The sequence below is a fragment of the Sorex araneus genome, chromosome 4 (assembly GCF_027595985.1).
Source record: "Sorex araneus isolate mSorAra2 chromosome 4, mSorAra2.pri, whole genome shotgun sequence".
NCBI classification, from domain to species: Eukaryota; Metazoa; Chordata; class Mammalia; order Eulipotyphla; family Soricidae; genus Sorex; species Sorex araneus.
In genome coordinates this window covers 92,692,251-92,836,429 of record NC_073305.1, presented here as the reverse complement: position 1 = coordinate 92,836,429, position 144,179 = coordinate 92,692,251, and the positions used below count along the sequence as shown (strand labels likewise).

Sequence of the window (144,179 nt, the reverse complement as noted above, 5' to 3'; positions counted from 1 at the left end):
GCCTTGCACACGGACAACCCAGAATCAATTTCTGGCATCCCATTTGGTCCCCTCAGTACTCCCAGGAGTAATTCCTGAATCTAGAGCCAGGAGTAACCCCTAAGCATCACCAGGTGTGACCTAAAAAGCAAAAAAAAAACATTATTTTGATTATGTAGACATCCTGGGCTGGAGCAATAGCACAGCGGTTGGGCTTGCCCCTTTCACGCGGCAGACCCGAGTTCGATTTCTCCATCCCTCTCGGAGAGCCCGGCAAGCTACCGAGAGTATGGAGCCCACGAGGCAGAGCCTGGCAAGCTACCTGTGCGTATTGGATATGCCAAATACAGTAACAATAAGTCTCTCAACGAAAGACGTTACTGGTGCCCACTCGAACAAATCACTGAGCAACGGGATGACAGTGATGTAGACATCCTAAATTACATTCCACGGTACCCTATGGTCTTGATGTTAGTGTTAGCATAGATGTTATTATTTTGAGCCTATAGATAACAAATAGCTAGATTGTAAAGCAGATGAATGAATTAATAAATAAATGACTATAAATAACATGAACAAGTATGTTAATATTTCTAATGCTAGAGAAACTAAAATTTTCATTATAGAAAAGAAAGATAAAATCAAAAAGGTAAAAAGTTTATCATCTTTAATTTGAACTGGAAATAATGTGCAAGTTTATGACCTGATTTTCTCTTTCTAGAAAACTGAGTTGCTAGCTGTGTCCATTAAAGAGATATAGTAAAAAAAAAAGTATGACCCAGTAGTAATGAATAGCTGTACTGCTAAATTTCTCATCTTCAAATACCATTTTCTACTAAAAATGAATCAGAGCTTTTCAAAGAATTGAACATTCAGTTCTGGGGTAGAAAATGTATGGCATGAGCCTGAATGTCTTTCTATGATGAATTAAGTTATCAAAGACAACTGGGGTCATCTGAAGAAAACTGGGGACAGCTTAAAGAGATTCTCACCAGCCAAAAATGGGACAATGAATCACGACAAACAGTATCTGTAATGAATTCAAATATGCGAAAATAGAAATTACTCAGAGCTTTGATGATATTCCCTCATCCTCACGGGAAAATTATTTGCCAATCTATGTAGGTCGTCCATGCGTCGTCATTCCTTATTAAGAAATCTGATAAATGGAAAGATAGATGTGTTTAACCTCAATGAAATGTTGCTGAATAAAACATTTATCTGATGGTTGAAGCAAGGTAAGATACTTGAGCCAACTAATTACTCACTGTATAATGAAATGTTGAACAAACATGTATGCCTTCTAATTTGGTCTAGTGAGAACTATGTAGCATCACCTATAGATCTCTAAAAACTCCAATCAAAGCTCTGTGGACAGGAAGTAACCTGTGGACAGTGGAGGAGAATATTAGGCACTTGGATGATGGTGAGGTGCAGTAACTCTACATTTAAACTGTAAATATTAACACTATTGTAAACATGTAACCTAAAATATAAAAATTTAAGAAAACAATAATAAAATAAAATCTTAAGCCAAAACATGACGTTTAAATACATGTATGTGAGGACTGAGGCTGTGGGTCAGTAGTGTATCTCTAACTTGCCTTTTGTGTATGATGCCATGGGTTCAATCCCCAGCACCACAAAAATAGATACACCTCTAGAGACATACATAAATAAGTTTTTAATAGTAAAAAAACTATATCTACAAGTTTTATGAGAAGTATTGGCAATCAGGGACACAACAATATGACAATTGAAGTGTATAAATAGCCAGATACAACATGTGGAAAATTCTATTTTATATACATATATTTATATATATATATAAAATGTTGGAAAGAAATACTGGAAGGAATCATTTTTAACTAGATCATAATCCTTAAGTCAGATACTATGCATAAGGATTCCAATGATTATCAAAAACAAAACAGAACAAAACTTGGTTTTGAAACAGCTTAATTAACTAAACACACAAAGTAGGTGAATATAAAATGTGTCTAGTTTTATAACGTTATTTTGATTATTTCTTAAAGTGTCTGCCCTGTTATTGATATGTACTATTGTTATAGAGATACATAGAACTTGCTTCAAAACACTGGAGGTGAAGATAAATAAAACTTGCTTCAAATAATGGAGAAAGAAACAAACGTAACTTAAACACAGACATGCAGAAGGCAATTTTATAATCCAAACCTCTAAAGCTTGGTATGGATGTGGGAGAGGTGTCCCAAAGCTGTGATTTTTTGGTTTCACTTTGTTGTTTATTTCTTTTTGGGCCACACCCATATGTGTTCAGGGACAGACTCTTCACTCAGGAATCACTCCTGTTGGTGATTGGGGGACCACAGGAAGTGGCCAGGATGGAACCCAGGTCAAATGTCAGCAACTCAAGTGCCTACTCACTAGACTTTCTTTGCCACCCTATATAAGCATTGTTACAAATAATTTGTAATAATAGCAAATCAAACTAAAATGTATTTTTTAAACATTTTTTAAAAAATTTTAATTATCATAAGTTCACAGCATGATTGATGAAAGATATCTCCAATTTTCTCTCATGGCGCTTAGACTATTGTTCAGTCATAGTGAATAGTTTCATGTGTACATGCATAAATATGTGCACATATACTTTTAAAGTTTTATTTTTGTAAAGTCATGGAGCAATAGCACAGTGGGTAGCGAGTTTTCTTGCACGTCACTGACTGGGTTTGATTCCTCTGTCCCTCTCGGAGAGCCCAGCAAGCTACTGAGAATATCCTGCCCGCACAGCAGAGCCTGGCAAGCTACCCGTGACGTATTCAATATGCCAAGAACGGTAACAACAAGTCTCACAATGGAGACATTACTGGTGCCCGCTGGAGCAAATCGATGAAAAACGGGATGACAGTGACAAATGATTTACATTCACTTCTTTAGGGGAGGTTTTCTGTTTTGTATTCATCCTGATAATAAAGTAGAGTGGTTGGTGAAGGGAAGGGGGTTGGAACAATGTGTGACTAAAACCCAATCATAAACAACTTTGTAACTGTGTGTGTCAAGGTGAATTCAATAAAAAGAAAAATTAAATTAAAAAAGTAGAGTGGTGCACACTACTGCTTCCTTGATGAATAGTCCCAAACAAGTGAATAATGCATAAGTGATATTCAAACCAATAATATTAAAACTTACTTGATCTCACTTTCAGTTAATTTTTACATATTAATGTTCATTCTAAACTCTAAAAGTTATTAATTACCTAATTACAAGAAAATTTAATTCTTCACGTTGAATATCTACTGAATCAAGAAAAATAAATCTATAGAACGTTTCAGGGTCTACAATAAATAGCTCGACAATAAAAGCCAAGCTATTTATCTCCAGTTTAGGAATTTAAATAAGTTTTATTTTAAGTACACAGATGTAAAATAACTTGCTAAATTAGTAAAGAGAAAGAAAACATATTCCAATACTCAACTCACAATTGCCAGTGTGACCAGCTGGAACTCATATTTCTAGTGTCTAACATTTTCTTAGTGTCATTTTCTATGTCAAGAAGCAGAAGAACAGATAAATTTTACTTTCTGTTTTCACAACTGGAGACAGCTAATACTTTTTTCTTTTTTTGGTTTTTTTTTTTTTTTTTGCTTTGCTTTTTGGGTCACACCCGGCGATGCGCAGGGGTTACTCCTGCCTCATGCACTCAGGAATTACTCCTGGCGGTGCACAGGGGACCATATGGGATGCTGGGAATTTAACCTGGGTCGGCCTCGTGTAAGGCAAACACCCTACCCGCTGTGCTATTGCTCCAGCCCTGAGACAGCTAATATTTTGAGAATAGACTTCAAATAAGGAAACAGTTATGTGTATAATGTCAGTGTAACTTTTGACTGTTCTTAGCCACTAAGCAGTAAATGCTTCAGTCCTCTGCTCTTCTTCTACATAATTCACAAATCTGAATCCTCAACTCTCATCAAGTAACTATCTCATTAGATTCTATGAAAATAAAAACTCTGTGCTGGGGAGATAATCAAACAGCTGGAACATGTGCTTTTCATGCTATAGGCTTCAGGTTTGATCCCAAGCACTGCATTGAGATGAGTGGCCCCTGAACATTAATTAATGAGCGTTAATCATTAATTAATGAGCATTAATTCAGGAGTAGCCCCAAATTACTGCCAATTGTGCCCCCAAATGAAAGAAAATAAAAATACCTTTATCACCTGCACTCAGTGTAGAAAAAAAAAATTTTTTTAATCCTCCTTTTAATCCCTATTCCTCGCCCCCCTACCATGTTCCTAGTTTACGAGGTGGCCTTATGTTTCTTTCTCACTGAAGCCTGATATATCAAGATTCCCATGAAACTGAGAGACAGAGAAGAGTTCAACTAGATGGACTCACGTCTCTATGACGAGCTATTATAATTTGTTAAATTTCTCTTTCCCTCAAATTCCTGTTCTGGAAAGCTAAAATTATAATAGTACAATTCTGGGAGGGTTGTAGGGAGGCCTTCATAAATTAATTTATTTAATTTTAGTAGCAGACTCAATGAGCATCACCGGGTGTGGCACAAAACCTCAAAAATAAAATAATAATGTTATTAGCAGTCTTTGGTGCATGGTAAGCCTTAGTGAATGTTTGCCATTGCTATCGTCTTTCCACTTCCATGTCAGCACACATGCCAGATGCCTTTCATCAGTTTCCATCTTTCTACCTTAAAAGTAATTTCTCTGTTCAGCTCTCATCACATCCATTCGCTTTCTCATTTACTCACTAATTTATTCACAGACCCCAGCTGTGCAATAAAAATCTCTAATATTCCAGAAGCGGTTTGAGGCCCTGGGAGTACAACAGAGAGCAAAACAGACCTTCTCTCTGTTCCTGTGGAATTAGTGATGTGATACGCAGATCTGCACAAGATGGTTTGTGCGTCAGACTTGCCCCACCAATGCTTCCTCACCGCTTTACTGGAAGATAGCCATGCCTGTCTGAACATCTATTGTCTGTAGTGGCTGCCTTCAACCATTAGCAGAACTAAATTATTTCATCAATTTGTATAAGTTAGCCATAAACCAATTGTGTGCTGCCAAAACTTGCAAAAGCTATTTAGTGGCAAAAAACAGTTCTCACTGAGGCAGAGTCCCATGACCAGAGAGTTGTGGTTACACTCCAGGAGCATTCTATTCATACAAGACTAATATTCTTAAACTCTGTCTCACTATTCATGCCACTCCCTATGTATCCATCATTTCAAAACTAAACTATTTCAATTTGTCATTCAAAACTCCTGAGAACCACTCTATTTTTTCAGAATAAAATCTTCTGCAGACTATCACTGTAAAAATCCAAGTAGACAAAACCCTTCCCTGAAAACACTATAGCAGTTTAGGTTCCAATTTTATGGACTACCATAAGATTCATTTTAACACCTCTTATATTTTATCTGTATACAGATTATTATTTTGCTCCCCAAAACAGCAAGTTCATGATGCCAGGACTAGGATCTTATGTATTCTTAAATGCTTAAAGCTAAACACCTATCACGTAGATAATTATAAATATTCTCATGCATGAACTTCTACCCGTGTTCATTGTTTTCTTCTTTCTTCTATATGAAGACTTTACCTCAAAAACATAACTATACAAATATCTACTCTTCCTCAGAAAAGAGTAGTATATATGGCATTAAAAGAAAAAGTGTTAATGAATTAATTTCAGAGGTTATAAAAATATCACCTTAAGTGGAGAGTAGCAAAGGTTTGAGACCTTAATGGCCACATTTCACAGGATGCTAAAGAATAAAACAAAAAGAACAATCTAAATTTGCAAAAATTATTTTAATAAAAAATTATTTAAGGGGCCGGAGCGATAGCACAGCGGGTAGGGTGTTTGCCTTGCACGCGGCCGACCCAGGTTCGATCCCCAGCATCCCATATGGTCCCCCAAGCACTGCCGGGAGTAATTCCTGAGTGCAAAGCCGGGAGTAACCCCTGAGCATCGCTGGGTGTGACCCAAAAAGCAAAAAAACAAAAATTATTTAAATATAAGAAAGCAGTATGTATCAAATTCTTTCATCTGTGCACATATATAGCTACATCAGCCCTAAAATTTTTGAGAGAAAACATGTAAAAATTAATTTTTTAATGTTATATTTTGACTAACATCCAAGGACAGTAGAACCAGGACCAGGAAGACTTCTGCATATTTGGAAGCCTGCCTAATGAGCTGGTGGGGAGAAGGCAGCTGGATGGAGAAGGGATCACTAAGTCAGTGATGGCTGAGGTAATACTCGGGATGGGAGATGTGTGCTGAAAGGGCCAAACATGGTGGCCTCTCACTATCTGTATTGCAAACCATAAGGGCCCAAAGTAGAGAATAAGAAAGAAATTATCTGCCATAGAGGCAAGGAGTGGGGTGAGGTGAAGATGGTGAGAGGGATACTGGGGACATTGGGGTGGAAAATGTACACTGGTGGGAGGATGGGTGTTCAATCATTTTATGACTGAAACTCAGTTATGGAAGCGTTGTAACTGTATATCATGGTGATTTAATCAATCAATCAATAAATAAAATGTTATATTTCAAATAAATGTATAGCATCTATTTATATTGTGTCTAATGTGATTTAAGGTAAATGAATATTTTACTGTTTCTTTCTCTGCAATATGGCAATGAAACCAATTCTGTTCTTAGTATAACTTGGTTTTGGTTTTTTTCCTAAACTTTATGTAAATAAACCACTAGATGGCACAATCATCATTTTTAAAATACAATGATATCGATTGCTTTTTATATATTATAAACTTTGATAAGAAGTTTCAGCATAGTTTTATTTCTTTTATGAAATTGGTTAAAAATTACATTTTTAATAAATGTCTTTCCCTTTATTTTTCACAGTGGTAGGGCACAGAACTCTGAACTTTTAGTCTTTAAATATTTTTTCTGGGGACCAGATTAATAGGACAGCAGGTAGAGCACTGCCTTGCATGCAGTTGACCTGAGTTTGAGCCCTGGCACTGCATATGGTTCTCTGAGCATTATCAGGAGTGATCCCTGAGCACAAATTCAGGAGTAAGCTCTGAGCACTTCCAGGTGTGGACCCTAAATCGATAAATAATAATAAATAACATTTTCTCCTTTTTCTAATATTCAAATAATTGGCAAAATAATTGTGAAATTGTGTTGCACTTCTGTATTTTGTGTTTCTCTCTTTTCTAGAATCTTATACAACTTCCCTGTCCTTTTTTGAAGCAACTATTAATTCATTCCCTTTATCATGATTTATCAAAATCCTTTATTTAATAAAATAGCAATATCCTCATTATTTTTACTTGTCACCTTGTATGTATACATCTTATGTCTTTTATAAAAATAAAACTCCAAATAAATTTTTCTTTATACCCCTCCTGGAACCCACCCAACAATATATTAAACATGTGTTGGTGATGTTAATAACAAGTTCTTCTCCAGGCTGGTGCCAGGATGTTGTAGCCCGTGGTCTTTGCCACTGTGTTCTGCCTCTCACACCAAAAAACCCAGTGACACTTTATCCAACTCAGCGGGAAGGAGACTCACTCATTATGCACACTGACCAATCCTTATGACCATAGTAGACACCAAAATTAATTAGATGCTAAAAAAAATTAATTTTTGTGAAGCATAAATTAATTTTATTAGCCTTCCAAATAAGAATTTAATAATTAAATTAATAAGTATATTCTTCATAAAAGTGTTTAGGCAGACACTAAATTTCTTTTAATTTAATAATAATTATTAGACACCACATATGTTCTCCTGAGAACCACCAGGACTTATCCAGAACACAGAGCCAGTAGTAAGACCTAAGCACTGCCAGGTGTGGCCCAAAATCAAGCAAAATCAAATAAAAAATTAAGAGAGGAGAAATAAACCTCATACAGAATACAAAAAAAGATCTGTGCACACCAATTTTTATTAAAGAACTATTTATAATAAGATCTGGAATAACATTTTAGTGCCTGGTAACAGTTTTGAGTATGCGGGTACACAAATAAAAACTATCAGCTGTAAGAAAAGATAAAATCGTGCCTTTTTTTGCTACAAAATGTATGGAGCTACAAAAGGTCATGCTAAGTAAAGCCAAAAGGATAGATGATAGATAAATCACACTCATATATGGCATGAAAAGAAACAAAGCCCAAGAGGAAGAAAAACCTGACTCAATTCTAAGTCTCTGATCACAGAATTGAGGTTATACAAGATGGAAAGAAGGGGCTGGAATGGCCCTACGGCAGTAAGGGGTGGGGATACTGACATTTTGTTTCTGGGTATGGTATGGTAACTTGGTACCCATAAAATGTAAACATTTACAGTCTTGTAAATCAAAGCTAACTCACTTCTAAAAAATTATTTAACAAAAAAGAAGGCAAAGAAAGTTGGCTGTCTTGAAACTGAAACTTGTTAAAGAGGAAAAAATATATATATGTGTATATATATATTTAGTTATGTATATTATTTATAGTTATTTATATATAACATTATATATGCATATATAAGTATATGTATATATTACACATATATATTCAGTTTCAGTGTCTTAAAACGGAAACTCGTTAAAGAGGAAAATATATATATGTCTATATATATATTTAGTTATATATATTATTTATATTTATTTATATATAACATTATATATGCATATATAAGTATATGTATATATTACACATATATATATTCAGTTTCAGTGTCTTAAAACTGAAACTCGTTAAAGAGGAAAATATATATATACATATATATATATCCATAACATATATACGTAGGAGCGGATGTTGGCATGTGGACAGGAGAGACCATTCCAGTTCGAAGGTGCTTTGGGCCTCATCGGCCAGCAGAGTCACTTCATGGAAGTAGCCGAGTGGACAGATAAGGCAGTCAATCATTTCTGGAAAGTCAGTGTAAAGGAAACTTCTCTGTGATTTTGGAATAGGATTTTTTTTTGGGGGGTGGGGCTCGGGGTTGTTTCGGGGTCATACCTGGTGGTGCTCAGGGCTTACTCCTGGCTGTGTGCTTAGGGATCACTCATCTTGGTGGGCTCAAGGGACCACATGGGATGCCAAGGATCCAATTTGGGTTAGCCGCATACAAGGCAAGCACCCTACCGTCCATACTGTCTTTCTGATTTCTTTTCTGTGCCCACACGGGAGAGCCTGGCAAGCTCCCTCTGGTGTATTCATATGCCAAATACAGTAACAATGATGGGTCTCATTCCCCTGACCCTGAAGAGCTTCTAATGTGGCACCGTTGGGAAGGACAAGTAAAAATAGGCTGCTAAAATCTCAGGGCTAGGATGAATGGAGACATTACTGGGCCCGCTTAAGCAAATCGTTGATCAATGGGATGACAGTGACAGTGACAGTGATATATATAAATACATATGTATATAAATAGAAAGGACTAAGACTAATCAAGATACCCCTGGGTAGAAAAAAAAGAGGCAACAGAATTTGCCATTGTATATAGTTATCTAGACCTATTATAAAGCTGATGAAATTAAGATAATGATATTGGCACAAGCTGAGGCCCCAGAGACTAACAGAACAGAGAATAGGCATGTAAGACAATGCCTAAGTGGACATGGCTCTTCAATAGTAAATAAAATAAATATTTTATAGTAATAAAATAGTATAGTAATAAAATAAATATTTTATTTAAAAAATAAAGATGGGGGACCAGAAAGTTAATACATGAGGCAAGATACTTAATGCCTTACTAAGCTTGGTAGCCACAAGCTTGATTCTAATCGAGGCATCACTTATGATCCCCAGAGCATCACCAGGAGTCAGACCTGAGCAGAATCTGAAACAGGCCAAGTACCATACTCCCACCCACCAAAACAAACAAGAAAACAACATAAATAAATAGTGCTAAGACTACTGGCTACCCATGTGAAAAACTGTAACTAGATCTCTAGCATGTATCAGACATAAACAATAATTTTAGAGTATTAATACTTAAATGTATATAAAAAAAGACAATGGCTTTGGAAGACAATAAAAGGTAACATTTTTTACCACAGGGTAGAGAAATCTTTCTTAAGCAGAGATATTTCTTAAGTAAAAAAATAAGTTATAAATTATTGAAATTTGAATCACCTAAAAATATGAACATTTATTAACCAAGTTCTACAAAGCAAAGAAAATTAATGCAACAGTTGCATACATTAACATCCTAAAAACATGATCCAGAGTGAAAGGCAGCTATTAAAGAATAAGACTGGTATTATTGCACATATGGAGTTTAAAAATTGGCAAGACCAAACCTATAAGGAAAACCTAGGAATGATAGCATCAAATTTATGGATGGGATGGTGACCAGCTTTCTAGAAAAATCCTAAGAGTTTATCAGGATGGACTCACACGTGACTTTCAGGTCCTGGTAATTCTATATTTTTCAGGTGTTCAGTTCAAAGGTAATCTCTTTATCATTGATTTTAAACTATATATGCATAGATATAAGCATATTCATATAAAATGTATATAACAACAATCCATAAGAGAATGTATGTAATGCTTATTATATGTGTATAGCAGATTTCACAATAAAATGCCTTTAAACAAAGGGGTATAAAACACCCTAAGAGAATTTTAATTCTAAAATTTGCTAAGGGGAAGTAATAAGAAGGTAGATACTAGTGATAGCCTCTTCGTGGTCAGAGCTTTAAAAATGCTTCGATTTTCGTCTTTTGGTTTAAGTTTCATCTCCCAAAGTCCTTTCCTGTTGTTTCCTTAAAATGATGGAGGTTTTTCCATGTTGGCAGAAAGTATTCCCTGTTCTTCTCTCCTCCACAAAGTGATAATGCAACGTGTCCTTGAGATCAATATGCCTCAAGGAGACAGTATGAACTATCTTGACTCCTGGAAATATGTGAGGATTCTTCCAGCTTCAAAAAAAATACAGAATTTTTTTCCCTCTTTTTCTTTTTCCTTCCTGCCTCTTCTTGCTTTGCGCACAGAGCAACGCTTTCCACCTGCTGCCGTGCAGTTACTAGCTTGGTGCAAAGTCAGTTGTAAAGAACTGAGAAAAGCTCTGGGTGAGCAGGGACTCAAGGACCTTTTCCTAATGCCATCTACTTTCATTTCTCACTAGCTCTTTGTAAATCTACCCAGGAAGAGTCATCCTTTTCCTACTTGTGGGTGAAAACAGGAGGAGGTATGTGTGACAGTTGCATCCTTTAATTCACCAGAACACTCTCAGTTCACTAATTCACGGGGTCCTCTTCAAAGCATACTGAACTTTTCCAAGCTGGCTGGGATGCAGCTCACCAGTCTCTGGAGTGGAAGGTCTGAGGAAAAGCCACTCTTCCTGCTGCAGTGGTTTCTGACCTTGGCCCTAATCACATTCTGGAATAATCTCTGTGATCCTTGTTGGCTGATCAGTGAGTGTTCTCTAGGCCTGACTGTATTTATTTATATTTTTCTTTTTTTTGGGGGGGGTCACACCTGGCGATGCACAGAGGTTACTCCTGGCTCTGCACTCAGGAATTAATCCTGGTGGTGCTTAGGGGACCATATGGGATGCTGGGGATTAAACCCAGGTTGGCCGCCTGCAAGGCAAATGCCCTACCAGCTGTGCTATGGCTCCAGCCCCATAGGGCTGGCTGTATTTAAAGTGAACTTGTTTTCTGTTAACCCCTGCAGTTGCCAAATTTAAGGGGAAAAACATGGGCCTCACAGAATTGCTGGCAAAAATAGCAATAATTTTTTAATAGATTTCAAACAACATCACATTCAAAAATCATGCTAGAACAATAATTTAGTGTTTATGTCCTATTTAACAAAGTGTGCTGATTTTCCTGACAAGAAAACATTTTAGGGGACAGAGTGATAGTACCGGGGGTTTAGGCACTGACCTTGCATGAGGCTGACGGGGATTCAAATCCCTGGCACCACACATGGTCCCCTGAGAACCATAAGGAGTGATCCCTGAGCACAGAGCCAGGAGTAAGTCCTGAGAACTGCACAGTGTGACCTGAAACCCACCAGTCACCATCCCCCAGTCTCCCACCCCACCCCCCGACACACACACAAAAGGGAGGATTATGAAGAAAATTAGGAAATTACATGCTGTTTATTGTCAGGCATCGTCCCCAAATCAGTACTTTGTATTTGAATTGGTCATATTTGGTCTCATCCTAAATATCACAAATATCTGGTTAGGGAATCTGGAGAGATTGAACCAAAAGAAAGCAACAGAGGGATAGGAAAGCCCCCTATTATCTAGTGGCTTCCTAAAGCTGAATAATTATTTCTCTATCCTGTCTTACCCTCCACTCTGAAGATAAGGGGTTAGATTTTATTTGCACTGTTTATGGAACTAAAGCTGCATAGAAATAGTATGAGAGCTTATTGCCAGTTGCATAATTAGGAAATTTTATTGCAATGCCTCAGGCATATGCATTGCAAGAACAAATTGAAGCTCTCTCATATTACTTTGTCAATTTTATAAGTGTAAACAACTTTTGTTTGATTGGGGAGGATACTCAGCACTGCTTGGGTGCTACTCCTAGCTCAGATGCTCTGGGCATCTCTCTTGGTTCAGGGGGATCTCTTTGTTCTAGAGATCAGATCCAAGCACGCAAGCAAGCCCATTGAGCTATTGCTCCAGCTCAGAAACACACATATTTTTAATTCTAAATATCTTTGAGATTTTGTGGGAGTCTAACTCTTCCCAAACTCAAATTTTTGGTAAACAGGAGATATTTGACAACTAGAATATTAGTGATGTGATTTAACAGTTTTTAATTATGTCATAAAAATGTGACTGAAAAAAATAGAGTGAAATTTTGTCACTGACTGATGAAAATCCCCATAAGAAATTCCATACTGACAGTAAAATTCCATAATGACATTACAGAAAGATCTTGATTATTAAGAAATGGTGGTTCTTAGTTCCTGGAAGATGCCACAATTTTTCCCCAGTAAGAGTTTGACACAGACTACTTCGTCTATCTAAAATGATCTCATCTTCCGGGCCACACCCAGCTAACAATTCATAGTCCTTCAGTCTTAACTCAGACATTACTTCCTGAAAGATGCTTGCTTCTGATTCTTTCTCATGGTAGTGTTTTTGGCTCTGTGTGTGTGCGTGCATGTGTGTGTGTGTGTGTGTGTGTGTGTGTGTGTGTGTGTGTGTGTGTGTGTAGAGAGAGGAGACAGAGACAGAGACAGAGAGACAGACAGTGACAGAGACAGAGAGAGACAGAGAGATTGAAGCTCTAGAAATCATCATTAGTTGCAGTTTAAGATAAATGAATATATCGGGGGTCAGAGCAATAGCACAGGGAGTTTGCCTTGCACGTGATGGACCCAAGTTTGATCCCCAGCACCCCGTATAGCCCCCAGGCACCGCCAGGAGTAATTCCCGAGTGCAAAGCCAGGAGTAACCCCTGAGTATTGCTGGGTGTGACCCAAAAAAGCAATAATAATAATAATAATAAAATAAATAAATAAATATAGAGGGCAAAGAGATAGTACAAAACTTCAGGCACTCATCTTGCACAAGATCAATGCCAGTTTGATCTCTAGCACTGTATATGGTCCACAAGCACTACCAGGGGTGACCCCTGAACACAGAGCTGGGAGTAAGACCTGAGCACTGCCAGGTGATCCAACCTCTCCTCAAATAATTTTTTAAAAATTAATAAATGCAATCTGTTATGATTTCTGGGGCCAGAGAAATAGTACAGTGTTTAGGGCACTTGCTTTTCACGTAGCTGATTCAGTCTTAAGCTCAGGCACCACATTTAGTTCCCTGAGCACCACCTGAGCACAGAGCCAGGAATAAAACCTCAGCACCATTGAGTGTGGTTCAAAACTGATTAAAAAAAAACCCAAAGTTATATTTTAACCAACTACATCTATAATAACAAAAAGTAGTTTAGAAATATTTCAAGAAATATTAATTGGCTTTAGTGAATAACAAAATAACAAAGAACTGTGCATTTCTATTAATCCCAAAGAAAGAAATTTTACAAATGCAAAGAAATAATTGGATAAGTAACATAAAGGATTTTGGATGCAATGTTAAGGCAAATTAGATTTTTGACATTTACAAGCTCAAAAGATGAAAATTGGGAAAATTAATCCAAAGTCTGTGTGTATTTATGCAAATATATATTTATATACTAACACATATGTATGCTTTAGTATATAAAGTTTATGCACAAAGATGATCAATGGATATGAGACCGTAATAAAATTATTTTTGAAACCATAATGAGGACCATAATAAAGTTATTCTTGAAACTTAAATAAAAGGTGCCTCCCAAAAGTTTTCACCCTGATGAAATTCTGAATGCAAAACAGTTCTATTGTACTATTATATAAAAACAAATTTGTTTCCTTTTAAAATATTATAGAAAATTATATCATAAATGCAGTTGTTTTCCATGGAGAAAAGCTTTGTTTGGGGCTGGAATTATAGCTTTATATCCCTAATAGAAAATTACTTTTCTATAGTATTTTTTAATCAAGTTCCCCTCTAAAACTATACACTATATTTGCAGTGAATATTTATAATGAAGTTTTGGTCAAAAGTGACCAAAAAGCCTTAAAGTCAACTAAAATGCATCATTATCGTCAATGACCTTGCAATTTGGCAACAAAGAAGCCCAATTTCATTTAAAACACAAAAACAGAACTGAGAGCAACCAGGCCACAGATGAGTGAGCATTGTGCCCCTGGGTCTTGTCAATGGCTGTGTTTTTCTTATTTCCAGAGATTTTGCTCCCAATTGAGTTATAACCAGTAGGCATCTATGAACACACAGTCATAATTTCTACTGGACAGATCAAGTTGTGAACACCTAGAATGTAGAAGAAATGCCTCAGGTCCAATTCCCTTTTATTAGAGTTATAAACTGGTCTATAAACTACCAAGAAATCCAATAGTAGCATCCTTAAACTTATAGATCCCTAATATGTCTGCTTTTCCCCTTCAGCTTCTTCTATTTCCCCAGTTGAAGAAATCTGAGCTCTTGAAAGGAAGTGATTGACTCTACTGAAGCCTCCCACTTCACTTATTACTTTCGAAGCTACCAAGTTTAATGAACATTTTTATATGAACAAGTCCCACATACGATGTGACTCTAAACTCAGAGACATGGAGGTAACTCTGTGGTCAGGAGCAAATGCTTTGCATACACAGGAACCTAAATTTGATCCCTGGCACCATATGGGCTCCCCTAACACCAGTACAGCCCTGACGGACCCTCTACCCAAAAGAACCTCCCAGTACCAGTGGGTGGGAAACTCGGGACAATGGTGGCAGGAAAGTTGAAGACACTGGTGGAAGAACTGGAGTTGGACCGCTGAATGCCCAAAACAACTGTATTAAGAAACAACTTTGTAAATCGTGGTGTTTAAATAAAGCTAGAGAAAAAACAAGGAAAAATAATGTGCCGGTATGGCCCTAGTGATCCCTGAGTACCTCAGAGGTTGCCCTGCACTACCTTGAGCCAATCTGCATCACTGGACCCAAGCATGGAACCACCAGGCCCAGGGGGCCTTGGACCCCTTTGAGAGTGGCTTAGGAGCCACCTTTCCCTAAAATAAATCAAAACTCATATTTGTAATCTCTAAGCGACAAGAAGCCAATACATCTGATGGACAAACTTAATGAAGTTGCAGTGAGTAAATGAACCCATGGTTCAAGGGAGTCATTTGCCTCGAATTTCAGTCTGGCTTTAATTTTCTTTGTTTTTTTCTCTTCCCCTTGGAGCAATGTGCAACAATATGAATTATTCAGAAATTCATTAAGTTCTTTACGAGGTCCAGACCAAGAGTTAGGAATATAGCATTAATAAGACACATCAATGACCTTCCTCCACGAAAGTTATTTGTGGTGGAGGGAGAGCTCCCCCAAGCAGTGCTTAGGAACCTCCTTGGTCCCCTCCCAAGGATTCTCAGCCAACCTGGCCACTGATTCAATGTGAAGGTTGAAGGCTGCTCAGTCCTTCAGTAACTGTAATAGGGCCCAATAATACCTCCAGGTCTGGGGGACCAGGAATTGAACCAGAGTTAGGTGTATGCAAGGCAAGCGCTTTAGCCCCTGTACTTGTCTCTTAAGACTTTCGAAGATATTTTCTAACAGATGGAGGCAGAGAAATTAACACATACAGACACACACAGACACAGACACACACACACACAGACACGCACACACACACACACACACACTCACACACACACCAATCAATGTGGAAACATATAGGTTGAGTGATAACAATGATGTAGCGCTTCGGGGTTGGAGGACTCTGCCCTTTGGGGGATTCGGGAGTGATGGGGGAGGGGCATGAGTCAGCATAAAGAAAGAAGAAAATTTTGAAAATCTGCGCATTTTTTCTGTGTTCACATAAAGTCAGTGATTAGATTCTTTTTCAAATAAATAACAAAGTGCAAAGTATCGCCTATCCGCGTTCAAGTGCACCGACAGGACTTAAGGACTGAAGGACTTTTAAGCAAGTGCTGGCAGGCAGCGTTGTTGCAACTGCAGCGAAGTTCGGCACACGGGGGCAGGATTACAGGAGTGTGTGCTGACTTGTTTGCAGCGTGCTGTTGGAAATAAGAGACACGCATGGACTCTAATTTTCGTTCTGAAAAGTATAACAAGCAGATAACAATGGTAATAAATACTTAAATTTTTCATTCATATTTGAAACTCTTTATCTTTACCAGTTGTGGATCCCATACAAAGCAAATTATATTATTGTTATTTCAATAAAACTACAGGTTATAAAGTATTTTTATACATTTTATTACATATCTGCCATATGTTTCTGTGTTTTCTAGTGCTTACTACTAATAAATTTGTAACAGGCTTGTGTTTGGTACAACACCATTAGTAGCATACAGTCAATATATTCGTCTTTTATTACGATACCAACAAAAAGAGGAGAATCATAAAATCTGCTAACCATTAACTTTATTTATATCTATTGAATCACCTATATTAATTGGTAAATGCAGAAAAAGTATTTAAAGAAGGAAAAACTAAATTAAAACTATTAGCTGATTTTAATCACATATTGAGATATTTTAAACTTATTTCCTGAAAAATTTTCTTTATAGCTGATAATTAATATCAAATAGACACATCAAATGTTGAGAAAAGTAAAGCCCAGTTTATCAATTTTGAGAAGACTTTATATTTCCTTTTGCCACCTTACTCAAAACTACTGTGTATCTGATGCCATGACTGCTAGTCTAATAACATAATTAGTGCCAAAAAATTTGGTTCTGGCAATGGAAATTGTGCTTCTCCAATGATAAATTATGAATCATTATCCCATATAAATCACTATGCCCCCGGGGGCCAGAGCAGGTGTGACCCCCCACGCCCAAATCTTTTTCCACTTATAATTGATATACAATTTTGTAGAATTTCAGGAGTTTAGCATCACCACCTCCACACTTTAAAAAAAAATCTGTCTCATAAAGGAGCATAATAAGGGAACAACAAATGGCCACTGTCATTAGAACTAGAAATTTTTGTCTATAGAACTGAGCTCACATGGGAGGAGCTATAGCTGGAAGGGCCCCGGGGACACTGGTGGAGAGAAGTAGACACTTCAGGGATGGGTGTGGCGTTGGAATAATGTATGCATGAACAGTATAATCAACAATATCATGAATCCCAGTACTCCGATTAAAATGGTAAATAAATAAATAAATAAAAATAAAAGTGTAGTCTGAGATTGAAAATTTTTTTTAATAAACAGAGCTGACCAGGGTCTGGAGCAATCATAGAGCGGGTAGGGCATTTGCCTTGCACACAGCTGACCCGGGTTTGATTCCCAGCATCCCATATGGTCCCCCAAGCATTGCCAGTAGTAAGTGCAAAGCCAGGAGTAAGCCCTGTGCATCACCAGGGGTAACCCAAAAAGCAAAAAATAAAAAAAAAAAAAGAGCTTAACATTAGTCAGTTGATAAAGGTGTGAACCACCCATGGCTCACACATAAATGTGGCTTAATTAGCACATGTTGCAGTACTAGTCCCAACATGTCAACAAATTGGTAGCACACCAGGTTCATCCTTCTCAGAAGGATTCTTTCCAATACCGCTCATAATTTTTAATATTAATTATCCTTCATTATCCTAATGTACCATGTGTAATGTGAATGTTACCATGACTGGTGTTTATAACCTTTTCTAATTTCAAGTTTTGACATCATCTTTCTTTATGATATTATAGGATTTAGATAGAAATATAGGTATCAAAGAGGAACAGGGGGTAATTTTTTTTTTCTGAAAAGGAAACATAGATCAAATTAGTTGGGGAACATCTACCATAAAGAAGTAACAAGAAGAGGAGCTGAAAAGTTACTGGGAGAGAAAACTCTGTGCAGAGGCCAAACTTAGAGATGGAAATATAATGCTACATATTTCAAGGAGAGAAAAGCAGCCAGAATGCCTCGAATGGGAGATGGTATTGAAAGAGAAGGCCTCAGTATTCTCTTGCCAGCTGCCCAAGCTTGATCCATTTTAGTAGTCACCATCTTCTATGCTAAACTTTCCTGCCAGTTCCCAGGGCTCTTCTTAAAACTCTGGGAACACAGTTTCTTAGGGCTATAAATTATGTTCTAAGCCTTAACCAGGCTCACAGGAAATTGAAAGAAAATGGATCATGCCTAGGTAAACAGTCAAATAACGCAAAAGGTCAATTAGAGCAGAGGACACTAGCAGCCTAGATGGGACTAGAAATTGTTAATCTTGTTTTAGCATCACGAAAGGGCCCCAAATGAACCAAACATCTCTGGGGGGCTGGGGGAGGTTGGGATAACTTCTCTGATATTTCTTAAGAACCCTGTCACTTGATAAGAAACACAAAGACCCAATTTCCCTTTTAAAAAGGATAGGAGGACCCTGTACTCTTAATTTAGCTCTCTAAATTCCTTCTGGGAGGGAGTTTCTTTCTCTTCTGCTTTTCTTAAACTTTCCTATTAATTTCAAACTCTAAATCTGGAACCATTATTTCCTCAGTGTTTGCATCCCTGAAACTCGCTGAAGAACCAACTGAAAACCAACTGAAGAACCTGGGACACATCAGCCTGCCCAGACCTGCCCCGCCTCCTGCACTGTCAGTGTTATAGAATGAACTTGTAAAGGTAAGCAAAAGCCAGATCAGATAAGCCTTGGGAAAATGCGAAGTAATTAAGGCTTCATTCTAAGACAGTAGAAAGTCTCTGCAGATTGCAAGTTTGTGTCTAAGAAGCAGAAATGTGAGCTCAAAAAGGATTGCTCCACAGCCTGGAAGCCGGCCTCACGTGCTGGGGGGAAAGGCAGCTCAGATAGAGAAGAGACCACCAAGTAAAGGATGCTTGGAGGGCCCACTTGGGATGGGAGATGTGTGCAGAAGATAGACTACAGACAGCACGATGGCCACTTAATACCTGTGTTACAAATCACAACACCCAAAGGGAGAGAGAGAGTAAAAGGGAATGCACCTGCCACCGAGGTGTGTGTGGGGGGAGGGCGGGGGGGTGGGGAAGGACGGATACTAGGAATATTGGTGGTGGAGAATGGGCAGTGGTGGAGGAATAGGTACTCGATCATTGTATAACTGAAATTAAGCACGAAAGTTTGTAAGTCTGTAACTGTACCTCATGGTAATTGATTATAAATAAATAAATAAATAAATAAATAAATAATTTTTAAGTGGTAAAATGGGAAAAAAAGAAAGAAACATAAGTTTAAGCCCCCAGGACCTGGAAAGCTTCTTATAACTAGCAAATCAGTTTCTGCTGTGTCATTTAATTTTCGAAGCATCAATTTCATTATACGTAAAATGGCAATATGAGGTGTTGGCAGTATTAAGTCCATTAACCCACCTTTCCTATCTACCGTTGCTCCCCCTCACACCCCACACACTGACAACAGCCCCTGTCCTCTGCAGCCTTCTCAAAATGCATCAGTGCTGTAACATATATTATTTTGTAAACTTGTTCTCAAGGTCCAGTACTCAGACCAATAGCAATAGTCTTTTCTTTTGTTTGTTTGTTCTGGGTCCACATGCCAACCAGTGCAGTGCTTGGCAGCTACTCCTGGCTTAGAGAAAGCTCTTAGAAGCACTTAGGGGACCAAATTTTGGCCTCCCAGATGCAAAGCCTGCAATCTGACTCTTGGAGCCATCTCCTTGGCTCCAGACCAGGTCTTAGTAAAATAATTAAATGAGATTATGAATTAAATGTAAATTTTGTATAGGGAGTTTTGAGGGTCTGGGGTTAACATCACTGTATCACTGTCATCCCATTGTTCATCGATTTACTCGAGCAGGCACCAGTAACGTCTCCATTTGTCCCTGTTGTGTGCTAGTGTAGCCCAATGGCAGATTGGGGGCACTTTCAGAATCAGGGGAATGAGAACCGTTGTTGTTACTGCTTTTGGCATATCGAGTATGCCATGGGTAGCTTGCCAGGCTCTGCCATGTGGGTGGGATACTCTCAGTAGCTTGCCAGGCTCTCCGAGAGGGACAAAAGCTTTTAGGGCGGCTTCTAATTGCCTTTACAGGTGTTCCCAGTCTACCAAATGTAAGCTTTTGGTCGACTGGCATGTTGTAACGATCTACACACTGACAAACACACAGCTGCCTGCGTCTCTGGGCAGCACCTGGGATATCTATGGCCTCAGGTTGATCTCCTTGAGGTTGATGGAGTGTCCCCAAAGGTTGTTGAGCAGCTGGCAGAGCAGGACCCTATCCCAGAGGGCCTGTGCCAGGTCAAACACCTGTGCCGAGTCCCAGGTCACCCAGTGGTTGGTTGACAGCACCCCACAGTGGATGAGCCACTGCACGCACTGCCACCTCGGCTCTTTGTCTGATGGCGCAGCGACTTGGCCCTGCTGGGGCAGGCAGTGACTCTGAGGCTACTGCCATGGTTTCTCCATGCTTTGCCAACGCCTTTCTGTCCAAATCTTGCAAAACAGGTGTGGCGATGTCCATCAGGAATCACACGTAGAGTTCCAGCAGGGATCACGTGTAGAGTTCCATGCCTGGCATGCTAAGCCGAGTGTTGTCTAAGGCGAGATGGTGAGCCGGGTTTGAGAAAGCGCAAGGTGTTTGGGTGGCATTGGTGCCATCTTACCCCCTATTAAATATGGTGTGGTAATTATGAAAAAATGAGCAGGGAGTGTCTTACGACGTATTTAGGAATATGTTCGCTCATATGTGAAGCTCAGCCCAAGCATGTGGAAAGCGGCCTGGAACGTGGTGACAGTTGGGTTGTGGAGGTCAGCTGCCAGGGCTGAGTCCCTATATATGGGGAGTTAACATAGCCACCAATAAATATTATGTTCAATTATCTGAAGGGAGTCTACCTGGGTGTGGTGCCACCAACAGGTCAACCTGTACCTGAGGGGCGAGTGCATCAGCAGCCTGATGGTGCCTTCAGGCTTCCTGACACTCCAAAATTGCCTCTGTGTCTTTGGCTGGACTCCAACAACTTGGAACCCAGTTTACCAAGAAATTAAATGGCCAAAAAGTTAGGTATGTGAAAGCCACGCCCACAATCCACTTCTGGCTTAGGGATACATGCTCGTTTATTGGCTTTATTTCAGAGACCCATAGATAAATCTCAAAAGAGATTAAAAGCCACATTAATTTCAGACCCACGCATGGCTGAACAGACTGGGGTAAATCGGAGGGGGGGAGGTTGGCTTGTGCCTGCTCAGGCAGAGCGCCCAGAAGCCACTTGCTTCCACAATCCAAAATCACGCCATAGCCCTGGCCTGACTCCACCATCTCAGGACGGACCTCACCAAGATATAATCTGTTGAAAGTTTGGGTATGTGGGTTTCTTGACTGAAATCTCCAGGCTTTCTCAGAGTTGGAGTGGGCTACCTCCTCTCATTTCCCCAATACACTGGTAGTCACCCCCACGAACCAACTCCAGCGCCACTCTCTAAACTCTATTACTTCAGAGACCCATAAATAAATCTCAAAAGAGATCAAAAGCCAAAGACACAGCAGCAAGTCCCGGAAGGCACCACAGAGCCAGAGATCTCTCTGGGCCCCATACCGAGCCAATTTTACCTGGGAACCCCAGATGGAGCAGGCGCAGTCTCCCCGTCTACCCCAGATGGAATCCTGGTGACCAAGTGCTTCCAAAAGTAAGAGCCAGGTATGCGGGTACCAGGACTAAATCTCCATGCTGCATGGTGGCAGAGGTATCAGGATGTCCCTCCTTGGCTCCTGGCCCACTTTTTGGCCTGATTGTCATGCCCACAATGTGCCTCTGGGCGCCATCTTAGCGCACTAATAGTCCTGGTCCAGAGATACCCAATTGAATCCCAAAATGGGTTAGTGCCCTACAGAAATGTCTCTGGAACCCAACCATTTACAATCTAGGATTCCAGAAGCGCATGGCCGTGGCACCCATGATATACAAAATGAGCAATGGACAATATATAATGTAGCATCTGCCCCTGGCAGGCAGGTTTGAATGGTGGTGGGGAAATTCTAGCAAAACATAATGCCCCAAAGTAAAGAGAGAGTACAGGGGCAATTGCCTACCATAGAGTCAGGGCGAGGACTGGGGTGGGCAGGAGGTGAGGCAAGGATATATATGGGGGCACTGGTGGTAGAAAGTGTGCACTGGTGGAGGGATGGGTGTTCAATCATTATACCATTATACGGCTGAACTCGAACATCAAAGCTTTGTAACTGTGTCTCATGGTGATTCAATAAAAAAAAAGAAAGAAAGAAAGAAAGAAAGAAAGCAATGTGGAGTTCACGCCCAATTCAATCAGCTTAGTCAATGGCTGAATAAATAGCAGTACTCCTACATTAAAAAAGAGAGAGAGTCTACCAATGAGACTATATAATCATTCTAAATTAAATAGACTCAAACAAAACGTTAATACAAAATTTAAAACAAAACTCTGTATTAAATAATTAAAGGCTGGGATCAAAAATGTATTTATGTAACTTACTAAAAATTTTTGCCTTGAAAAGTCATATCAACACACAAAATCATAAGAGCAGGGTTGAGAATGTGTCTTCATATTGTCACTCCAGTGAATGTACCATTATTCTGTTGCTTAAATTTCATATTCAAGGTATCCAGATAAGCACTCATTTGACATAAGTGTAAACTTTTTTCTTTCTACTGGTTTCCAAAATTGGTTAGTGAAATGTCCTTGTCCTTAGTATTTTTTAAATAGTCTTAAATATTTTAAAGGGTAAATATGTTTCTGAGAAAAGGGGTGACTAGGGAAAATTTTCTATACCAGGATTATAATTTAAGTAGTGAAATTTTATTTCATTTCTTCTTCCCTCTGAAGACACTACAAATGCAAAAGGGCTATTTTTCAAGACACCTAAAGCATTCTCTATTGCTGACAGACTACAAATAAATTTAAAGGCAAGAATAGGAAAATTCCTGATTAGAGTATTTTCTTTCCTCTCTGGTTACACCCAAAATTCCTTAGAAATTCCACTGAGATGTGTTGTTCTAAGTAAAATAGCAACAGAGCACTGACTTTTCAGGGTCATGGCCACCAAAATGATTCAAAATATCTGAGTTCAACTCCAGAAGTTCAGGAATCCATAAGGTTCATGTTGTCTGGATCAGGAACTAACAAGAATGTGTGTTTTTAAATCTTTAAGGGAATTAAACCAGCTTTAAAAATTATGCTGAAGATGAAGAAGGGTTGTCAGCAAGCAATAGCAACTGGGTTAAAAATTTCACAATACTAGTTTAAAAATAAATAGCAACAGGCCAGATGAGAGTAGACTATTCTGCAATCCAGACTACTTATTCAAATATTCTAGCAAAATTGTGGGTTTTAAATATTTTTTAAGATAGTACTCCAGATTCTCTCTCATGCACTCAAATCTTGTTCATTTGCTTTTCTATAATGTCTTCAGAGTTTATGGTTTACAACTATACTATATATAATTGAATCTGAGTCATGAATCACTGAATCACTGAATCATGAAACTTCGTCTCCCAGTGTATTTTCCTCACATTATTAGCAATTTTCTTTTTTCTTGGATTAGTATTACTTCTACTAAATCTTATCAATTGTATGTCACTGACATAACCAAATGGAATTCCAAAAATGTGTATTTCCAACTTTCAGTCTAACAAGTGTTAGAAAATATTTGACTTTTGTTACCTTTTTTCCATTTATATTATAATTTCCCTCCCACATACTTCTCATTGCCTCAGATTAATAAACACACACACACACACATACACACACACACACACACACAACATATGCACAAGCTGGCGTTTTGAACAGAATGGAATACTCAGTGTCTTGATGCTAAGGGTACTCCTGGTCTAGAGTACCAATTATTAATATCTAAAGCATATATTACAGTTAAGTTTTATTATAAAGAGAGTCACAACTACTGTATTTTTTTTAATGGAGTAGAAATTTAGGTCACATTCAGCGGTGCTCAGGGACTACTCTGTACTAAGGGGTGCATCCCGGTGTTATTCAAGGGACTGGGATCAGTGTGTGTCAGTTGTATGCACGGCAGGCAAGTGTCTTCACCCCTGAGCTCTCTCTCCACCCTCACAGCTACGATTTCTTCACATTGGACTTTTGGGTAAGTCCAACTTTCCTGAACATCAAGTTTCTAATGTTCAAAAACTTCAATTTTTTTTTTCCTAGAGGGAGTTTTAGCCAGGTAAAGGCTCCATTCTGAACTAAATTAATGACTGCTTTATTTAATAAAGTGAATGAGTGGTAGGTTAAATATGCTAAAAGAGGGGTCAAAGAGATAGCTCAAAAGTATGCATATACCTTGTATGCCTGAAGCCCTGAATTAGCTCCCAACACTGGGCCTAAATACTGACCCACCAGGCCTGCACTGTCAGGCTGAGTATATCTGAGAGTGGCCTCCAGACCCCAGGTCACCACTGGAAAGCCCTTTCTCCCCAAGTTAAATCACTGTAGAATTTCAGATAAGCTGGTTATTGATTGTGCTTTCCCCCCAGATATGATGCTTGATTATATAACTTTGAATTTTTTCTTGATATTTTTTCAAGTTCCCAAATTCTGTTGTATGCACACAACATGCCGGGGGTAGCGGGTGGGGGTGTTGAAGTTAAATGCCTCATCCTAAAAGATTTTGATGACAGTAATCACCAGATGTCTCAAACTATCAAAAAAAAAAAAGGATCATGTAATTTTATAGAATACTTCATTTTTAAACAACACTCTATCTTTATGGTCTCCAAAGATCATTTGAAACAAAATAGCCACCCAAATAATTAAATGAGTTTAATAATTAGAGTTGTTCTGCATTATCCATCTGGGTGCTAAAGAAAGATGCCTAAAGGGGTGATTTTATTTTTTCAATAACTGGTACTTAAAACTTTCCTTCTGTTAGCAATTAACCAGCTCGTTTGATTGCTTATTCACACCATTGCCAGTAGACTCTGATAATAATCCAGCAAAGCAAAATAAGTTTAATTTCATTTTCACTACAAATAAAATAAAAAGGTGTTCACTTATTTTAAAGGTTTTTAAATTTGCTTCCAAGGAGAAAAAGAGACAAACTGATCCTTTTTTTTTTTCCCCAGGGTAACATCAGTGGTGCTCAGGGACTACAACTGGTTCTGCACCTGTGAGTCTCCTCCAACAGTGCTCAGGGGACCCTATGGCACCAGGGATCAAGCTGGGGTTCCAGCGTGCAAGGTAAGTTGTTCATCCTGTTGAGCAATGTCCTTTGCCCAAAGAGTAAAGTAAGTTCTTTTCTTTTTTCATTCTTATTTTTATTGTAGTTTAAGCCAGCACTTCTCAATCAGGGGCCATCTGGCTGCATGCAAGCAAGCCCCTTATCCACTGTACTATCCCTCCAAACTCTGGACCTAGTTCTATAAACAGATCAAGAACAAATCATGAGAAAGTAGAAATTCTAAACAAATTAACAAGAGACTGAATAATTAGCTTTTGTGACAGAGGATATGATGACTTGTCTGGAGCAGTCTACCAAAATGATTAAAATGAATTATGCCAATCTTCCTGAAACGTTAAAAAAAAAAGTAGAAAAAGAACATTCCCTAACTTACTCTATGGAGCAAGCATTACTGTGATTACTGCCAAAATCAGAGACCCCAAATCAAATCAAATCAATAAAATAATCCAAATTCAAGCACATTAGATGTTCAGCTGTGTAACAATTCCATCAAAGAGAATTATGCAAAAAAAAAAAGCATACAAAAGATAAGGTATGCTAAACTTAGTCCTATACTAAGCTCCTCCCTAACCGGGAAGTTTTGTGTAGCTTTTTTATTTAAAAAGTTTTATCTTTTAATAATTTTAAAAATTTTATTTTATTGTTATACCGTAGTTCACAATATTTGATTACATTTAATATTTGAACACCAATCCCACCACCATTACACCTTCCCACCACTTTTCGGATATTTACATCCCGAACTCCAACCCCTGCCCAAAGCAAACCGAATAATTTATTTTGTATTGTTTGTTATAAATAAACCACTGAAAATGCTCCAAAAAATTTTTCTTGGAGGAAAGTGTATGAGGATTGTTGTATTTTACTCAGGGGCCATTAAGCCCTTCTATAAGCAATTACTAATATGTTGTTAAGAATTGAGCCTCGTGTGCTTATAGGTATATATATATGTATATGCATACATATATATATATGCATATACATATATATATATATATAGAGAGAGAGAGAGAGAGAGAGCACTGTCATCCCATTGTCCATCGATTTGCTCAAGCAGTCACCAGTAATGTCTCCATTGTGAGACTTGTTACTGTTTTTGGCATACCGAATATGCCAGGGGTAGTTTTCTCTTCTACTCTCCAATAAATGTTTTTATTTTCTAGAAAAAAAGATTAAGTATGCTGTTGATATATTTTAGTAAGTCTATACATTTTGATAGTTCAAAAATTGTTGTTCTGCTATCTAAACAGTAAGCATAGTATTAAAATAAATACACATTAAGAAAAATTTATTAAAAATTTAACCATAAATGTTACATAATTATCATGAAATAATACAAGATAAAGATATGCAGATGGCATGCTTGTTTTAAAATTTTACTTTTGGCTTCAATTTTTTTTTCACTAAAATTTCACTTTTCACTAAAATATACAATTAGATTTCAGCCCCCAAATAATTTAGTTATTTTGTTTGTTGGTTTGTTTTGCAATGTGTGGAGACCATACCTGACAGTATTTGGGGTATCAAGGAGGGTAGAATCATAAAATGAATGTTTAAACTCAGGGCCTCACACTTGCAGGACATGTGTGTACTCTGGACTGGAGTGATAGCACAGCAGGCAGGGCGTTTGCCTTGCATGAGGTCCACCCGGGTTTGATTCCTTCGTCCCTCTCGGAGAGCCCGGCAAGCTACACAGAGTCTCCCGCCTGCACGGCAGAGCCTGGCAAGCTCCCCATGGCATATTCGATATGCCAAAAACAGTAACAACATGGGGCTGGAGCGATAGCGCGGCCGACCAGGGTTTGATTCCCAGCATCCCATATGGTCCCCTGAGCACCGCCAGAGGTAATTCCTGAATGCAGAGCCAGGAGTGACCTCTGTGCACCGCTGGGTGTGACCCAGAAAGCAAAAAAAAAAAAAAAAGTAAAACCAAATCTCAGAATTGGAGACATTTCTGGTGCCTGCTCGAGTAAGTCGATGAACAACAGGATGACAGTGCAGTGCAGTTTGTGCTCTAATGTTTTAAGCCATAACCTGAACTAATTACCTTTCCTTTTTTTTTTTCCTTTTTGGGTGACACCCAGGAATGCCCAGGGGCTATTCCTGGCTCTGCACTCAGAAATCACTCCTGGTGGTTCTTGAGAGACTATGTGGGATACTGGGAATCGAACTCAGGTTGGCCTCATGCAAGGTAAACGCCCAACCCACTGTGCTATGGCTCCAGCCCCTCGACCTAATTACCTTTGACTTTTTTTCTTTTTCATCTAGCTTCTGAGGAAATGAAACTCTGTGCTTGAAAAAAAAATCATTTAAGTGTTCTTGTCAGAGTATTTAAAAAAAAAATACAAAAATCTGTGCCCTAGGGTGTAGCACAATGAATCGCATGCTTTAGATACACCCTGGGATTGAATTCCAGTGTTCCAAACACAAAACTGTTGGCTCGTTTTCTATCATAAAATCTTTGTATTTTAACTATGTTAATATGTTACTAATATATGAAGCTGCAAGACAAATTAGATAAATTAGTTTCTGTCTCAATGCATTATTGAAATAGCTTCAAAATAATTTCAAGGAAGTAAAAATGATAGCTTCAAGAAAAAAAGTAAAACACAATTGAGCTACAATAGAGAACTTAGGAGAGACTGAAATTTGATACTTGGTTTTTAATTCATGATTAAATCTCCCTTTGAAAATTCTGAATTGAAATAAAATATTAACATAGAATTCCTTGTAATGACTTTATTGTAATAAGGGTTTTCTTTTTAATTTGTATGGAGCGGGTAGGGCATTTGCCTTGCATGCGGCTGACCCAGGTTCGATTCCTTCATCCCTCTCGGAGAGCCCAGCAAGCTTCCGAGAGTATATTGCCCACACGGCAGAGCCTGGCAAGCTACCCGTGGTGTATTCCATATGCCAAAAAGAGTAACAAGTTTCACAATGGAGATATTACTGCTGCCCACTTGAGCAAATAGATGAACAAGGGGACAACAGTCAGTGCTACAGTGTTTGGGGCCACATCCTACGGTGCTCAGAGCTTACTCTTAAGTTCAGGGATCACTCATGGTGGACTGTGGGGATATATGTAGTGGAGAGATCAAGTTTGGATGGATCAAAAGCAAGGCAAGTGCCTTACGCACTGCACTATTTCTCCAGTCCAGAGCACACTTTCTTATATCTGCTATTGACTTAATTTGTGACAGTCAAGATTTTTTTTTAGGTAGTATTCACAGAAATGAAAAAGAAATAGATTCAGTTTCATTTCATGATCAGTGTTATGTTTGATCCCAGGATCTATCTAAAGCATCAGGATTCATGCTTCACTGAACCACATCCTGGGTTTGATTTCTCCGCCCCTCTCAGAGAGCCCTGCAAGCTACCAAGAGTATCCCGCCTGCATGGCAGAGCCTGGCAAGCTACCCGTGGTGTATTCTATATGCCAAAAACAGTAACAAAAAGAATTAAAAAAAAAAAAAACCAAAAACAGTAACAAGTCTCACAATAGAGATGTTACTAGTGCCTGCTGGAGCAAATCAATAAGCAAAGGGATGACAGTGATACAGTGATACAGTGAACTACATCCTAGAGCATAGTTTCTTTGTAATTTTATTTTATTGAATCACCGTGTGGAAAGTTACAAAGTTCTCGGGCTTATGTCTCAGTTATAGAATACTCAAACACCCATCCCTTCACCCGTGCCCATATTCCACCACCAAAGACCCCAGTATACCTCCCAACCCCCATCCCCTACCCCCCATCCCTGCCTGCTTAGTTGATAAATTTCACTTCATTTTCACTTTACCTTGATTACATTCCATATTTCAACACAAAATTCACTATTGTTGGAGTTTTCCCCCAAGAAAGACAGCTCTACTGCCAATGAAGCATTTGATAATTAGTTTTCCATTGCTGAGACTGGAAAGACATGAAGTCCCGCTGTTTCAAGTACATAGAATTTTCTTTGTATTTTTTAAAAAAATATTCCTTGACAAGAACACTTAAATGATCACATAGTAATGTTACCTGAAAATTTATGTGAGGAAATCACAAAAAGCATCAAAAATCAAAAATCTAAGCTTTACTTTCTGACTTATGTTCTGAGACTAAAGGTAATTAATTATAAGACAAAAAAAATGGGAGCCAGAGTGATAGTACAGTGGGTAGACCATTTGCCTTGCATGCAGCCAACCCAGGCATTTCCTGGGCCAAAGAAGTAGGAGTATTTTAAGCATTCCTGGATTAAGGACATCCCTCAATACCTGCACAAGAAACTTCTTCCATAATACTACAATTTTTTTTTCTTTTTGGGTCACACCTGGCAATGCACAGGGGTTACTCCTGGCTCTGCACTCAGGAATCACCCTGGTGATGCTCGGGGGACCATATGGGATGCTGGGAATCTAACCCAGGTCAGCTGCATGCAAGGCAAATGCTCTACCCGCTGTGCTATTGCTCCAGCCCCATACTATAAATTTTATTTGCATCAATTGTATACCACAGTTTATAAATTAGAGTACTATGGCTAAACTACTGTTAAAAGTAGTTGTCCTAGTTTCTGTAGTATGAAAATTGTAAATGACTTTTATATAAAACTTGTGCAGCGTTAAATCTTTTCTTTTTGACTCAAAATGCAGTTTAAGTGAGAACAATATAGTTGAAGTTTCTTCCTTTTAACTGAGATTATTTTTAATAATTTACAAATCACAGAAACAGATGTTTTCTTTCTTTTTTATTTTTGCTTTGCCTAAAACAAAATATTTGGAAAACTATTGCATCATTTAACCCCATAGTCAAAGTTATTTCTTAATTCAATAATTATTGGTTGAGCGTCTACTTACATGCCAGGCCCCATGGTATATGCTAGAAATAAATGATGAGCCAAATAAGACACAGATCCTATTCCCATGAAGCTAACAAATTTGTTAAGTTTTTATTAACCAAATAATCATAGATGTGAAGATATTGCAATTCAACGAATTGCTATATGATATAGAATCCACTAAAATTCTCTATTGAAGAAATGATTAAAACAAAAGAACCAAACCTTACATGAGGTTGTATTCTTGTCTCGGGTAGAAATAATAGGTGTAGTGGTTGGGTGTAGCTCAATGTAGAAGTTGCCTTGTGCGTGTGAGGAACTTAAATTTCATCCCCTAACCCCATTCCTCACCCCGTCTCCTCACACACACACACACACACACACACACACACACACACACACACACACATTCAAATAGACTTAAGCTAAGTTTCCAAACAATCTTAAAAGGGTCTGTTGTGGACACAAATGAACACTAGTTACAGGAGGGAGGTGAGGCAAAAGGGGAAAAAAATGAATAGTACATGCTCAGAAATTTCCTTAGGGCAGGGACAGCTGTGAACAGTCCTGGGCACTTTCCTTGTGATTGTGGTGTGTAGTGACCTTGTACATTAATACCATAGACAGTAATACTATTGTAACCATGTTACCTAAAGTTAAAAAATTAACAATAAAAACACTCCCTTGGATAAGAAAAAGAAAGATAGTTTGTGAGATGTTAGTGGGAAGGGAAAATGCAATTTTAAGAAATATTTCTGCAGTTTGTATGTTAACCACTTTGTTACACTCTTATCTTATGTTGAAGGGCATATAGTCATTTTCTCAGGCATGAAGTTGCATTTGCTTTTTCTCTGAATCTCTCATCAAACATCACTAACACAGACTGACTTTAGTGAGATTTGTTCACCCGTGGCTATGTAATTCTAAAAAGACACCAATATTATGAAAGAAAGAAGCCTGGTCTCTTATAGCAATAATAGAAAAATAAGATCAGATACACTCAAAAAGATCTGAGGGGGGCTGGAGCAAGAGCACAGTGGGTAGGGCATTTGCCTTGCACGTGGCTGACCTGGGTTCAATTCTCAGCATCCCCATGGTCCCTTGAGCACCACCAGGACTAATTCCTGAGTGCATGATCCAGGAGTAACCCCTGTGTATCGCTGGGTGTGACCCCCCCAAAAAAAAAACAGAAAAAAAAAGATCTGAGGAAGTGTTTAATATGAGGCTAGAGAGACAGGTCATGAGGTAGAATGGAATGAAAAGGTTTCCAACAAGGTTAAAGGAAGGAACATAGAAAAGTGTTCTGAAACAAGATGATGAAACTCTAACTAAAGATCAGCATTGCTGGACTCATGTACAGAGCATAACACTTCAGGTAAGCTGGAGAGATGAGCCAGAAGCATGCAAAGATGTTTTAGAAGTGTTATTATCCTTAGATGTGCTATTAAGAGGGCAGCATAATGATCATACATTTACTTGAAAAGATCCATTTAGAGTGTGTAGATTAGAAAATGAATTTGAAAAAGATTGGGCAGGTGCTAGCAATCCATCAAACTACATTTATATAAGGTGACAGGAGAGAAATAAACAGAACTGAGATGGTTACAATGAACCAAAATACTAGTATGTTTGATTCGAGACCTATATTATGATAGATTTATGTAGGATGAAGAAAGGACAAAATCAATGATCACATCTAAGTTTTTGTTTTCAATTATTGATAAATAAGGAGAGACATATGGAATTTGGGTAGACTCAAATAGACTGGATTTATGGGACAAAGCCCACAAGCTGAGATTTGAACTTTGGGATCTGAGACTTCATTAATAGGCAAAGCCAACCTCTCAAGTTGGAATATGCTATTAGACATAGAACTTGATGCTAAAGGCTTGACTGTAATTTTAGAGAATATACAATATGAGGTTTTTATAGCAATGCTATTGGTGGAAAACATCCATGTCACTTTCCTACACATTTACCCTTGAGAGAAAGAATGTTTTCATTAGTACAATGCTGCATTCACTCAGTGAAAAGTATTAACAATTAGAGAAAACTTTTTTTTGTTTTATTTTGTTTTTTTTTTGCTTTTTTTGGTCACACCCAGCGATGTTCAGGGGTCACTCCTGGCTCTGTACTCAGGAATTACCCCTGGCCATGCTCAGGGGACCATATGAGGTGCTGGGAATTGAACCCAGGTCGGCCACATGCAAGGCAAACGCCCTGCCCGCTGTGCTATCACTCCAGCCCTGACAATAAGAGAAAACTTAAATTTTTGAGAACAGAATAAGTGTGAATGAATGTATACACATATATTTTGACTGTTGATAGGAACAAAATTCAGCATAATTGTTATCAAGATTTACTACCACTTTCTTTTACAAAACCAAAGCTTGTTCAGAGGTTCAGAAGGGAAAGAGGTTTTAATGCACTAAATAATATTTTAGGGGCCAGAGAGTCTAGGAGGTAAGGCTGCCTAGCATGCAGCTGGTTCAAATCCCCATCACCACATATGGGCCCCTGAACACTGCCATGGGTTCCTCCTGAGAAGAACCAGAAATAGCCTGAGCACTGCCAGGTGTGGCCCCCACATCCCTCACAAATAAATTACATAATATCCTAAAGTTACTAATCATGCTTGTTTTCTTCCTCAACTGGTAACTTTTTTGTGTATTATTCTAGTAAAATGGTTTTCTTCGACTTTACTACAACCTTGGAGACAGAACTGTACTTCTAGAAACTCTCCAAAACGTACCATTAATATAAGTATTGGCCAGATCATTAGACTAGCAAAATGCAGGTGCAGTAGCTACTTGCATTTGATGGAATAAGTGTATCAGAAAACACTGCTGCTAAATGAACTCCTGGGATACAAGTACTGACTTCTATATCAGAGGAATGCCATCCTTAAATCTTGTAAATCCCACAGCATTAGCATACAAACCTGTGGGGCTTCAAGGTTGAGTTCAAGTTATATAAACAACCAAGAACAATGAACTGAATTAGAAGCAAAAGGCAACTCAAATATTGGTGACTGTGATGGGATGATATATGGGTAGAGTGTGTGGAAATGGGGGTGGAGTACAGTGAATGGAGCAACCTTTGGGGGGAGGTTGGAGGCACAGCTGGCGATGCTCAGGGATCACTCCTGGTGCTCAGGGGTGCCAGCGATTCAACCTGATTGGGTTGCATGAAAGCCAAGTGCCTGCTGCTTAGGCAAATGTTTTCTTGCAGATTCTTTCCACCATGAATTGGAGCGATAGCACAGCGGGTAGGGAGTTTGCCTTGCCCGCCACTGACCCAGGTTCGATTCCTCCATCCCTTTTGGAGAGCCCAGCAAGCTACCGAGAGTATCCCGCCCGCATGGCAGAGCCTGGCAAGCTACCTGTGGCGTATTCGATATGCCAAAAACAGTAACAAGAAGTCTCATAATGGAGATGTTACTGGTGCCCGCTTGAGCAAATTGATGAACAACAGGAAGACAGTGCTACAGTGCTTTCCACCTTGGGTTGGAAATAAATCATCATTCTCTACATTACCTATTGTTTGAATAGCCTTCGCCTACACCATTCTTTATGTATAAATGATCATCATTTTAACTTGTTTGTGCCCCGTGGATCAGGAGAGAAGATACTGTGAAAATAAAATGTCATTTTCAGTGGCAAAATCCATGGATAATTCTTACACTAAATACACTGCCCCATATTACAGAATAAAAAAACTTTAGTTCACTGCTGGATCCTTATATTTCAGTACTGCTAAAACAGATGCCATAATTGTACAGGCAGAAGCAGCTTAAAAAGAAGGGGCTGTGTGATAACATAGCGGATAGGGTGTTTGCCTTGCACATGGCTGACCCGGGTTCGATTCCCAGCATCCCATATGGTCCCCTGAGCACTGCGAAGGGTAATTCCTGAGTGCAGAGCCAGGAATAACCCCTGTGCATCGCCAGGTGTGACCCAAAAAGCAAAAAAAAAAAAATAAAAGAAGAAGAAGAAGCTTAAAAAGAAACAATTTTCTAGCAATCGGTCTCCATTATCAGCCCTTAAAAATAGTAGTTATGTCCCCATTAGTGGGGAAAATGGGCACACTGATAAAGGGAAGTAGATGCTGGTTGTGGGATTGCTGTTGAAACCGTATGTCTGAAATTCAACTATATGTAACTACAAATCATGGTTCCTTATTTAAAAAATTTAAACATAAGAAAGCAGAAAGTGTCACTGTACCTATCATTTCTAGCAATGGTACACTGTTGCAATAGACAGCAACATGTAATTATAATTCAAAGTCAGATTATTAAGGCCCATCTGCATAATAATCTAATTATCTCTAAAGATATTGATCTCTGCAAAACATTTTCTCTAAATGACGGTATTAGTTATCTAGGAGGCTTTGGATATGGTAAAAAGGTTTATATTGTTATGGAAGAGATTTTTAAAAGATGTTTTGTTGGAAAAATATCAAAGACAGGGTCAGAGAGATTATACAAAGATTTAAAGGCTTGCCTTGCACATGGCCAACTCTATTTCAATCCCCGAATGATCCCCAAACACTGCCAGGAGTGATCCTGAGCATAGAGCCACGAGGCAGCCCTAGCACCACAGGATGTGGTCCAAAAAATAAACAAAAAAAAGTGGGGGGGGCATGTTTTCAGATTTTGACTAAGAATAAGTAATTCAGAGGATAAATTTATAACAGAAATGAACAAATTAACAAACACTAATAAGGTAATTTTAATGCACAAAACATTTGAAAATAGTTTAATATTAATTTCTTTAGCACAATACTTGCTAGAAGTTAGCGTTTTAATACCTACTTGTCAAAATGCTTACAACTTTTGAATAAGGTCAAATAAAAGATTTTGTTTTACCCACAACCAACTAAACTATAAACATTGATTCTCAAGTTTTTACTCCATTTTTAAATATTTTTTCACCTGAGTTGTTTTTTGGTTTGGGGCCACCCCTTGTGGTGCTCAGGCTTCATTCCCGACTCTGTGCTTAGGGATCACTTCTTGCAGGGTTTGGGGGACCATACAGTGTGGCGGGAAACAAACCCAGATTGTCCATGAGCACGGCAAGTGACATGCCTGCTGTAATATCTCTCCAGCCTCTGCATAGTTTTTTTTTAAGTAAATAGATTTTATTTGGAGGGATTTTTTTGAGGGAGGTAGGGAGAGAGAGAGAGAGAGGAGAGAGAGAGAGAGAGAGAGAGAGAGAGAGAGAGAGAGAGAGAGAGTAACGCGCTCAAGAGAGAACACAGGCTTCTCCAAGGGCAGAGAGCCCTATACACATCCCAGCATTAGATAGGAAAGCATGAAAGTACACATCTCAAGAGGGTAGATGAGGGCGCCACATGTGCTCAGCCATGTGGGCTCGGTCAACATACACACCTTCTGCGTAATTTTTAAATAAAATAAAGGTAGCAATAAACTAGAAATGAAAAGAAAATTAAAAATGAGAACCAAAATTGTTGCCTAAAGTGGGGAAGAAATTGTTGATAAAGGCTAAATTTTATCTTCCAGAGTCATCAATTGTTGTAACATTTGAAAAATTAACATAATGCACATCACAGTTATGAAGGCAGTATCCTAAGAAGTGTGTATATATAGTGGAAAGTGGTAGTCTCTGGAGAGTAGTGTAGATACAATTTATAAACTTGTAGAACTGATGTTATATATTTAGGTAACTGCACAGCACTGTAGCACTATTGTCCCATTATTCATTGAAGTGCTCAAGCAGGCACCAGTAACATCTCCATTGTGAGACTTGTTGTTACTGTTTTTGGCATATCAAATATACCACGGGTAGCTTGCCAGGCTCTGCCATGCAAGCAGGATACTCAGTAGCTTGCCAGGCTCTCTGAGAGGAATGGAGGAATCGAACCCAGGTCAGCTGCATGCAAGGCAAACACCCTACCCACTGTGCTATTGCTCCAGTCCATTTAGGTAACAATCATAAAAAATTTTAAAAACACCATTTACATTTAACTTTACATAAGACTATGTATTTCAAAGCTGGGCATAAAGCAAATTTTGAATAATGACATTGAACATTATTATTTTAATAATATCTTTAGTGTTAAGGAGGAATGATATCTAATGACTCAGTTCTACTAAGCAAAGTCAATGGCCAAAAGGTACATGAAAAATTGCTCTACATCACTACATCGGGAAGATGCAAATCAAAACAAGAAGATATCATCTCACACCATAGAGACTGGAACACATCCAAAAGAACCAGAACAACCAGTGCTGGGGCTGTATCGATAACACAGCAGGTAGCAGGTAGGGCGTTTGCCTTGCATACAGCCCACCCGGGTTCAATTCCCAGCATTCCATATGGTTCCCCCGAGCACCGCCAGGAGTAATTCCTGAGCGTATGAGCCAGGAGTAAACCCTGTGCATCACCAGGTGTGACCCAAAAAGAAAAAAAAGAAAAAAAGAACAACCAGACAGAGCTGGCTTAGATGGGGGAGAAAAGAACTCATTCATTGTTGGTGGGAATGCCGACTGGTCCAGCCTTTTTGGGAAACAATATGGATATTCCTCAGAAAACTAGAAAATTGAGCTTCCATCGAGCAATAGCATTTCTGGGAATGTACTCTGGGGGACCAAAAACACACAGCTAGAACCACCAACTGCACTTCTATGTTCATTGCAGCACTATTCATGATAGCCAGAATCTGGAAACAAACCAAGTGCCCTGAGAACAGAAGACTAGATAAAGAAACTATGGTACATTTACACAATTCAATATTATGCAGCTGATGGTGGTGAAAGGTGTAGTGGTGGTGGGACTAGTGTTTGAATGTTAAATGTAATCAAGTATTGTGAACTACTTTATAAAAATAAAATAAAAAATATTATGCAGCTGTTAGGAAAACTGGTGATGAAATTTGCTTACAAATACATTTCAAACAAGCAAAATATATATTGCAAAACAATTGCACAAGCAGGTAAGAAAATCCATATTTCAGATAGACATTGAGATTTGCAACCAAAAATAAACCCTTTAAGGACACTCTATTAAAATGATCTAATTGGGAAGTTATTAACCAAGGGATAGCAGTAATATTTACCTTTTCAAGGATCTATTTAAAAGAATAAATTCTTGCAAAACATATGGAAATTTTTCCGAGAAATAAAATTTTTCTCCTGAGAAATATTTTTTAAAGCAGTTTAGGTAGTTATATAATCATATACACCAGAGGGTCCCAAATTTATTAATCTACCATCTTTTTCAGACTGGAGCGATAGCACAGCATGTAGGGCATCTGCCTTGCATGCAGCTGACTCAGGTCCGATTCCTCCGTCTCTCTCGGAGAGCCCGGCAAGTTACTGAGAGTATCCCACCCGCATGGCAGAGCCTGGCAAGCTACCTGTGGCTCATTTGATATGCCAAAAACAGTAACAACAGGTCTCACAATGGAGACATTACTGGTGCCCGCTACCATCTTTTTCAGAAAAAACAAAGAAACAAAAAAAACCAGCAACAATCCTTTGGAAATCTACCCCTGCTGCACTGAAGCTGCTGCAGGGCAGTACTACTTCGGGAAACATAGATCTTAACAAAATTATTTTACAAAATAATTAAAATTACTTTGTAAAAACAGGTCTTAGTTTTTTGTTGTTTTGTTTTGAGCCACACCTGGCTTGCACTTAGGAGTCAATACTCCTAGCAGTGCTCAGGGGACTAAATGGAATATCAGGAATGGAACCTGGGTTGGCACGTGCAAGGCAAACACCCTATCTGTTGTACTCAGTCGGGCCCCAGAAACTGGTATTTATAGGCATTGTTATAAGACTCGCTACCTAACCACTGTTTACTCTGTGACAGTTCTGCAGAAAATTAAACAAATAACTTGATTCTTCCGTTATTGATATTTTTGTTTTGAACTCACCTACTTGTGCATGCTTGTTTTATAAATTACTGAAATTTTTATGAAACAGGATCCCCCCCAAAATGGGGTGCCTGGCACCTTATAAAAGCATTATCAATTTTACTCATGATTTATGAAATGGAAGCATTGATTATGCAAACTGTCCTTTGTAGTCAATTATAAGCAATAAGTATTCTAACCATTGTTAGAGGGATCCAAAATTGCTTTTTTTCCCTATTGTTGTTCTCTCACCTCCCCTGCCTTTACTCTTAAACATACTTAGATGCTTTTTTTGGGGGGGGGGAGAGGGGGTCAAATCTTAGAAGCTGTACTCCCAAACTTTGAGATTAATTCACCCACCACTAAGCCAGAACTAGTAAGAACTGTAATAAGTAGAATAATGGTCCCCAAAACTGTTCATTGGATGCGCTTAGGTTACATGACAAAACAAAGAGTTGAGGTTACAGATGGAGTTTAGATTGCTAAGCAGCACATCTTAAAATAGGAAGATTATCCTGGCTTATCTGGGTTTCTGGTCAGATATACTCTGGTGCAGTGTAATCACAAGGATCCTTCAAAATAGGTAAAGAAATAAGGTTAGGGTCAAAAATACCTTGAGGACTTGAGCCCACATTTTTGGCTTTGAAAACAAAGGAACCAGGAAGCAAAAGCAAAAAGAGTCTCTACAGTAGTTTTTCTCAAATGATACCAACCCCACTCGATTCCTCTGGGGAAGGGGTTGGTATAATACACAAAAGGGGTAGGGTAACACAGGCTGGTGTTAAGTTGGGGGTACAATAAGGAGGCAATTTGTTCACTGAAAGATGGGGCAAGGTGTAGGGACTGCTGAACTGTGTGTGCTTTTGTTTGGAGGCAACACCTGACTGAGAGGTTACTCGTGGCTCTGCATTCAGGGATCATTCCTGGCAGAGCTCGGGAAACCAAATACAGTGGCAGAGATTGAACTCAAGTTGGCCAGGAACAAGGCAGACGCCCTACCCACTGTTCTATCACTCCAGCCCTACACATAGATTTCCGATTGAGTCTTTTTATTACTTTGAGGAACCAGGTTGCTCCGCAGAGGGTCTAAAATGCAACAGGTACATAGTAATAACTCTAGTATGTGTCCCTCTTGCTGCTTCTAATTTCTCAGACAGGTGGCACATGTGAACTTGGAGAAAAGTAGAACCAAGGTAGAACTCCATCACCAACAAACAGCAGTCTAATGTGACTCTTTGTTTCGTAGGATGACCAAGACTTATATGACGTGTTACACATCAGGTTTTACATTGTGGAATCATCTTACTGCCCCAACAGGTGGGCTTAATTGATAGTTAAGACATCTGAGTACAAACAGTATAGCTTGCATGTATGAATTCTCTTAAAATTCTTCTAAGTTTCAAAAAACATTAAAGTAGGGTTTTTTATCCCAACTGGAGTGATAGCACAGCAGTAGGGCATTTGCCTTGCATGTACCCAACCCGGTTTGATTCCTCAGCCCCTCTTGGAGAGCCCGGCAAGCTACCGAGAGTATCTCGCCCGCACGGCAGAACCTGGCAAGCTACCTGTGGCATATTCGATATGCCAGAAACAGTAACAAGTCTCACAATAGAGACGTTACCGGTGCCTGCTCGAGCAAATCAAGGAACAATGGGATGACAGTGAGTTTTTATCCCAAATCCCAGACTCTGGTTTTTCATAAGATTCTAAGAATTTAATTACAGAACTTACTTACAAAGTTATTGATATTTGAGTCTTAGGCATACAATATTCAACACCAATCCCTCCATTAGTGCCAGCCTCCCCCCATCAGTTTTTCCATGCTCCCTTCACCCCACTCAGCACCACCATCCTCTCCCTCCCTGCCACCGTGATGGGCATTTTAAAGTGAAAACTATTGCCTGACTTTCAGAAGTTTCATATGCTTCTCTTGTTTTCAGATTTAATAAAGTAATTCAACATTAGCATCTCAAATACAATTACATGCTAACATGTCTGGTACAGATGAGTGTTCTGGGTCATCAAGGAAGATGTCAACGTGGATTCATCATCTAGGAAGTGGGAATTGAAATTCAATTCAAAAGATGCATAGCAATAAGACAGAGAAGCAGACAGGGGAGAAGATCTAGGCAAGAAAATGGAAATGAGTTGTATATTTTTGGTGCTTCATGGAGCAGTAGCTTCTTTCTCTTTTTTTATTTGGAATGTGATTTTCAAGCAGCAGAAAATCCAGTGTAAATACAGAGACAACTGTATTGGCAAGGCAAAGGTTATAGGAACAGTTGGTCACATCAAATTAGTTTTAAAGAACACAATATCCTTGTAACAGGAAAAACTGAAAGATGAACTTCTAATTAACTCATTAGTTTGCATAAGGCTAGTTGTAGAAACTAGAAGATTGAATACTAAAATAAATTTGGATCAGTACTGACTGAAAACTTTTCTCACTTCCCCTTTATTTCCTCAGAAGCTAAAATCTCAAAACACCGATATGTTCCTACTCTTCATATTCCACATAACAGTTCATACAGGGATGAACATTCTAGCACTTAGTAGCCCTAATCTCAGGAAATGGTTATCACAAATATAGGCCTGCCTGGGATGACGAATGAGCCATCAAGAAAATAATTTTACTGCCTATTCCAGATGGAACCCTGGCATCCAAGAACTCCCATAAGCAAGGCCCAGGAATGTGGGTACCAGAACCAAACTTCCAGGCTGCATGATGGCAGAGGCACCGGACAGTCCCACCCTGGCTCTCCGCCTGCTGTGGCCTGGATGTTACACCCACAAGCTTCCACCGGGTGCCATCTTGGTGCACCAACAGTCCTGGTCCAGAGATGCCAGTTGAATCCCAAAACAGATTAGTCCCCCACAGAGAAGTCTTTGGAACCCAACCATCTACAACATATGATCCGAGAAGCGCCTCGCCACAGCACCCATGCTACTCAAAATGAGCAATGGACAATAAATGATCTAGCATCTGCCCCTGGCCGTCAGGCTTGAATGGTGGTGGGAAAATTTGGGAAAAACATAATTCCCAGAAGTAGAGAGTATTGGGGAAATTGTTTGCCATAGAGACAGGGTGAGGACTGAGATGGGCGAGAGTGGATGGGTAGGGAATACTGGGGACATTGGTGGTGGAAAATGTGCACTGGTGGAGGATGGGTGTTCGATCATAGTATGGCTGAATCTCAAACATGAAAGCTTTGTAACTGTATCTCAGTAATTCAATAAAATAATAAAAATATTTTTAAAAAATTTTTAAGTAAGCATGAAGACACTATGTGGAAGAAATCACTGGTTATGAGGTAATCAATAACTGACTTCAGGATTTATTTCCCACTGGTTAATCATTCCTTCTTGAATTTTGCAAAAAAAAAAATCTGGGGCTGGAAAGATAGCATAGTGGGTAGGGCGTTTGCCTTGCACGCGGCCAACCCGGGTTGGATTCCCAGCATCTCATATGGTCCCCTGAGCACTGCCGGGAGTAACTCCTGAGTGCATGAGCCAGGAGAAACCTCTGTGCATCGCCGGGTGTGACCCAAAACACAAAATAATAAAACAAGAATCTGGTGTCTAATCATCCTTTAACCAGAAGAACCAATAAAAGGAGACAACATACAAATCTGCAATAAAACACAATTTTCCATTTAGTTTTAACCTTTCTGGCGGGATAAAACCTTGACATCCATTTCCTCATATAGATGAAAAGGACCAAAGATGAAGCGTATGTTTTGTTCACAGACTAACTTGTTTTCTAATCATTTCAGAAAGATGATCAAAATCAAGCATTATCCAAAGGACCTGTTTCCAAACTTTTGGTAATCCTAGAGGCTTGGAATGCTAGGTAACAAAGTGGGGATACCTAGATTATAAAATGAAGACAAGGAAGGAAAGATACTGGGGAGAGAGGGAGGAGTAAACAGAGGCGGAGGTCTCGGCCCTCCTGCATGTTGGTGATGTAAGAGGTTCAGTAAATGTGTCTGACCCACAAAGCCAACAATACTGGAAGGATGAGATGCAAACTACAATCACCAAACTGAAAAAATGTGCCTGATAAGGAGGTGGGCTGGGGATGGAGGGAACCTGAGGACACTGGTAGTTGGGTTAGTGTTGGAATATTGTAAGCCTGAAACTCAACTATGAATAACATAAGTTATGGCTCCTTTAAAAACTAGCTAAAACGTACTATAATTCTTAAGAGGCTAAGACAAAGGCTAAGAGGCAAAAGGAGGGGTTAGAATTTGCTGCAAATTTGATCAAATGTTTGGTTTAGATTTTCCATTCTTTTTCTGTCCAGAGTGAAAAGCAAGCCAGGCTCAAGTTTGAAATCTATTTTCTTAACAGCTCAATCTCGAAATCTTTTTTCTTTAATGCTAATTTTAAACCTTGGAAAAGTGAATGTTAATTTTAATTTTTTTCCAACTTACAATATTTTCCTTGAAACTAGCACAAATAGTACTTTCCCTCTCAATTGCATTATTTAGTAGCTTCTATAATACAACAATCAATATGTATGTAGTTTACGATTAAACTCAGATTTGGATTGACAATAAGTTCCATGAAATTTCCATTTCAAGAAAAACTTGTCTAAGAAAATACAGTTGCACCCAAACAGGAGTTAACACATTTAACAGAGAGATCATAACACACTTTTCTTAAATAAAAGTTCTGTGTTAAGTGTACCAAGTTATAATGGTATACAACTATTAGAAATATCTATGAAGTGAATTATAGCTGCATGTTTGTTCAATTTCTAGTTCTAAATCTTAGTCTTCTTTAAAATCTGAATTATCCTAATAGTGTATAATCTAATAAAGCCAATCCCTCCCAACAGCTTTATCTGTATGTGCTTGGTTAAGAGAAAAAAAATGTCTTGAAGGAAGTTAAAGCTTTCAAAGAAATTCTTTTACTACTCAGTTTCAAATCACACACACAAAATAGGTGAGAAATTCTTTTATCATATTTAGAATCAAAATATCCCTTAAAATATTTACATTTTACAGTAAAAAGGATAGCAAAACACAAGATCATGTACAAGCTTAAGTATTCAAGTCTCTGAATAGCCAAATGAGAAGGAAGTAATGGCCTGCCACAGAGTTGTAACATGGTAATGAATGCCTTCAATGAGTGTAGATTATAAACAATATATATGTACTCCTTGGACTTCTGATTCTTGGTCAAAAAACGCTCAACTAAATGATTAATATAATCCGATTATGAAATTGGTTTGGCTTTTTGTTGCTCCTCTACAATCTCTTTAGAAACAGTGCAATTTGAAACAGACATACAGAGCACACATTACTCTCAAATTAATCATTATATAAAGGACATTCACTAAAGGCAGTAAATATATTCCATAGTTAACCATATTTACCAATTAAAGAATAAAACTAAATTTTCTAAGCCTTTATTGCATATTAATAAAACAAATCTTTGAATATACAGCAATGTAAAACTTTTCAAAATATTAAATTCCTATTAACTAGAGACAGTTGGTATGAAGAAGGGATGACGAGCACTGGTACAGAACACTCTGCCCAACACACAAATTTATTGTTCTGCAAATCACCAATATTAAAAATTTTTAAAGATGGCACAATCCTAGCAGGCAATCATAAAGTTTTAAAGATACAACATTTAACTGTTACTTAAATGGAATCTTTGATGCAGCCTGCCAATTTTACCTTTTGCTTTTAGCTCTGTCAGTGTGGTCCCTATCTTTGTGGTACCTATCTCTGTCCTTTTCTCCTTCTCTATGTTTACTTTTCTCTCGTTCTTTGTCCTTTTCGTGGTCTTCACTTTTAGGTTTATCTACTTTCTTGTCTACATTTCTACCATCTCGACTTGCTTTTCCGTCTGCTCCTCGATCACTGTGTGACAGCCGTGCCCTCTCCTTATCTTTGTGCCCTTCCTCTCTTTTTCTGTCTCTGTCCTTGTCTTGGGTTCTGTCTCTGCGTCTGTGCCTTTCGGATTCTTGTTCCCACTCTTTATCATGCCGTTCTCGCTTCAGGTGATGGGAATCACTGTAAAACCTCTGGCGATCCCCTTTCCCCCTATTAAAGGGCCTATCCAGTTGCTGTTGGTCTTGCCTACCCCAAGGATCACTGTGACGCCTTTCTGGTCTCCGAATGTCTTTAACCTGATAAAAATTTTGGGGCCCTATATACCTTGATGCTTGTGAAAGAGGACCTATCATACGCTGTGGCTGGCCTGGCAGATGAACGACGGGTGGCCAAGGAACCATGGAATTTTGAGCAAAGCCAAAGCCCGGCGGGGGGAGCAGAGGGGGGGGCAAATGCGGCGGGAATCCAAACATGCCCTGAGGGGGGAAGTTAGGAGGACCCGGAAATGGAAACCCGGGAGGGCTGGACTTGAGTTGTGGAAGGTTGGGCTGCTGCGGTCTCATGGGTGCAAAGTTTGTACTTGCTCTGGGGCTGGTGCTTCTAGAAGTAAAGTTGGTGCTTTTAGAAGGAAATTCTGACTGACATGTGCCTCCACCTTCAAAATGAGATGCTGTTGCTGATGCTCCTCTTTGAAATGGGTGCAGAGTCTCGATATTCTGCATCACAATATCCTCCTGCAGAGGTTTGGCTTGGTCTGTTGGAGACGTGTGTACGTTTTCTGTTGATGGAGAGTTCGGCGCAGCCACTGAATTTTCACTCTGCTGGACACCTGAGCTTTTCTCCGTAGAGGCCAAATTCTCCTCTACTGGGATTTGTTCTGTGACGCTCTCTGTGTGTAACAGGGACGGTGCTGTGTTCTTCTCTTCATTCCGGCAGTTCTCTGCATCTTTGCTCTCTGAGGCGGCTGCCTGCTGACTCCGGCCTGCTGCTGCTGCTTGCCTGGGATCCCTTTTCAGGTTGATAAACTGTGGGGACCTTGTGGTCGCAACAAGGCTTTCACTACCACTCACACTACCGTCTGCATTTGCTTTGCCTACATTAGACCTGCATGGAGAACTAGTACCTGAAGTCTGATTATCCTGCACGTTATTCTCTTGATCTTGCAGCAGTGGTCTTTTTAATGGCCTCTCTTTACTCTCCACAGTGTCCTCCTGCTTTGACTGAATTGTTAAATTAGTCAAGAACGCTTCTGTAGAAACATCAGGTGGTTTACCTCTGAGACTAAGACTTGTCAGAGGCCCAGGAGGAATGGAAGAGGAACCTGTGACAGATGTCTCTTCTGATACTACTGCATTACCTGTAGTTTCTGAAAGATTATCTACTTGAACATCTCCCTCCTTGGTTTCACCATCCGTCACTTCTGCTTTATCCATTTTCTCAGCTTTGGGGTTGGCCTGCTCATTTAGAAATGGAATTTCTTTAAGAGTGTTCTGTTCTGGCACTGATTGAGCCTGTTCATATTCCTGACCAGTAGTGCCCAAAAGGCTCTGAAGAATATCATCCACAGGAAGAGGTTTATTTGCTAACTCCAAAGTCGAAGGTTGATTTTCCCAGCCAATTAATACACCTGGAAGGAATCGTAAAGGTTTTGGTGGCTCCTGCTTCGCGACTTCCACCAAGGGTTCAATGACTGCCGGAAGGTCTTCCTGGAGAGTTTGCTGAGGCTTATTTCTCTGCTTGTGCAACACGGTTGTGAAAGAATTGAAAAAGTCATTTTCTTCCTCTGGTGCTTCCTCGATGGAAACATCCATCTTACTTTTTTTATCAGGCGGCAAAGCCACTGGCACACTGTCTGCAGCCTCAGCTGTATGGCTGGTACTAGCACTAGCACTGTGTTGTCGCTTCAGCTTTTGTCGAATAATTAAGCCCAACAACAGATTAGGTCTATGGAGTTCAAGTCCTGCAGTGAGAAAAAAGAAATTTAAAAAATTTAAAAAATAGATACATCCAACCACAACAATAAAGGGTATGTTTTGCATCTCGCATTTTTTTACCACCCTTTAAATGGGTGCTTTTCCCTTCCAAGCCAGCTCTTGAGGGTTTCAAAAAAAATAAATAAATAAAATAAAATAAATAAAAATATAAATTAAGCAAGCAATCAGATATTTTGATTCTGGAATGATCTCCCACTTAACTTCAACATGCTCTGTTATTAAAATCTATACCTACCAGGTCCATCAAAAGGCACAAGAGGGTGTGGAATTTTATCTGTGGCACCCAGTGGAATAAGGTACATATCTTTAACTTGCTTCATATTATTAGCAGCTACTCCATAGCGCTTTCTGCTGCTAAAGTAGGCAAACAGCAAAGTGTAAGAAATTTGATCTTCTTCAGTTACGGGTGTGAAGCGAACCACACAGATTTCCTATTCAAAACAAAACGAAACAGAAGTTTAAAATAATAACCTACAGTCTAACTATGCTTTCTAAATTAGAAGTAATTTGCTGTATTTTATAATGATGGTTACAAATAAGATGGTTTACTAACTTAGATGCAGAATACTAGAAGGAATACTAAAGAATACTGAAAGAAAGCCTAACTGGACCTCAGAAAAAATGGACTCCAGAAACCACAGAAAAAGATCTTTGCTAATCCAGTAATAGGCGTTTGTTACAGCTGAGGGATTCCTGTTAGAAATACAGCCCAAGGTAATTATTTTGTTACAGTGACACACTCATGGCAAACATGCTATATACACCCAAATCTTTAAAAATCTATATTATATCCTTATTTTCAATGTGACAACTTTCACAGAGAGATGCCTGTATCTTTGGTATGATTCAAATTAATAGCATCTGTCACAATTACTACTAGACACTAATTACAAACACTTAAATGCATGATAATACACAGGAACTGAATTTAGATATCAAGTGCTGTGAGGAAAGACCTCAAAAATACACAGGCCATAAAGCTTATAAAATCATTTTACTTATTCAGGAAATGATTTGCTTGCCCCTGGGTTTTGGCTATGTTTTATGACAGACAGCTCTAAAATGCTATTAATTTGATAGTGTGAAACAATCTGTTGCAAGTCTAAATTGATACAAAAACCTAAAGAAAGCATATAAATGAGTTAAACCATGGTTCTACTTTACATAAAAGATGGCATATAAACTGTCCTCCTTAAAGGTAACCCCTTTAAGATTTATAATTATAAAAGTTTATGATACAATCAAATCTTGAAGAGAAAAAAACATTCTTCTAGTTATTATATTTTCTTGTTTAGTTTTTTTTTTAACTCAGGTAAGAAGAGACAGAAAAATGAAAATGATTGTGGTAAAGGCTACTAATTATCTCCCATTATCTAGCTTCCTCTATTCCTCCTAATGCCAAGAGAAGCCCTAATTTTTCACTGAATGCAAAGCCAGCCAATAAAGATGATTTGCCCAGCTCTTTTGGAAAATATGTATAAGGCTAAATGACTATATTGTTGCCCATAAAAATAGGAAACTGATAGGCACACTTTTGGACTTACTCATAAAACAACTAAACAGGGATTCTTTATTTCTGTGTTCCCACTGTGTGCTGATTAAATCAGATTTGACTAAGTTTGGCTGATTAAAAAAAACAAACAAACCAATATTTGGAAACAACAAAACAGAAGTCAGAAGGACCCTGGATGACTGAATAGATTTGTAGAACCAAATCTACCGAACCATCCTAAATTGCAAACTACCTAAGATAGGAGAAAAACATCCATACTGAGTGTATTTCCGAGTTTCTTTGTGGTATCAGACTAGCCACACTAACAAAATGTTTATAATCAACGCAAGACAAAAATTCCATGATGAAACTTGATACTTCTGGTATAATTTTTTTTCTCCAAAGCATCAAAGATACTAACAACAAAGCATAAGAAAAGAGTGGGGGGAATTTTACTGAAGAATATTGCAGCGTTTTGAATCTTAGCAAATGGCTTCAGTTTTGCCTTATGATAATGTTACAGTTTTATTTTGTTCTATTCTATTAGTTCTATTTTGTTCTATTCTATTATACAGAACAGAATTTGTACTGGCCCTTCCCCAGGGAACCTTGCAGAATAATTTTTTAAAGGTTTACTTTTCAAGTATTTTGTCATACTGATTGGTATGGAAAGAAAAACCTTTCATTACCTTGGTACCTGATGCTTTAATCTTTTCCACATAATCCCAAACTGTCTGAGGTGATATCCTGCCACCTACTTGAATACTGTCCGGTAGATCCTGTGGTTAAAAAGACAAACACTGATCAATGTAAAGAGAAAAATTTTACTATAACATTTATAATTCATAGAAAATATATGTTCAAAGACATATGTGAAATGAGAATAACAACCAGGAGGTGGGGGAGATAGATAAGTAGGCTAGAGAGCTTGCTTTGCATGACAGAGGTGGTCTCTACACCAAAACTCCCAAACAACGCAGGTGGTTATAGGAGTAAAGAGCAGGGAGTAGCCACTGAGCATTACTGGGCATGGCCCAAACTCCGACCCAAAAAAAGTAAATAGGTAATGAAAGGCAACAGAGAACCGAAAGTTCTCAAGGGCTTCCTTATCCATTCATTCCATTGCTGCAAATTCACGCACCCACAAAATAAAAATTCTTATTAATTGAGGGATTAAATAACTAAGAAGGAAAAAAGCCCCACCAAACAAAACTCTAGACTAGAATCCCTGAGGACCACATCTACATACAAACTATCGATCCCTCCTAGGTTACTGTAGACCAGGAGCATACCAAACGCGGACCTAGCATATTTTTTAGCAATTTGATTTTTTTGATAAAAATATACTTATTCCAAATGATTTGTGCAATGCTACTTGCAATAGCAAAAGTCTGGAAATAACCCAAGTAACCGGAGTCAGATGAGTGAATGAAGAGTGTGACAGCCCTGGAACCTTCTAGGGAACAGATTCCCTTCCCTTCCTTTCCTTCAGAATTCCAAGCAGCCTCCACACCCATCCTCTGCCAGCTCTCCTGGCCCACACTCACACCTTAGACCCTCTGCTTGCTCCATTCTCCAAGGCCTACATCTACACCCCACACCTGCAACTCTGCTTTCTGCTGCTTGTCTCCTGACCTAAGAGTTCTCATCAAACCTCACAGTGCACATACTTACATTTCCTGCAATGAACAGAGATGTGAGAGCAGCTCTAGTTACTACCAAGAATTTCATGATGGAAATACCTATCCCGGGCCCTGTCTACCTACCCCACAGAAAAGCCGCCCCTAGGGCAGTGGTGGTAATAAATGACAGAGCCTTAGATCATATTCAGAGGTGAAAGGGTCACAGTGGCCTTGAAAGTAGCCCCATAACCCTCATCAGGCTCAAAAATCACAAACCAGAAACAGCAAAAAGGCACTAGGAGGGGCTGGAGAGATAGCACAGCGGGTAGGGCGTTTGTCTTGCACACGGCTAACCTGAGTTCGATTCCCAGCATCCCATATGGTCACCCAAGCACCGCCAGGAGTATCCTGAGTGCATGAGCCAGGAGTAACCCCTGTGCATTGCTGGGTGTGACCCAAAAAAGAAAAAAAACAAAAAACAACAACAACAAAAAGGCACTAGGAGAGAACGTTCAGGGAAGGAAAAGGGTTAAGGGTCAGCCTAATCCCCAAGGCTGCTGGAACACTGTATGGCTGAATCCAATCATGGACAGGTATTGGAACACTGTATGACTGAAACCCAATCATAAACTGAAGCACTGTAGTACTGTTGTCCCGTTGTTCATCGATTTGCTCGAGCGGGCACCAGTAACGTCTCCACTGGGAGACTTGTCACTGTTTTTGGCAAATCAAATACACCACAAATAGCTTGCCAAGCTCTGCCATGTGGGTGGGATTCAATAAAAATAAAAAAATATACAATTAAAGCATAAAAATAAAGTCAGCCGAATTCCTCAGATACTCCCACATGAACTATAAAGATATATGCTCAAGAGCACAACAGATAACAGTGGGTAAGTTTGAAAATGGAAATTAGTCACAAACAGAAAAAAGAGAAAAACTCCAGTACTTTGGCAATTAAACATAAATAAAGATTCTTAGTTTAAAAAAAGGGGGGGGGGCTGGAGCAATAGCACAGCGGGTAGGGCATTTGCCTTGCACGTGGCCTACCCGGGTTCGATTCCCAGAATCCCATATGGTCCTCTGAGCACCGCCAGGGGTGATTCCTGAGTGCAGAGCCAGGAGTAACCCCTGTGTATTGCCAGGTGTGACCCATAAAGAAAAAAAAATTTTTTTTAAAAAGAATTATAGTAAGGGGATAATGGCCAAAGGTAACAGAACTATAGAGCTGGTCTACAAAACTAAGTTTACCTGGTTAGGGGAAGGGGGATAAATGGGAGGGGTCCTTAGGACACTGGTAGAAGAAAACAAGTACACTTTCATGATGTATGCATGAAAGTATCATTAATAATATTGCAAATCATGGTGCCTTGATTAGAACAGAAGAAAAAGAAGGAAAAAAAAATGTGGTGCACAGACACAATGGAATATACCCCATCATACGGAAAGATGGAATTGTGCCCTTTGCAAGACGTGAATGGAACGGGAAGGGGCCATGCTAAGCACAAGAACCGAGAAGACAAACATTTCATAGTCTACTGTGGTTGCATAAAAGGAAACAAACCAAGAAAACAATGTCCAATTAAAACAAAGCCACAGAACTGAGATCAGTTAGGGGCGGGGGTGGGCCAGTGCAGGCATGTTAGGGGAAGGCAGTGGAAGGGAAGGTTCCTACAAAGGGGGGGACAAGTTGGCATCTCTGCACCTCCAAAGCATAAGCAGTGAAGCTCCTGTTAACCACTATTACCTCAATTTAAAACATTAAGCCAGTTGGCAGCATCTATTGTAAACATACATACTTTTACTTGTCATGGGCCTGAGCAGGTAGGGCATTTGCCTTCCCCGTGGCCAACTCATATTTGATCCCTGGCACCCCATACTGTCCCACAGCACTAAGCCCTGAGCACCACGGAGTGTGGTTCAAAATACAAAACTTTTTTTGTTGTTGTTAATCATTTGTTCCTGAATAACTATTTACAAAGTAATTGTATTACACAAAATAATTGTATTAGCTAGCATACACAATCCTGAGATGATAAAGCATACGGGAGATGAATTTGCACAGTTAAATGAAATTATATACCATTTAATATAAGCGACTTGAGCACCTGCAGGTTTGTGTACTGGGGATAAAGGTAGGAGAGTTCTGAATGTTCTGTGCATACTGAGGGATGGCTATATTGGGATAGCAATTAGATTCCATCTCGAATGTCCACTCCAAGTGATTTGACATGGATGCCAAAAAATACAGTTAAGAAAGTATCTGAGGAGCTGGACTGACAGTATAGTGGGTAAGGCTCTTGCCTTGCATGTGGCCAACCTGGGTTTAATCCCTGCTACCCCAGATGGTCCTCTGAGTATCACCAGAAATGATCCCTGTGCAAAGAGTTAGGAGTAAGCCCTATGCATAGCTAGGTAGAACCCCAAAACACACAAAGTAAATTAAAGTCATTACCTTCAGCTTGCACTGATCAGAGACTAAATCTTTACACAGATTTGCTCAAAAAGAAGAAGCACAGATACACTTAATTTTGTTACAAAAAATAATCCTTTAAAAAATATTACCTGCTATGGGATGAAGGGGGTGAGATATACTGTGATTCTTGGTGGTGGAATATGTGCAATGGTGAAGGGATGCGTGTCTGAGCATTGTATAACTGAGATATGCCTGAAAGCTTTGTAACTTTCCACATGGTGATTCAATTAAAAAAAAATTTAAAAAACAGAACAAAACAAAAAACAACAAAAAAATATTACCTGCTAAGCAAAAAAAGATGCAAAAGTAATAATTACACTGTTCTGAGAACTGGTTTACAGAACTAAGCTTACCAAGTTCAGGCCAGGGTGTATTGAGAGGGAAGCTGAAAAAATGGTGGAGGGTATGGTGTTGGAACTTGGTATGCATGAAACCTTATCATTAACATCACTGTAAATCAGTGTTTCAAAGAAATATATTTTTACAAAGCAAAATTCAAATTAAGGGGAAAAACTAGGCTATTTCTTAATAAAAACACAAGGTCTAAATAAACTAGAAAAAAAAGCAATAATACACTAAGTTAATAATTATAGCCAAATCCAAAGAAAACCCTAACATTCATACCATCAGTACATGAGATTTGGGGGTGTGGTTAGGATACACCTGGCAGAGCTCAGGGTCTACTCCTGGTCTACCCAGGGGACACACTCAGCGGTACTTGGGAGACTGAACTCCTTAGATCCTATATCAGTCATTAAAAAAATAGGCTAATTTATAATTTAGGCTTTTTGAGATACTTAGAAGGGTTTTTAATTTTTTTTTTTAACTTTTGCTTTTATACTCAGCAAACTGAGAATGAATAAAGATTTGGTAATGTTCAATATCTATATGAGAGCCAGATATAATCTCAAGAAAAATAAATACATGTGTACTGATTTATCTTTATTCTGCATAAAAATAAAAAAAAATTTTCAATAGTTTTTAAAATGTCATATTTCTCTCATTTTTCTCATAAAGTTATAGCACAAGTGATTATTTTCTATGAATGTTGCTTAAAAGTTTCCTTTTATTCACTCCATTAAAAAATTAGTCAAGGGTAACACTACAGAAACCAGTCATTGCTGCACTCATTTGTGAAATATAAAATAACATAATATGAGACATGAGACACCCAAGGACAGTAGACACAGGGGTCAGGAATATTGCTCCATAGTTGGAAGCCTGTCTCATGAGCTGGGGGAGAAGGCAGCTGGAATAGAGAAGGGATCACTAAGTCAATGATGGGTCGGGATAGGAAACGTTTGCTGTAAATAGATAAAGACCCAAACGTGATAGCCTCTCAGTATCTATACTGCAAACCATAATGCCCCAAAGTAGAGACAGTATGGAGGAAATTGTCTGCCATAGAGGCAGGGGAAGGGTTGGAGTGGGGGAGAGGGAGTAATACTGGGGACATCAGTGGTAGAGAATGTGCAATGGTGGAGGGACGGGTGTTCGATTATTTATGACCGAAACTCAAATATGAAAGTTTTATAATTTTATCTCATGGTAATTCAACTAAAAAAAATTACAATAAAAATTGCAAACTAGTCATTGCTGTCATGAGACTATAAAGCCATAGTTTCAATTATAATCTACGTTTTGTTCACAGAAACAGGCAGGTTAGAATTGGAGCCATGAAGCTAGAGAAATGAAAGCAAAACATGAAATTCTCCACTGGTTGGGTTATATTGTTGTACTCGCTCTCTCTCGCTCGCTCTCTCTCTCCTCTCTCTCTCCCTCTCTCCCTCTTTTTCTCTCCTCTTTCTCCCTCCTTCACTCCCTTTCACTCTCTCTTTTTCTCTCCTCTCTCTCTCTCTCTCTCTCTTCCCTCTGAGCTTATTCCTAGATCTGTGCTCAGGGATCACTCCCAGCAGGTCTTGGGGGGACTATCTGCAGTGTCATGAATTAAATCCAGTTTGGCTGTATACAAAGCAGGCACCCTACCATCTGTACTCTCTCTAGCCCTTGAAACATTTTTGTTTAATTCTGTATCTTGTTTGTTTGGCAGTGCTCAAGGAGTACTCCTAGTGATGCTCGGAGAGTCATATGGCTCTGGGGCTCAAGCCTGGGTTAGCTATGTGCAAGGCAAGCAATCTACCCCTTGAACTATGGATCTACCATATATCTTGTATTTGAAAAACGTACATGTCCATAGAGATCCATTAACTTTTAATTCTCTGACACAGTGAGGTACACTTTCAACAGTATGGCACTTATTGGCATGGAAATTTCAAGTACAGTTTCCTCAGTTCTAAAATTCAGTTCTAAAATTATTCTAATTCTTTATGATGTTGCTTCCCTGCCTAGTGCTTTCAGGAACACAAATGCCAACCCAGGAACAGAAGGGCAAAGAAGTTCACAGTACCTCTGTCAAGTACTCAGGGGAACCAGACACTGGGTAGGCTTTGGTAACAAATTTTGCCACAGAAGGCATGTTGATAAAACCTTTCCAGATGAAGTTCAATCGAGCCAGGAAGGTAGACTCAACTTCAACAGTTCCCGGCATCTCTGGACTAAAGACAATGACATCAAAAAGTTTTTAGCCTAAAGATATACTCATGAATAAATCCATTTTCCACTTAGTCATCAATTGTTCCCATTTCAGCATGTCAAGAAAGCAAAAAAAACATATAAAGGCTATTGATATAAGATTTTGAAATTATTCCTCTATTAAAGTATGCTCATTAATTACACAGTTGGATTTTACAAACTCCTTTCTTCTTGATTATACCTTTGTTGGATTAAGATCCAGAGAAGTAAAAGTAATTTTTAATTACCTGCTTCTTGGGACCAACATAAGTAAAGGGAGTTTTAAAATCTAGTCCGCACTCACAAACATATTACTTATTTACCTTAACTGATTTGGAATATAGTACAGTTTATTTCTCAAAAGAAAGGTTCCTAATAAATGTGTCACTTTCTGTTTTTAAAGACCTCTCTGCATAACGTGGCAAACAGTAATGCTTATTAATAGAAGCTATAACTAACAGAAAAATTACCGCGGAGCAGGAGAGAATGTTGATTTTGGAGAGTCTTGTTTCTCCTCTTCAAATAATTCAGAAGTCAAAATATTTGATGTTGAAGATAATGCATCTGCTATACTATCTGCTTCATTGTCCGAATGTTTCCGAGACACTCCAACAACAACTTTCACCTTTTTTGGAGAAAGATCATCCGCAGGTGGTGCCATTCGACCTAAAGTCAGAAGAAACCAAAATAAACCATTCTTGCAAAGTGACATTTCTGTACTTCAGAAATAATGAAGTTACTCTGTTTCACTGACTGCCAACTGCTGTGCTGCCAGGTGTTTCGTTTCCTGAGTTAATGTTTTGCTTGTTTTGTTTTGGGGGCCACACCCCGCAATGCTCAGGGTTTACTCCTGGCTCTGCTCTCAGGAGTCACTCCTGGCAGTGCTCCGGTGACCATATGGAATGCCAGGGATTGAACTCAGGTCAGCTGTATGCAAGCAAGTGCATTACAGGCTGTACTACTGCTCAGAACCCCTTCTGGGTCAATTTTAACTAATCATCATTTCTCATAGTTAGAATGCATCTATCATATTGATGTGGGGGAAAAAAATTTTTTTTGTGGGTTTTGGATACCAGTGGGGCTCAGGACTTACTCCTGGCTCTGTGCGCAGGGACAACTTTTGGTGGGGCTCAGAAGACCATATGGGATGTCAGTGATCAAGCATGCAAGGCAAGTGCCCTATCCACAGTACTAACCAGCCCCTGATGTGAAAATTTTTTATTTAAAAGAATGTTTGGCAATTTAGGCAAAAGTGGAAATATTATAACTAGAGCCTATAACTGGTTTCTTTACTCCCTCACAATTTTTTAAATAAGTCAAATTTCAATAGTCTCAATAATCTCATGAACTAGGGTGAACATATATCCTATTGTGTGTGTTATGAACAGCAGTTCATGACCATATATCCAGAGTACAGTTCTACTTAGACATACGGAACTCTGAGTGCAGTCTTAGAAAATGGCACTGGTTTGGGGCTCAAGGACCAAAGAAAAGTCATGACATAATTTCACAGGTTTTTTTATTATAGAAAAATTACTTAAATCTCTACTATATCAATAAACAGAACGTAAACTCAAACTTCTTAACATATCCCCATTGCCTGTGCCATAAATCCAAATCTCTAGCATTTATCAACACTGCTTAACTTTAGTATATCCAAGTTCCTACTTCTTTCCAGCGCCAATGCTATACTGTAATTAAAGTTACATATTCATTTCCCAGCTGGGTTCCTCATGACTTCTTCCACTATAATCTGTACACAAAGTCACTGATATTTTCAAATACTCCCAATGTTCTCTCATTCCCTGCTTTAAAATCCTTTAATCACTATTCACCACTACTGAGATAAACGATCGAAATAATTAATGGAGTTTACAATAAAGTACATTCAGCATTTTGGGGTGTCAAGGGGAGGGGAAGGGATATTGGGTCATACCCTGCAGTGCTGAGAGCTTACTCCTGTCTCTCTACTCAGGAACACTCATGGCAGTTCCCAGGGGACAAAATGGGATGCTTGGGATGGAACCTGGGTTGGCTGCTTGTGCCTTACCTGCTGTACTACCTTTTCTGGCCCTCTCTTTGTGTACTTGAAATGGTGGTCATAACTCACTAAATTTATTTTCACTGCTATTAAGTTTGAAATCAATGGTAATTATTGATCTCTAAAAACTGTGTCAAATAATCATTTATCTTTATCCTCTTCATGAACTTAAGAGAAATTTCTACCACTCCCAGTATCTAGAATGTTCTTCCCATACCTCTTTACAGGCACAATTTTCAACCCCTGAATGTTTCTGCTTAAAGTCCAATTCTTATCCAAGCCTCCCATAGTTCCCCAAATCTAGCCAAGGTCTTCCTGCTTTAAATTATGTATATAACAACTAACTTCTATAGCATAAATCACCATCTGTGGACTGGAAAGATAGCTTGATGCTCTAAGCACATGTAAGGAGCTCAGGTTCAATACCAGGTCCTATGAGAATTGCTAGAAAGCAGCCCTGGAACACAGAGTCTGGAATAACTTTCCCCCCCACAACCTCTCATCACTGTGGTAGGGCACCAAAATTGGGGGGAAGGGGTAGAGGGAAGAAAAGGTTATTAGAGTTACTAGAAGGAAATCACCATCTATTTTTTCCTACTGTAGGAAGGATATCATCTTAATTTTTTCACCACTTCATTAGCAGTACCAGCAAAATGCCTGACAAAGAGTAAGAACTTAGTAAATACTTATTCAATCAATGACTATAAATAAGAATCCTAAAGGGATCCAGCGGAGAGAGCTGAAAAGGGTCAGACCTGTGGTGATGCTCTGTATGCAAGAGGTCAAGGGTCCTTCCTTGGCATCACCAGGTGCACCAGCCCACCCCAACAATAAAGCACTTAAGGGCAATTTCTGACTTGCTTCATGTTTCAGATAATAAAAATGCTATTTCACCCCTTAATTCAATAAATGACAGTCCCAACTAAACTGTTCAGCTTCTGATACCTATTCTAAAGATGAATTTCTAATTATTTGGCTCTCATATTTTAACTTCATATCTCTCACAATTCTAGATGGTAGAATTCATTTTATCAAATTTTCTTTAAATTTTCAAATTTAAATTTTAAATTTTCAAATTCAGTTTTATCAAAATATAACTTAAAACTAAAGCCCCCAAAATGAGGTCACACAAAAAATGAGGAACTCCTCGAAGAGTGGATAAGTGCATCATTACCAATATGACAAAATTAAAAAATCATTCAAAGACAAAATATTCTTCCCTTTGTAAACAAAAGCACCATATTTAGGAAGAAAAATCTCCAAATACCTATGCAAATCTTGCAGTTAAGATCAAAAAGATGCTGTCTATGTTGACTAGTGGTATCTTTAGACATGGAGTCCAGCTCTTCCTTTAGTTTCTCAGATCCCTCTGTCTTCTCCGATTTATTAGCTGCAGCTTCCTAATAAAAACCCGGAGTAAAAATTAGTTTTGGCAGATAAAACTTGACATTATTAAAATCAACATATACTTCAAATTGATTTTTCTAAATTATAACCATTTTTATTTAGAGAAAAATTTTCACTATTTCCTTAAAACAAACTTGGTATTAGTCTTGAAACTCAAAACACTCCTCATTTTTCAAGAACCCTTAACAAAAGTTTGCATTTCCTCACTGTTGTCAGAAATTAAGAAAAATGGTACCAGTTCTCAAACTTCAGCCTAAGAAGGATCTATTGATTTCCACATTATTTCCTCACTGATGTCAGAAATTAAGAAAAATGGTATCAGCTCTCAAACTACAGTACTTATTAAAGTACCTACAGATTTCTAGTACAGATTTCTAGGCCTACAAAGGAATTCACTGGTCACAGACCAGAGGAATCCATAACTTAACAGGTATACTTAACAGATGTATCTGGGGTCAGTGATAGCATACCAGAACGGGTGCTTGCCTTATGCACACCCAAACCAGATTCAATCCCAGAACTCTATATAGTCCCCTGAGCTAGCTGGGAGTAATGATCCCCGAGTGCTGGATCAGGAGTAAGCACTCAGCTGTTGTCCCAAAACAAAATATGTAGCACTGTAGCACTATCGTCCCGTTGTTCATCGAGTTGCTCGAGCGGGCACCAGTAACATCTCCACTGTAAGACTTGTTACTGTTTTGGCATATCAAGTATGCATATCAAAAATATCCCGTGCAGGCAGGATGCTCTCGGTAGCTTGCTGGGCTCTCCGAGAGGGACGGAGGAATCGAATCCAGGTAGGCCTCTGCAAGGGAAATGCCCTACTCGCTATGCTATCGCTCCAGTCCAAAACAAAAAATGTATCTTTTGATACTTTTACTTTATGAGGATTAGGATTTAAAACCTTCGCCAATCTTCCTGTTTTGAGCATCACGAAATATGACATTTTTATGATACTTACCTGAATCTCCATGGCCGCTTCCTGTTCTTTCATGGGGGCATCACTCTCAATTTCTATTTCACCCTTATGAGTAATTTTTGTGATTGGTCGTCTTTCCACTTCTCTCTGCTCTTTCTCAATCATCTCTATAGTCTAACAGGAAGCATTTTAAAGAAACAGCTCACAATTAAAAACACATGTTACTTTAAAGTACAGCTTGAAATAAAATCTTGCAAAAGCTATATCATAGAATATTTTTAATACGTATTTTTAATCGTTAGATGATTTCTCAACAAATATGAGTACTTATGTAACTTAGAGGCGATTGTAAGTAGGGGACTTTAACATGAATTAGATCCCACACCACAACCTTTTAATTTATTTTTATAGGTTCGGTAATATGTTTATGATATTGATACTGATATATACAGTTACCCCATCACACTACCAACAGTCTCCAAGACCCTCCACCAATCTTGTTACTTCCAGTCTCCTTGTCGTTCTCCACCTCCTTCCCTACCTTAGTGGATACTCTTTACAAGTACAAGAACACTCCTTGTATTAAGGGAGATTTGAATATCATATTTCTTCCAATACCTTTTCAGTTTTTTCAATATTATAGTTTAAATAATATGGTTACACTAATGCTAAATTTTATAGTACTGATTATCATACTACCAGTCATGACCAACGTGCCCCCATTATTTCATCCTTGAGAAGTTCTCATGTACATTAACCAGAGGCAACAAAAACACAATGTAATTTGCACAGTGATGAAACGTGACATTTACATTAAAAATTTCTTTCTTAGTTTTACAGCATTAATCAATACAGTTTTTCTGTGAAAATGAACATCCAGATTTAACAATTCAGGTCCGATTTTATCAGGAAATTATCAAGCTAAATTTACTTTTCAGAGCTTTGTATTTCAAACTTTGAATATTAAGGAATTATATGCCTATAATGAGTTCATCACCACTTAAATTTGCTCTACAGATTACCCATATATTTTCAAGCTGAGCTTTAAAAAGCTTAGATATGAATAAGTTGCATCTATTTTCCCATTCTTCTGGCATATGAAATATAATAACAAAACACAGGTAATCCTGTAACTTGATAACTGCAGAAAATAATGAAAAAGTAGAAAAATTCAGGTTAAACTGAATTTAAAAACTAGGTTAGTGGGAGGAGCTAACTAGAAGAGGCTTGCAACAGAAAGTCTGTACTGTGCCACCAGTAAATGAAATGAACACTTCTCCCCTCGTGTGAAAAACACAGGTTTGGATATAGTCAAATGCATATTCATAAGTAATCTTACATGTCTATTTTCTCTTCGTCTCCAAGCAGCTAATTCTTTAGAAGCTAGTTCTTCAGGACTCATTTTTATAAGATGATCAGGGGTTACTTCTCCTTTCAGAACTTTTTTAAACAATATCTGGAAATATTTGAAAATGGGAAGGAAAAAAGAAAAAAGTGTTGTAAAAGAGCAGTGACTAGAACATATTCATGATGCAATTTTGAAACATGACTTTCAAAATAGAAAGATTTTTAGTGATTTACACACTACTAGACAGAACGAAAAGAACAGTTTTTGTGTTATATTCTATCATGTGAGGTAGTAAAATACGTATTTTATAGAAAAGTTAGCACAAGGAATCAGAAAAGAAATAGCTATTTACCGAAGAAAAGGCTTTAGATTTTATGTTAAGAAACATCTAAACTAATACTTCAAAGAGTGAAAGGATACTTTATACTCCAAGTTTTTATCAGAAAAATGTTTATGGAAGCCCAAATCTGCCAAGAGTGATCCCTTAGTACAAAGCCAGGAGCAAGGCCTGAGTGCTGCAGGATGTGGCCCAAAAATTGAAGAGAGGGGGGAAGGAGAGGGGGAGTGAGGGGTAGAAAGAGAGGAGGGAGGGAGAGGGGGAATGAGGGGTAGAGAGAGAGAGAGGAGGGAGGGAAAGAGAATTTTATTTTTAAATCTTTTAAAAATATAATTAATTAAGGGTCAGACAGGGAGCACGTTTTGCATGTAGAAAGAGTGTTTCACCCAGAGCACCACAGGGTTCCAGTCCATTACCCCCAGGCAGAGTGAGGAGCAGACCCAAACGCTGCCAAGGGTGTTCCAACCATCGTCACTCCTTCACCACCAAAAAAAATTTTTTTAATTATCATTAAAAGAAGAAAAAAGTATAAAATTCCAGAACAGGAGAGAGAGTACAGTGAGTAGGGGGCTTGCCTTGCATGCAGCCAGCTTGGGTTTGATCCCTGGTTTATCATATGGTCCGCCAAGCACCAACAGAAATAATTCCTGGGCTAGGAGTAAACCCTGAGCATTGCTGGGTGTAGCATAAAACCAAAGCAAACCAAAGCAAAAAGTGTGAACCCCCCCCCCCAGACCCTGTACAAGCTGAAAGTATCTTTTAAGAAAATACCTCATATCACTCATGGCAAACACTATACAAATTCATATAAGTGATAGCAGTCATGTGAAAACTTGTTAAGTATATGCAAGGAGCCTGAATTAAATATACACAGGGCCTTTAAATACTCTCAGTAGAGGGTATTTAAATATTACCCTCTTTCAATACCCTCTGCACAAGAAACATCAGAAAAAGTTTAGGGAACCAACTAATGCTTAGCCCACTACTTAAAAGTATTTAGAATCAAAGTTAAATCTGATTTACCCAAAAACAAACTAAAATAGTTCTCTTTTTATCTAGATGAAATACTTAAGGAACATAGATCTTTTTTCAGAATTTGAATCTATACTGGTAGCATAGTGTTATAAGTTTTGGTTTAATAATAGTTTTAGAAGAATATGTATGAATTTTTTAATAATTAAACTGGATTATACAAAGGACATAAGAAAATTCACATAGGTGCTGGAGAGATAATTCAGCATGTAGGGTGCTTGCCTTGCACACAGCTGATTGGGGTTTGATGCCACATAACCCATATGGTCCCCCATACCCCGCCAGGAGTGATCTCAAGGTGCAGAGCTAAGCCAGGAGTAAGTCCTGTACACCACTGGGTATGGCCCAAAAGCAAAAGTAGAGGCTGGAGCGATAGTACAGCTGGTAGGGCTTTTGCCTTGCACACAGCTGACCCGGGTTCGATTCCGAGCATCCTATATGGTCCCTTGAGCACTGCCAGGAGTAATTCCTGAGCGCATGAGCCAGGAGTAAATTCTGTGCATCACCGGGTGTGACCCAAAAAAGAAAAAAATATAATAAAAAACCAAAAGGAAAAATAAAAATATTAAAAAGAAAATTAATATAAATCAGGTTAAAACAGGGCCAGAGCAATAGTACAGCAAGTAGGGCATTTGTCTTGCCCATGGCTGATCTGGATTCAATCCTCGGCATCCCATATGATCCTCTGAGCACCACCAGGAATAATTCCTGAGTGCAGAGCCAGGAGTAACCCTTGAGCATCACTGAGTGTGACCCAAGAAGCAAAGAAAAAATATATACATAGGATTTTATGTGTTAAGAGACTCTTTATATTTTCATTTATTAAAACTATGCAGAATTTGTTAACTTGGCTCAGTAGTAAAAAAATAGTACTACAAATTTCACAACCATACAATAAACACTCCTTTATAATCTCAAACCCCCAGGTACTCAGGGGAGTTAGAAGCATAAATTACCTACCAACATAAATAAACATACTTACACTGTTTTTAGGATCTTTCAGATTAAACATCAAACTTCTGTATTTGTTCTTATATTTAGCATCCGTATCACGAAAAAAAGAGAAGAGCTCTTTTTCAATTTTTGTGGCAACTTTTGTTGCCTTCTCTTCTGGCATCTTCAAATTTGAGTCCGTGAGTCTTGAAATGAGAAGAATTAATTACTCTTCAAATACAAAGAGATGTTACTATTCAGTCTTCTACAATAATGTATATTACCTTTTCATAAGTATGTCTTTGAGAGAATGTCTCACACTCTGTCTGATCTGATCTGCAGAAGGCTTGGAAGATGCGGGAGGAGGATGCGTGTTAGGCACTCCCTTTTCAGCTTTCTTCTTTTTCATCTCTTGCTTCTCATGAGCACCTAATTAATGTGAAAAGTCATTCAATTGTTTTTATAAAGATTTTTTCTTTTTCAGCATAATACAAGCTCATAAGTGGATCTAAAAAGCACTATTCAGAAATAAAATCAGAACTCTAATTCCAGACTGAAATACTTCTGATAGAAAAATTCTATTTCCAGGGTTCGGAGCAATAGTACAGTAAGTAGGTCGTTTGCCTTGCTCGGGGCCAACCTGGGTTCAACCTCCATCATCCCATATGGTCCCCCAAGCACCACCAGGAGTAATTCCTGAACGCAGAGCCAGGAGTAACCCCTAAGCATCGCTGGGTGTGACTCAGAAAGTAGGAAAAAAAATTCTACTTCCAAAGAATCTCAATTAGAAATTGACAGAAAGTGATTATAAAGTTATGAAATATATATCACTGTCACTGTCATCCCACTGCTCATTGATTTGCTCAAGCGGGTACCAGTAATGTCTCCAAGTGAGACTTGTTACTGTTTTTGGCATATCAAATATGCCACGGGTAGCTTGCCAGGCTCTGCCGTGCGGGTGAGATACTCTTGGTAGTTTGCCGGGCTCTCCAAGAGAGAGAAAGACGGAGGAATTTCACCAGAATTGGTCGTGTGCAAGGCAAATGTCCTACCCACTGTGCTATCCCTCCAGACCATGAAATATGTATGTACGTGTATATATATGTATATATATATGCTCTTCATATGTGGGTAATAATTTAAAAACTTTTATAAAATGATCTGAACATACTGGGTGAGCAGATATTTTAATGTTACAATACCACAAATTGGTGAATCTCTTCTGATTTTAAATGGTATCTGACATTGGTATTTTGAAAGCTAAGCTTTCCAGATGAATTTTTATTAGCTGATTACTAATTCATGTAGCACACCACCTAAAATCTCAGTATAAAATATCCTCTACCCTAACCTGCCATCACATCAGTTTACTCTAAAACTGCAATTCAATAATAGCATCTGTCATTTTTATCATTCACGTTTTTATTTTGCACTTAACCAACTTCAATTAGGCAGTCCAACACTACCACTACTTCCTGACATTTATTCTTTCTCCTCTGAAAATCTACGTTGGCAAAACCATGAAGTTAGTAAAAGCCAGCTTTTATGCTTCAAATAAACTGCTCCAAAGACCTAAAAAAACTGGACAAAAGTAAGCACTGCTTTCAATGGAGCTCACATGTCTAAAGGATATTAATTCAACTGGCTACTCCCAATTTCTCAAGAATGTCTTATTTTTTTCTTCCTCTCTTTTCAAATCAACAATACCTCTTTTCCCAACTTCATTTGTTTTTCCCTTAATTCATTAAGAAAACACAAAATTTTTAAATTGATCATATCATCCCCAACCTACCCCAACCTATGGGTACTTGCGGAAGTCCATGTTCTCACCACACAGTCCTTCCTAGTGTTACAGAGATGAAATATGACCATTCTAAGAAAATCCATGTGAAGTGGGCTCCATGCCTGGCTGGAATTCTCAAAGATGCCAAATTTACTTCTACCTCAGCCTGACTCTAACCGCCATGTCGTCCCCCTCTCCAAAAAATTTCAACTTCTTTCAAACTTCACGGCCCATATTATGTCATGTTACCTTTAACAAGACTTCCCCAAAAAGATATGCATACTAAAACAAATTCCTAACACTCTCAACTCTAACTCTATTATTCCACTTTTTCTCCATATTAACTAAATTCTGTGAATTTATATATCATTTTAAAATTTATCTCCTTACTGTCTGTCTTCTAACAGTCTGCTTTTAATTTAGTTGATGTGAGGGCTACACCCAGCAATGCCCAGGGTTTACTCCTGGTTCTGCACCCAGGAATCACTCCTGGTGGTGCTGGGGGATCATCAGGAGTGCTAGGGATTGAACCAGGGTCAGCTATGTGCAAGGCAAGTGCCTTACCTGCTTAACCATCTCTCAGGCCCACAGTCTCACCAGGGGCCACTGAAGGCAATGACTCAGCCCCGTAATGCAGTGCTCTGGGGCCATCAGACTGTGTAAGTAGTCTGAGGGCGGGCTAGGGTGAAGGGGATACAGTGTTAGAAACTGAACTTAGGTCCTCTGCCATGTTAATTCACATGCTTTCAAGTGCCAGGAGGACAAGAACATTATTTTATTAAGTTCATTATTACTTCCCCCAAATTTAAAAGTCTTCATCTTCAAGTAACTCAATAACCTAAACCATTTTGATTGACATACTTAAATGTTAATTAACATTTTTCCAAATAATTTAAGAAATGAAACAGAAATACATTAATATGTTAATTATTTCCATTAATCTTACTACCTGTTTTTGAAGCTTTTTCTCCTGTGCAGAGAGTTACAGATTCTTTTGATGTTTTCTCACTTTTTTCTTCTGAGGATCTCCGAGGTAAAACTGGTTGTCCCGTCTTTCGAAGAGGAGCTAGCTGCCATTTTTTAATTTCACTATCTCTACCATCTGTTGAGTTTTTACTTTCCCCAGATTCCTGAAAAATAGTTTTAAATTCATCAGAACTTAGAATACAAAGCAAGCATGCCTAGTACAGTAGGTAAGACAGTACAGCACTTGTCTTCCAAAGGGCTGACCGGATTCAATCCCCCCACATGCCATATGGTTCTCTGAACCTGCCAGGAGTGATTCCTGAGTTCGGACCAGGAGCAATCCTTGGTACCACTGAATGTGGCAAAAAAAAAAAAAAAAAAAGTCAATAAAAGAAATAATTAAACAAGCTCTGCAACCTATTAATCTGTCAAGCATATTCCATTATGTAGTGCAAAAACAGGAGGACTTTTTCTGAAGCTGTAAGGAATTTTCAAATGTTAGCACTAAGGAATTCACCCTTTTCATAGCCTATACAAAGAAAAACAAGAAAGAAACAGATCATGTCCCCAACAGTAGTATCAGGAATAAAATTAGATGAGTTATTTGGTTTTGGATGTGGAAAAAGAAATTATAAATCAATAACTACCCTTTGGCAATTTTAATCTCAAAATAGAATAAATCATCAGGGCATCTGAATATCATATATGTACAAGTGTGTAGATAAATCTTGTCCTAATTATAATGCACAAAGAACTACAAATAAAACCATAATTCTGAGATCCTTAAAGAGTAATTAATCACATCAAATCTTGTGTGAGAGACAAAGAGAAGAAAATAAACTTTTAATATATTTCCCAAAGACAGCACACATTAGGAAAAAAAAAAACTTATTCTAGACTATTATTATAAAGAATACTTTTTATTTTTTTCCTATTGTCCAACTAGATATTAATTAAGAGCATATTTCAATCAGTAATATATAACCAATTCTGGTACCACGCTTGACACACAAAAGGAATTCAATAAATGATTTAACATAAAATAGTGTTTTCAAAAACAAATTTCCTGGCCAAAGAGATAATGCAGTAGGGAAGGCACTTACATCGCACAGCACACAACTAACCAGGGTTTGATTCCAGGCACACTGAGGACCAAGGACTCTGATATGGTCCCCTGAGCAGTTCTAGGAATGATCCCTGAATGCAAAGCTAGGGGTAAGTCTTGAGCACAGTTGGATAAGGCCCCTCCAAAAAAACAGACAAAACAAAATAAAAGTAGATTTTCTAAAGTGAGTCTAGGGACAGAAAGATAATACCGATGTTCAGGCATTTGCACTGCATGTGGGGCCCTCCTTGAGCACAGAGCCAGCAATAACCTGATCACAACTGGTTTGGCCCACATCCCCCCCCAAAAAAAAATTAAAATATAGTCTCTAGAAGAACTTTGTAAATAATGGGGATTTTGATGAAAATATGCTATGTTCTTCGATCTAAGTGGTGGCCTAAAATTTTCCCAATATTCCTTTCAACTTATGTACTTTGCTTTATGGATTGTTATCTTTGACTATCTGCATGGCTATTACCGTTATGTTTCCTCCCTAGCACCATTTGTGTATGTGTGTGTGTGTGTGTGTGTGTGTGTGTGTGTGTGTGTTATACATTACTTAATTCTCAGTAGTTATTCCGGTGATTGAAGCAAAACCTCAGTGTTGCATCAAAAACTGAAGAAAAGGGCATAAGTAGTACACGTGTAACCATAATTTGTATTCTATTTAGTTTTAAACCATAATGAGAAAAGAATATAAGGTCACTGACTAAATGTAATATTCTTCCTAATGTCCTAGCACCATTTTTAAATCAATCATTAGAAAAATCTTAATTACTAAACGGTAGGCACTGAAAACAAAACTCAACTAAATTAGTTTTCTGTATTTCTCTTGTAAATGACAAAATATATTCAAGTTTCTACTGACAAAGTACTTTCAGACAGCAGTTTAAAACGTTGCATGGGGGGTGGGGGGGCTGGAGCAATAGTACAGCAGGTAGGGTGTTTGCCTTCCATGCGAGCAACCCGGGTTTGATTCCCAGCATCCCATATGGTCCCCTGAGCACCATCAGGAGTGATTCCTGAGTGCAGAGCCAGGAGTAACCCCTGAGGATTGCCGGGTGTGACCCGAAAAGCAAAACAAACAAACAAAAAACCATTGCATGGTGGGGGCCGGAGTGATAGTACTGCAGGTAGGGAGGGTGTTTGCCTTGCACGTGGCTGACCTGGATTCAATCCTCGGTATCCCACATGGTCACCCAAGAACAGCCAGGAGTAATTCCTGAGTGCTGACCCAGGAGTAACCTCTGAGCATTGCTGGCTGTGACCCAAGAAGAAAAAAAAATGTTGCATGGTTGGGGGACAGAGTGATAGCAGGGAGGGTGTTTGCCTTGTACTTGGCCAACCTGAGTTCAATCCCAGACATCTCATATGGTCGCCAAGTACCACCAGGAGTAATTCCTGAACACAGACCCCTGAGCATCACCGGTGTGACCAAAGAAGCGAAAAGGCAAAAACAAACAAAAATGTTGCACAGTAGTGGCTGGAGAGAGTACAGGAGGTAAGGACATGCCTTCCACATGGTTCCAGCTGAGACGCAGATTCTAATCCTTGGCACTACATATGGTTCCAAGGGTCACTTCTAAGCACCCAGCCAGGTAGGGCCTCTAAGCACCAAGCCAGGTAAAGGCACTCCTCCCCTTTAAAGAAGAACTCTTTAAAAATGTAACATGTAAGAAAATTATAATCTCTAAGGGGTCCATTTATTAAGAGAAAAACTGAGGTGAAGATTCCAAGCAAACACTGTAGCAAAGGTCAAATAATTACAATTACTTTACCTTACATAGTAAACATAATTGTTCCACTTAAAAATAATAATGCCAGTTATAGTTTAAAGATTAACAGATACTTATGGACTGAAAATATTCTTTTAAAACAAGTACCATGGAGTCTGGAGATACAGTATAGCAGGTAAGGCACTGCCTTGTATGTGGCTGACCCAGGTTCAATCCTTGGCACCCTTTATGGTCACCTAAGCAACACTAGAAGTGATCTTTGAGTGCAGAGCCAGAAGGAAGCCCTGAGTAACACTGGATGTGGGAGAGAAAGGGAAGGGGAGAGGGGAGGAAGAATAACCCAGTGTATCATGGGCTAGGGAGATCATACAAGGGATAGGGCTAATGCCTTGCACGTGACTAAGCCTTGGTTGAACCTTGGCAGAACATGGTCCCCTGGGCACTATAGAGTACGGCTCTGGAAGCTCCCCAAGAACTACTGGGGTGGTTTGGGGTCCAAGCAGTACCACATCCTTGGGTCTCTGCACAAAATTTCTAGTCTAGTATACCAAGAATCTCTGGGCACTGCCGCCGGCCTCTAGGCACTGCTTGAAAGTCATCTTCTCTCTCTCTCTCTCTCTCACACACACACACACACACACACACACACTTTACCCTTAATATCACAAGACACCTACTCAACAGACACAGAGACACTCTTTCTATAAGAAAAACCCAAGTACTAGAGACCATAAATAAAAACTGTAAGAAGTAAGATCTGAATAAAAGTGAACACTCAAAGCACTGGAAGAGAATGGTTCTCAGACATAGAGACAGTTTATGACAAGCTAGGAAGAAGGATAAAATGGCGAACGGGAACTTCAAGAAATGGGGCTGTGAAAACTAGACAGCTGCAAGTAATGAAGTTGAACCACTAACTAAACCACTGACACCAAAAATGAAAGTTAACTCAAAGTGGATTAAAGACTTAAATATTAAGATCCAAATCCATAAAATAATGAAAGAGTGCTAGGGAGATAGGTAGGGAAACAGCAGAAAAGGAGTTTCTTAGAAAACTTAGAAAAGTTTCTTAGAAAAGGACTCCTAATTTGCATGCAGGAGTCCCAGGCTCAATCCTTGGCACCAAGTGGTCCCCTTAGAACTATGAGCTATAGGTAGTCCATGACCATCACCTACTATGGGCCCCAAACAAGGAACAACAACAAAAAATACCAAAGAAAAAATTTAAAATATATACCAAAAATTAAAAATATATCCTTGATATTGGTTGTCTGCAGTGGTGTCACTGGTGATTCAACTCCCTTGGCAAAGAAAACAAATGCAAAACTCAACAAATGGTACTACATCAAACTAAAAAACTTCAGCAGTGGCAAAGATACAATCATCAAAAGAAAAAGACATCCCAGTGGACAAGAGAAAACATTCACACACTAGTTAGACTACACAGACACAGGGAACTCACCAAGCACAGCAACAAAAAGCAAACACTTCCACCCAAAGAGAAGAGCGGAGCAGAACACATCTTCATCAAAGACATACACATAGTGAATGGACACACTGAAAAACATCCATCATCACTCTAAGGAAAATGCAAATCAAAATGACAATGAACTATTTCCTTAGCCTCCCCCCCACAATGGCATTACAAAGATGCTGGCAGAGAAGTGATAAAAAGGAAACCCTCACTCAACTGCTGGCTTAGCCTTTGTGAGAAACAGTATGGTGCGTCCCCAATAAATTCACACAACTACCATATCATCCTGGCAACTCCACTCCTAACTTGCTTAAGGACGTAAAAAAGTTAGTCAATGGAAAAGACACATCCATATCTACAGTTGCTGCAGTGCTACTTAATTTAAGCAAAATCTAGAAAAATCTTACATATCCAACAACAACAAAAGATGGGTGGAAAGAAATGATGTGGTATAAAGTCAGAGAAACAGTAAAAAGGCACTTTTTGCCTTGCATGCAGCTGACCCCAGTTTAGTCAACAGCACCGCACACTGTTACCTGAGCACTATCTGGAGTAACCCTGAACTAGAGCTAGAGTAAGCTCTGAGTACTGCTGGATATACTCTAGAACACACACACACACACACACACACACACAATAAAAAATAATGTGGCGGATATATGCATGCAAAAGTATTCACAGAGATGAATACTTTTCAGCTTTAAGGAAAAATACAATCTTGCCTTTTGCCACAATATGGGTAGAACAGGGAAGCATGGAGGGCTGGAGCGTACAATGCTGAAGTCAGAGGAGAAAGAAAAGTCCCCATGACCTCACTCTTTTTTATATGATCTGTGAAGAAACAAAACAAGGGAAGAGAAAATGTCCAGAGGAAAGAAACCTATAGACTATAATCAATGAGTGCACTGAAAGATCAAATGGTGTGGGAGGAGGGACCATGGCACTTGGATGGTAGGTGTGATGTGGTAGTACTGTACTCCTCAATCATACATTTACTCTTATAATAAAACAATGTTACCTTAATATAAGATAAATTTAATAAACTAGACCACAGGAATAAAGAATTGTAATGGTTTATGTAATAATAAGATTTGCATATTCTGAGGTTATTACTAACCAGTTTCAACAAAATGACCAACATGTTTTGTTTTTGCTTGGGGATCACACATAGTGGTACTCAGGGATCATTCCTGGCAGGACTCAGATCGTATGTGGTGCCAACCGTATGTGGTGCCAGGGATCGAATCTGGGCAAGCACCCTATTTGTACTATTCTCTCTGGCCCACTACCAAAGTATTTTAATGATACACTTTCTTAAAAATTTTCTGAGGCGTTGGAGAGAGAGTACAGCGGGTAGGGCGTTTGCCTTGCACGCAGCCAACCTGGGTTCGATTCCCAGCATCCCATATGATCCCCTGAGCACTGCCAGGAGTGATTCCTGAGTGCAGAACCAGGAGTCAGCCCTGAGCATTGTCTGGGTGTGACCCAAAAAGCAAAAACAAAAAAAAAAAATCTGAATGTTTCAGATTCTGTCTGGCTAAAAAAGTTCTAACAAAATATTGTGTTAATGAGCTTACCCGTTTTAAAATCTTGACCTTGTGTTTCACCGGATCATCAACGTATTTGGTTTTATCATTTGTTGGTGTATGCTTTGACAATCCAAGCTTTTCGTATTCCATTGTTTTTTCTTCACTCTGAACTTCAAGTTTAGTTTGATTTTCCAAAACATCCACATCTACTATTTCAGTCTTTTTATCTTCTTCAGCACAACATTTCACACACACATATTCTTTGTCTTCCTCTCCCATTTGTTGTGCTTGAGTAAGACTTAATCCAACACAATCACCATGAAACCAGTCATCACATCTCCCACAACCAACCATAAACCTGGGAGAGAAAAATAAGTTAAATGTATTTTCTGAAAAACCAATGTTAAATGTAAACCTAAATTTTCAGTACTTGCTTTTCTGCAAGCTTTCCTCCTTTACCCTATCTACCAATTCAACATTGAGCAAAACAGAACAACTCTAATAATGAAAAGTTCACTTTAAATATTTCTCTTTGGTATGAATGAATGTTTAAATACTGAAGGAAAAAGTACCCTAAGAGTGAAAAAAGGCAACTGACCACAGTATACAACATAAAATAACAGCACAGAACAGGAGAAAAAAAAAAATCTGCTCTTCAAAGAGAAAGGTGCTGACGTGATAATTTGATCACAGCCTTTACTAGTTATTTGCCACACACAGGTTATCACACGTAAAATTGGAAAATCATTCATGTAATGCATCATTTTAAACCAAATTTAGCAAGAAAAATACAACTCAAAAACATAATGGAGTAATAGCAGTTATTAATGATAAACTATTTCTTGAGCTCAAAATATCCGGTTCATGGTGTCACTCTGACTTAGCTGAAAATGTCTGTACTTTGTATGTGGAGTTGTTTTCCTAAATAGATACCGATAACTTGCAGATATAAATGTTTGAGCTAAAATTTTTAATTTCCTAGAACTCTCTTTTTCAGTGCATCTTAGTAACTCAGTATCTTAGTAACTAACAAATGAAAATGTCTAGGGACTTAGAATTTATGATTCAAATAAATCTTTTTTATTATCTTTATTTTGGAATTACTGGTGACTAAAATTTCATATCAAATGCATATAAGCAATTTGAGTTTTTTATACTTCTCAACTTACTGCTAGAAAACGTAGTTTAATCATGATTAATACTTTTTTATTCCGCAGGTTTGTAACTCATAACGTAGAACTTAGGTGCATATTCTCTGGTTTAAAAGGCTATGCTGACTTAAGAACGGTAATACAACCATGTGCCAACAAACTCCACTGAAAACTGTGATCTAGTGGAAATGTTAGATATACTGGGTGATACTGAGAGAATTGTCCACTTGTCATATTTTAGTGTCTGAAATGTACAAATTAAAGCCTGAGTTTCAGTCCTTAGGTGTCTTGAAAATCGTCCTTCCAAATACCTCTCATTCTTCAATGCATTACTTTCTTCTGTGCTATTCTAATGTGTGCTAAACTATTGCTAGGCATTAAAGAAAAGTGATTTCTTCATGTCTACAGGTTACCAATCTTTACCCTAACTAGCCTGCCATTCTTATTTGATGTCATAATAGCTCCCCAATGATTTATTTGGTGTGGGCAAAACAAAAATCCATGCCTTAGATTAAAAAAAAAAATTATTCATAAGCCAAGTAAAAAAACAAGATTAATGTGGTATTTTTTTCCAAGATAGAAATGGTTTGTCTAAATCTGAGATTTTAGATGAAATCATGTTAAAATATTGATCTTCAAGTCAAAATAAAACCTGAAAAATAGAAATGCTTTGAAGTCATTCTGAGACTTCATACACTAAAAATACTTTTCGTGAAAGCAACTAATACTCTTTGAAATAGTTATTCCCCTTTATTTCCACTATCAGAGAGAATATTATTCCTTCAAAGCAAGTTTGATTAGCTTTACTAAAATTATTTAATAACCCACATGATGACTTAGGAGCTAAGCTTGTGGCCCCAAAGTCTAAAATTATAAAACACATATTAGGAAAACTCAAATTTTTATTCATTTTAGCAAGTTTTAGGACCATAAATTTACCAATTATTTCACCATGTTCCCTTTTAAGTTTATTTTGGAAATGTCTCTATACATGCGGCTCCATTAAAGGAAATTTCTGAAAGCTTTATAACTGTTCTCAAGGTGATTCAATAAAAATAAATAAAAATTAAAAAATAAAGCAAATGTCTAGTGCCATCTACAGAGTTCTAATATTGTATATTTCATATAAGATGTAAATAAAATTGAGAAATTAAAAAATTACATCTATCCTTCCCACATATATAAGGAAAAAATTAACTCACTTGAAAATAGAACTGATTACTCAAAAAACGTAAATTATGATCTTTTTTTTAGAGGGGGGGAAGAGGCACACCTGGTAGTGCGCAGGAAACCATGCACGATGCCAGGGGTCAAAGTAAGGCTGGTGACATGCAAGTGCTCTACCTACTGGCCTACCACTCTAGCTGTGAAGATCATTTTTTGGATTTAAAACTTGATAACTTTAGAACTATCTCTTCTTTTTAAAAGTTAGTTTATCACAAAAGGAGAAAGTATGCCCTTTTCAATTATTCTTCATGACTGGAGCGACAGCACAGCGAGCGGGTAGGTTGTTTGCCTTGCACGCGGCGGACCCATATTCGATTCCTCTGTCCCTCTCAGAGACCCCAGCAAGCTACTGAGAGTATGCTGCCTGCACGGCAGAGCCTGGCAAGCTACCCATGGCATATTCGATATGCCAAAAACAGTAACAAGTTTCACGATGGAGATGTTACTGGTGCCCGCTTGAGCAAATCAATGACTAACGGGACCACAGTGCTACAGTGCTTTAAAAGCACAGTGTAGGGAAATGAGGATCTGATAAAGAGTAGCATTCCTTTCCCATTTTGGGCCATGGCCTTGAGTTTCTGATAATAGCAGGCAAATAGCCCTTAAGAAAAAGACTGTAGGGGCCGGAGCGATAGCACAGCGGGTAGGGCGTTTGCCTTGCACGCGGCCGACCCGGGTTCGATTCCCGGCATCCCATATGGTCCCCCAAGCATCGCCAGGAGTAATTCCTGAGTGCAAAGCCAGGAGTAACCCCTGAGCATCGCTGGGTGTGACCCAAAAAGAAAAAAAAAAAAAGAAAAAGACTGTAAACTGGCAGTGATATCTCACTAAAATTAAGCCAGGTGATCAATTAGCTCTGGAACAAAACTTGAGCCAAATCAGTATAAACCAACACCCAAATGTTATATGTTCATATACAAAATTTAAAACAAATTCCAAAGACGAAAAAAAGACTTCTAGGGCAATTCATGGCTAATTTTAAATTCTAAACTTAATTCTAATCTTTTTGGCATAAACCAGAATATATTCTTATGAAATCTTTAAATTTCTTCAAAGTAAATCCGAGCAACATTGAGAACTCCTGTTAATGCAAACTCTTGTCAAATCTATTGAGCTACTTTGTGAGGGATTTTTCATACAGAAACATGCTTCCTTTATCTTATTATTATACTATACTACAAACATTAAATCATAAATTGTGCTACTTACAACCTCATTAAATCATAAATTGTGCTACTTACAACCTCATCTACAGAATTTATCAAGTTCTCAAAATACAGAGTACTTGAATAATTTTATATATTAAGATTCCAAGAGAAGAATTTCTCATATAAGTATAAATCTATAAATTTACTCAGCTAAGTAGATCTTTTCACCTTTAAATTTCCTCCAACTCACTACCCTTCTACAACTGGTAATAAATACAATAGAAACTTAAAAATACTAAAATGCTGTGGAGAAATGGGGAAATACTAGACACTATGAGGTATCCAATATGAAAGACCAAGACATCTTTCCAACATCTTTATGTTTCAAAGAAGCTCAGAATACTTTAATGTGTAGATATATATTGTGTATATATGTATATGTATATAGATACATATTGATATCATATATGCTGGTGTTTAAAATAATATACTAAAAATGGAAACAAACAAAAAAAAACCTAACTAGCATTATGTACAAACTGCTAGAATCAATACCTATAGTGTAAGTGGAGTTGTTTATGCTTAAATATTGTATCTAGCTTGCCATGAACAAGTCAGTTAAAAATATAATTTCCAACTAAAAGTACACAGAGAGACCTAACCTCAAATGCAGCATCTGTAAAAATAGTAAAGAGTTAAAAATCTTTGAAAATATAAGGGATATAGCTCAGTGATAAGGCACAAGCCTAGCATGTGTTAAGGTCCTGAGTTCAATACCTGGCACCATAAAAAACAAAAACTAACAAACAGAAAACCAATCAGAAGAGTGGGAAAATAAATCAGACATCAACAAATAGCTTTCATTTCACAGATGGGGGCCAAGAAATCAGAGATGGATCAAAGTTCTTTCCAGATATGCCCTTCCTTAACAAATTCATATTCCTACATAGGGATGAAAAGAGAAAGATGACAGATAGCATAGCAGTGCTTTTTTTTTCTTCCGTTTTTTGTGACTACACTATTTCAAAGACAGAGCAAAGGCTAGTTAATATGTAAAGAAAAAAATATCAATTACTTAGGCTTCTTAATTCACAAAATTAATGTAAAATGCTGCTTCCAAAATTACTTCCAGTATTATTATAATCCTAATCAATTATACACGATGAACTCAAAACCCTACATATCTAATATTCCAAGTCATGTTTAAGACTGGGGTATAAATCTTATACACTTTATATAGTATATATAGAGTATATATAGTTTTATGTAGTAGATGCAAAAACAACAGCAAGACTACCACTTAATCTTTATTTTGGGAATACTATTGATGTTGGCAAAATGACAGTTATTACTCTTGACAAGGCAAGCAGAACAGAAGTTTAGCTACAAAAAGCTATTAATAATGCTTTAACAAGACTGTCAACTAGAGGCCAAGGTTTCACTTAAAAATTCATTCACTTTTTCTCAGACTTCTGGCTGCCTTCCTGTGAGAATAAACTACTGTTTAAAAAAGAAAACAAAAAAGATTCACTTTTTAAAGTATATATTCCATTAGTCTGATCACTATGTGATAACTTTAGTGTGAAACAAGGTTTCATTAAATGATTACCTAAAAGTATCAATTAGTCCTAATTCTTAGGCCCAAAAACATCTTAAAATATCTGGGAAAAGTAGTTTAAAAGCTTAAAGAATACATGCACTAGAGAAAATGTAGCACTATATTCAAACAAGTCATACTTGTTAAAAACTGGAATATGTTGTTCTAGAGTTTAACACTGTTGTGTTATAAAGTACACAAACCAGGAGGGAAGGAGGGGGGAAAAAAATAATAGAGTAACACAATCTAGAATTAGGCCACAAATTAAATCACAAGAAATGCTTTCACACAAACCTCTTTACTGTTTACAGAACAGTTACATGTAAGAGTTCCCACCCAACTCTACCTAGATGTCTATCCACCCCCCACACCAATGTATTAAGACACACATGACTACAATGTCCCTCCCGAAAGTTTCTCTTTTTATGTAAGTTCACTTTTTATGCTGGGAAAAGTCATTCCAATAATTACTTTCATGACTAAGAATATTATAGTGTACGCTTTATACTTTTTTTTTAATCTTATTGTTGTTGATAGAAGTTCCAATAGTAATCTGAACTCCTGAACAGGATAATCTTGAAGCTGTAAACTCCACTTTCATCTCTCGTTTTTCCTTTTCTTAAAAAGTTAACAAACGGGGGCTGGAGCGATAGCACAGTGGGTAAGGCATTTGCCTTGCACGAGGCTGACGAAGGTTTGATTCCCAGCATCCCATATGGTCCCCTGAACACCGGCAGGGATAATTCCTGAGTGCAGAGCCAGGAATGTCCCCTGTGCATTGCCGGGTGTGACCCATAAAGCAAAAAAAAAAAAAAAAAAAAAAAAAAAAAAAAAAAACAACAGTTAACAAACGGGGCCAGGAGACAGTACAGTGCATGTGTAAAGCAAGTGCCTTACCCAGGTTCAATCCCTGGTATCCCATTGGTCTCCTGGAGCCCCACCGGGAGTGATTCCTGAGTGCAGAGCCAGGAGTAACCCTGAGCATTGTCAGGTGTGGCCCAACCCCTACCCCCCAAAAGTTAGCAAATAAAATATATACCAGAGGTGAGGTTGGGGGTGGGAGAAAGTGTGACAGGAAGAGTATGTAGGGAATGTAGGGTAACAGTATCACAAAACTACAAAACACTAAATCTTAGGAATACCAAAGGGTCACGCTAAAATCATTTCTTAAAAATGAAAATTCACAAAAAGTCTTCACTAAAACATTCAAAAAGGAATTACATGTTTCCACTCCATGCTATACACAAAATTCATCTGGGTAATTAAACAGTTGCTTCAGCTATCAAATTTTATTATAAGGTCAGTTTTGACATCTATAAGTAGTGGTATTAACCCATAGAAAATGTGTTTAATTTTACTTCACCCAAAGTGTTGAGAAGAAAAATATTATTCCCCTTATGGCCTTCATACTTTATTACTAGTTCTTCTGAAGCCAAATATGTATGTACCTTACAAGAACCAAAAAGGTTTAATAATTTTCTAATTAGGCAAAAGGACTTTTGTTGCTGTTTTCAGATGCAGTAACTAAATTATTAACTTTTCACGATTACAAAATATTACCAATTATGTATCAGCTATTGTCAGGCTATGCCTTTTTTTGAATGTTCTACATTTGTAACTCAGTGGTTCCATCTTTCTATCATTTATCCAGGATTGATGAGGTTTCATTGTTTCTGTCAAAGTCTTTGTATGTTAAATAATTTCCTTCTATAAGACAGTTCACACTAACCCCACCCCTTAAAAGGCAATTTCACTTCAATGTATACATCACACATACATACATACATACACACAGACATATGCGTGTACACACACACACACACACACACACACCTGTTGCCATGAGGCTTTTTGCAAAACCCACACTGCTTGCTGGGAGTCCATACATATTTGCTTTCAAGTGGAGAATTATGATCTGAGCCTTCTCGTTTTACTGTGGCTATGTTGTCTGGAATGAACAATGGTGGCTCATCTACGGAAAAATTCTTGCTGCTTCTTCTTTGGCGGGGTTGTAGGTTTCTCTCAGGCTTTTTCAGTTTCAGTTTGTCTTCCTCCTTAAAATGTTCTGCAGTTGTATGTTCAAGCTCTTCTTTCACATGACTATTGGTTTTCATTGCTGTAACCACTTGCTGAGGCTTATGGCACTGTTTCTGATGTAGTAAATGCCCAGTCTGTGCAGGATGTTGTGATTCTTTAGAACAACCAGGTGGACCATGAGACTTGTCATTCAAAGAATGAACTAAGGGTTTAGAAATCTGTACCAAATTTTGATCCTGTGATGTTTTTTTCAGTATAGGATGAGCCTGACTTTTCACAGATTTGACCCCAGAATTGCAAGTCTGAGTCTTTGTATCTTTATCAACCTGTTTTTTTCTCACTTTGGCTGATCTATGAAAATTTTGCTGTGATTCTGGTTCATCAGCATTTCTTTTCACACTTTTGACATGAACTTTATTTTTATTGTGTACTGATTCATTCTTTGTTACAATAATTTTCTTCAGATTATCCATGGTCATGTTTTGCTTAGAAGGAATTAGAGGTTTTACGTGTTTAGATTTTGTATTTTTTGACTCTGAGCAAGAAACAGTACTTAATTGGCTGCTTTTGTCATTCTGAATGTTTGCTGCTTCATAAGTCTCCATTTTAACACTTTCAACAATATTTAACTGTTTTGAATTTTGGTCAGGAACATCACTAACAGTATTTTCTAAAATATTACTTTCTAGTTCTAAAGCATTAGTATCAACCGCCTCTAGAGTTGATTCATGAAATTCAGTATTCTCTGACTGTTTATTACTGGGCTCCATGTCTTTACAATAACCCACCGGTTCTATTTCATGTCTCGGAAAGGAGCTCTTGTCTCTGTCAGTAACTTCCTGGGTATTCTTTAACTCCAAGTTACATTCATTTACTTCATCCACAGAACCAGACAAATCTCCAAGGCTCTTTTCTGCTTCATTTGGATTTGGACAAGCAGAATCACCAGAGAGTGTCACAGAAGACACAGGTTCCTCGATAATTTGGTCATCTTCATGGGGTAATTTGATTGTATCCTCTGATTCTTGTTCAATTTTTCCCCTTTCTCTCATTTCTGCAACAACAGTCTCATGAATTTTATCTGAAATAGAATCATTCTGTTCATGTTCTTTATCTGAAAGATTAAACAATGGATTACCATCAGTCTTGATTTTACTTTCTGCCAGAGCTTCCCTTTTCTTTTCTTCAATACTAACACATGTTTCTGAGAGGAGTGGACAATTTAATTCGTGAGATGGCACATCTGCTTCACTTTGATCAGTACAGTTCTGTTTAGAATCCAATTCAACTTTATCCTTTATTTCAAGACAAGATGACAATGAAGAATGACTTGAAGACACAGACACTTCTGGTTCCAATTCAATTTGTGCAGCATGACGACTGCTTCTTCTGCTCTCCTTATGGTACTCAGGTTTCAGAGATGCACAGGTTTCTTCTTTAGTCTGACATCTCTCCACTTGTTTCACCCCTGCTTTAGGGGTAGATACAGTCTTCCCAGATGCCCTTTTTGTGCTATTCAAAGGTGCTGCATTTGAACGCTTGGCAATAGTGCTTTGTCGCAAACTTCTTACTTGTTCTATCACAAAAGGAAAAATAAATAAAATAACTTAGCTGTGTTGCCACATTTTTTTGTTTCAATGCAAATTTAAAAAAAGCACGTTCTTATTTTGAGCTATAAAAATATCTGCTCACTTCAATGAAAATATACTAAAGTCACTGATGACTTTTGCGTGTGTGTGTATATGTATATATACACAAATGTGTATTTATATATAACATATGCTAACCTTAACCTTTATCAAAATTATATGAATTTTGGTGGAGCAATGCCTATATATCTTAGAGAGCCATTATACCTTAATATGAGAAAGAAATGGTTTCATCAGGTGTCTTTTATATAAGCAGTACCTGGAGTAAAATAAGTAAAATGAACTGTCAACTGTCTTTACACTGTCATCCTACAGACTGTCATATGATTTTATACATTTTTTAAAATAAAGCCAAATAAATTTATGTACAAATAAAATATAAATTAAATATTTTCAGAAATAGCATCTTTGCATTGCAAAATATAGTCTGAAAGTAACTAATTCTTTTACAAATGTGTTTCACTTATCACAATCTTAGCATTCAAGCTATTCATAAGTATGAAATATAAACTGGAAGACAAGATAGAGATCTATAAAAAAATCATAATTTAAAGAATTAAAAAAAATAAGCAATAACAAGTGTGAAAATAATTTAATGAAGCTTCCCACCTTCAACAATATTCCCACCAAAGAATATATTAGTTTCTCTTTTTATCTCCAAAGAAAGGGAAAAATGAAAATAAAAAGAAAATGGGGTGGGGGGAAGCTAAATAATTCAATATGTGGAAAAACAATCCATAAACAAATACTAAGAAGCTATCTATCTAGGCCTCTGTGTATTCAATACATCTGAATCAGCCGTACGAAATCCAACACCAATTTAAGTCTACCTTTAGATACAAAAACCCTGAGCAGGTTGCAATTCCAGTGTTTTGTTTTTGTGGGAGTACTGGCATAACCCTGCTGAAAACAAATCTGTGCCAATCATTTTCTTATTTTACTTTTTTTGGAGGTAAAATTATTGCTGATTAGCACAGACAGTTTAGAGATAGCCTTTGAAACTGTAGGTCTCTTTGGTCTTGGAATTATGCAGTTCTAATCTATTGAAAAGTGATGGGCTTTTGTTTTCCTTCTGTGGCAATGGTTTGTGGGGGTGAAATGTCTGTCTCTGCCTCTGTCTTTAATGCAAAGTGTGGGGTTGCTGTTGGTGAGGGCACCTCCTTTCCCCAAATAAAGACCCAAAGTGTTTTCCTAATCTGGAATCCTTTTGAAAAAAAATTAAAATAAAATAAAAATAGATACAAAACCCTATTATGTATCAATGTGCCTGGTGCCAGTTCAATTCCCAGCACCCTACATGGTCCTGAAGAACCTCCAGGAATGAGCACAAAGCAGGCTAAACTCTGAGCACCAGCTGTGGCCCCAAAACAAAAACAAACAATCAAACAAACAAACAAAAAAACTAGGAGGCCCTTAAATAAGGTATCCTAACATCTTTGGGCAGTTTGGGGGTAGGATGGGGAGCACACTCAGTGGTGCTCAGGGTTTCTTCCTGGCTCTGCAATCTGGGATCACTCCTGGTGGACCTCAGAGAACCATATATGGTGCTAAAAATCAAACTGAGTTAACCATGTAAGCACCCTACCTGCTGTACTATCGCTCCAGCCCCATACAACACTATCTGGAACAGTCATGCACGATGTTTTTGAATCTGATGGAACAGTACACTCTCAATCTCTTAAGTGTCCCAAATTAGCAAACTTCATGGTGAGAAACCCTTGCCTATTCCTCTAGAACTTGGAACACTATCTGGCCATTAAGTACTTAATAACATTATCTAAGTGACTGCTAAAGATGATATGTAAATAGGATATTTGACTACAATAGTATTTTCACAAAAATTTGTTTTTCAGAGGCTGGAGAGATAGTTCACAGGGTAAGGTGCACGTAGCTGATGCAGGTTCAATTCCTAGTACCCCATACACTTGTCCAAGTCCTCCAGGAGTGATCCCTAAGAGCAGAGCCAGAAGTTATAAGCCCTGAGCTCCCCTAGGCGTGACCCCTGCACACCAAAAAAAAAAAGTTTCCAAGAGTCAGGAGAAAGTACAATGGTTAGGGTGCATGCCAGGCAGGGGTTCATTTCCTGGCAATCATTCCAAGTGTGGCCCTGGAGTGATCTGAGTAATGGCCGGCATCCTCAGACCATTGCACTGAACCATCAGCCAGGTGGGGTAAGAATCACCAGTGGGGTCCACAGACCTCCTGCACATCTCTCAGGAGTCCCTTCTCCTCCCAAAATATTGACTTATGGGCTGGGAGTTAGGGCATGAACCTCGAAGCATCGCTGGGTGCAGTCGGGAAAGAGTTTGAGCACTGGCAGAAGAGTGAACAAGTAGTGTGAACAAGAGGCCTAAGTAGCATTACACCCTCAAGGCCCTGTCATTAAACTGCTGACCCAGATGGTAGAGAATGACAGAGTGGCCCCAAGGCCCCCTGAACATCAGTTGGGAAATCCAAATGAAAAAGAACATAATTGAAAAATAATTGAGGGACTGGAGTGATAGTACAGCAGGCAGGGTGCCTGCCTTGCACGCAGCTGACCAGGGTTCAATCTCCAGCACCACATATGGTCTCCTGAGCTCTGCCAGAATGATTCCTGAGTGCAGAGCCAAGAGTAATTCCTAAACAGCATTGCATGTGGCAGGCAGAAACCTTACCACCAAAACACATAATTGGGAAGAAAAATAATAAATGCTAAGTATTTCCTCAAACCTCAATAAAACTCTATGAAGGGATCCCTTTTTAAAAGGCACATATATGGGAAAAAGGAACAGGAGAATACAATGACAATTTTGGAACCAGACAAAAGATGATCAAGAGGTAACAATGAGAGAGACTCAGGAGAATACTAAATTAGTAGTGTTATTGGCAAGAATCATTAATTCCTCAAAGGGTGGTAAAAAACTGCAAAATGCAAATAAAAAATGAGATACCACTTCCCACTAGTTAGGGATATCAAAAATACTAGAACCAGCCAGTATTGGCTAGGATGCAAAGAAAACACTGTTGGTATTAATGTTGTTTTTTGGAGCCTCTATAAAAAGAGCATGGAGATTCTAAAAAAAAAAAAAAAAAAAACTGAAAATATAATTCTCAAGTTCCCATAAGGCCCAATGATTCTACTCATTGGCATCTAGGGAAAGGACGCAAAAAACATTAGCTTGAGCAAATATATGCACACCTATGTGCACTGTAGCACTATATATGTACATTTATACTATATATATATATATATATATACACACTTTATATATGCATATATATGAGCATTGCTGCCTAAAAGCCAAGATGTAGAAACAGAGTAAGTGTCCAATAAAAGGTGGGAAGATGAAACCTTGCCTTTTGCCACACCTTGGATTAAGCGAGAGGGTCATATTAAGCAAAGTAAGCAGAGGAAGGAGGAGAAATACCAGATGAGCTCACTCATTTGCAGTACGTAAAGAAACAAAGGAAGGGAGTGAACAGTGTCTAATACAGCCACTTCTTCCACTGTGAATACAGAAATGAGGTTAAGGCTGGGGGGTGGGGGTGTGGGTCGGGGAGAGGACTAAAAGTGATACTAACACCATGGCAGTGGGTCTTGGGCACTAGCGAAGTATACCGTAAGCATAAACAGTATGCACTCTTATCTTTGGGTGTAACTCAAAGGCCCTCAAGCAATGCCAAAGTAGCCCTGGTGATCTCTGGCGCCACAGGGCCTGAGCAGCACGACATCCTCAGGCCTGAGTACTCAACATTCTGATATCATAGGCCAAGAATTGCTGGGAGTGGCTCCCTCAGGACCACCTGAGAGACCAAAACTACAAACAAACATTATTGTAACCATGTTACCACAAGTATAACTTAAAAATAAAATAAGGAGGAGGCTAGAAAAACAATACAAAAGGTAGGGTTTTGTATCCTACATGGCTGACTCAGTTCGATTCTGGCACCATATAAGTTCTGCCAAGCACAGCCAGGAGTGATCCCCAGGCATCAAGTCAAGAGGAGTCAGCCCTGAGCACTGCTGGGTGCGGCCCAGTCCTCTCCCCACAACTATTTTACACACACACACACACACACACACACACACACGCGCGCGCGCGCGCATGCACATACACACACATGCACATTATCATAAATATAAAAACCATACAGCTAAAGAGGAACACTGCACAACTTCTAGAAGTTAACAGACCAAACTAGACAATCAAAATAATGTTGTCAACAATAAAATTAGGGGGGGGGAAGAGCAGCACTTCCAAATTACTGGGGACAGAGAGAATACAGAAAGGCACTTGCCTCGCTTGTGGCCAACCCGGGTTCGACCCCTGGTACCCTATTTGGTCTCCCGAGCCTACCAGTGAACCCTAAGTCAGGTGTAAACTCTAAGCACCAGCAGATGTGCCCGACCTTCACACACACACACAAAAAATCAGAAACAATTAAGAAAAAAATCAAATTTCTGAAAGATTATTTCCAATCTTGAAGATTTTGATACCAGTGTAAGAATAGGCTAAACATATCTGCAAACATACAAGGATTAAAAAATGTTACCTTTTGTCACAAAACTGCCTGAAGACAAGTGTCACAAAAATAAAGCTAAACAAAACAGACATACTAGGATCTGTCTAGACTGCTCTGGAGGAGGTAAAGAGAGGATCGGCTATGTCTCAGGCTTATAGGATGAATACCAAACCACACAGGAAATCAAAGTCTCCAGAAGATATATTTTTTTTTAAATGTTTTTTTTTTCTTTTTGGGTTACACCCAGCGATGCACAGGGGTCACTCCTGGCTCTGCACTCAGGAATCACTCCTGGCGGTGCTCAGGAGACCATATGGGGTGCTGGGAATCAAACCCGGGTTGGCCGCGTGCAAGGCAAACGCCCTACCCGCTGTGCTATCGCTCCAGCCTCATCCAGAAGATATTTCTTCAATAAAACAAAATGTCAGGGTACTGGATATGCTCAATTACCTTCAAGAAAAATTTAGACAACTTGCAGAGTAATTACTATGCAATTATTGATATGTGCACCAAAAAACCTGTGCAAAATATAAAAAATAGGCAAATAAAATTAAATCAGAAAGAAAAATCTGGGCTGGAGTGATAGCACAGCGGGTAGGGCATTTGCCTTGCACGCGGCTGACCCAGGTTCAAATCCCAGCATCCCATATGGTCCCCTGAGCACCGCCAGGGGTAATTCCTGAGTGCATGAGCCAGGAATGACCCCTGTGCATTGCCGGGTGTGACCCAAAAAGCAAAAAGAAAGAAAGAAAAATCTGTACATGAATAGAAAATAACTGATTTATTAAAGTAATTATCTTTAATGGAACACAGAGTTGCGATAATAAAACTAATGGTGATAAATTAGTATACTACAAGAATAGAAAACATATTTATGTGACTAAAAGAATGCTCATTCAATTTCAATCAAGCAAGTAAAAAATACCTAAATCTGAATAACCAGAATGCAGAAGTATTATGAGAGACATGGAAATCATACAAACACCCAAAAAAAACCCCCTCACTCCCCATAACTAAAATCAGATGGAAAAGTTAAAAAGTTCTTTCTGGGAAAAAGAAACAGGGTGCAGTGAAGCAGATACTGGAAATTTATAAAGAGCTAAGCAATTCCTTTGTGTGAATGTATGTCAACAAACATTTTATTATTATACAATTTTTATTTTTATTATAACAATTTTTATTATACCAAAAATTGCTATGACCTCAAAATTGACTATATTCAAAATGCTCAGATTAGAAAACACCAAGAAAATATGATCGCTGGCAAGTTTATACCCTGTCCTATTTTTCCCTATTCTTTCATTTTTTTAGCTAACCCTCTTGGGAAGATTACCTTGTGCCATTAAACGAGGTGATTTTCTTGGTGATCTTACTGAACTTTCTTCCACTTTGTCCCTCAAATTCCTGTTAGGTAAAATCAGTTCTTCTTCATCAATAGTATCATTGCCACTTTCTTTAACAACTCCTTCGTCCATAATATCGTCAAGACCAACAACTAGGAAAAAAGCAAACACAACAACAACAAAATTAATTTTAAAAAATCTTGGATGTTAAATAAAGGCATTATGAAAAATATTATGAGACAAGCCTAATTAATGCAACAAACACAGTCCTAAAAATCTAGATCTATTTTTAACGTAAGTGATACTGTCATTACCAAACTCCCAAATCCTATTTGTAACTGGTTAATGAGGAAGATTGCTATAATCTTTTTGGTTTGTCCTCAACTATCAAGCTCATGTAGCACTCACTGTATCGTTGTGAACATCCTAAGCAACTAATTACACCTGACATAGTCAGTGACCCCAACTTTAATTAAACTTCAGAGCATAAAGTTTAACAGCCTGGAAAATTGGTGATTTTAAATTCAAGCTACAACTGGAAGAGTCTGTGTGTATGCTTGGGGCCTGTGTAACAGCTCAGGAGTGAGGGATGCATACCTTGTAGAAGAAAGTTCCCAAGTTCTATCTTTCACTGGGGACAAGCATTGAATCAATTGACCCAGCTGGCAAAGCACTGCCAGAAGTGGCCCCACAACCTAAGCACTACTGGGAGCATTAAAAATAATAATAATAGGGGCTGGAGAGATAGCACAGCGGGTAGGGCGTTTGCCTTGCACGCGGCCGACCCGGGTTCAAATCCCAGCATCCCATATGGTCCCCTGAGCACGGCCAGGGGTGATTCCTGAGTGCATAGCCAGGAGTAACCCCTGTGCATCGCCAGGTGTGACCCAAAAAAAAGCAAAAAAAAAAATAATAAAATAATAATAATAATAATAATAATAATAGTCTATGTGTTTCATCATTCTGTTATGCAGTGAATCTTAAGGGAATAATAAAATTTAGCATGAGTCACTGAAAATATAATTGAGAGGAAACAACAGAGAGCTCAACCAGATGGGTATTCCACCATAATATAATAGTTGCATTAACACACATGCTCAAAGAACTTTTCTTAAAATACAAGATCAATAGTTTCACCAGCTTCATTTCAGAAAGCCAAATTTAAGCTTTTAATCCCAATTTTATATATACAATACATGCACTGCAAATACAAATATATAAGTAAAAAATGAAAACTCCAGAAAGCAGAAATAGTCCCTACTGTAAAAAGAACATGTGGACTTACGGAGATTTTAAGCATTATTATACTTGATCTGTTTTCTAAGTTTTCTACAACTTGTAATTTGCATTGAAATCAGGAGAAAAATAAGTTAAAAGAAAAATTGGAGAAAGTGAGTAACAATGTTTGTAGGCAGGAAATAAAGGAGCATTTTATAACTTTTAAGGCTATACTGCAAAGCATCACCAAGATTTGCAAGCTAATATCCTAAGGTCAATCACTTGGTTTTATCTTCTTCCGTTTCCTACTGTATCTGACACAACTAACCCCCCATCTCTTCTTGTTATTTTTAAACTTCTGGATATCACATCCTTCTAGGTCACTCCTCCCAAGTGTTCTTTGATACATTATCTGCTTGCAGATGTCTACAGAATGGAGGTTTTATGGGTTGGTTTTCCTTGCTTATACTCATTCCACTTCTCCCTAAGTAATGTTGTAATTCAAATAACTCCCAAAGTTATTTTCTCCAATCATAACAACTGACATCTTCACTAGACTGTCTAGCAGGTTTCTCAAGGTAAACATTTGAAAATAAACACCTAATCCACCCATTCTTCCTGCACTCAATGAAACCGCTCCTCCTCCCTTCCGTGGGTATTCCACCCTTGGCTCCATTTTCCTCACATTCCACATTCAACCAATCAGTATACCCTGGTAGCTCTAATCTACAAACTACATCATACATTTGACCATTTACAGACCATCACAGTTAACATTTATTCCAAATCATCATCTTCTAAATTCTACTAAAGCAGTCTCATACTGTCTCTGGCTACCCTTGCAAATGTGCATACATGTACAGACTTTATTCTCCATTCAGTCATTCAATGAGATTCTTTTAAAATTCTTTTAAGTCATTCCTACCATTCTTCTTTCAAGCCTCTCTATACCTTCAACATAGCAGATTTATGTCCAAATCCCTACCCAGGAACACAAGATCCTCAGAAGAACTTCCCTAACCAATTTTTTTTTAACTTATCTCCTACCAAATTCTATTACTCATGCTGCACCACTAACATGGGTCTTTTCTGAGCATAGGAAAGCAAAAGTCTTATCAGTCTTTGTACTTGCTACTACCTTTGCATGGCGTTTTTTTTTTTTTTTTAATTCCAGATACCAGTGTAATTCACTCTCTCCCTCCATTCAGGTTTCACTCAAGTATCACCTCAGAAAAACCTTTATTCAGGGGCTGCAGCGATAGCACAGCGGGTAGGGCGTTTGCCTTGCACGCAGCCGACCCGGGTTCAAATCCCAGCATCCCATATGGTCCCCTGAGCACCACCAGGAGTACTTCCTGAGTGCAAAGCCAGGAGTAACCCCTGTGCATCGCCGGGTGTGACCCAAAAAGCAAAAAGCAAAAAAAAAAAAAACCAAAACAAACAAACAAAAAACCTTTATTCATCCAAAACATGTTTCCATCATTGCCTACTGACCCTTAGCCTACTTAACCTTTAAAACGTGGTTTACTGGGGCTGGGGTGATAGCACAGCGGGTAGGGCATTTGCCTTGCACGCTGCCAACCCAGGTTCGATTCCCAGCATCCCATATGGTCCCCCCAAGCACTGCCAGGAATAATTCCTGAGTGCAGAGCCAGGAGTAACCCCTGCGCATCGCCGGGTGTGACCCAAAAAGCAAAAAAGAATAAATAAATAAATAATATATAAAATGAAATAAAACATGGTTTACTGCCTTATTAAATAACTGCTTATTAACTAACTTCTACACAAAAATATAAATTCTACAAATCAAGAACTCCATATGCTTCTAAATCTCCAAGAACCTAGAATAGGGTTTCCCAAAATGGCTGGTATCTACCCTCTGGGGAGAACTAAAAAGACTAAGGGGAAGAAGGGTTTTTTCTGTGCTGAATGTAGGTTGATTTTTCAAAGGGTGCAGTAATTTTTCTGAAAAGAGAGTAACAGGAAAAAATAAACTTTGGAACCTCTCACCTACAACAATAATCTAGTATGCACTGGTTACTATCTTATATATTTGCTAAATACAAAAACTACGGTAAAGGAAAAACTGGAACTATGTATATCATGATGAGGGAGGGGAAAAGAAGCATTAATACAAGATCACCCTCCAAAGATAAGAAAAACTTCAAGCAACTAGGGAGAGCAATTATAAAGGGAAAAAAAAGAAAAGAAAAAATCTACCAATCTGACACAAAGAAGCAGGAGGTCAAACAAGAGATTTTAATATGATTAATAAAAACAGTAACTGCAGTCTCATGTTTTAAAGAATTGTGGTGGTGAGTGCGGTGAAGCTTTCAATACATTACAGAGGTGTAAGTTGTATGCCTCAAATTTTATAGTATAGCAAATACAATGAATGTTTGCTTTTTTTTCTTTAAGGAAAGTAATAGTGTCAGGGCCAGAGAAAAGATTTACAATAATCAGGGCTGGAGCGATAGCACAGCAGGTAGGGCATTTGCCTTGCACGCGGCCGACCCAGGTTCGATTTCCAGCATCCCATGTGGTCCTCTGAGCACCGCCAGGAGTAATTTCTGAGTGCAGAGCCAGGAGTAAGTAACCCCTGTGCATTACTGGGTTTCACCAAAAAAATTTAAAAAAAGAAGAAGAAGAAAAAGAAAAAGAATTACAAGAATTTAAATGCTCTGTTTGCATGCAGCAGAGTCAGGTGTGCAGCAACTCTTCCCCTCCCAGTGACCCCAAAAAGGTGAAAAACAGAAACGGGGTGAAACCAAATAAAAGCGAAATGAACAAAAGATGATTTTCTATACAAGTGACAGAAAAAAAGGGTAAGGGAAAAGAGACAAAAAGGAATCATTTTTACAAAGAGGAATATGAGTGAATGGAAAGGAGAGAAAATGGAGAAGAGTGATGTGAAAGAGAAAAGGAAAAAAGAAAAGAATCAAGAAATTTGAGCATGTTTCTATGTGTTAGATGCCTTGAGGTCCCATCATCATGCAAAACCCACTTACATCAACAATTATAATTATAATACCTTGGACTGCAAGATAGGCTTCTCCAAGGCGAGCTTTTCAAAAAAAAATACTTTCCATTTTTCTACTTGTGCTGGCAATATCCCCTTTTTCTCAAGAAATCCACTTTAGAGTAAATCAAGTTCTACTCAACCCCCCCCCACGCCAAAAAAAAAAAAAACCACAAAGAAAACCAACTAAAATACCAACTTTAACTTGGTTTTTCATATTCTATGAAAAATACCAGAAATCAGAAAACGTTGTGGTGACTAGCATATTTAAAGTGCTCAGAGCAGTATCTGGCACTTAGAAAGCCCCCTACTAACTTCATTTCAAAATCTCTGCCCCACCCTCCAGGTCTGAATGCCACCATCAAAAAATATGTATTCCTGGGGTCAAAGAGATAGAAAAAGGGTTAAGGCATATGCTTGCATGCTGCCAATCCCAGTTCAAAACTTGATACCACATGGTCCCTCGTGTGTTGCTGTTTGCAGTCCTGAGCCACTTAGAGATGCATGAGGCATAGAACTTCATGTGATAGGCTGTGACTACTTCTCAAGCTTCATGTTCTCACAAGTACATACGTATATCAAACTGCCAGTAAAGACCACTCTTATTTCTGGATCCCACCCCTTCATAATCCATATCTCATTTACAATGTTTTGGGTGGAAGGTCTAGGACACAATGATGGTGGTGAAGTGCCATAACAGGATGCACCAAAATCACAACTATCAACAAATAGTGGGGGACAGGTAGGGGAAAAGAAAGATAGTGGCAACAGAGTTGGAGTGTCATGAAACCATGGCAGTGTATGAAATAACTTTGCACATGATTGCTGTAAACATAAACACTGCTGTTACCCTATTATCTACTGCTTGTTTAATGTTTGCTGAGAGTTACCAAAAAAAAAAAAAACAGTGAATACATGAGACTGCCTTTAAAAAGATAGAAAGATAATACTCAAGATATTAGAACCAGCACACTAAACAGATCCTATTCTAAAGTTTACTGTTAGAAAACAAAGAACAGAATATTTCTAATCTATCAAAACCATGTTTAATAACCACTTGCAGAATTCAAGACTGAAAATGCTAAGACTTTAAAAAGTACAGCATGGAAGTACCTCAACTTGAAGCAACCAAACCACCACAAAAAGATCCTCTCTCAGAACCATGTCAAATTTTTCAGGGTATATGCACTGAAACTAAAGCTTCTTGAGCAACACAACTTATAAAATCTAATTTAAAGGAAATATATTAAAGGCATAAACTACCACTTAGAGTTGTTGCAAAATAATAAAACAATTGGGAATAAATTTAATACAGTAAAGTGTCAGCATACTAAAAACTAGATGGCAGTGATTAAAGAAACTGATGAAGATAAAGTAAATGCAATGTTTTTGCTCTCATAGATTAGAATAAATACTGTCCAAATGTCTATTCTTCCCCAAAGATAACTATGGATTCAAAAGAACTCAATCAAAATTCCAAAAGCATTTTCCACAGAAATGAAACAATCCTAAAATAGGTGTAAAACCACAATTTTGGTCTTATACCTATTTACACTCGAGTAGTCAAAACAATTTTGAGAAAGAACTAATCTGCAGGCATGCCACTTCCTGATTTGAAACAGTTATTTCAAAGTGACAGCAGAGAATAACAGTATGGTACTGATATAAAAATGGAGTCAAAAATCAAAACAAAGGCTGAAGCAATAGTACAGTGGGTTTGGTCCTAGCCTTGCACGAGAGGAAACTAGGTTAGATCCCCAGTATCCCACTTGAGCCCACTAGGATTAATTCCTGAATACAGAGCCAGGAGCAAGCCCTGAGCACCACTGGGTATGACTCAAAACAAAGCAAAACAAAAATCAAAAGAGAATAAACAAAACGGGCTGGAAAGACAGTACCGCAGGTAGGGTGCTTGCCTTGCACATGGCCAATCAGGATTTGAGCCCCAGCATCCTCTATGGTCCCCCAAGCATCAGAAGAGTTAACTTCTCAGTTTACAGCCAGGAGTAACCCCTGAGTATTGTTGGCTATGACCCCTCCCAGCAAAAGAAGAGAAAGAATTAAAAAAAAAAAAAAGACCACAGAAGTAAACCTACACATATATGATCGATTAATCTACAAATTTAGCTAAAAATATGCAACAGAAAGAATGACTCTTTCAATAAATGGTGTTGAGAAAGATGGTCATATGCAAAAGAATGCAATAGATCCCTAGCTAATACTAAACATAAAAATCAACTCAAAATGGATTAAAGACTTGAAAGTAAGGTATGAAGCCATAAAACTGTAAGCCACAAGCTCTTTGGCCTTGGTGGTAATTCTTTTGACAACAAAGGCAAAATAATAAATAGAGTACATTAAAAAAAAAAAAAAGCTTCTCACAACAAATGAAACCATCAACAAAAAGCAAGCTACCACATGGGAGAAAACAAGTGATTAATAGGTGGAAAGGTAAAGTCCTTGGAAAACTCAACAGAAAAGCAATTTTTTAATTTAACAAAAGGGCAGGTGAAGTGAAAATTTTTCCAAACTGTATTCATGTATTTTCATGACCTACAAAAAAACCTGTAAAAGGAACATGAAAAATATAATCAACATCAATCACCAAGGAAATGTAGATGGAAACAACGAGGTACCATCACAGAACTACTCTAACAGCACTGAAAAGACGAGGAGTCAGGGAGGTGTGAGGCCCTCCCTGGGTCAGATCCCCAGCACAGGGCGACATCGCTAGACCAAACATCACTGGAAGTAATCCCAGGCCCTCCACTTCATGGTACTGCTAGGTGTGGCCACTATTAATAATAAAAGATAACCTGTTGCTGACAAAGATATAGAGAAAAGTTAGTCTTGTGCACTGCTGAATGGAAATGTAGCTTCAGTTAGACAATACAAAAATTAATACTGAATCTCCCCCCAATATTTTTTTAAATGACATTGTGATGATCTAGTTGTCCACTTCTCAGTATAAATTAAAAGTGAATGAAGGGCTAAAGAGATAATACAGCAGGTAGGGTGTTTGCTTTGCATGTGGCTGACCCGGGTTCGATCCCCAGCATCTCATATAGTCCCCCGAGTACCTCCAAGAGCCAAGAGTAATTCTTTTTTTTTTTTTTTTGCTTTTTGGGTCACACCTGGCAATGCACAGGGGTTACTCCTGGCTCATGCACTCAGGAATCACTCCTGGTGGTGCTCAGGGAATGGTGCTCAAGGAATAAAACCCGGGACAGTCACGTGCAAGGCAAACACCCTACCTGCTGTGCTATTGCTCCAGCCCCAAGAGTAATTCTTGAGTGCAGAGCCAGGTATAATCTCTGTACACTCTGTGCATCACTAGGTGTGACCCAAAAAAAAAGCACCAGAGAGACAGTACAGCAGGTAGGGCATTTGCCTTGCACGTGTCTGATCTGGGTTTGATCCCCAGCATCCCATTTAGTCCCCTAAGCACCACCAGGAATAATTCCTGAGTGAAGAGCCAGGAGTAACCTCTATGCATCACTGGGTATGATCCAAAAAGAAAAAAAAAAAAAGTGAATGAAAACAGTACACTGAAAGACAGTGCAGTCTCCGTGACCACTGCAATATCATTCACATTAGTCAATACACAAAAATAATTTTAAAAAAAAAGAAATAGCATGGCCATCAAAGAATGAATAGAGACATAAAAAACATAAAATAGAAATGAGATATTATTCAGTCAATAGGGTAGTATGCTAGCTAAATCAAATAAGCCAGAGAGAAAGACAAACATTTTTTAAGATTCCACTTGGAATCTTAAAACATGAATACTTTTAAAAAGTCAAACAGAAATAACAGAAATAGTTGGAAAAGAGGATGGCAGAAATTATGAAATGAAAAAATTAGACGAGGATGATGTTGGCAAAAGAGTTAACATCAAAAGTATAGTTTCTCAACTTTGCAGCTGTGTGTCTTGCTGTGACTAAATTTTTTTAAGTCTACGTTCTTCTACATCTGTAGAAGGGCCAGAGAGATAGCACAGGCGTTAATGTACCTGTCCTGCACGTGGTTGATGCTAGCACTGTATCTCTCATATACCACCTGGAGTGATCCCTAAGCACAGAGCCAAGAGGAGCAGCTGAGCAACATTGGGTGTGGCCCAAAAACCAAAGTAAGATACACTAAACTAACACATGGTATGTTACTACCACTGTGCCTCATAATTCGAATTAATTAAGAAATAGTTGGTGATGGGGGCTGGAGCGATAGCACAGTGGGTAGGGTGTTTGCCTTGCACACGGCCGACTCGGGTTCAAATCCCAGAATCCCATATGACCCCTGAGCACCGCCAGGGGTAATTCCTGAGTGCAGAGCCAGGAGTAACCCCTGAGCATCGCCAGGTGTGACCCAAAAGAAAAAAAAAAGAAATAGCTGGTGGTATTGTTCTAATGTTCCATACACACAAAATATGGAGATTGATGTATATTAACTAGAGGTGAATCCTTTCATGAGGTATACATAGACAAACACAATGTACATTTTAAATATTGTATTTTTACTTCATAAAGCTTTTACTTCATAAAGCTATAACAAGAAAGTTTAAGAACATAACTATGACAGGAAAGAAAGATCAACTCTGCAATAAACACATAAGAAATTTTTAGAACTTAGTAAAATACAAGAAGAAAAGTTTAATAAAAATACCTAACATAAAATACCTAACATAAAATACCTAACAAAAAGCTTATACACTTTTTAGTATAAAAAAGTGATTATTATACATATTTGGTCTTGAAGCAACTATGCATACAGATAAATATAGCACAATGAATCTTGACAGTTCAATCCCAAGCATCATATATGATCCCAGGAGTAAGCCCGAACACAGGTAGGTGACTGCCAAAATAGCAAAAATAAAAATTTCCCACAAGTCTCAGGTACTTTTGATATAAGTAACAAAAGCTCTTATCATTAAAATAGTGCTCTAGGGTTATCACTAAGAATAAATTAGTGATTTATTTCTAATTTCTTCTTCTTTCCTCTTTTTTTGTTTATTCATCAACAATTGAGCACCAATTATTTACCATGTATATGACCAGTTCCTTAAGGTAAGGTCAGGCTAAATATATAGGCAAATGCTTATGCAAATAAGGAAGGGCCTGGGTTTGATTACCAACATGAACACCACCAAAAATATTTAGAACTACATTTTGAAGCTGTGTTGTATTTTTCTTCCCTTTGGGGGAGAGTGGTACCAGTAAGGGGGATGGGCAACATCTGGCAGTTCTCAGGACTTGCTCCTGGCTCTGCACTCAAGGAGGACCTACCTGCTACACACCATCCCTCTGCCCCTCCCCTTTTTTCTTTTAAGGAGCTATTGAATGTGTTTTAGAAAATGACCCATCCACAATTATTAGTATGAAAACTGGCTTATTTATATGGTACTAGTGTCAGGGGAAGTGATGGTAGGTGCAGGTGTGAAGGAAGTGATCGAACCCAGGACCTCAAACAAGCAATACATGTTCTACCATTTGAACCATATCCCAGCAACAAATGAACATATTTTTACATCAAAAAGGGAAGAGCTCAGGGGCTGGAGCAATGGTACAGTGGGTAGGGTATTTGCCTAGCACACAGCCAACCTCGGTTCGATTCCCAGCATACCATATGCTCCCCCCAGCACTGTGAGGAGTAATTCCTGAGTGCAAAGCCAGGAGTAACTCCTGTGCATCGCTGGTGTGACCTGAAAAAACAAAAAATGAAAAACAAAAAAAAAGGGAAGGGCTCAAAATAATTCGTTTAATCCTCCAGCCTCCTTTAAGCACCCTTTGTTATTAAATGTAATCATCTCACCAGCTCCTACTCTGGAAATTGGTTATCAAATGTTAATTTATTCTGTTTGATCTGATTATTCAATAGTAACTATAGTTCAGAGAAACCAAGTAATGTAGATAAATTTCTCCTTACCAGAAAAAAATTAGAAAATCACTTTGCTACAACTTATTCTACCAAATACCATCAATAGATACATCAAAACATAATAGAAAAGGCAAATGAAGTACTAAATATTTGCCTAAGTTAGATCCCTGTAAGTATCTGTCATCTCAGATTGATTGAGATTTGACTATTTAGCAGCTATAATCAAATTTAGTGACAAAACCAAACTATTTAAGACATCTGGTACAGTATTAGTGGTACAGTTCACCTGTGATGAATTCTCATTAAAATGTTTAACTTCAATCAAGCTTTGGAACCTAACTTATATTTTACAGGAAATAAGAGGAAAAGACCAAAGAACAAAGAAGCAATATAAAAATAACCTAAATTTTTGGACTCCTTTGCTAAATTTAGCTCATCATTCAACAGTCACACTTATACCTTTCACAAACATTCATGAAATTTTTCATATATGTACACATATATCGACATATATATATGCTAAGCAGTCTTCAAAAGAAGTCAGTATAGCTAATAAAGATGTATACACAACCAAAGGCGCAAGAAAAAAATATTATGCTTATACTTGTAATTAAACAAATTAAAATTTGCCAACATTTAACCAAACTGACACTACTTCTATGCTATAGTAATTTACTTGGTGGATTCATGCCAGTCAAAGTTTACTGAGATGCTGAGAATAGTAAAAATATTCCATGAAATAGGAGAGTTGACCACAAAAATTCATTTATGGGGCTGGAGCGATAGCACAGCGGGTAGGGCGTTTGCCTTGCACGAGGCCAACCTGGGTTCGATTCCCAGTATCCCATATGGTCCCCTGAGCACCATCAGGGGTGATTCCTGAGTGCAGAGCCAGGTGTGACCCAAAAAGAAAAAAAAAATCATTTGTATGCAACACCTCACCTTGACACAGAATGTCATCAATTAACTCTATATGGTGGGGATATGGCGTCAGAAGATGAAGCATGTTCCTAATACGTGTGTTTGCTTCCTGGCACTTTATAGTTTCAACCATTAAATGTAGTTGTGGTGGCAACAGAGACCCCTGCACGGAAATACAGGCTCATGCAATAAACCATCAGGCCTGTACAATTGGATAGGTTAGCAACAGACTAATTCTACATTATTTTTACCAAACTTAAAATGTGGCACCTACAGAACCTCTAATTAGGGAGCCAAGAATATGGACAGGGGTTAAAATACTTGCCTCATATGCAGTCAGCCCAGGTTAAATTCCCTGCACTCCATATGGTTGCCCAGGCACTGACAATAGGAAAAGCCTGAGCACTGCCAGTATAGTCCAACTCCCTACCACCATCACAGAAAACAAAAACAAAATACCACTCTTATGTGAACACTTTGAATCTTTCCCAATTTAAAAACTTAATGAGGTTTTTTAGCTCAACTAGCATATTTTTTCAAAAAGTGTCAATGTCCAAAAAAAGACAACACATTGAAGATGACAGAAACTTCCATCTAAGATGTAATGAATGCTTTGTACAAATAGGAACAAAAACCTAAGCTATGACTTGGTAAGTATATCCTCCACTTAAATGATGTGCCTTCACTGAGTCACTGTTTTTCCAACATAAAGACCTTTAAAGTATAAAGGGGCCAGAGCGATACTTATGGGGTTAGGATGCTTGCCTTGCATGCAGCCAATCCCAATCTGCTCACTGGTACTGTAAAATGTCTCTCAGTTCTACTAGGAGTAAACCCCGGGCAGTCTGCAGTAAACCTGAAGCAATGCCAGGTGTGACCCAAAAATTCAACCAAAATTCAAGAATAAGCATAACTCACGGGACCAGAGAGATAGTATAGAGGTTAAGACAGTTGCATGGCAAAGCCAGAAGGGATCCCTCAACAGACAGCCAGGAATAAATGGTCCCTGGGCATGGCTGAGTTTGGCCCCAAATCACCCACCCCCGATAAAAATAAGTGTAACTCACAACCAGACATATTAACACATTAAAGATGGAGTCATAAGGACAAATAAAAATTCTAAAACTCATCTTCAAATTAATCTGAAAGTAGTAGTTTTAATTAAAAAATTCAAAGTATAAACACCATTTATATTATCTATAAAATTAAATATGTGAAATATAATAGAGCAAATGTATAAATGTTGACAAACACTCAAAATATGTTACTAATGAACATGTATGTTCAACAAAAGTTTGGATATGCTTCCTTTAGTGAAATAAAACCTTACATTTGTATGGTCACAATTTTTAATCTACCTTACCAGATGTAAACCCTTTCTAAGGTATGGTCAACACAATATAAGGAAAAACAGTAGATGACACTCTCAAGCTATAACTGTAATGGCAAGGGGATACACACTACTCTTCCTGTTTCTTAGTGACTAGAATCCAACTGGATAGCTGTAGGAGTCATCTCAAATGAAGTAAATACCACTCTTTTTTTTTTTTTTTTTTTTTTGCTTTTTGGATCACACCCTGCAATGCACAGGGGTTACCTCCTGGCTCTGCACTCAGGAGTCACTCCTGACGGTGCTCAGGGGACCATATGGGATGCTGGGAATCGTACCCGGGTCGGCCGTGTGCAAAGCAAATGTCCTACCCGCTGTGCTATTGCTCCAGCCCCTAAATACCACTCTTAACAATAAATTCATCATTTTCATGAGGCTTGTCACCATGTAGTCTTGTCAATGGAACCTCATCGCTCAATTATGAAGACACATAAGCAGCCAATTCTAGAGAGCAAAAACTTTTTGTGGATAAAAAATAAGGGTTAAAGAAATTTAACTCAGGAAAAATATATTTAAAAATTCAGGAATAAAATAAAAGATGAACAAGAACAAGGATACCACTGACTTTTTGAAATCTTAAGGACAGAAACCCAGAGAGACCATGATAGAGTTAAAGAGCTGGCCTTGTCAATGGCCAATGTGAGTTCCATCTCTGACACATAATGGTTCCCTGAGCATGGTCAGGAGGGATCCTTGAGGACAGAACCAGAAGTAAGCCTTGATCACTGCCTGAAGTATTCTCCAATCCACACTCCAACCAATACAAGTGTCCAAGGACAGTGGTTTCAAAAACAATTCTGTTTCATAGCTCTCCACAGAGGGGCTGAGAGAGTACAGTGGGTAAGGCGCTTGCCTTACACGTGGCCAACCCTGGTTCAATCCCAGGCATCCAATTTAGAATCCCTAGCATTGCCAGGAATAATTCCTGAGTGCAGAGCCAAGAGTAAACACCTGAATATTGTTGGGTGTGGTCCCCTCCCAGTTTTTTTTAAAGTCAAGCTCATTCTATTGTATTTTACATTAGCGGTTAAGATTTTTTTTAAGTGAAAGCATTTGAATCTACAAATAACTATTCCTAATACTTTAAATAAGGAAAATAAATTCAGGTTCACACATTTTAATAGCTGATATAGGTCCGTTATGTTTTCTTTAACTGTTCTTAATGCAGTATCTTTAATATCTGGTATACATTCTCTCCAAGATATTTCACTAATACACTTTTATGAATACATTTTTAAAATAAAAAAAAAGAGTATTTTCTGTCTGTGATAATAACTATGCATTTATCAAATTATACTTAGTTCAGCGAAGAGTGAAAAAATACCACATGGTTGAGTCTTCTGCAAAAACAGAGTACACCACTATCTAACAGTAATAGTTCAATCATCACAGAAATTTACTTTTAAATTAGTTTCTTCAGCTAGTAGCAGACAATGTAACTTGTCAGATACACCACTTCTCCTATCAAGCAAACTGAAAGGTACTGAATTCGGAACAGAGAAGAGGCAAGTGGGAAAGCACATGCATTTCCCTGGATTTGAGCCCTACCCCCAACATGACCCCATCCAGTACTATTGGGTGTAACCCCATCAACAATTTTTTATAAACCACATTATAAGCAAAATATTATTAAATATCACTTTAAATAAAACATCTAAGTATAAATTAATGTTCACTCTCTATTCCCAGGGTGCTGTCCACTTAAGGGAGCACCATTCATACTGTATTCTGAACTGGTCCAACCCAGCTCAAGAAATCGTCTCATTCTAATCTAAGACAGTGATTACTTGATTAAGAAAAAGGAAGTAGTTTGTCCTCTCCTGCCCCAGCCAGCGATATCTCCTGAGTCAGATCCCCTGAGTCACAGCCCACAAACGGCCCCTCTGGCTATGATTAAGCTGCTTAAGGGCCATGATCCCAGAGAAACATGAATAGGAATCTCGGAACCCAGTGGCTTTTGGCAGAAATCCCTCCTGATTTAATTATTAAAATTTCAGAATTCCAAAACTGTGTGGCCACAATAGCAGCCATATGATATCATGTGCTATTCATAATCAGCAATAGAAAACAAATTGTCTAAAGTTGCCTTTTTTGGGAGCTGGAGCGATAGCACAGCAGATAGGGAGTTTGCCTTGCACGTGGCCAACCTGGGTTCGATTTCCAGCATCCCATATGGTCCCCTGAGCACCGCCAGGAGTAATTCCTGAGTGCATGAACCAGGAGTAACCCCTGAGCATTGCTGGGTGAGACCCAAAAGCAAAAATCAAGCAAACAAAAAATAAATAAATAAAAATAAAAATAAAGTTGCCTTTTTGGTAGGTCTGAGTGTTGGGGGAAAATCCCAAATAATAATGGTGGGTCTGGTGTGGAAATACTGAATGCAATTCTATAGAATGTAAATCAGTAGTAGAGAGAAAGTAATGTGGAAATCATCTGCTACACAGGTAGGGGGAGGGTTTGGGATGGGGGGTATTCTCGGTATTTTGGTGGTGGAAAATGTGCACTGGTGAAGGGACAGGTGTTTCATCATTGTATGACTGAGACTTAAATCCTAAAGCTTTGTAACTGTTCTCACGGTGATTCAATAAAATAAATTTATTTTAAAAAAAAAGAAAAAAATAAAATCGTTTTAATATTAAAAAAGAAAAAGGAGGAAGATCAATTATACTTAAAATATTTTCATATTTGTATGTTACTCTGCCTTAGTAAATTTTCAGTTCATCGTTCATGATACTTTGACACTTTTTCTATGTAAATACATATCTGGTAACTAGCATTCAGATGCCCGTCAGAGACATAAGGGAAAGTCTCTAAGATAGCCTAAAGAGGGGCTGGAGCAATAGCACAGCGGGGAGGGCATTTGCCTTGCACAAGGCCAACCCGGGTTCGAATCCCAGCATCCCATATGGTCCCCTGAGCATTGCTAAGGGTAATTCCTGAGTGCAGAGCCAGGAGTAACCCCTGTGCATCGCTGGGTGTGACCCAATAAAGCAAAAATAAATTAATTAATTAATTAATTTTAAAAAAATAAGGACATTGTGGGTGGGGGAAGGAAACATGGGCATTTTTGTGGTGGTTATCTGCATTAACCTTGCAACAATACTACAAACTTTAACACTATGATACTAAACTATCATTTTTACATTTTTTTTAAAGGCATTCTCCTAAGGAAACCAACCCATCATTAGTGGAGAAAATAACAAGAAATTCTGCATTCCTACCCTGACTAGAAGAAAACACAAGAATAATCAACTGGGACTAAAGAGTAGAGCTGTGAATTTTTTTCAATAATCTGCCACTTAAAACGTGGGCTATAAGAGGTTGGAGAAAAAGTACAGTGGGTAGGGTGTTTGCCTGGCATGTGGCAGACCTGGGTTCAATTCCCAGTATCCCATATGGTCCCCTAACATCACCAGGAGTGATTCCTGAGCGCAGAGCCAGGAATAAGTCCTGAGCACTACCAGGTGCAGCCACCAAAACAAAAAACAAAGCATAACATGGGTTATAAAACAAAAATTATCTACGCCAAAACGATCTTCATTTATGTCTGAAATTTATGTCTTTTTCTCTCCACTTATGTGTTACAGAGGATCTGAAAATTATTTTCTAAGCACTGTGTTCTTAGAAAATGACTGTGTTCCTGTGTCAGGGAAGGCAGAATAATCTCTAAGTCAAACTACCGTCCCTAAAAGCCATTAAACTTACATAATCCCATACACAGCACTGTTTATTTATAAGCTTATGCCTATGCACTTAATGGTAAAAGGGAAAGCAAACAGAAGAAATAGGGTAATTACATTACCAACAGGTCTCAGACAGTATCATGTAACTCAACTTCACACCACTGCATTTAAAACCCAGGTTATCTGATATCCAACGCAAGTTGTGTTTAACAGGGCAAGAGACAGGATGGAACACACGCTCGGCATTCGGGGAAGCCTGTGCTGGATGCCCACTGTGGCGAGGCCCCTCAAGCACCACCAGGAGTGGCCCCTAGAGAACTCAGTCAGGGGTGGCCCTTGAGCAGTACCAGCTGTGGTACTCAGAAATTTTAAAAGATAACTCAAAATATGTCCTAAAATTAGGGTCAGACTTTTAAATCATTCACAGGAATATTACTGATAGTAAGATGCAGACATATTGAGGAACATTGGGGGAGGGGAAATACTATTTTCAATGAATCTATCTGATTATGGACTTCATTCTATTACATATGATAAAACTAAATATAATTCATTTCCTATTTAATAATATGTTTTATTATCCTGGGGATTTTGACTTGTTTCCACCATAGGGCACTTTTCTTATTTTTTTAAACTTGTAAGGATTCTTCTCTCACTCTGACCTGCTATAAACCAAAGTGCCAAAGTTGCACCCCATTTGTAACAACCTTTTTATTCTATCTTAACTTGTGGTCAAACTATCCCAACCTATATTTTCCCCTTTTTTGCTCTGTGTGTTTTCCAGTTAAAATGTGCTAAAGAGAGAAACCCTGAAAGACTGTAATGTATGTCTATATACAGGGCCCAGGGTTCAATCACAGGTACATATAGCCTCCCTAGTACCACCCAGTATAGTCCTGGTTTATTCAACATCCCCTCCTCCCCAAGTTAAAGATAACAAAAATAAATTTAAAAATTTAAAGAACAAAAGAGTAGATGGAGATATGACTCAACTGTAAATCATTGCCTTAAATACTTTCAACACTGTTTCAATTCAAAGCACTGCCAAAAACAAAATAAAATATGGTGAAAGATTTTTTAAAAAGTCCACTTTAAAAAATTTATTGATAATCTATCAGAAACTATGTACTATTCTAATGCCTACTATGAAGAGGTAGTTCCTGTTTTCTTGAAAGCAATGATTTAAGTTTTATTCCAGTCTAAGATACCAATGACAAATTATTTTGTATCTTTAATAATTCAAATATTTAGGAAATCCCCTAGAATCGTTTCTGAGCATTAAATGGAGCATGATCAAAAACTATAAAGCTCCTGTGATTTGGTGCTAGGGAGATAGTGTGTAGGGTATTTGCCCTGCAGGGAGTTAGTTAACTTAGGGTTGAATCCTCACCAACATATGAGACCAAAAAAAGAAAGAAAAAAAAAAAAAAAGCTATGGGTTTTATAAACTTCCTGTGTCAGCAAATCCCCCATTGAAACCACTTTCTCAGTGAAAGTGATTAAAACTAGTTCCATAATAACATATTTAGCAGTATTTACACATTTAACACATAGTAACATATATACATAGCATAGTAACACATTTAGCAGAAATAAGCCAAAGAAGCACTTATCAGGTTATGAGAGTTTGTTACCCTACCCTGATGATAATGATTCAACTTGGTTATGCCACAGTGCTCAGATATTTGATACAACACCAAGCTAAATGTGACAAAAAATAATTTTAGATGACATTGAAATTAAAACTTAAGTAAATCAGATTATCCTCCATAAGCAGGTCACACCATTAAATAAACTGAAGGCCTTAAAAGGTTAAAAAGGATGATTTTCCAAGAGGGAAATCTGTCTCTAGACAGCCTTAACAACATTCTTTCCTGGGTCTGCAGATTACCTGTTTACCAGGCACAACAACCACAAATATTTTTCACTCTCTCCCCACCTTCCACACCTCAATCTATATATATATACATGTAACTATATACAGACACCTTACTAGTGCTCTTTTTCTGCAGGCCCTCAATCAATATATTTGCAAAAAATGAGAAATTCGTTAATAGCTTTATTACTAACACATAACTACCAATTAAGATTATGAACAGGTTAAGAAATCTTGAAAAGAAAATAAATGCAAACTGACCATGAAAGAAACCAGGGTAAAATAAAAAGGTAGGGAATAATGAAAAGGATTCCAAAGCCCTCAAGAATTGTTGGGCTAGAGAGATAGCACAGCGGGTAGGGTATTTGCCTTGCACGCGGATGACCCGGGTTCGATTCCCCGCATCCCATATGGTCCCCCAAGCACCGCCAGGAGTAATTCCTGAGTGTATGAGCCAGGAGTGACCCCTGAGCATCGCTGGGTGTGAACCCCACCCCCCAAAAAAAAGAATTAAGAATTGTGCTCACAGGCTACAACAAACAATGGGAAAAGACCTCAAAATAGCTCTAGGGCGAACCAGAGACCTAGGGAATGATTCCAAAAGGAGTAACATTAGAATCATCTGAGTTCCAGAAGGACAGGTAGGCAACCCTAATGAAAAAGCCACAGTTAAAGAAATCATTGCTGAAAAGCTCCCAGAGCTGGATAATGCAGACATCCAGATGCTAGGAGTCCAAAGGGTGCCAGCTAGAAAAGACCATAGTAAAAAGATTCCAAGACATATCATAGTCTGAATGATGGATGCCACGGATAGGGACACAATACTGCAAGCAGCAAGGTCAAAAAAGAAAATCACGCTCTCTGCAGCTGCATGAGCGTGACTCCAGACGCCAGCTTAATTTTTCCGCATGGGCAGCTCCTTGCAGAATGTCTCCAGATTGAGGACTAAGCCGCGGACCCATGCCCGCCCAGGAGGGGAAAGGTGTTTCTCTCTCTCGCCTCTTCCTTGCCGGGGTGAAGGGCGTGGTGACCGCCGTATTATGACGACCACAGATGGGGTTTACAAGTTTGCAATGATCCAATATCTGGAAGAAATCTCCCTGGACTTAGTTGCTAAAGTACAGAAATCCAAAACTGCGTGACCTCATATCTCTTCACAACAGGCCTGACTCTAATGGGCTACTCCTAACAATAATAGTGAGGTTTGTGTTGAAATATTGAATGTAACCAAAGTAAATAGAAAGTAAAGTGAAATTTATCAGTTACAAGGCGGGGGGCAGGGGGGCAGGGGATGGGAGGTGTACTGTGTTTTTTTGTTTGTTTGTTTTTTGTTTTGGTGGTGGGATATGGGCACTGGTGAAGGGATGGTTGTTTCAGCATTGTATAACTGAGACTTATGCCTGAAAGCATTGTAATTTTCCACATGGTGATTCAATAAAAAAATAAACAATTTTAAAAAAGGGAAATCACATACAAAGGAGCACCCCTCAGGTTCACAAAAGACTTATCAGAGGAAACCCTCCAAGTCAGAAGACAATGGTGGGGATATAGTGAAAAAACTCAATGAAATGAACGTCTCACCAAGAATACTCTATCCAGCTAAGCTCTCACTCAAACTCGAATGAACTATACACAATTTCATGGATAAACAACAGCTCAGGAACTTCATAGACTCAAACCAAACTTAAAAGGACTAAAAGGGCTCCTGTAAGACAAGAAAAACCCCTACAACCACAACAAACCCCTACAGAAAGATGGCAAAAAACTCCATGACAATAATCTCTCTCAACATCAATGGCCTAAATGCACCTATCAATAGAGAGTGGCAAAATGGATTCGGAAACTGAACCCAGCATTCTGCTGCCTACAAGAAACACATCTGAATGGTCAGAGCAAACACAGACTCAAAGTCAAAGGATGGAAAACAATCCTTCAAGCAAACAACTCCCTCAAAAAAGCTGGGGTGTCCATATTAGTATCGAACAATATAGATTTCAGGTTGAAAAAGATTAGAAGGGACAGCAAAGGTCAATTTTTACTAATCAAGGGATATGTACAGCAGGAAGAACTAACACGCCTAGACATATATGCACCTAATGAGGGACCAGATAAATACTTAAAGTAACTGCTAACAGATTTTAGGGAGGAAATAGCTAGCAAAACAATAATAGTTGGAGACTTCAACACTGCCTTATCACCTCTGGATAGATCAACAAGATCAAAACTCAGCAAGGAAACACTGGCCTTGAAGGAAGAAATAGAAGAGGGCTAATAGATCTATACAGGACTTTGCATTCCCATAAAAAAGAACACACATTCTTTTCCAGTGCACACAGAACATTCTCCAAAATAGATCATATGCTGGGCCACAAAGCATACCTCAATAGAATCAGGAAGATAGAAATTGTATCAACCATCTTCTCAGACCATGATGCACTGAAGATAGAAGTTAATCATGCACGCAGAGAACCAAATCATACACCTGGAAATTAAACAATTTAATGTTGAACAATGAGTGAGTCAGGGAGGAAATTAAGGTCGAAATCAAAAGGTACCTGGAAACAAATGAGAATGAAGACACGAGCTACCAGAACCTGTGGGACGCAGCTAAAGCCATGTTAAGGGGAAAATTTATAGCTCTGCAAGCATATCTCAGGAAGGAAGAAAGGGCCCACATAAATAACCTGACCTCACAGCTCAAGACCTTAGAAAAGGACCAACAAAAGGAGCCCAAACCAGGCACATGGAAAGAAATAATAAAACTTAGAGCAGAAATCAATTACATGGAAACCCAAAAAACAATCCAAAAGTTCAATGATTCTAAGAGCTGGTTCTTTGAGAAAATAAATAGGATTGATAAACCACTAGCAAGACTCACAAAGAGAGAGAACTCTAATAAACCAAATCAGAAATGAAAAGGGGGACATCACAACAGAAACCAAAGAAATTCAAAAGATCATCAGACTACTTCAAAAGTCTGTACACCACGAAACAAGAGAATCTAGAATGGATAAATTCCTAGATTCCTATAACCTCCCAAGGCTGAAGCAAGATGATCTGGAATACCTAAACAGACCCATTACTATCAAGGAAATTTAAACTGTAATCAAAAGTCTCCCAGAAACAAAAGTCCAGGTCCAGATGGATTCACTAGCGAATTCTTACAAACATTTAAAGAGGACCTACTGCCAGTTCTTTTCAAGCTTTTACAGGAAATCAAGGAAACAGAAACACTCCCAAACAGTTCCTCTGAGGCACGTATCACCCTAATACCACAAGAAGAGACACCAAAAAAAGAGAAAACTATAGACCAATATCTCTGATGAATACGGATGCAAAGATGATCAACAAAATATTAGCGAATAGAATCCAACAACTTATCAAAAAGATCATATACCACAAAGTAGAATTCATTCCAGGGATGCAAGGATGGTTCAACATTTGGAAGTCAATTAACATAATCCACCATATCAACAAAAGAAAAGAAAAAAACGCTATGGTCATATCAATAGATACAGAGAAAGCATTTAACAAGATCCAGCACCCGTTCATGATGAAAACTCTCACCGAAATGGGTATAGAAGGGAACTTCCTCATTGTAGTCAAAGCCATCTACCACAAGCCTATAGCAAGCATCCTCAATGGGGAAAAACTAAGGGCCTTCCCTCTAAGATCAGGGACAATACAAGGATGCCCACTCTCACCACTTCTGTTCAATATAGTACTGGAAGTACTTGCAATAGAGACTAGGCAAGAAAAAGACATTAAGGGCATACAGACAGGAAAGGAAAAAAATCAAGCTTTCACTATTCGCAGATAATGTGACATTACATTTAGAGAACCCCAAAGCCTCTACTAAGAAACTCCTTGAAACAATAGATTTGTATAGTATAGTAAAGTTGCAGGCTACAAAATCAATACTCAAAAGTCCATGGCTTTCCTATACGCAAATAATGACAGAGAAGAAAGTGATAGGAAAAAAGCAATCCTGTTCACAATCATGCCTCAGAAAATGAAATACCTCAGAATCAACTTAACTAAGGAGGTGAAGGACCTGTACAGAGAAAATTACAAAAAGTTACTTCACGAAATAAGAGGACGCGAAGAAATGGAAACACATTCCCTGCTCATGGACTGGGAGGATTAACATTGTCAAAACAGCAATACTCCCCAAAGCATTATACAGATTCAATGTGATCCCTATAAGGATACCCATGACATTCTTCAAGGAAGTGGACCAAACACTCCTGAAATTCATGTGAAGCAACAAATCCCCATGAATAGCTAAAGCAATTTTTGGGGAAAAGAAGATAAGAGGCATCACTTTCCCCAACCTCAAACTCTACTACAAAATGATAATAATTAAAACTGCATGGTACTGGAACAAAGGCAGAGCAGTACACCACTGGAACAGAGTTGAATATCCTTATACACACCCTCAAATATATGATCATCTAATCTTTGATAAGGGAGCAAGAAATGTAAAATGGAGCAAGGAAAGCCTCTTTAACAAATGGTGCTGGCAACACTGGAAAGCTACATGCAAAAAAATGGGCTCAGACCGATACCTAACACCATGCACAAAAGTCAGATCAAAATGGATTAAAGTCCTCAACATCAGACCAGAATCCATAAGGTACATTGAAGACAACGTTGGCAAAACCCTCCACGACACTGAAGCTACAGGTACCTTCAAAGATGACTCACCACTGACCAGGCAAGTGGAAACAGAGATAAACAAATGAGACTAACTGAGAAGCTTCTGCACCTCAAAAGATACAGTGACCAGAATACAAAGACAGTCTACATAATGGGAAAGATATTCACCCAATACCCATCTGATAAGGGGTTGATATCAAGGATTTACAAGGCACTGGTTGAACTCCACAAGAAGAAAACATCCAACCCCATCAGAAAACGGGGCGATGAAGTGAACAGAAACTTTCTCAAGGAAGAAATCAAATGGCTAAAAGACACATGAAAAAATGCTCCTCATCACTAATCATCAGGGAGACGCAGATCAAAACAACCATGAGATACCACCTCACACCACAGAGACTGGGCCACATCCAGAAGAACAAAAGTGACCAGTGTTGGCGCAGATGTGGGGAGAAAGGGACTCTCTTTCACTGCTGATGAGAATGCCAGCTGGTTCAGCCCTTTTGGAAAACAGTATGGGCACTTCTCAAAAAATTAGAAACTTAGTTCCCATTTGACCCAGCAATACCACACCTGGGAATATATTCTAGAGATGCAAAACAGTATAGTAGAAATGACGTCTGCACTTATATGTTCATTGCAGCACTGTTCACAATAGTCAGAATCTGGAAAAAACCCAAGTGCTCGAGAACAGATGACTGATTAATGAAACTCTGGTACATGTAATACTATGGAATACTATGCAGCTGTTAGAAAAGATGAAGTCATGAAATTTGCATATAGGTGGATCAACATGGAAAGTATAACATTAAGTGTAATGAGTCGGAAAGAGAGGGACAGACACAGAAAGATTGCACTCATTTGTGGAATATAAAGTAACAGAATGGGAGACTAACTCCCAAGAATAGTAGAGATAAGTACCCAGAGGATTACTCCACAGCTTGGAAGCTGGCCTCACATGCTGGGGGGAAAAGGCAGCTCAGATAGAGAAGGGACCACCAAGCAAAGGGTGCTAGATGGGCCTTTGCCCATCTAGGGATAGAAGATGTAGGCTGAAAATAGACTATAGACTGAACATGATGCCTACTGAATACCTCTATAGCAAACCATAACACCCAAAAGGAGTGAGAGAGCAAAAGGGAATGCCCTGCCACAGAGGTGGGGTGGGGTGGAGGGGACAGGGTGGGGGTGGTGGGAGGGATGCTGGGACCATTGGTGGTGGAAAATGGGGACTGGTGGAGGGATGGGTACTGGATCATTGTATAACTGAAATGCAAGCATGAAAGTTTGTAAGTCTGTAACTTTACCTCCTGGTGATTCACTAATAAAAAAAAATTTTTTTTTTAGGGGGCTGGAGTGATAGCACAGCGGGTAGGGTGTTTGCCTTGCATGTGGCCGACCCAGGTTCTATTCCCAGCATCCCATATGGTCCCCTGAGCACCACCAGGGGTAATTCCTGAGTGCAGAGAAAGAAGTAACCCCTGTGCATCACCGGATGTGACCCAAAAAGCCCCCCCCAAAATTTTTTTTTTAAAGAAGAATTAAGAATTGTAAGGTTTTGTAATCTATTGTAGCTTAAAGAGTTATTAGTTCAAGCTAAATCTCTCCTCTTTCTAAATTCTATTATAAGAATAAAGGAATAAAAGACAAATATCTACACTAACAAGGAGAACAAAAGAAAACCTAAAAGCAGATGAAAGTTTTGACATTAGTTCTGGAAGATGAAAAAAGAACTGAAGAGATTAAAAAGTTACAGCCCTATTGGCTAGAGATAATACAGTGGGAAGGGATCTTGCCTTGCGAGGGCAAACCGGTTATAGACCCAGCAGAGTTAGATTTTTAGCACACAGCCTGCCAGGAGTGAGCCCTGATTACAGAGCCAGGATTAAGCCCTGAGCACATCAGAGTGTGGCACAGAACAAAATAGTTACAGCTTGAAATAAAATAAGAGCTACAGTCCCACTCAACAAATGCTGGAAGAGATTCCCCAAACTTATTTGGTTTCTCGTGTCCTTTCATCAAGAGAATGAAATAAAAATATTAGGGGCTGGAGTGATTGAGTACAGAGGGTAAGGCGTTTGCCTTGCCCCCAGCTGACCCAAGTTCTATCCCCTGCATCCCATATGCTCCATCAAAACAGCCAGGAGTCATTCCTGTGTGCAGAGCCAGGAGTAAACTCTGAGCAATGCCAGGTGTAACCAAAAAAAAAAAAAAGCCCAAAAAATAATTTAAAAATATATATATATTAGTGCCTCTATCTTATTCAAAGGAACAAAACATGCCCTCTCAATTACACCCAAGACTCCTATACCTTCGGGACCACTGTGAGGTAAGGAGGAGGGCACTACTGCCCACTCTGGGAATTAATGGCTTAGTCTTTAGAGATGGAAAAATAGAGAGCATAAGTAATAAACTGAATTACAAAAAGATGATTAACCGAAAGCCTAACTTCTTCTCTTTTCTTTTCAGGTTTTGTTCTACCTATTTTTTTAACATCTAACTTCTAAGAGGTCCATCTTCAGTGGCCAACGAGACAAGCAGTGAACTTCAAACAAGAAAATGTTTCTGTAACCTTAAACTGAAAGTGGGTAACAGCTGGAGAAAAGTGGACAGATCATGTACCACCTCATGAAGTATAAGGTGCTCCTTGCTCTGGTATTTAGAAGTTCCCTAAAATAAATGATGGCTTTTGGCAAAAGGCAACTTATCTCACTCCCCACCCCCTGTAACATCAATTCCCGGTTTCCTCCCATTTTAAATTATCAACCAAAATAGTTGGTCACATGGGATACACTTGTATCACTGTGAAAAAGATGAAGAACTAAGTCAGACTACAAACTGTATCCCTGTAACAAGAATACTATTTTAAAATGTTATGAATAAAGAAAACAGAAACACAAGAAGGGCCATGGAGATGCCCAAGAAGGTAGAGAGTACGTCTGGCATGTGGAGGCCCCAGGTTCTATCCCAAATCTTACACAGGCCTCCAAGGCCTTCATAGCCCAAGCAACAAATCACCAACCTGGCTGGCTGAGTATCGTCAGGACTGTTCAGGAAACTAAAAAGAAAAAAGGAATGAGCCAGAGACGGCCCAGGCAGTACGACACCTGCACTGAATGCAGTCGTCAGATTCACTTCCCAGCACCCCATATTGTCCCCTGAGCTCTGCCAGGAGTGAGCCCTGAGCACAGATCCAGAAGTAAGCCCTGAGCAACACTGGGTGTGGCTCAAAGACAAACAAAAAATTCAATGATCAAAGAGATAGAAAATAGGGCAATCTCCAGAAAGACCAACTAAGATTTACACAGAAACTCAAGACAATTTACCAAAGCTTAAGGCATCCCTCTCCAATTGAGATCACCCACAGAGCGTCCTAAAACACACAATACACACACACATACACACAGAGAGAGAGAGAGAGAACCTCCAAAATAAGGAAAATATTATAAAGTGAAGAAATGACTATGAAATAATTTAACAAGTCATAGAAAAATCAGACAACCCAGGAATTACACTAGATGTGCCTGAGACACTAGATGTGTGTACAACACAAAGCCTGTCTCCCACATAAAGTATTAGTCACATACACTGTTATTAGAATGTCGGTAAAAATGACATTAAAGAGGGCAGAATTGAAATATGAAATATAGGGGGGGCAATAGCTAGGAATGTATTAGGCACCCTTTCAAGGCAAACCCACAGGGGATGAGACAATGCCCTCCTGAGAAGGAAAAAGGAAAAAGGAAATTCCTAGAACTAAAACCATGCTCAAGATCTTGGAAAAAAAAGATGTTACAACTGCACTGCAATAGAAATTGTCATTAGATAAAAACTGTAATTTTGGTCTAATATTGGGGGGGGTTGTTTTTAAGTAAAACAAAGTGCATTAGGAGTAATGGTAAAATTAACTGAAATAAAAGATTAAAATGATAGCAACAGTCATAAAGACAAGTTTAACTTTAGTTTAAATGAAGAGACTAGGGACTGGAGACACAAAGTATACTAAGTATAGCCAGTAGGACCTGACCTGAATTCAATTCTCAGCCTCCCATATGGTTCCACCGGGAGTGATCCCTGAGCACAGACCCAGAAGTAAACCCTGAGCACTGCAGGGTATGGAACAAAAAACAAAAACAAACAATAAACAATGTTAATAGAGAATTAAAAACAATGCAAGCCACATACATAGTTGTAAATCTGCACTTTAGCTTACTGGCTTCTTTTAATAGGGGCCCTGGTGGTGCTGGGGAATCAAACCTAAAATTGAAATACACCTTATGCAAGGCATAAGCTCTATCCTGAACTTTTCCTCAACCTCTTCAGTGACATTTCAAACAATTTAAACACTGAAAGATATCAAACCTGAAAACAGAATTTAAGATAAAAGTAAACATCGTTTAATTTTTCATGAAAAATGAAAGGGTGAGTAATAAAGCTCCAAGGACTAAAGCGCGTGCCTTGCAGGCAGGAGCCCCAGATTTGATCCCAGGCAGTCAGGAGGCACAAAGCCAGGAGTAGCTCCCAGTAAGGCTGATTGTGGTCCAAAAATCAAAAGGAAAAAAAGCAGACACACTCTATGTTGAGCCAAACCTTAGAAAAGATCATCTGAAGGAATAAATATCTGGTGTGTGAATCTCAATAAAATGTCAAGAGGCTCATATCCATCAACTGTGTAAATCCTATGTCCCCAATAAAAACCTAGTATTCTATTCTTAGGGAGCCCAACATTTTTCACAATCTATCTCTAGCCATCAACCAAATCCCTGCCTCTATTAGTAATAAAGAAGTCAAATCCTTTGCCAATTAACAAGTTTCCAAGCATCTCACACTATGCTGATGACCTACTCTTCTGTTATATCTTTAATTTCACACAGTATGTCTCTTTTGTTTTCTAAACAGAATCCACCAACAACCCCCTCCCGCAAGTACAACTAGAGATAATCATCATCAACCTTACAGATTAAGCTTTATTCTCAAAGACTACATTTTCTTACAAAATTAATTACTTTTTTGTAATATTCAATTTACACGTTGCCCCAACCAATCTCATATGCAGTACTAATTTACATATATTAGATTCATATATTCTTATTCAAATGCAACTGTCAATAACAAGATCAATGATGCCAAAAGTTCACTGAAGCACAGATGTTAAAGAAACAAGTACACAAGTACTACCCATCACTGTTTCACTGTATCACTGTCATCCTGTTGTCCATTGATTTTGCTCGAGTGGGCACCAGTAACGTCTCCATTGTGAGACTTCTTGTTACTGTTTTTGGCATATCGAATATGCCACAGGTAGCTTGCCAGGCTCTGCCATGCGGGCGAGATACTCTAGACAGACTGCCGGACTCCCCGAAAGGGTCGGAATACCCATAAGAAAAAAAAAAAACACGAAAGCAAATAACTAATAAATGTATATGTATAGCTAGATACAGATACAGATATGGAGCTAATACAGAAAGTTCATTAGTCCCACAAATGAAGCACAAATATGAAGACTCCTAAGTATCTGGAAGCTGAATTTACAGAAAGAGCACTCTGTTTCTTCAATGGACTACATGATTAGAATTGTTATCCAAAAGTACAAAACCATAAAAATGACTTTGTAGAGCTATGTGTGGGGGGAGCTAGGCGGGGGACAGTGCTCAGGACTTACTCCTGGCTCTGTACTCAGGGATCACTCCTGATAGACTCGGTGGGGACTACGGGTGCCAAGGAATGAACCCAGGTTGGCCCCATGCAAGGCAAGTGCCCTCTCTGCTGTACTAATGCTCTGGCCCCAAACTTACAATTTTTTTTTCAACAGTCTCAATGATACACTAGTACACCAGTCACCAGAACAAATACAATATGTCTTTTCCAACACTACCCAGAGGAATTCTACAACCTGATGATAAAGCCCCCAAACACAAGAGAGAAAAAAATGTAAGTATGTTCTCCCCCCCCAAAAAAAAAACCTAAAGCTTATTATTGCCAAGAAGCTTATAAAATAGTCTTAGACGATACTTTGTTCATATGGGAAACACAAGTTACAATTCTTATTAAGCAACACTGTTTGATGTCATATTATCAATGTCAATCATAACAAGTAACACAAATGCTTCTCAAGAAATATCTGACTTTACATTTATATAAACACAAGCACATAATATGAATCAACTCCCAGTAAATATACGTTGCAAGCCACAATATAGCCTAGGAATGTCATATGGGTTTCCCTGAAGACTATAGTAATGACAATTGCTATTTGAATGAATGAAATGAATTCTTACAATTCAAGAACAGCCTTTTATACAATGTCTGTCATCTTGGTTTTAAGGACATAAATCATATTACAGTCACTGTATATTTCAGTGTAACTTATAAAGACAGAGTTGTAAATACAAGATGTGTTTCATACTTAGGAATCACAGTTGTCTATGTTGAAAAGGAAACATTTGTTTGTAAAATTAGAGACAAAGTAAACATTTCTTAATGCTGTCAGCTTTTCAAACAGTATTTCAATGACTCTTCTGCAAATGCTATTTGGATACTGAAACACTATTCCAATATTCTCCAACTGTTGTCATGTTGAAACTATCAGTTGGGAAAATATTATTTTAAAATTACAAAGTCTAAAAGCAGTAGTTAGCTAAATCATCAAAATCAAACATTTTCCTGTAATAATTTTCCTCAGTTGCTGGAGTTTAAAAAAAGTATTACTGTGAAAATCTAAAAACATGTACAAATCCACCAAAAATATTATAAATAAGACCTCAATTTCTAAAAAGCCAGAAAAAAAAATTTTTAAAAACCATATGCAAGCAATGCATCTACATTACAAAATGGAACTGCAGAAATGAAAAGTATTCCAAAGAGGATCAGAAATCTAGTGTTTATTTCTTAAAATGAAACAATTAGCATTCTACTTTTGTTCATTTGACAGATCACTGAAAGAAATCTACATGTTTTCTCCTGTTTCATAATTTTTCATATTACTCTTTTTGGAGAAAACTGAAATATAATGCCAAGTCATTCAACAAGTCACTAAAAAAAAAAAAACACAAACTGGTCTTATGAAGTACAGACACCAACTCTGTTTAACACAGTAGAAACACAAGGTCTGCTCAATTTGAACAATGTTAAAAAACCAAATCACAAAATAACCACAATGTAAAGCTTTCATGAAAAGCTTGCAGAATTTGCCTGAGAAATACTTCACACAATCATTTCCCTACTCACCTTCAGTCCAAAAAAGTAGCAAAAGTCTAGAGAATAGTATAAACACCTAGGTTCTAAGAGCCATGTCATTTTTATTTTATAACAAAAAACTGAAGTAGTCTGTCAATAACTGAAAGTCAAAAAGTCACCGAAGTTATCAATAAAGTTTTCATTGGTTAGTTTACAATTCCATTTCTTTGTAACTCTCTTAAGTCTAAATTTATCTAAAAAAAAGTATTTTTTGAAATGTGTTGTTTTGTATCATTAGAAAATACACAGACTGAACCAAATACCCCAAAGGGAAAAAGAAACTTGAAAACAATTAATACAAATACCTCTGCCTGATGACAATGAAATTGAAAACAATTCCAAACAAGGGAGTACTATTATTTTAGTTTCCCCTAAATATCATATTGCCTATCTTAAAAAAGTGCACAGTACACATATATTGATATAAACAGAACATAAATAACCATTGCCACTAATATAAAATTTAGAATATCATTCTAAGTCTTAAAATGTTAAAACTTTAAAAATAGAGTAACAATCATATTTAAAAAGTTAATCACTTTGATAAAGATGTTCTAAGTCTTCTAATAGCAAAATAGAAAAAAATTTATATTAATAAAAGTATTTTATACCAAGAGAAACTAGTGTTTTTTAAAAAGATAGCAAGAAGAAATATTGATATTACTAAAGGGCTGGAAACTAGTAAGAAATCTAAGAGGATGATATATTTGCCAATACTAAGCCCCTTAAAACATCCACAAGGGTAACTGTATTTCCAGCAACAAGCACCTTATGGGTACTAATTGTTTCCTGAATTTAAACTGAAATTGCAACCACTGTCATGTGTTCTGACGGTAATTAGGTATACTATACTAATGCAGGGACCAATGCAAAAAAAAAAAACCTTGAACAATGCATACATAAAACATTTTTTTTAAGTTTTGAGACATTTAGAAAACAACAACAAAAACAATGTAAAACTCTGCGATAACACAACGCAATGTATATAATTCAGAGATATACCAATAGCAATCAATTCAAAAAACTTCAGAACTAAGGAGCTCTTAAGATGAAGATTCCTAGAAGTCAAAGTGTTGAGGTCTTTGGGCAGACAACTTACAGATGAAAAAGAGGTTACCTTGTCCAAACTTCAGCATTAAAATTTATCAAAATATTATATAGAAACATTAAAATATATTCAAAATTGTAGTACAGTAAAAATTCAGTCACTGAAAAACAGACCAACAATACATAAACCTGTGATCTACTCTAGGAAACAGTGAAGGGAATCCTTACTTCTCCATGTGAAACTGACTTTACCTCTGAACTACTTCTTGCTTTATAAAGAAAACCTATGTATATTCCCCATATTTATATGTTAAGTAATCTGATAAGAATTAGTTCAGTGCTACAGAAAGTTATTTTCAATCTTTCAGTTATTTCAACAATACAGCCAAGAGCAGCGTTGTTCAATAAAAATATAACATAAGCCACATGTATTTGTTTTTCTTTAAAATTATTATATACCTACTTCCCCAAAGGTAAAAGCAGGCAAAATTAATTTTAATAATGTATTTTAACAAATATCTAGAGTATCCCTTCAAACATACAATCAAAATTAAAAACCTGATGATAAACATGATTTTTCATAATAAACTTAAGCCTAATGTGCACTTTTACAGCACACTAGTTAGGGCCAGAGTCATTTCAAATAAGTATCTGTGGCTAGAGGTTACCACAATGGACTATATAAAAGTTTAGAATTTGTTCTCAAATTTTGAGATACAAAATATTAAAATATATGAAATGAGATCAAACGATATAGTCAATTTAAAGGACTGAGAAAGCACAAGATACTGTTTCCCTTGACTAGCAGGCCTAAGGTGACATCATGACCCAATTTGCTAAGCAACACCCTATTTGCTAGGGAGAGTTCAAATTGATTCTCCTTCTCATGATGTAATCATAAATGGCATCCTCTGAAATTCTCAAGAAGTTTCCCACACTGGATAATAAGTTATATGCTCATTCTAGTGAAAGTCACAATATTTTCAAAGATAACTCCACACTCCTTGGAAGAAAATTTATATTCTAATTCTGATGCCTGGAAAAGAAGCACTAAATTCAAAGGAAAGAACCCTAAATTCACTACTCTCACCAAAAAAAAAAAATTTAATATGCTGCTGAAAATTTTATTTTAAATTGAAGACTAAAAAAAAAAAAAAGAAAAAAAGAAAAAAAAAAGTAAGAATTACCTGTTGAACAAGGCATCTGGAAATTGGGATCATTGCTATCCAAAACAGGCAAACAGAACTGGTTACTTGCAGATCCTAGCATAGGATCCTTATCGCTGAGCATGTTCTTCAGCGAGTCCTCTAAGACATTTTGACTTGTACTAAAATCCTCACAGACTTCATTCTCCAGGTTGGATCCTAGAAATAGGGCATCATCTAAGTGTTCAGTAGGAATTAAATGATTAAATGTATCAACTATATCCATGAAGACTTCTGTGTGTCTTTCAGCCCTATAGAAAGACAAAAAAAATACCATAAGAAATAAAGCTATCAATTGATAATCACCTAAAACCAAATTATTTTACTAGTTTTGAGACTAAGAACACGCTTTAAAGTATTTCCGAATTGTTTTTTTAAAAAAAAGAAAAAATCCTAATCTTTAAAATATACATTTGGACATGTTGAACAAATCTTTACTAATGTTTCTCATCATGCATGTAGAATATCATTTTACCAGAAATCCTACTAAATGTTTATTCAATTCATTATTTCTAGAGGGGGGAACCTATGTTGCATTAGCTGGTGCATTAGTTGAAACACTTAAAAGAATTTCATGGCTTAAACCTGAAAGCTACATGTTTTTAGCATAATCTCAGAAATAATCAAACACTGCTTTTACAGTTAAGTCCACATAAAAGTGCTAAAATAAAATTATTTAAATTATTGTGCCATACACTATTAAAACTAAAACAGCCTTGTTTTATTCACAAAATATTGGAATTACTTTAATGAAATATAATAGAGACAGAGCATTTTGTGAAAGTCCAGGATAGATTCCAAACAAATCACACACGGATAATAGTACCCCCCAAAAAATACACACACACACACTCACACACACACACACACACATACACACACATCCTGATTTCTGGGGAATGCACTGAGATAACAAGAAAACAAGAGATGTCAATGTATACTAGTGAACAGTGTGTGTGGACTATAATATATCAAGCTAGTCTCTAATTAAATTGGACCTACTATACTAGATACTGCTAAACAAAAGTCATTTCATGCTCTTCAAGTCTCAATTACCAAAGATTTAAGTATTTTCAACAATAGTATTAGAGAAAATATGAACCACCACATTTTGAGGGTAAGTAGGATTCAACAGCTATATATTGATATATATTTACATATATGTATATATATGTATATATAATATTGCTGAATTCAGTTAATTAGAAAATTCCAAAAACTAAGCCAAAACATTCTAAAATTCCAAAGCTTTTATCTCAAAATATACAAAAATCTTCTCAAATTGCCCTTGTATTATTTCCTCTATTAAAGTAAGGAAAGAGGGACCAGGGTCAATACAACTAGATATGTGCTTGCCTTGCACATGGCTGGCCTGGGTCTGATTTCACATACTGTCCCCAAACCCTGCCAGGAATAATACCTGAGTGCAGAATCAGATGTAAACACTGAGCATTGCCTGGGGTATGCCACCAGCCTCCTGCCCAAAAAAAAAATTTTCAGAGAAATTTCAAAAATATTCTACAATTGGGGCTGGAGTAATAGCACAGCGGGTAGGGTGTTTGCTTTGCACGCGGCCAACCTGGTTCGATTCCCAGCATCCCATATGGTCTTCCAGGACCACCAGGAGTAATTCCTGAATGCAGAGGCAGGAGTAACCCCTGTGCATCTCTGGGTGTGACCCGAAAAGCAAAAAATAAAAAAAATTAAAAGAAAAATATTCTACAATTTACTGGCATGTAAGATGCTAAACATTGTACTGATGTACTGATTTATTCTCTATAACTAGGCCCTATTTAGCATTATGCTTGTTTTACCCATAACCAAAAGTGTTTTTATGCAAGTTAAATGTTCACCCCCAAATACAAAATAAAGTCTTTTCAAATCCAAGTTTTAAAGAATTTCAGAGATTTACTAGATTTGGCTAATAATTTTTATTAAACTTTTCATATTTTCCAACAAATTAAGGTTTACCATACTGAATAAAAAAGGAATGGATAGCAAAATAAAAAAATAAGATGGGGCTGGAGCGGTAGCATAGTGGGTAAGGTGTTTCCTTTGCACGCGGCGGAACCAGGTTCAATTCCCAGCATCCCATATGGTCCTCCGAGCACTGCCAGGAGTAATTCCTGAGTGCAAAAGCCAGGAGTAACCTCTGTGCAATGCTGAGTGTGAAAAAAAAAAAAAAAAGATGCTAGGGGCGGGAGCTTGGGGGTGAAATGATGAAATATATCCTAAATCTTGATAGTAATAATGGTTTCATTGATGGTTAATCCAGAAAAATTTCTCACCAATTCGTTTTAAAGAAATGACTCACTGTAACTCAATTTAATTTTTTTCAGAAGAAAAAATGTTCTCCTTATTCTCCTAAGTAACCTAAGAGCTTCAGTATCTTTTTAAATTTTTACAATTTATTTATATCTCCCCCAAACGAGAAAGCCTGGCAAGCTACCGGTGGCATATTCGATATGCCAAAACAGTAACAAGTCTCACAATGGAGACGTTACTGGTGCCCACTCCAGCAAATCGATGAGCAATGAAAAGGCAGTGACAGTGATTTGTATTGAAATATGAATAAAGCAATGACTATTAACTATTACTATCATGCTGTTATTTTAAATGCATTCTTTAAAATGTTAAAAGAAAACTGTAGCAGGGCCAGAAAAAATAGTACAGTGGGTAAGGCACTTGCTTTGCAAGTGGCCAATCTGGGTTCAGTCCTCGACATCCAATAAGGTCCCCTAAGCACCGCCAGAATAATTCCTGAATGCACAGCCAGGAGTAACTTACCCCTGAGCACGTCAGGTATGGCCCAAAAACAAATAAAATTTTAAAAAAGTAGTTCACAATAAATGCTTATGAACTTAATAAAAGATACAACTACCTAATACAACCATTTGTCTAAATTTGTGCTCATACCCAACATTAACCAACGCAAAGCAAAAATAACCTCCTCTTCAGAACTGCATCCCAGTTAGTAATTTTTTTCAATAAATAAGTTTTAAAAAATTATAGATCATGTGTTTTCTAATTGGTAGTGACATTTATAAGATACAAAGTTAAGGTCACAGACCAAAATGGCAAAGCTATCATAAGGAATACCAGTGCATTCTAGTGATTTAAATAAGGAATACTTATTTTTCAATAACTCAGTTATTAGTGAACTATGCTTCAGGCCATCTAAAGGTACATTTTAATAATCTCAACACAATATTTGATTATTTTGATCATTAATTTAAAATATAGAGTGCAACAAAATTTCAAGAACAGAAATTTTGACCAAAATTTTGTATTTTGACCAAAACTAGTGTTACTGGATTAGAGAGATACTCAAGGGCTGAATGCTATTTCGTAGACAGGATTACCCATGTTTAATCCCCAGCAAAGTGACTCAACCCCAGCAAAGTGACCCAGCAACGTAGCCGAGAAGTGTCCCTGAGCAACAACCAGCTGTAGCTCCAAAACAAAATTACTGGGGCCAGAGATAGAACAGAGGTTAAGGCATTTGTCTTGCATACAGCAGACCCCAATTCAACTCCAGGCACTCTATAAAAAGAAACACTGATTTGACTTATAAAGTGATTATAAGGAAAAAGGATTCCCTAGTCAGTTGTGGAGAAAGACTACAAGTTACGTTTCTTTAACAGTAATCTTTAATTTATTCAACAAATGTCTACTAAGCAGCCACCACTATATGAGAAACTTGTAACAGGCCAGTAAGACTAGAAATCTTCCAAGACAGATAGCATATAAAAACATCCAAGTCGAAGTAAAATAATTTCTGTAGGTCATATCACAAGATTATAGAGTTTAATAAAAGTTTAAAATTATTAAGGTTGATTTTTCATGTCATTTCAACTAATTTTGGGGTAAATTCCAAAGAAAGCTAAAAATAATACTATATAACCATCCAACAAAGCTATTGAAAGTTGGGGCTGGAGTGACAGAACAGTGGGTAGGGCACTCACTTTCTTTGCACACAGCCAACCCGGGTTCAATCCCTGCCATCCCATATGATTCCCCAGCTCTGCAAGGAGTGATCCCTAAGTGTGAGCCAGGAGTAAGCCCTGAGTAATACTATACTGAAGATAATATTTAATTGAAATATAAAGTTATTTTTAAAACTCAGTTTCAGAAATCAAGTGCTCTATCAAAGGTAAACCATACTAAATAGGAAAATAAATGTTTATAGAATTATTTACCAGTTCTAGTAGGAAATATTAGCCCACTTGGTAGGACTAAATGCAGTTCATTATCCTAAATTAGATTGTGATACAGAAAATAACAAGAATAGTGGAAAAGTTGGAGAAATTAAAGCTGTCTAGCATTTAGCCTAAAATTGTCTCGCATTTACTAATAGTACCAATAGCTATGTTATCTCTAGTTCTGACAAAGGCCCCATGACATACAGCAATCAGGGAAATCATAAAGGTTATAAAATGAACTCAATACTGCTGTGTTTATATTCTTTCTATAAATATAAAATTATTTCAATAAATTATTTTTAAGTGAACACTAATCTAAAATGTAATACTCTAAGCTACTCAGTGATATAGATAAGCAGAATTACAAGCAAAGTGCTTGTTAAATAGAATCCTTTTTGTTTTTAAACATTAAAATTTTACTTAAGCTCTCCATGAATGTCAGTAATATTGTAAACACATAAACAGTAATTGAAAAAATGATTTTATTTAGGGGCTAGAGAGATAGTACAGCAAATAAAGTATTTGCCTTGCATGCAGCTGACCCCAGGTTCAATCCCCAGCATCCCATATGGTCCCCTGAATCCATCAGGAGTGATCCCTGAATATAGAGACAGGAATAAGCCCTGAGTACTATCAGGTGTCGCAATAACAACAACAAAAGTTTTATTTAAATACCTCCTTATATTTAACATTATAAATTTCATACAGCATAGTAAGTCTTCACAGGGCATATCTTTTTTTTTCAATCTGGACTTTATTGATCTAATAAAATTACATTAAGAATTGAAATGAAATGAATTATACATTAATGTGCTCATGTTTCCCCCATACAAAGTTCGAGAACCCATCCCTTCACCAGTGCCCATCCTCTACTACCAGTAAACCCAGCATCTCTCCCACCCTCCCCAGTCCCGTCTCCCCCCCCCCCCCACAATGCCACTATGGCAGGGTATTCCCTTTTGTTCTCTCTCTCTGATTAGGTGTTGTGGTTTGCAATAAAGGTGTTAAGTGGCCATTGTGTTCAGTCTCTAGTCTACATTCAACACGCATCACCCTTCCCCCGCATGACTTCCGACCACATTTTACTTGGTGTTCCCTTCTCTGAGTTGCTTCACAGGGCATATCTTAAGTGACTAGCAATATCTAAACCAATACTGTAATCCAGGAATACTCATATACAAAAAACAGGTATTTCTAATTTCACGGTTACACATTTTACAAACAATAAAACATAACAGGTAAGTCAGAAAGTAAAGTCTGCTAAACTCAAAACTCAGTCACATACTTTTAAATACCTATTATCATGCTACTACCATTAAAACAAAAGCATTTCAAACTCACAATACACAGTGAAGACAAACACAACATGTACATGTCACAAATACAAAAAGTCACAAATACAAAAAGGCAACAGTTATCTCAGAAGAAGGTGAAACTAGTGTGGCTACCAACCAGGTAAGAGACATGGACCCCCAGGTCCAGAGGGCTCTTAAGGCTATGTGCGGATTATGAGTAGCAGTTTGGTCCGAACAGTTCATGTATAAAGTCTCATGTATAAAGATTAAAGTATTAGAACACTGCAAATAACAGTTAATCTAAATGAATAGATATTTTTTGCTTTAAATTGCCTGCTGAGGGGCCAGAGAGAGTAGAAAGGGTAGGGTGCTTGCCTTACATGCAGCCGACCCAGGTTCAATCTCCCACACCTCATATGGTCCCCTGCACACCAATTTTTGTGGTCCAAAAAAACAAAAACAGATTGTTTAATCTGTGATTTTCACAAGAATTACACTGCAGCCTAATTTAGTTTACACACACAGACACACAAACACTTAAACAGCAGCAACAAAAAGAACTACATTTTAAAAAAAAGATCCTGAGTAAACATATTTAAAGACCATCCCAATTTTTCAGAGGCATCTTCAAAGTACATATTTTGTCAAAGTGCATTCACTAAAAAATAGTACTGGGCCCTCTAGGGAAATTGTACTATTTGTAAAGGCCTTGCACATAACCAACCCCGATTTGATCCCCAGCTTGCACATTGTCCCCTGAGCACAACCAGGAGTGATCCCTTAAGCATTTAGCTAGGAGTGTGTCCCCCTCCCCTGCCAAAAACAAAGGAAAAAAAGGAAATTTAGGATATACATTAGCTTAACAATACATCAATATATCACTAAGGCTGTCAAATCCCTAACAGATCATAACCCTATAATGAAGGGGTCTCAAGTCTTTTGCACAATATTCTTGTGGAAGGAGATGGGGAAAAACTTATCAAGAGTACAGAATTTGTGAATAAAAATTAAACAAGATAATAGTGATGAAATAACGTGCCATCATTTTACAGAGATGGCGAATAAAGTTCTTGCTAATTGGGGAACAAGATCTACCCTGACATAAACAGGAAAAGGCAAAGACCTAAATGCAAAGGCTCTGAGAATGGCACTGCTTGAGAGCTTCCAGCACCACACAACAGCTTAAATCGAGATGCCAATCCATAAAGGCATGCTTGCTTACTATGCACAATTTCTTAATCAGCAGTAACATAAAAATAAAAGTAGCACTACTAATGATAGTAAAACAAAACTTCATACAGACATTATGCTACATCCCCTGTATCAGTAGTTCTCAATTGAAGGTGATTATGCTCCCAGCAGTCAACACTGAGCCATGTATGAGACACTGATGAATTACACAAGGGGTGTGCATTCACTCACTGTGGGCATACTACTGGCATCCAGTACATATGCTATAATAGAACAAGGATGACCCACAGAAAAATGGTGCCAAAATTTTAAAATGACATTTATTAAACTTAGTCCTCACAATAATGCTGTCACTTAGTCCTCACAATAATGCTGTCTTAGAATCTTAATTATACACTCTCCCAAAAAGTGGAGATCAAGAAAAATGAATTATTTATAGTAAGTGGTGGAACTGCAATTCAAATACAAAAGGGTCTGAAAACTCATTGCATTTACTACTCTTCTTATAAAGTTAAATCCATAGAATGTTTATTAGGTCACAGGCACTGTATACTAAAAAACCCAAGTGTATGTTGTTTTTAAAGCAACATGACCATGCAATTAGTTGGGTACTATAATTACTCTCAATGTATAAATAAGGATGTAAAACTAGAAAACTTATACCCAATATTACAAAACAAGTGACAGAACTGGAACATAAAGATCAGTTCTCAACCATTATGAAAGGACAAAGTTAAATACTAACATACTTCGGGGGCCAGAGCAATATGTGAGTAGGGTGCTTGCCTTGCAACTGGCCTGCCAGGGATGGAACCCCCAGAACCTCATATGTTACCCTGAGCTCACCAGGAGTGACCCTGGAGCAGAGCCAAGTGTAAGGCCAGAGCATCACCAGGTGTGGCCCAGAAACAAAACAAAACAAAACAAAAAGGAAAGACTGCCCTTCCAGGATGGAATCAAGAAAAATCACTAAATGGTAAGCCATGATATAAGACAATAATACAAAACCTAACTCTACCTAGTCACCTGCTCCACGCATCCATTTCAATTCTGGTAGTTTCAATACTCAGAATGTTTGCAAGACTTCATAAAAAATAGCAAGAAAATACAACTTAATGATTTATCAGGAAAAAACTCTGCAATTCCACAGTGTCTGCTGTATTAATACCAAAACAAACTTGACAACCTAGGAAAAAATACACTATCAAGCAGAAACTAAACTGGCAAAAGCAGAAACACAATGACCAACAAGAAAGAACTTCAAAGTTTACAAGGGTATCTTCCGGACATTATCAGAAGCACTGACTTGGATTAACTAAGTTTTAAAAGGTAGAAAATATGTCATTATTAAAAGCAGAGCCTAAAGCTTGAGACGGCTCAACCTGTGTTGAGCCCTTGTTCCAGTCCCAACACAACATGGTCCCCCAAGTTGATTTGGGAGTACTAAACCCTGATCACTGCCAAGGGTGGGCCAAAACAAAAAACATAAAACTATAGCCAAAATAATAATAGCACAAGGTAATATGTACTTAGCATATACATGACAAGCCCCATACAAAGGATGTCATATCCATAAACTCAAATTCTTCACAACAACCCAGTAAATGCCACTATTATTTCTATTTCACAAATGAGCAAACTAAGGTCTAAACAAAAGAGAATATGCCCATGTTACATACCCTTTATATTAGAACTGTAATCCAGGCAGAAATGCCTGATTCTGTATTTCCAAACTACTATACTTTGCCAGAGGATACGACAGCTGCTACGGTATTTGCCTTGCAAGCTGCTGACCTGGGTTCAATCCCCTGCACCACATGTGGTCCCAAGTGACCCCTGAGCACCACCAGGTGTGGCCCCAAAACAAATAAAAATTCATAGATTAACTGCTATACTTTACATCCGTATATGCATGTTTTATTTTTTTAACATATCATTAAAGGTATCCTTCCAAAACAAATTATAAAATAAGCACTTTGTCCCACCTACACATTAAAAGACAAAATTTCTACCATAGTATGCATAATACAAAAATCATAGTTTTGGAACTTAACTATTAACTTCACAATTTATTTTAGAACATTTTCTTATGTCTAGGTCACGCAAATTATGAAGGCACTAAAAATTTTAATCACCCAAGGGGCCAGAGAAATAGTGCAGCTGGTAGAGCTCTTTTGCCTTGCAAGCATCTAACCTGGCTTTCATTCTCCAACCCCCATATGGTTCCCCCCAATCTGCCAGAATCGATTCCAGAATGCAGAACCCAGAAGAACCCCAAGCACAGTTAGGTGTGACTAAAATCAGAATAAAATCAACTCAGCTTTCATAAAATCTACCATGTCATTCAAAACTGATAAAATCTGTGCCACCAAGTTAAACTTTCGAATACGCTTAATTTTTTACTTAAGTATTCATTCATCTCCTTCACGGTACAAATGAAAAATATTTAATCTCCTGACCACAAACTATGTAAGCATAACCATGAATGGCAATAAATATCCAGTCTATGCATTTGCAACTCCTCAAATGATATAAAAGCTCATCTGTAACTCCTAAAGCTAATACAAAGATTTAACATCTAAGTCTGCAAACGGTTTCTCAACCTAGGCTATTTTCCTCAAGAGTAAACACAGCAGTAACTAGGCCTCAGGTATTTTGAATCAAACTAATACAGTACTTTTCCTTTGTAATGAAAGCAAGTATTTTCACTGCTCTGGGCTGAAAAGGTAGTATGTAGGTAAGGCGCTTGCCTTGCACACAGCAGACCCAGGTACCTTTTCCAGCATCCCTTATGGTCCCTGGAGCACCAGAAGTAATTCCTGAGTGCAGAGCCAGGAGTAACCCCTGAGCATCTCTGAGTGTGACCCAAAAAACTTTAAACAAAGAAAAAAAATGTATTTTCATTATTTAACAAAATGTAACAGTATCATAAACATAACAACTGGCACGTGACTTTTATAACTAAAAAAGCCTTTCCTCCTGAAAAGAATATTCCAGGATTCTTAAAGGCACTCCAAGGAGAAATAAAAGAGAAATAGATTCCTAGTTTACTGTTTCAGAAACGAAAGAAACCTAGCAGCCACTTGTCAGAAAGAATTCCAAGATGAGAATGAAAGTATTTAGAAACCAGCAAAAACATCAACTCCCTGACACTGATGAAACAATTATTGGCAATCCAGAAACTTGAGATGCTGATCAATACATATATTACTTCATTTTTAAAAAGGAAAAAAATCTTATCTACAGAAAGTTAAAAAGTAAATGGAAAAAAATCTATGTTTAAAAAAATTGCACATATAAGAAAGGAAAACATACAGCAGGCTGGGCACTTGCCTTGTACACAGATCAGACCAGAGTTCAATTCCCAGCATCTCTTATGGTTCCGTGAGCACTGCTAGGAGTAATCCCTGAGCATCGCTGGGTGTGGCCCACCCCATTCCCCAAAAAAGAAAGCAAAATGTATCAAAAGCATTGTACTACTATGTCATTACTTGGGACTGGAGCAACAGCACAGCGGGTAGGGCCCTTGCACACAAGGAACCCAGGTTTGATTCCCAGTATCCCACATAGTCCCCTGAGCACTACCAGGAGTAACTCCTGAGTGCAGAGCCAGGAGTAACCCCTGTGCATCGCCAGGAGCGATCCAAAAAGCAAAATAAAACCAAAAAACCTACTATGTCACTACTCTTTTAATACCCGCCGAAAATCAGAATGGTAAGCAAAATTCACTTACCAGTTTTCCCCAAAGTCTAAACTCTAAACACAATTTTGTAATAATGCAAATTGTGACTTGCAGCCTGTTGATGTTACCAATAAACTGTTATATAAATCCCAGATTATCAACCTTTCCTAGCACTTTCCAGCACTGAACAGCTTTATTTCAGCAATACAACTCTAAATGACTAACTTAAAGACAACACCCTTTCAATTTTTTAATCACAGAATTTACAATCAACCGGATACTATTTTCACCTATTTACACAAACCACTTCTCTTTGACTTGTCTGAATAGACAAGAGAAGTACACTATAGAATTAGGTAATGTTATAAGGTCTAACCCAATGGCATGAAATCAAATAACGAATTCAGTGTGGTAAGGAAGTTTAGCATTCTCCCCAAGGCACTAAAGCAGCATTATAAATTCCATTTTCACGTTATTCAATAAATGGACCTATAAAGCATGCTAAATACTGCGGGAAACTGATCCCTTTACTAATTAATTTGCTCTCCTTTATAGACAAGTCACCAATAGAGCTTATATATATATATATATATATATATATATATATATATATATATATATAACATAAGGTTTCAAATCCAAGACTGTAATTCCACACATTTGAAAAGTGGCCACCGGTGGACTGGGGATATGGTTTTGTGGTAGAGGCATGTTTTCCAAGGGTGAGGACCTGGGTTGGATTTCCAATACACATACATACACACAAACACACACAAACACACTTAAAGGCTAATTTAAGTGTAGAAGCAGTCATTCAGCAGCTTGAGATGAATTAACGGTGTGTCACTTGATCAGAGCAACATAACATCCAGAAATCCTCCCTTAAAATGGAGAAATGAACTGTGTGTGTTTGTAAGGAATAGAAATATAGGGAAAATTCACTGCGATGTTAGTCTAGAAGAATCAAGCAAGAAAAAAGAGAACGGCAGATTAGGAAAAGATCTAAGTGGCAGTAAAGATTAAAAATTAGTCTTTGAAATCATTTTTACACAACTTTTGAAAGAGGGTTACATGTGGAACGGGGACATAAATGTTTAAATGCTGCAAAGATTTCCTAGTTCTTTGGTTCGCATCTCTTTCTTACTACAAAAACACATCTAGAAACACTTTCATCGTTCCAAACACTTCATTCGAGAACGAAAAAAAAAAAAATGGTCAGAAATGAATGCGTAATGGAAGTGTCTTGAATACCAACCAGATTCGAAGAAAGGAAGAATCTGACCCCAAACTAGTAACTAAAAGCAACAATGTATCACCGCCTGAGTAGACAACTGCATCTCTTTTTTTTTTCCTCTCTAACATAAGGTAGCATTGTGCGTGGTTTTGGGGACTGCTTAATTGAGAAAGTTTCCTTTTAAATAAGTAACTCCACCGAATGAAGTTAGGATAAGGCGCTGCGGTCACTTACATCAACGCCCATCCGTGATCGCAATCTACAAATGATTCCTAAACAGCGCCTTATAACCATCTAATGAAACTGGCTCGATCATCGCGTCTCCAGAAAAGATCTTTTAAGAGTCCGGGATGGGAAAGGGTTATAGGAAAGGGAGCCGGCGAGGCATCGCCAAGAGAAAGAAGGGGCAACCCGACCGTGCACGGTATCAACATTCTCTCCCCTTTCTCCCCGCCCCCCACCCCCCCACCGTGTCAGGTGATCAGTTATTTAGCACCATTAACACGCACGGATCGACAAGTGGCTCATTAAATTACCCCGAGGAGCCCCCAGGCAGGCTTCTAGGCTTTTGCCTTTGCCAACTAAGCCAGAGGAGTCGACAGTTGGGGTCCCGAGCACAAAAGCGCGCGGTAGCGGGATGGATGGAGCGCCAACTCCTCTCTCCAAAAGCCGGGACCAACCAGGCTGGGCCTCGCGACTCGAGGCCGATCCCCGTTGCCCGGGTCCAGAGGCCCCAAAGCTCCTAGCTGGGGGTCTCCCTGGGAGGCCAGAGACCGTCAGGGTCGGGATGGGGGTGCTGGGGGGTGGGGTGGGGGGGGTCCCGTGGGGCGGGCCTTTCTGGCAGCGCCCGCCCTGCCTCCCGGCCTGCAAGATCCGCGCGGCGGCGGGGCACACTCACCCCGCGGGCCCGGGTGCAGAAGCCGCCGGGCCCCCCACACACACCCGAAGCCGCCGTCCCGACCCCTTCGCCGGCCGATCTCCCCGTCACGGCTCCCTCCCCACCCCCCGCGGTCCAAACGGTCCCCGGGGCGGGAGAGGTGCGGCCCCGGGGCAGGCCCAGGACGTTGCGCAAGAGGCCGGAGAGTAGCTCTCCGGGCTGGCGCGGGAGAAAGGCGCGGAGAGGCGGCGGGAGGGGCGGGGAGGCCCGCGGAGGCGCCGTGCGTGTGCAAGGGGCTGGGGGAGGGGAGGGGGCCCGTCTCCCTGGCCGCGGCCAGCGCCGCCACTCACCCAGCTCCGCCAGACGAGCGCTACCACTGGCAGCAAGAGGAAGATGGTGGCCGCCGCCGCCGCCGCCGCGGAGGAGGAGGAGGAGGAGGAGGAGGAGGAGGTGGCGGTGGAGAAGGAGGAGGAGGAGGAGGAGAGGAGGAGGAGGGGGCCGGCGGGTGCCGCGGCGAGGGGGTACGCGCAGGACGTCGGCGTCGCTGCCGCGGCCGCTTCCCCTCTCGGAGGCCCCGCGGCAGCTGCTGACGACACTCGTTCCCGACTTCCGCGCCGCCCTCCTTATCCTCGTTGCAGCCGCCGCCGCCCAGGGCCCGAGGGTCGCTCTCCTCGTGCGGACCGTGGGGCTACTCGAGACCCCGCAGCCATCGGCGTGCGGCGGCGGCGGCGGCGGCGGCAGCAGCGCGGGGGCTGGAGCGGGGCCGCGTCACGTGACCGCACTGTTTACCGTTCCCGGGGCCTGGGCCTGCGCCGCCGCCGCGCCTGCGCGCTGAGCGCCCTCCCGCGCCGCGCCTAGGCGCGGGCCCCGGGCCGCCGCGCGCGCCTCCGCGCCCCTCCCCGCCGGCTGCGGGCCTCCCCCTGCGGGGCCGTCTCCTTCTCTTCGCGGGAGGGAGCGCTCGGATGTTAGCGCTCGGAAATGGATCTTTTAGTGATGGCACAAATAGACTCTTCCCTCCCCCACCCACTTTTGATTCATTTGGGCCAGGGGTTCAAGGTCCAACCCCCTTCCTGAACCACCGCCACCCTTCCTTGGTCCCTGAAGAGTTGATCCACTTCAAACTACCGCTGCCGGGAAAGTTCCTGGTCTAAGTAGTTCTCGGAGTGTGCATGCAGGCCCCTCCGGGGGATACCCCCGAGGTCTTTCTAGGGATCTTTAATTCTTTTGCAACTGCATATGAAGAAAACCAAATTTTCTTCCTCTCCTTCAACCAAAACTACATATATTAACCCACTTAATGCAGAAGCAGATATGACAACCTGTCTCTTACTAAGTCAGACACTGAAGAAATCTAAGAAAAGTAGAATACCACTCTTGTTGGAAATAGTATTTTTATTTCTATGATGATAATGGATTTTGTCTATAGGGGGAGTGTTGGGCCACACCCAACTGTCTTAAGACTTACTCCAGGCTCTGTGGTCAGGGATCACGCTGGTGGTGCTCAGGGGACCATTTGTGGTGCCAGAGATCAAACCCGGATCGGTTGCATTCGAAGCAAACGCCCTACCTCCTCTATCTGACATTAGAGAGTGTTAATTTATAAGTGCTTTATCTTCTTTGGTTTAATTTCTAGGACAGCCAACACCTGTAGATGCAAGATAAATCATATATGCTACTGGCAGTCTTTCAAATATATTTTTGTATGTCTCCTGGAACCAAAAAGTGAAAATCTCTAGTCTAAATTATGTACTTCCTGAATCTCGGACTGATATCCATCTCAGCGCTAACTAAGCACTGTCGTCATTGTTGCTACTCTTCACCCTGACCAAAATGGGCCCCTTAAGAAAGGAATGGTGACTTTTATCAATCTCAACACTATGTTAGTGAACACTAATAGTAGCCACTAAAGAGTGATAGCCAACACCTGCTATGTCTTAAAAACTTATTGCATTAAGCAGCATACCCACCCCACAGCTATCACAGGCAATGCTGGGAGATGTGGAATAACGGCTTCCAGGCATGTGATGAAGATCTTCCCAATCCTCTGGTTTCTCAACTCCTAGTGCTAAAATGCTCAAATGAGATTTTGACTGTCCTGTTGGAACCCAAGAATGCCATTCCCTGCCTTGATTCATCAATTCTTCAAAACTTGGCTACACAATTAATTTCTTAGTCAAAGGAAATAGGGAAATAGAAATCAAACATTTTCTTTCACCCGTAATGTCTAGGGTGAATTGCAGAAGAATAACCTCTCTACTGTCTTTTGAATCACAAAGTAAAATTTGAAAGAGGCATTGTGGGGGCTGAAGACATAGTACAGTGAGTGCATGCCATGCCTGACTCCATGAGAGCCACCCAAATTTGATCCCCAGCATCCCAAATAGTCCTCTGAGCAAAGAGTCAGAAGTAGGCCTTGAGCACTGCCAGATGTGGCCCCTTACAACAAACAAACAAAAGAGACATTATAAAACTGTGCGTTTTATTTGGTGCGCTGAAGTCAGTTTTTATAGCATTTTTATTGAGGTACATTTTTAAAACTGAGATGTTTGCTATAAGCAGATACTAATAAAGGAATTTGATATAATAGAGCTCAAAATGGAAAATCATTAATGGAAAATAGATGATCTGGGGTTAATTAGAGAAATTCTTATAAATATTTTTCATGAAGATAAAAAGAATGCATATAAATCATGTTTGTCACATTTACAAAACAAATATTTTTGAATTTTATTTTATTTTTATAAAGTTGTTCATGATGATTTATTGCATTCAATATTCCAACACCATTGCACCTTCCCACCACATATTATTTCCAATTTTCCCAACCACCACTGAAGCCTACACCAATAGCAGGCCATAAATAATTTATTTTGTACCGCTTGTTATGAATAATTTGCTAAAGATTATCCAAAAATATTTTTTTAGAAGGAATCATGTGAAGATTGTTTTATCTCAGCCTGGAGCAGTTAAGTCCTTGTATAAGAGATTATTAACATTATGTTACAGGTTAAGTCTTGTGTGTTAATATTTTCTTAACCAAGATTGGTTGCTTTCTACTTTACGTCCCATCCAATGTGATATGCTACTCCTGGTATATTAAGTGGTGTTGAATATGAGATGTCACTCAGCCAAGGATGCAGCCGCATGCTCCAGGAATTCTACAATTTTGAGTAGGGTGATACGTTGGAGTTAAATTATTAATTCGATGGTGAATTTGGGGTCTGGAGACATCTGCAGTTTGTTGATCTCTTCCAAGATTTATTTATGAGTCTCTGAAATATGACCTGTTATGAGCTTATATGAGCTTATATGAGCTTAATGAGCTTATATGGTGCCAGAGGCAGTCCATGGCCATGACTGCCAAGCTCCTGGAACAATAGGGAGATGGGGGAGGTTGCCCATCCCTGACTCCATGAGAGCCTGAAAATTTGGATCACAAACCCCACATACCCGAGTTTTTCAACAGATTCATTCCTGCATGAGACATCCTGAGCCTGTGGAGTCCAGCCATGAGCATGGTGGCAATTGGATTATGGAGGTTTTCTGGGGCTACTGTGGTTCTGGGTGAGTGGTGGGCTCACTCGCCCCCTTCTGTGGTGCCTTGGATGAGACTCAGCCTAGTGTGGGGTCTAAGGCATCTCTGCAGCTTGTTGATCTCTTTTGAGATTTATATGAGTCTCTAGATCATGAACACTAGGCCTTCTTAAATGAGTAAAATACAATGCTAAAGTTGCATTGCATTAATTCCCTTATGTACTCATGGGCCTATTTGTTGAAATTGCTACAGACAACCTAGTACAATAGAATCTTTGTAGATATTGTGGAAAGGAGTGGAAAATGTTGCACTTCTTACAAAAAGTAACTAAACTTCATTTAAAGAGACAAAGAATCATGCAAAAAAATAAAATAGCAAAAAAAAGGTGAATGACAACAAACCATTTGAAAGACTTTCAGAGGAAAGCACAAGAAGAAATTAATCAAAAAATGGAATAGGCATTAAGTGTTATCAATTCAAATGGAGAGATGAAAAATATTTATTTAAAATCTCTGTAGAAACTGCATCATAATCATGATTTATTATCAGATTTTCTTTTTTGGAAAAATTTTCACTTTGACATAATCCCAAAGCTCCTATTGCTTACATTCCTTTTCAAATATATGCAGTTTTCATTTCACTTATGCCAGAACTACTCACTTGCCTGCAGCTATCAGCATAATTTTTCTTGTAATACTTACCTTGACCTGACCATGTAGACTCTTACTTTCTAACATTTCCTTAAAACAGTAGAGTGTCATGGGCCAGAGTGATAGTAGCAGAGCAAGTGTTTGCCTTGTGTGTGGCCAACCCACGTTCAATCCCAACACCACCTATGGTTTCTGAGCACCAATCCAGGAGTGATCTCTGAGCACCGCACCAGGAACAAGCCCTGAGCACAACTGGGTCATGGTCCTTTCTTTGGATAAGTAATGATCTCCTCAAGTTGATGTCTAAAAAACATGGACTGGAGCGCTTTGGGGAATTCAAGTCTTCACACGTGAAGGGGCAAATGGAAGCTTCATTTCCACGGAATGACCACAAGCATCTCACCACAAATATTAGCAACTCACTTTCTAGTAAGAATCTTTTCCAGAGAAAGAGGCATGTCACACCATGCAGAACCACACTGAGAAGCCAGGTTTGATCAGGAGCCTGGGAGGTTACCACCAAGCATGACCCAAAACAACTGTGTTTTTGACAGGAAACTGCTTGAGATTAGTCAATCTCAATATGATCAGCAGACTCTGGAACACAGAAGTGGTCTCTAGTCATCTGGTTCCTGGCTCTGCCTGATGTGGGGAGAGGATGGAAGGACCACATAAAGAAGGTGATTTGAAGAAAAGTTCTGCAAAACAAGAGTTTCTGTTTGTTAAAAAGTCCCCGAGCGGACCTGAGCACTACTACAGTGGGGTTGGACATTCTCCTGACATGCGGCCGGGCTGTAACTCCGGTACCACACAGGGTCAGCCCCCAAACTCCACCAGGAAGGATCCCTGAGCCAGAGCCAGGATAAGCCTTGAGTACCACCATGTGTAGCCCCAAAGCAAAACAGATAAAAACTGCATTTGAAGGCCAGAGCAATAGTACAGAGGATAGGGGCCTTAACCTTGCATATGGTAGACCCAGATTCAATCGCTGGCACCACGTATGGTCTCCTGAGCACCCCCAGAAATAATCCCTGAGCAGTCAGGAGTAAGCCCTAAGCATCACCAGCTGTGATCTCCCCCCAAAAGATAATTAAGAAAAAGATGTTTGTAATTACTGAAATAGATATTCCTACTCTGTTCACTAAAAATAGAAAAATTTTGAGTTCTAACTTCACTAAACGGACTGGAGCGATAGCACAGCAGGTAGGACATTTGCCTTGCACGCAGCTGACCCAGGTTCAATTCCTCCACCCCTCTCGGAGAGCCCGGCAAGCTACCAAGAGCATCTCGTCCGCACAGCAGAGCCTGGCAAGCTACCTATGGCATATTCGATATGCCAAAAACAGTAACAAAAAAAAACCAGTAACAACAAGTCTCACAATGGAGACGTTACTGGTGCCCACTCGAGCAAATCGATTAACAACAGATGACAGTGCTACGACAGTGCTACAGAACCAACTTCATTAAACAGGAAATATTTTTTTTTAATTTAAGGGCTTTTCTTTTTTGATTTTCCTTTTGCTTTGAGGACACTCCCAGCAGTGCTCAGGTCTTATTCCTAGCTCTTCACTCAGAGATAATTCCTTGTGGGCTCAGGGCACCATATGGGATGCCAGGGATCAAGTCTGAGTCAGCCATACAACAAGGCAAGCGCTCCACCCCCTGTGATATCTCTCTGGTCCCAACTATCAAGGGATATTATCATATTTTCTTTGTAAAAATAGTTTTACTTTTATTGGTGGTAGGGGAGCAGGCATATTGAATAATGCTTAGGGTTTGCTCCCATGTAGGCAGCCATGAAGTGTCAGGGATTGAATCCCGGGCTCCCACGTGCAAATCCACCTCTCTAGCCCTGAAATAATTTGGAGAAGAGGGTCTGAACCACACCACTCAGTGCTCAGGATTCACTCCTTTGTTCGTGCTCATGAGACCATATGTGATGCATTTGAACAAGGGCCAGCTGCATGCAAGGCAAGCACCTGACCCATTGTACTATCTTTATGGTCCCTAAAATAATTTTTTTATTATCTTCAGAGCTGAAATATGTCCAGCCAGATAGCAAGTCATTTGCTCCTGAAGTATATCAGATTCTCTGGTGCTTTAGTATCTTCTGGCCTTTGAAAGCATGCTGTCTATCAGAAGTGCCCTCTCTCTCTACTCCAGGTCAAGTGAAGTCTGAATGAATGTCTCTGTGCCAGCTGCTGTTAAAGCATTTACCAGGCCGCATTGTAATTGTCCACTGGCCCATCGTTTTCACTCTTTTGAGGCCAGGAACAATACCTTATAGATGTGAAATTCATTTGCCTTGTACCATAATGAATAGAGGATCAAATAAATGTAATTGTCGGGTGGCAGGTAGAAAAATGTAGAAAGCTGAAAGAAGGTAATACAAGTAGTGCAAGAATTGGTCAGAAAATTGCTGTCTTGGTTCCCTTTCAAATAATTTAGAATTGCTGAAACCTTCAAAGGTGCTTTCATGCTGCACCTCAAGCGTCATGCAGGGACATGTTTTATTTTACAGCTTGACCTAGCTCTCTAAGCACCTACCCACTCACACACCCTGCCCTAAGGTCTGGTATCCTGTAAAAGTTTTTTTCTCCCTGGAATGGGAAAATGCACTTTTCATTCATTGTTTGCACTTTTCATTCATTGTTTTCTGCTGAAAGCCTGAGGGCCTGGGAACCCTCTTTGAGGAGGGGGGAGGGGAATAGATAATGTGAGAGAAGGGAGGAAGTGATTAAAAGATCTGGAGGTAGGAATTCACATCTCAGTTCCATGAACATTAGTACAAAGAGCTCAGTTTCTTTTGACCACAGTTTTAACCTCATATTTAAGAATGAAACCTTTTGTAGCTATTCTGAACTAGGACAAGTGTTTCTCAAAACAGAAAGTATTTTCAACAGAAAACCCCATCAAGGATCCGAGAGGTAGTACAGGTGTTTGAATGTTTGTCTTCCACACAGCAAAACTTGGTTCGGTTCTGTGGCCCTCTATATATCTCCCAAGCCCAGCCAGGAATGATCCCTGAGTGCAAAGATGTTGGGCCAAATTGCCGCATTTGGCCCTGAAATAAACTGCCCTGCACTGTCCTCCCGTTGTTCATTGATTTGATCAAGCAGGCACCAGTAACGTCTCCATTGTGAGACTTGTTGTTCCTGAAATAAAAACAAACCAAAATAACAAAAGTAATTACAAAATAAAATGAAATTTATTTTGTTCTAAAAATAAACAAAGTTTATAAAAATAAAGTTTATTTACAAAAATCAACAAAAATTAATAATATACTTCAGTGTCAATGTTACCTGCCTACTTGAAATTTTTCTCTGGTTCTCCAAAGAAAGATAATAAAATCCAAAAATATTAATAGGTACATTAAGATCCTTTAAAATGAATCTTTATGGGGCTGGAGTGATAGCACAGCGGGTGGGGCGTTTGCCTTGCACGTGGCCGAACTGGGTTCGATTCCCAGCATCCCATATGGTCCCCCAAGCACCACCAGGGGTAATTCCTGAGTGCAGATCCAGGAGTGACCCCTGTGCATCGCTGGGTGTGACCTAAAAAGAAAAAAAAAATTTAAAAAAAACTCAATAACATGCAGGGCTACAGAGACAGTTGTTTGCTTGCGTGTGACTGACCCTGGTTCAGTTCCTGGCACTACATATTGCCCTTCAAGCACCACCCAGAGTGATTCCTGGACCCAGCTGGGTATGTCCCCACCCCATGAAATCCATAATATGTAATAAAAACATCTTTTTAAAAATAGTAATTCTAGAACCAGTGAGATAACACAATGTGCTAAGCAAAAGCTTTAAATAGGAAAGTCAGGGTTCAGTGCCATTACTGCATGGTCCCACAAACACCAGCAAACTGACTCTCCAAGCACAGAGCCAGATCTAGAGCCCTGAGCACCACCAGATGTGACCGCAAAGCTTAAAACGAACAGAAGTCTTCTGTGAAGGTGGCTGAGGACATAGCTCAACAGCAAAAGCACCTGCCATGTAATCCCAAGGCCAGGAGTTTGATTCCCAGTACCAGCCACATGCATGGAACATGTTTCCCTGACTGGGAACACAGCTCTGCTGTATGTAAAAGCCAGTGCCGCAACAAAGTTCAGTCTTCAGTTCCCCATGGGGAGGTATGTGACAGCACTGTAATTAAAGTATTGAATGCCAGCAAGTTGGTATGCAATAAGCACAGTTAAAGGTGTGTGATCCATATATAGCAAAGACCACAAACAAATGTGTTGTGTGTAAGCATGCACAAGCCCAGTTATTGCAATAGCAACCACATTGGAGGGAAATTTCCCTCCGTGTTATCATGTAGCTCTGCAACATTTGAAGGTTACATAGGTTACAAGCTTAGCATTATTTCAAGAGGATATTTAAACATTTAATCAGCTCCAATTCCTGAACATTTTGAATGTTTCCTCTGAACTACTAAGTCCTTGGGATGACCTCATGAACAGAGTCTTTGCTTTCTTCCTTTTGGAGATCTCAATAATTTGCCACTCCTCTGTACTTTATTATCAGAGGAACTGCCAGTCTAATCTCTTTCCTTTTATTCGATTGCCTATATTCCACGTACATAATCTTTCTCAAAGGCCAAAGTTAATTTAACGATGTAACTCTGCTTATACATCTGCCTTTCAAAGTTCTACAAAACCAACATATAGCAATCCTGCTTTATTGGCATAATTAATAAGATTATGTATCATCTGATCCCAACTCACTGGTGTCTTTCTTTTTCTTTGTGTGATCTGGTCACTAAATTCTTCATAATTCACAGATACAATCTCATTTTCCTTCCTTTGCACATGCTGCCACTTCTGCTGAAAACCCCACCTGCCAAACTCAGATGTTTGGGAACTCTTGCTCCTGTATCTCCTTCCTTCAGCAGAGTGCTTGACTTCTGCTTTGCATCCAGTTCACACTTCTAGGGCATACTCCTTAGGCTGCTGTTTTCCCCATTGGAATTTGAGTTCTTGAGAGCCAAGGATGCTTCTGCGGTCCTGTCTGCCTTGCAAGTTCAAGCTTAGTCAGGCCCTGCGATGGTATGGATCATACCACCCCAGAACCTGAATGTGATCCCAGTGGCTTTGCTGTCTGGTATCTCTAGTACCACAACAGAAAATGGCAACTATCTCCAGTGCACAACCAAAAACCATGCAAGTGCCACAGCTAATGTATGTGACCCCAGTGAGCACTCCAGCTAAACTGTGGGAATGTCACAACCAAGTATGCGACCCCTGAGCATTGTAGAAATAACAGTGAAGGTGAGAAAAGAGAAAAATTAACTAATAAGCAGAACATTTAAACAATAGTCTTTTAATTCTTGGAGGGTGGAGTGTCACTTCATGTACCCTGTGTTGTTTGACTTAATTGGTTAATGTGGTCTATGCAGCACTGATTTTTCTACAATATTTTTTGGTTTTCTGAATTTTCTTTAAAACATAAGTGTATGTGTAGGATAATATGGGATTTGTCCTTTTAGCCTTGCTGCAGGGAACTTAGTTTACCTTAAAGCAATGTCCTTTCTGTATGGACACAGGAAGACAGTTAATAATATGCTTTGTAACTTGGGAGCCAATTGACTCCAATAACATTTACTCCCGGGCATCTGCTTTCTCAACTCAGTTGCCCTTAGTTCCTAGCACCCCAAAATCAGGGTCCCGACGAGGGACGGACTGGACCCAGGGCAAGCTGTGAGCTACCCTGGCATCGAAATGAGCCAGGCGAGAGCGCCACAATACTCAACTATAAGTTGAGAGCATGGTGATAGACAAATGTTGTCATGATCCAAAAGTAACAACAACACTAGGACCCTGCTGGGGTTAGGAAGACTAACCTGGCCTGAGGACTGTGGTCTGGAATATGTAGTGAATGTCCTCAGGAAGAACCAAACTTTAAGTCTGATATATATCTTACTGTGCTCATACAGAATGACATTGCTAGAAATATTAGAAGTAAGTTTACTATAACTATTTAAGTGGATTACTAGCTGAGGAAGGAAGAAAGGGACACACCCTGACACACTCTTGTTTGGACCCCACCCTTGAACAGATCTCCCAGTAATCTCCTTAGATGAGATTTTGTTAATCTCCTTGAGAAATGGTCTTACCCCTCTTTGTTGATTTGTTAATGCTCAACCCACCTTTGTGTCACCACCCTATGTAATTTGCTATATAAACTAAGACTGTGGGGTAAGACAAGGGAGACAGAAGACAGAAGAGACAGAAGAAGACAGAAGACACAGGAAGGGGAGACACACAAGAGGACACGGAGAAGAACAGAGAAGATGACAGAAGCAGAGACAGAGAGAGGTCTGAAGAGACCAGAGGAGAGACGACAGAGACAGAGACAGAGACAGAGGCAGAGAGACAGGCAGAAGAGAGCACAGCGGCACACACAGAAGCAGAGCACAAGGTGGAGCCATCCTGATCTGGTCCATACACAGCGGCTCGAGAACACTGAACGCTAGTGAGAACACCGAACGCTAGCGGCGTGTGCGAGAGACAACTGTCCGAGTGCCCTGGACAACAGAACAACATGACACATCATTGCATCTCCCCCTCCCTCGAGCGCTGCCTTTGTTAATGTTTTACATATTTGTATATGTAAAACAGGTCATTAAAACCAACACTGATATATTTGTGCATGCATGTGGGTTTTTTTTTTCAATGTAGGAGTACTGCTATTTATTCAGCCATTGATTAAGCTGATTGAACTGGGCTGCATGTATTTTCTGAGAGCTTTTGCACACCAAGACACGGGAAACAAACGCTGGGCAAATTGAATTGCTCAGTCAGTGTGTAGGAGTACAAAGAGAACTAGCAACCTCCTAGGCACTGTGGGTTCTGCTGCTCTTTTCACCAGTGTGTTCTGTAAAGGTGTGTTTAACTTTGCTGGAATCCTCTTTCTATAACTCACATAAGATTTTTTTTCTCTTTTTGGGTCACACCCGGCATTGCACACTGGTTACTCCTGGCTCATGCACTCAGGAATTACTCCTGGCGGTGCTCAGGGGACCATATGGGATGCTGGGAATCGAACTTGGGTCGACCGCGTGCAAGGCAAACACCCGACCCTCTGTGCTATCATTCCAGCCCCCACACATAAGGTTATTAAGACTAGTTTTGACTCATAGTGTTTGCAGAAGATGTGCAGACATGTGCAGACATGATGAGCTTTGCCACCTAAAAAACAAAGGACCAAGAGCTGGATATAAGGCTCAGTAGCAGAGCACTTGCCTTGATGTGTGAGGCCTCAGCTTTGATACCTGGCACCACCTGGTCCCCCAACCACCCAGGGAGTGAGTCCTTTACATGAACTTCATGCTGGAATCATTCACAGCTGAGCCTGGGACTGGGGACATAATGTCTCGTCCTTTACTTTGTGAGCCTCTTTTTCTCTCATATTTTCTAAATAGGATTCGTATTCTACTCCAAAATTAAATACAGGCTCAAAGAGACAGTGCAGGGGTGAACTCATTTGCCTTGCTTCATCTAAGCCCCGTCAGAGGTGACTCTTGAACGCAGAACTATGAGTAAGCCCAAAAACTAAATAAGTTTTAAAATATTTTATAAGTAAAAGTTAATACATAGGATTTGGAGGACTGGAGCGATAGTACAGTGGAAAGAGCATCTGCCTTGCAAGCAACTGACCCAGGTTCGATTCCTCTGTCCCTCTCAGAGAGCCTGGCAAGCTACCTAGAGTATCCTGCCCTCATGGCAGAGCCTGGCAAGCTACCCATGGCATATTCGATATGCCAAAACCAGTAACAAGAAGTCTCACAATGGAGACGTTATTGGTGCCCGCTCAAGCAAATCAATGAACAACGGGATGACAGTGCTACAATGCTACATAGGGTTTGGAGAGATATTCAATGGGTTAGGCACTTGTCTTGCACGCAGCCTACCCGGGTTCTAGCCTCAACACTCCATATAATCCCCTGAGCACAGAACCAGGAGTAAGCCCTGAAACACCACTTTATATGTCTTCCCCCCCAAATAATGAATATATTATTAACATATGGATTGTTTACATGAAAATAGGTCTCATGAAGAGAGCTGGTAGGAACGGAAGTGCAGAAAGGATGAACTCAGAGCTAGAGTCCTTGTGAAAAGGAGATACAAAGAAACCCTGCAGGGATATCTCGGAGGCCCGGTGGGATGATGACGTCAGAACTGGAGGAGGGGGCCGGAGCGATAGCACAGCGGGTAGGGCGTTTGCCTTGCACGCGGCCGACCCGGGTTTGATCCCCGGCATCCCATATGGTCCCCCAAGCACCGCCAGGAGTAATTCCTGAGTGCAAAGCCAGGAGTAATCCCTGAGCATCGCTGGGTGTGACCCAAAAAGCAAAAAAAAAAAAAAAAAAAAAAAAAGAACTGGAGGAGAGGGCACAGGTGTGGTCAGTGAAGATGGAGCACAAAGGGCCCGAGTGTTCCAGGCAGGCCCAGGCTGAACTTCCTTCCACAGGACCAATGGAGTCCTCTAGGATGAGTTGCAGTTACACTACCCATTCGCTGGCTTTTTGTGGCTATGGGATGAATTTGAGAGCTCTGACTATAGGTGACCACAAAACCTCAATCATTTTTGACTTCAGGCCCTACGGTGTCCAACACCAGCACTTGTTTCCTCTCAGGAGCAGGCTCAATGGTGCTCGCCAGAGGAGGACTCAGGAGTCAGGAGAAGCAGGACAATAATTTTCTATGGACTTAAAAGTGGGTGAGGGGCTGGGCTGGAGCAATAGCACAATACGTAGGGTGTTTGCCTTGCACGCAGATGACCAGGGTTCGATTCCCAGCATCCCGGATGGTCCCCTGAGCCCTGCCAGGGGTAATTCCTGAATGGAGAGCCAGGAGTAACGCCTGTGCATCACCTTTTTTGGTGTGACCCAAAGAGCATGAACTTCCAAAAGGAATTTTTAAAAAATGTGACAGACAGACATGGTATAACTGAGACTTAAACCTGAAACTTTTGTAACTTTCCACAAGGTGATTCAATAAAAAAATAAAATTAAAAAAATAAAATAAAGGCATAGAGACTAAAAAAAAAAATGTGACAGACAGAGCAATGATCTAGTTGAGTAGTTTTCAACAGCTGGTCCAAAACCTGGTGCAGTACATGAGTGTGAGAAGATGGCACAGCACTGGTCTAGGAGGAGTTGCAAGTGGCAAGTACAGGCCAAAGACAGAGCGGGTGTGAAAACTACGTCATCCCCATGTGAGAGGATTGTGTAGCAAGTGAGATCCTCGAGGAACTGTCAGATTGCATTAACACAAGAAGATGAAAGGCATCTGTTGAGAGAGGTAAACAAAACTTTTGTTTTTGTTTGTTTTGGTTCTTTTGGCCATATCAAGTTGTACTCAGAGCTTACTCCTGACTCTGCACTAAGGAATCACTCCTGGAATCAAGGCTGGAGGACCAAAGGATGCTAGGAATTGAACCCAGGTTGGCCCTCTGCAAGGCAAAGGCCCAACTTGCTGTACTATTGTTCCAGAACTTTCCAGACCTAAAGTTCCAGAACTAAAGCCCCAGAAGTTTCTTCAGTAGGATGGAGGGGTGGGGAGGTGAAGGTGTCGAGGCGGAGGTGCTCAGGACTAATCCTGGCTCTGTGCTTAAGGATTACTCCTTATTTTTTTTTCATACTTATTTCTTTTTACACTGTTACAAAACTTTCATGTTTGAGTTTCAGTCATACAATGATCGAACACCCATTCTTCCACCAGTGTACATTTTCTACCACCAATGTTCCCAGTATCCCTGCCCCACAC

The 144,179-nt window shown here is 38.9% G+C and overlaps 1 protein-coding gene and 1 non-coding gene across 4 annotated transcripts; one reads left to right on the top strand and one right to left on the bottom strand.

Moving 5' to 3' along the window:
- Positions 1–43,227: 43,227 nt before the first annotated feature.
- On the bottom strand, positions 43,228–130,710 carry PHF3 (PHD finger protein 3). 3 transcript variants are annotated; one of them, XM_055135141.1, is made up of 16 exons: positions 130,573–130,710; positions 117,724–117,992; positions 85,601–85,762; positions 77,909–79,688; positions 71,001–71,310; positions 65,092–65,272; positions 62,644–62,788; positions 62,409–62,565; positions 60,049–60,165; positions 58,752–58,883; positions 57,651–57,783; positions 54,813–55,008; positions 54,179–54,326; positions 48,363–48,452; positions 46,417–46,612; positions 43,228–46,147 (listed from the first exon to the last, which is right to left on the bottom strand). In XM_055135141.1, exons 2-16 carry the CDS (start codon positions 117,965–117,967, stop codon positions 44,025–44,027), a joined length of 6,114 nt encoding a protein of 2,037 aa, XP_054991116.1. In that variant the 5' UTR covers positions 117,968–117,992; positions 130,573–130,710; the 3' UTR covers positions 43,228–44,024. The 3 variants fall into 3 exon arrangements, with proteins under 3 accessions (XP_054991116.1, XP_054991117.1, XP_054991118.1); XM_055135142.1 differs by lacking the exon at positions 117,724–117,992 and having other exon boundaries at positions 130,573–130,706; XM_055135143.1 differs by lacking the exons at positions 117,724–117,992; positions 130,573–130,710 and adding an exon at positions 130,244–130,259.
- LOC129404658 (small nucleolar RNA SNORA69) lies at positions 80,610–80,744 on the top strand. The gene has a single exon (XR_008630029.1). It is a non-coding gene; the product is annotated as a small nucleolar RNA SNORA69 (small nucleolar RNA).
- Positions 130,711–144,179: the final 13,469 nt, after the last annotated feature.

What these genes read in the sequence shown, in the direction of transcription:
- PHF3 (XM_055135141.1), bottom strand. Translation starts at nt 117,967, where the DNA reads ATGGATATAGTTGATACATTTAATCATTTAATTCCTACTGAACACTTA. An exon ending in TGAAAGATCCTAAAAACAGT is followed by an intron (nt 60,166 to 62,408) that starts GTAAGTATGTTT and finishes AAATATTTCCAG; the next exon opens with ATATTGTTTAAAAAAGTTCT. An exon ending in ACATTCTCTCCTGCTCCGCG is followed by an intron (nt 54,327 to 54,812) that starts GTAATTTTTCTG and finishes CATTGTCTTTAG; the next exon opens with TCCAGAGATGCCGGGAACTG.